Below are 144,179 nucleotides of genomic sequence, written 5' to 3' on the forward strand. Positions count from 1 at the left end.
TGCTGAGCAAAGTCAGGCTGAAGATTTATGCAGAAGCAGAGGAATGCAGGCAGGAGGCAGACATCTTTGAGCAGAGGAGGGTGAATCTTTGAGCAGAACCACTTAGCAGCCACGAGCACCACTCACAAACCCAGTTATTATCATGTAACAGAAACACATGTAATGGATTAGCTAATTCCTCAGATACACGTTATGTTTCAGGGTTCTTAAAAGATCCCCCATGGGCAACGCTCTCTAAACTGATTTCATTCAAGGTCAGTCTTTTGGTTAGCTGACCAGTAAGATAATTTTCTAGATTTGGGAGCCATTTGAAATCTGAAAGTCTTAAAGCATATCACAAGCTTAGAATCTGAAACAGAGATCACAGTTTAACTTGATGCACTTAAATGTGAATTGTTATCATTAGTTAGATAGCAAATTTATTCAACCCATAACTCTCAGTTTCTTTCTTCCCCCTGTAAAAGCCACATATATAGTATGAAAGGGGAAATAAAGGCTGCTGGGTGATGGGTAAGACAGTTGATTGTTTCTCTAGCAAAGGAACTTTTTGTAATTTATTCATATTTGTTGTTGTTGTTCAGTTACTAAGTTGTTTCCAACTCTTTGTGACCCCATATGCCACTGCATCAATGCTAAAACTTGCTGTCGGCTACTAATTATCCCTTATAAATATTTGGTTTCTGTTTTTAATCTTGATAAGAGAGCAGTTGTTATTGTAGTCTTCAGAGGAATAATGGGACCTGAGAGAGACTAGCATTGACAGATGAGGCCAGAGTATTAACAAGGGGAGTTTTGTTACACAGAAAGATTTTGGAGATGGTATTTTAACACAGTCTCCTGCAGAAGATTAACTTTGCTGATTGCTTTTGTTGTTAAAATCCAAAGGTATAAAATACATGTCTGATTAGTTTCACAACAAGCAGGTCAGTCCCCAATTCTTCCTATACCTGATATAAGCGAAAGCTTAATTTTTACCTTAAGTTTGAAGGAAAACTTTAAGTATTATAACTAAGGGACAGTACAGACAATTATTTCCTTCAGGTCACTGACCAATATCACCACCTCCGTGAAGCCACCTTTGACCACCTGATTTATTCGTTTCTTTGACCGCCTCACTTATTTTGCCTGCCCTGAGCCTTCGCCGTGGAGCTCGGGTTCCCCGTTGCGATGAGCAGGCTTCTCTCGCTGCGGAACACGGGTTCTAGAGCACTCGGGCTTCAGAAGTTGGGGCACGGGCTTCAGAAGTTGGGGCACGGGCTTCAGTTACCCTGTGGCCTGTAGAATCCTCCCAGACCAGGAATGGAGCCCGTGTCCCTTGAATTGGCAGGAGGATTCTTAACCACTGGACCACCTGGGAAGTCCTTGACCACCTTATTTAAAATTGTGATACCACCCACAACCATTACACTCTTTCTTTTCTCCATATCACTTTCCAATCTAATTTACTTATTTATTATATTTATTGTTTATAATTTTCCTCCTACTAGAAAGTAACCTTCATGAAGGCAAGATTGCCCATGTTGTTTACCATATATATATAACAGCTGCTGCTGCTGCTAAGTCGCTTCAGTCGTGTCCGACTCTGTGCGACCCCATAGATGGCAGCCCACCAGGCTCCCCCGTCCCTGGGATTCTCCAGGCAATAACACTGGAGTGGGTTGCCATTTCCTTCTCCAATGCATGAAAGTGAAAAGTGAAAGTGAAGTCGCTCAGTCGTGCCCGACTCTTAGCGACCCCATGGACTGCAGCCTACCAGGCTCCTCCGTCCATGGGATTTTCCAGGCAAGAGTACTGGAGTGGGGTGCCATTGCCTTCTCCGATATATATAACAGTGCCTGGTATATATCTAGGACACAGCAAATGTTTGTTGAATGATTGATGGACATTATATATCTGCACTCTCAAAACATCTTCTGTTCACAGAATTCTGCTAACGTCTAACCTAAGCTGCATTTTTTAAAGGCAAAACCCCTGTGGTGCATGTGATCAGGGTGTAGTCAGAGGACTGATGTTAGACACGAGTATTTGATGCTCCATCTGCTCTTTGAGCATTTACCAGAAGCAGCTGAATGCACAGTCTGCATAGGATGTAAGGACAAAGCTCTCTTAGTGACTGGAAAGTCAAGACAGTATGTATTTGTGAAGCATTCATTTCTCATATACCTAGGCTGAACCCACTGAGGGTCCCTGGAAATGAGAAAGCCCTGTCCTTGTTCTCAATAAGATGGCCATCTGGCTGGGGAAGTTTCTGTAGAAATGGCTACCTATGGTTCATGACTCTTATTAGAAAGAAGATCCACCTAAGTTAAACCAAAGAACTGATCCAATCTGAGGACTTAAAAACTCAAGTCAATGAAGATCATTAAAAGCACATGTAACCTCTTGCATAGACCAGCAGAGCCAATTCCTTTGACCTGGTATCCAAGGTTGTTTTTTTCAAAATAATTTCATATATTTATTTATGGCTGTGCTGCATCTGCTGCTGTGTGCGCTTTTCTCTAGCTTCAGCAGGCAGGGGTACTCTCTAGTTGAGTGCACAGGCTTCTTACTGCAGTGGCGCTTCTCATGGAGCACAGGCTCTCGGACCCAAGGGCTTCGGTAACCGAGGCACGTGGGCTCAGCAGTTGCGGCTCCCAGGCTCTAGCACACAGGCTTCATATCTGTGGCACACAGACTTAGTTGCTCCGCGGCATGTGGAGTCTTCCTGGTCCAGGGATCGAACCGATGTCTCCTGAATTAGGAGGTGGGTTATTTACCACTGAGCCATCAAGGAAGCCCCAAAGAATTTTAAAAGTAATTGTACAGTGAGGCTTAGCTGAATATCTTCAGAGTACCTCCATATTGGAAAACGCTGGTTATGAAGAGAGATTGTATGTTTTCCTGCTGTAAACACTTCAGTCTCTACTCTAACTGCAACACAAGTCTGGGCTTGACTCTTACCCTAGCTCACCAATCAGAGACCCCAGATCCTTCTTGGTGGGTCCCCCAGTGTTCATCATCTGCTGGTCCCACTGTCTCTGGTCCCTTCACCTCTAGCCCCTCCTGCTCACAAGAGCCAGATGAATTCTTCTAAATCATGACTTTCACTTTATCAGGTCCCTCTTTAGGAATTAATTTTAAAGCATGTGTAGAATTAGATCCAAACTCCTTACCCTCCTGGATTAGATGACTTCAGTTTCTTGGCACAGTGAACACTGTGCTCCAGTCTCTTTGCTCTTCTTTCCCCTTCCACTTTCTCAGTTTCCCTTTCCCAGCTCTTGCTGTCCAACCTTAAACCCATCTCTTTGTCTTTATTTGTACAGTTTCTCATTCATTCCTTCATTAAATGGATATTGAGCATAAGCTGTATGTGAAGCAGTGTTTTGTGTCTTGGGGATACAAACTCTGCAATTTGGACCATGCCCTCTTCCCTTCTTCCTTAATCCAAGGCAATCCAAACCATACACTGCCTTCAAGACTCAATTCAAGCCTTATTTTCCTAAAGGTTTCCTGATTGACCTCTCTGGCCAACTTAGTAGGCAGCTGAGTGTAGTGGATAAGATAAAAGCCTTGGGAATCAGATGAATCTGGATTCAAATTTTTGGTCTATCGCTCAGTATCTATTGACTATTAGGGAGCCTTTCTAAGCCTCCTATTACCTTACCTGTAAAATGAGGATCATAGTACCTCATAGGTTAGTTGAAAGAATGAAGGGAGATAGTAGTCAATGGTGACATTGCTATCAATCTTTCTTTTCTCTGAAACTTTCCAGCAGATAGATGATCTACTTGGTCACTTAAGAATGAGTGACTATTTCTTGCAGTGCAGTTGTATGTTTCATGAAACTGTCCTCACTCAGCAGTACTTAACAAGTGGACAGTGAATGTATATACATTTAAAAGGACACTTGGCTAACTCATTGTCTTCCTCCTATTGGGTTCCCAATTCCTCAGGGACGCTGGCTTCTGGCTGTCCTTCCTATATCACTTCCCTGTCGAAATGAATCCTTTCCATGGACTGAAAGCCACCAGTGAGCTGGGGCTAATGAGAGAGGGAAACTTCTACAAACTGAAGGGTGCCTGAATTTCCAGCTAGCGTTAAGTGGCCATAGCAAAGTATAACCCATGGCTGCAATTTGGTCTGTCAAAGATGGAATTAAAAGTAAATTTGAAGTTTCACAACATAGTTCTCTATATTACGGGTGCTGCTGTGCATTAAAATTATCTGTGTGAGGCTCATTGCAATGAGCAGAGATTCAATCACCACTAATGCCTTAAGGAAATGGGGTGATGAGAATTAGGGTCATTCATCCCAACTGGGGCAAGAAAGAGAACCAGGAAATGCGTTTTTCAGTCTTGACATCTTGCCAGCTGGAGCTAGAGGGAAATGTTTTTTTGAACTCATTGAACAGCCTACTCACAAATCACAGAGATAGCTGTGCTCAATGAGAATAGAGATCATTTTTATGTGGTCTAGTTAAAGATGTGCACCACCCATTCAGAGCTGTGCAGAGCGCTTGGTAAGGACCCTTGAAACCAGGCCACATCACTGGTAGAAGCCCACTTTTGCAAATGGCATTATAACTGGTTTTGTGCAAGGAGGCTGTTTTCGTGTCTTCAGTAACAGTGTGGACTAGTATAAGGAAAATACAGTGTAGCAGACATGCCCACCGAATTGTGCACATTTAGCCCTTATCAGTAGCTAACTAGGGGCTTCCCTGGTGGCTCAGTGGTAAAGAATCCACCTGCCAGTGCAGAAGACTTGGGTTCAGTCCTTGAGTCGGGAAGATCCCTTGGAGAAGGAAATGGCAACTCACTCCAGTATTCTTGCCTGGAAAATTCCATGGATGGAGGAACCTGGGGGGCTACAGCCTATGGGGTCACAAAAGAGTCAGACACGACTAAACAACAACAATAGCTAACTAAGATATTATCTATTAGGTATGATATCTGGTTTAGTAGTCTCAAAAAGAATAAATATTCTAAACAGGTTACAAATCAACTTTACACTTTTCAAAATAACTTTCATATGCTCTCAACTGGTTCTTATGACAACTTTGCAACAAGGACAGGGTAGATAATTATAATCATTTTATAGGTGAAGAAAGAGAGATTAAATGATTGTCTGAGGTTATAAAGCCTCCAAGTAACAGAAGTAGGATAAGAATCCTTGGAGCCATTATTGTTTTGTTATTATCGTCGTATGGTTATAATATTGGCTCCCTGATATGCTTCTCTTTTGGGGTCCCTGTCCTGTAACAGAGATCTCTGGAGTGCATGCACCCCTGAGCTGCTCCTTCTCCTCTGGGCTAAGGGGTAGGGTGCCCCTGGCTGTGTTCTTGGCTTTCACAGGGGCAGAAGGGGCCGGAAGCCTGGCCTGGTCCTGCTGGCTCTTGTCCTCATTTTGCCTGGGGCCAGGCCTGAGTGGATGGTTAGAACTGGAGCCCTTTTTTCATTTCACGTTTTTCTGGTTTCTAAAAACGAAACAGGGCAAGACATCCCTGCAGCAGGAGTGTTTGTTCCAGGCAGGGTGTTCCTGCCAGTCTCCTGTAGGAGGGCCTGCCTTTGGGCATTCCTATTCCCCTACCTCAGTATGTGATCACTCTGATAAGTTTTAAAGATGTATCACACTTGGTGTCCAGGTCTGCCTGTTGGGTCAGATGCAAATATAGTAGGTTATACAGTTTCATTTGATTAAAATAAAGACTATTCGTGAAGTTGGGAGGTACACATGTTTACTAATATCATGCTGAAACTCTAAGAAGGGACCATCCCGAAGCCCCAGAGGAGTCAGGCTACATGGTACGACTCTGGAAGGAGCGATGGTGACCAGCATGGGCTGACACATGCTGGTTTGTTGGGACACTGCTCAGTCTGGTCTCTGGAGGGTCATTATCTTAAAGAGAGATCTTTCATTCTCGTGTGGTCATTGCTTGAAGTTCTTTTGGAAAAACAAAACAAAACAAAGCATCTCCCCACATTCGAAGTAATAGAACTTAAGTTGAAAGCACCAAGGTTGTGTGAATGGGGAGGGTTTTACCTGAACAAGAAAACATAAACCCCTGCTCCTCCCTAGCTCACTCAGGTTGCACATCTGCATCGATCCAACTGCCTGTGCTTTGCATGATTGTCTCTGAGGACCAGGAGCTCAGCTTTCGACGCTGACTAATCAGAACCATGCCAGGGGAAACCCAGAAACTCTATGCAGAGAATTTAGCAACTCTACCCAGAGAATGCAAATAGTCATTGCAAATACTCCTTTACACACCACCTAGACACCGTGGACTCCGGAGGCTACAGGGCAAGCATGACCCTGAAACTCTCTCTTGTAAGCTGTAAGAACATGCTTTCCCACATGGCCCCTGATCTATCTGAGGAGAGAGAGAGAGAGACTGGAAGAAAGAGGGTGGAGGCAGGGAGACCTTCTCTGTGTAGAAGAAGCCAAGAGTGCAGCAGCAGCATAAACGTGCCAGAGGGAGGCAGGCAGGGAGCCAAGACTCTGTGAGTGCGAGCCGAGCAGCGGGACAGGCTCCTCTCCCAGCACCAGCAGGCCTAGAAAATTGGATGGTACCCTCCAGTTGCCTCAGCAACCAGGGGGTGTTGGAACCCCCAGGGGTTTGTTAGAACTCTGGACTCCAAGGAGGGGCCTCCTGATTCTTTTCAAACTGCATGGCGAGCAGCTGGAGGGTCTGAGTGGCCATCTTGGTGTTTGGGGGCTTCTAGAGCTTCCTCCCCCCGGCCAGCTGAGTCCCGTGATCAGAGTGGGCTGAGTCATGGCAGCAGCTGTGTGTCTCTCCAGCTACAATCTGCATGTAAAATCATACTTGTTATTGTATCCTAACCTTTTCAGCATAGATGTGACTTCATTTTCAAATCGTCCTTTTGCTGCCTGGGGATTGTAATCTTTTCCCAAGTCTCAGCATCACAGTTCCCGAGTCTCCAGCACCCCCCACAACTTAGTTCTCCCCACTCCTACACAGGCCAGAAAGAAACTGAGCGTTGTGATGCCTGAAACATCTCGTCCTCTGAGTCTTAAGAGGACCAGGCCCTGGGGAGAGGAACCAGCTGTGTGCTGTCAGATCCAGGGAGACCAGGAGGACCACCAAGGCCAGCCTCCTCCACGCCTTGGCACCACCACCTCTCTTTTCAACTCCTTTCCCTTCGAAATCTAAACTGCATTCTCTAGGCTGCAGGACTCGATTTCCTGGCTCCCAGAAATCCTTGGTGTGAGAACAGGCAGAGGAATCTCCTGGGGTATAGTTGGAAGGAAGCGAGTAAGCTCAGGGTTGGATAACTTCCACGAGCAGAATCTTAACCCTGCTGCACAATGGAATTATCTGGGAGCTGTTAAAAAAAATTGAGACCCTCGGGTCCAGGTCCAGATTCAGTGCATCAGACTTGCACAGAATTTCCTTTGTTTGTTTTTTGTTTTGTTTTTCTGTTTTGTATGACAAAGGTAATTTTGCTCACCATTCCTGGGTGATTCAGAGATGCAACCAGGGTTGAGAACCACTGATGGAAAAGCTGGGTAGCCTAGACATGAACACAGTTAAGGTTCCTAGGTGCTACATAACGGGCCCAAACCTGCTTCATCTGCCAGAGGCCCTCAGTTTGGGCCAGTCAGGCAGCTCTACTTGGTGGTGAAGACCTCTTTCTCTCTTTATCTACCAGATACCTCTTCTAACTTGTTCCAAGCTTGAGGGAGGTGGTCCTGGGTACAAACAACCCAGTTCTGTGGCACCGTTATAGTAAGACAGCTTTCGGAAAGTCAGCAGAGCACTGAAAGGAGAGGGAGCGGTTCGTTGGTTTTTTCTTGGCATTTAAAATAAAACCCAGAGGAGGGATAGGGCAAAGACAAAGAGGGAAGAAGCAGAACTGAAACAACAGATAGTCATGAACGAAAATGAAAGGATCCAGGAGATTCTTTCATTACCACCCCCACCCTTCACACCCACCACCCCTCACACCTGTTCTTTGAGACTCTGAGAGGGTGGGGCTTTTGACTCTAACAATTAAAATTGCAAGTGGCCTTCCTTGGAAATCAGTCCTAAAATTCTGAATAGCTATAGCTCTGGCAGCTGCTTTGGGACAGTTATTTCAGTGTCCCAGAGGGAAGATATTTTGGGGTTTAATCCTTGCCAGAAATAAGAAGCTAAGGGAAAAGGAGAAACATTACAGAATTTCCAAAAATATTTTGATAGCAATGCAAAACTTTGTAGGAGGCTTAAAGAAAAGTTAGAGTACACTCTTATTTCAAGAACGCCTACTGGCTTTGCATGTTGGCTAGTAGATTAATTAGGTTACCCTGTGTTGTTGTCTGTAGAAGGATAAGTTCACATGTGGAAGCGCATATGTATATGTGTGTGTGTGTATATGCCTGTGTACACTTATTTATAAATTTTTACTCCTATGATTTGTGTATATGAAATAGAAAAGTTCTGTTTAAGTTTTAAAATAATATAGAGCTTCTCCTATTTGAAAAAATAAAAGAGATGATATCAGGGTCTAAGTCTGGCAGTGAAACAGGGAAGTCTTCAGTCAGTGATGTAAACTGGGACTACACATCTCAAGAAACCAAACATGATCCTACCCACCTGTGGTTGCCAGGGCAGTACTGGCCCTCTGCCGTACACAGGGACCTCTGGTGGGCCTGCTGAGAAGTCATGTGCTCCTGGTAGAGCTTGATGTCTCTTCCTCCAACCCTCTGCCCGTGACCAACTCTGGCTTCTCCTGCAGTGCCTAAGCAAAGTCTCTTCTTTCTAGTGCATCCCAGTCTCAGTGGTTAAAGGACGCTGCTCCTCCCCAGTGGCCCAGGAATAAGGCTATTTTGTGGGTTCTTATTTTCACTGGGTTTAAGCTATTGTTTTGTAATATTTTGTTATAATGTGCTCATTTTCTCTACAAGTACCCAACGGCTGTGTTGCACAAGGTGCAATTTTAAAAATAAAATAATGCTAATTATGCCCTGAAGGTCAGCAGACGCGGGCTTAAGAATTACTGCACTGTAAGGGAATCCCTCAGTTACATGCATACTCGTAAGTACCTGCACATCCGTCGGCTTGTCTGGGTGGAGCTGTAGAATCAGTCTGAGATCAGAAGTACTCAAATGGCAAAGCTTTGCTTGTCTCAGCAAAGAAGTGCTTCATGCAGTTTGGGACTAAGTCACAAACGTTTCCATGATGTAAAATGAAAGGAGAGGATGTGACAGCACAAGATTTTGCCTGCAGTCAAAGTGTGAGCCCTTTTGAAGGCTAGGCGGCTACAGCAATTGAGTAAATAATATCTTATCTGCTCCATAAAGTGTGTATTAAAAAAATTCACCCCTTTGGCTCTTAAAAAAAGAAAAAATGTATTTCTAACATGATTTATTTCTGGCTGTGCCGGGTCTCTGTTGCTGCTAGGGTTTTTCTCTAGTTGTGGTGAGTAGGGGCTACTCTCTAGTTGCAGTGTGCTGGCTTCTCATTGCAGTGGCTTCTCTTGTCTCTAGGGTGCACGAGCTTCAGTAGTTACGGCATACGGGCTCGGTAGTTGCGAATCCCAGGCTCTAGAGCACAGGCTCAGTAGTTGTGGCACATGGGCTTAGTTGCTCTGGGCATGTGGCATCTTTCCAGACCAGGGATGGAAGCCGTGTTTCCTGTGGCAGCAGGAGGATTCTTTACCACTGAGCCACCAGGGAAGCCTCCAGTGGCTCTTTTTTTTTTTTAAAGAAAAGAAAAGAAAACAAAACTTCTCCTTGACAAGGGAAAGAAATTGTATTTTTTATTTAAAGAAGAAAGAAAAGTTATTTTTATTCATATGGTTATATCTGTAGGAATTTTTTTTTGTTTCTTTGAATTTTAAAATATTAATGTTGGTAATATGCAACCATCGTCACCCCCCCCAAGCAGTTTCAAGTTCATATTGTTGCTAAAGTTAAGATTGAGTTTAATTAGGAAAGTTTTCAAGTTGAATGTTCATCGATAATAAAATCTTATAGTTCTTTACAGTTTATAAAGCACATTCACATGCTTGCTTATTTAATTTTCACAATGTAGAGAGGAAGGAAGATGTTGTTGTTTTCTGTTGTTGTTTAGTCACTAAATTGTGTCCCACTCTTTGTGACCCCTGGACTATAACCCGCCAGGCTCCTCTGTCCATGGGGTTTTCCAGGCAAGCATACTGGAGTGGGTTGCCATTTACTTCTCCAGGGGATCTTCCCAACACCGGGATTGAACCCTGTCTCCCGCAATGGCAAGTGGATTCTTTACTCCTGAGCCACCAAGTAGGTTTTACTCTCTCTAGTTTATGGACAGAGAGGCCAAGGCTTAGGAAAGTTAAGGATTTTTGTCCCAACTCATAAAACTGGCACGTGAAGAATGTAAGACTTCGTATCCCACCCCCATGTTCTTCCTTAACCCCTAACTGATGAGTTTGGTAATGATTGCTAAAAGCTAATGAATTATGTATATGTGTCTTGCATCATATGGTTTCTTATTAAAGTTTTAAAGTTTGTGAGAGTTCTTTAAAAGGAAATCTCGGTGAGTTAGGAAGCTCAAGCTTCCTATGGCTTCAGCTCCCTCTGTCCCATATTTGTCAGGTTTGCTGGCTCAAGCAACTGTTTTTCCTTATCCTTATATTGAATGAGATCTAGAAAAATTCTCTTTCCTCTTAGCGGAGTCCAGCCCAGCTGTGACAACATTGGACCCTTTCAAAATTGGCTCATCCTAGCAAACTGAGAAAGCAGTTGTGAAAACACATACATGGATTAATTTACGCAACACAGATTTTAAAATTCTAACTTAACAATAGTCTGGCCGATAGATTCATTAGCTTTCAGGGCAAACACCCAGCTCCAGTTCCTAGGCCTTGTTTCCATCCTGTTTGGGGTGGATGTTTGATTCCAAGGATTGTGTTATTTATCATATGATAGAAAAGCACTAGGCAGGGAGGAAGCAGCCAAGAGATAAGACCAGGTCCCCATGGGTGATGCTGGCAAGTCACTTTGCCTTCCTCCATCTCAGCTTCCTCATCTGAGAAGTACATGGGTTCAGATATCCATATCTGCCATATTTTCCTCAGCCTTTGTCCTGGAAGTCTCTCCCAGTAGTCACAGATTTCCAATGGCCAGGCTGAGGTGGTGAGGAAAATGTCATATTTAAGCATGCATACAAGAGAGGGTCGACTTGTACCTGGGACCCAGAAATGTAGAGACCCTGCTTTTCGAAAGACTTAGGGAGCTGAATAAAAACTCATCTGAGGCCCAGAGATGCAAATAATGGAGACAAGCAAGATGAGGATCCCTGAGAGTTCAGACCTAGAGGATGCAAACTTAGCACATGGGTTAATAGATGATGCCCGGATGGCACTCTTTGCTGCTGGAACGTGAACTTCACCAGGACAGCAGGGATTTTTGTTCTGTTTAGTGATGAATCTCACACCTAGGCACTCAATACATGCTGTTGAATGACGAGTGAATACTTCAAACCTGTGATAAGTTAAAGAAACAATGTGAGAAGATCTAATTTACCTAACTGCATTCACCCCCAAAATGCCCCCTGTGCCCTAAGGCTGGTCTCTGGACAGTTATGACTCACTAGCTAAGCTGCTGTCCACATAGACGCTAAGTGGCTTGGCCTTTTCTCCTTCTACTTGCACTTTCTTTGGTGTGACCCTTGTCTGTGCAATGGTTGGTCTCACATTTTTGGCTCTGCCCATCATCAATTAATAAACTTCCCCAGAGCAATCATACTGTACAATTCAGTCATTAAACTGAAATGGTCCACAAGACTACACAACCCTCCAGACTTGACTGTGGAGAACTAAGGGTGTGGTAACATGTGGGTGGATATGTTTGTAAGTAAATATTAAACTGAGGTCGAAGAGGAGAAAAAGAGGAGAGAGCTGCTTTGTCTTTGCATATGCCTCGCTCTGATAATCAGGGACGGGCTCAGAGAAGTTGAGAAATTCTCTGCTTGGCTTGTGTTCCACTCTGCCAACAGTCTTAACTTTGTAAAACAAATTCATTAACATCATTGCACGTATAATAACATATTTAAAAAGTCAGGGTTTTTTGAACACAAGAAAAGCCTGACACAAACAGGGAATAATCCAAATAGGGTAACAGTGCTAGGAAAAACCTGGCAGCTCTTGAAAAACCTGCCTGGAGCCGGGGCCAAAAGGCTGAGCTGCGGTCCAGCCACGCCTCCTCGGAGGCAGGGCTGTTTCTGGTTCATACTCCTCTTCCTTATGCAGGTTCCGGCTGTTCTCTTTGGTTTATCTCCTCTTTAGAATTTGGCTCCACAGCTTGATGATTTTGCTTTTCTTCGTTTCTGTTAACAGTTGCTTTTTTTTTCTTTTCTATCTACCTCTGTTCCCTCTGAGTCTATGTCTTCGGATGAAAGATTTCCTCTTGGGTGTGCTGGCCAGGGCACTGAACTCATTGATTAGCCCCATGGATTCTTCCTAAGAGGCATGTGGGTTTACCTAGTTTGAATTACACATGATCCTTACCCTTTAAGCGATTTACTACCAAGTAAACAGATAAAGCAGGTAAATATTGGATAAGGTGTAAAAAAGCAAATCAATTAACTATGACAATACATTGAATGCTTGAATATATTCAAAATGCATAATTTACAAGAAAATAGGGTTTGTTGCTTTTAGTAGAGAGAGGAAAAAAGTCTGGCATATAGGACAGACTTGTGATCTGTCTGTTCATTCCCTCCTTCAGTAATAACTAAGTAAATATGCTGTGTTGGACACAGTAACAGAAAGAAGATGGGTATGACACAATTCCTACTCTCAAAGCTTGTAGCTTGTAGAGGAGACATGATGTGTACACATGCCTGTCTAAAACACAAGGGGGGACGCATTCAGTGTTTCGAGAGGTACACTAACAAGGCTTAGGCAAGGAAGCAATACTTTTTGGCTAAAGAGGAGGTGGAGACATTTGAGGTAGGCTTGAAGCACAGGTGGGATTTCATATTTTCAAGGTTTCACCAGGTCACTGATGCCTCAAGGTGAAAATAAGTCATCGCAACTGGCAACTGAAAAACAGTATTTTTCTGGCTTTGGTCCACATCTATTATAGTGGCTTTCTAAACCTTACCCAATCTTCTTGCCCCGATATTTTTTTTGGGCCTTGCCAGTTCTGAACTATTTGAGAATCATATCCTCTTTTCAGCATCTGAGAAAGTTATGGAACCTATTTCCAGAGAAATAAACGTATGTACCCAGATAGTTACACACAGTTTTCAAGAGTTCGTGGACCCTTACAGCCTTCTTGGACTCCCGGGAATCCGTGATCTCGTTTAAGGATTCCTGAGGTAGAGAGTCCCTGAAGTGTGGAAGCCATCAGAGTTCAGAGCTACAGAGCAGAGTCTGACTGTTAGCACGCTGGGAGCAGCTCTCACGCACAGAAGCCACAGTGTGTTCTCTGGAGTCCTCCAGAGAACCAACCTTGGGGGCCAATCTTGACACCAAAGCAGTGCTCCTTGCTAATGTACACCTATGTGTCTACACACACATGCATGCACACACAATCAGAATGGGGAATGCATTTGTGCAGGGTGCACCTATTTTTTTTTTAACATTTCCCTGGTGACTCTGATACCCCTGATGTGTCCCTCCACACCCACTGCCTTAGGATATTATTATGTATGAGCCTCCTGCGTCCCTGGTGCTGAGACTCCTGCTTGGCAAACCCATCAGACATGCCCAGATGAATCTGAACCCTGGCTGTGAGCCTAGCTTAGGCTCGAGCTGGGACATCCCTCCACTCACCTTGCATGCTGAGTTAATATTGAAGCCAGATGGCAAAGTAAGGTCACCAACAAGGAAACTCTAGAAAGCAGGCCATTTGCAAGTGTTAAAATAATTCTCTGTCACAACTTCCTTGAGCAGGAGCTGGGCTGGAGCCTTTTAGAATCAGGGATGTGACCTAGGATGTTGTTCTGATCTGCAGCTCTGGAATTAGACTGGGCCTCTGGGAGTCATGAGTAGGTTGGGGTGAAAACCGCCTCCTTTCCCTATTTTGAAGGCCACTGAACGTCAGTGTGGTATCTCCCTCAGGACCAAGTCTAGATTACCGGATGTGCAGAGTAAGCATGTGTTTCTTACTCTGGGAGAAGGCAATCCCCTCTCCCAGTTGCTGCTGCTGCTAAGTGGCTTCAGTCGTGTCCGACTCTGTGCGACCCCATAGATGGCAGCCCACCAGGCTCCCCTGTCCTGGGATTCTCCAGGCAAGAACACTGGAGTGGGTTGCCATTTCCTTCTCCAATGCATGAGAGTGAAAAGTGAAAGTGAAGTTGCTCAGTCATGTCCGACTCTTAGCGACCCCGTGGACTGCAGCCCACCAGGCTCCTCTGCCCATGGGATTTTCCAGGCAAGAGCACTGGAGTGGGTGCCATTGCCTTCTTCGCTCCCAGTTGCTACTCCCACTTTGATCACAGCTGTATGGTTCTCACCTCATCAGATCCCCTTCTCAACTGGAAATGGCAAATCAAGGACAACTGTGCCCTGGGGTATAGCGGTACTCCTTTATATTCGGAAGGCCAATCTGTATTTCTGAAGATAAACACCTAGGTCATATACTCCAGCGCTGCTGCTGCCAAGTTACTTCAGTCGCGTCCAACTCTTTGTGACCCCATGGACTGCAGCCCACCAGGTTCCTCTGTCCATGTGATTCTCCGAGCAAGAATACTGGAGTGGGTTGCCATTTCCTTCTCCATCATATACTCCGGTACTTCCCAAGAATTTCTAACAGTTACTCATAAACACCCACTCTATCTGGGTATCAGGTCAGGCACTTCAGAAAGGAGCTGTTTATGGTGAGTTTGTGGTAGGGAGATGTTCCGGGAAATGTGTGAGGAGGAGGCCTTGACCAGGTTCCTTGATTCACAACACAAAAGCGACAACGTCTACTGTCTGTGAACCAAGAATTCTTCTTGCCTTATGTTTTTCTTTTCTTTAAAAAAAAATGTATTAATTTATTTTAATTGGAGGATAGTTACTTAACAATATTGTGATGGTTTTTGCCGTACATCAGTATGAATTGGCCATAGGTATACATGTGTCTCCTCCCTCCTGTACCCCACTCCCACCTTCCTCCCCTGTTTTTCTTTTCTATTATTTTTTCTTGGCTTATATTTATGTAAAACTTTGCTGTGTTAAATGTTTACATTTTTTTAAAAAAAGGGAGGGGGAGAAGTCTTTTGAATCTTTCTGATTCTTTCTAATAACTTTCAGTCCTGACATCTGCCTTGAAATTGTCATGACTTTGGCAAGGAGAAGGAGAAACAGGAAGAGAACTAGTGGCCTCCCTGAACCTGACTTCAGAGCCCAAGCTCTCTTCTCTCTGTAGGAGCCAGCAGCCCCAGGGAAGGGCTTGAAGGCAGGGGTGCTCACAGTGGGCTGGGAAGCCCTACTCCGCACAGCACGAAAGCTACTGAAACAGATAAATTTGAGGCTTGGGAGCTGAAATGTCTTAAGAGCTAGTCTTTTTTTTTCTTTTTTTCTGAGAGTTATTACTATCTTTGGAATCTATTTCCTTGGAGGTTGGTGGTAGCCAGAATTTGGCAGTTTTCAGGGCAGTGTGCTTTTGAATTTGCTTTCATTTCTTTCTTTCCTTCTTTTTTCTCTCCTAAAACTTGGGGTTCTGAGGACTCAGGGCATTGCCTTATTAGGAAGGAGAATGCGTCAACCTGTGCTGAAACTGCTACATGACAGGGTGCCTAGACTCACCTGGGGTGCCCTGAGCAGCGACAAGCAGGATTCAGGGCTGAGCTCAATATAAAAACAAACCAAAACCATCTATCAAAGGCAGGAAACAAATAAGAACGTTTCACACCTCTGAATATCAAAATTAAAAGACAAATTAAAAACTGGAAAAAGTATGTTTAAACATATGTAAGAGAAGCTTAAGGTCATCTGAAAGTGCCCCTTCAGGAGCTCCCTGGTGGCCCAGTGGTTAGGACTCCCTGCTTTCACTGCAAGGAGCACAGGTTCTGTTCCTGGTCGGGGAACCAAGACTCTGCAAGCTGTGCATCACGGTGTTTCCCCCTCCTCTGAAAAATGCACTTTCAAATCAAGAAGAAAATGGTGAATATCTTGATCTAAGGTATAATAGCATAATAATGCACAGTATAAGAAATACAAACGGTACTAACTATATAAAAATGCTTACTCTGCCTAGTAATCAAAGAAATGCAACTTAAACAAAAAGGCCATATTTTTGATTATCAGATTGGCAAGGATTAAAAATAAAAATTGGGTTGGTGAGTATGTGGAGAAATGGGTACTTAATGAGTAGCTAGTGAGCATATCTATTGGAGGGCAATGTGGCAGTGTATATCAGAAAACTTAAACTTGTGCGCACCCTTTAGTACAGTAGATCTAGTCAAAGGCATTTAACTTTAGGGGATTCCCTGATAGTCCAGTGATTAGGATTCTGCACTTGCAAGGACATGAATTCTATCCCTGGTCATGGAACTAAAATTCCACAGGCCACACGGTACAGCCAAAAATGAAAAAGGTATTAATCTTTAGGAAATTATCAGAGATCTGTGTAACTATTTAGCTACAAGGATGTTAAATATTATACCCATACTATGAAATATGCATATATTAAAAATGATGTCATAGGTATTTAATTGTATAAAAGGATATTCATAATATATCAAATTTTAAGTTAGCTAAAATTAGCATATAACTGTAATCCAGTTTTACAAAAGAAAATCTGATGAATAGAAAGAAAGACTTCAGTTCAGTTCAGTTCAATCGCTCAGTCGTGTCTGACTCTTTGTGACCCCATGAACTGCAGCACGCCAGGCCTCCCTGTCCAACACCAACTCCCAGAGTCCACCCAAACCCATGTCCATGGAGTTGGTGATGCCATCCAACCATCTCATCCTCTGTCATCTTCTCCTCCTGCCCTCAATCTTTCCCAGCATCAGGGTCTTTTCAAATGAGTCAGCTCTTCACATCAGGTAGCCAAAATATTGGAATTTCAGCTTCAACATCAGTCCTTCCAATGAACAACCAGGACTGATCTCCTTTAGGATGAACTGGGTGGATCTCCTTGCAGTCCAAGGGACTCTCAAGAGTCTTCTCCAACACCACAGTTCAAAAGCATCAATTCTTTGGCGCTCAGCTTTCTTCACAGTCCAGCTCTCACATCCATACATGACTACTGGAAAAACAATTGCCTTGACTAGACGGATCTTTGTTGGCAAAGTAATGTCTCTGCTTTTTAATATGCTGTTTAGGTTGGTCATAACTTACCTTCCAAGGAGTAAGCGTCTTTTAATTTCATGCCTTCAGTCACTATCTGCAGTGATTTTGGAGCCCAGAAAAATAAAATCTGACACTGTTTCCACTGTTTCCCCATCTATTTGCCATGATGTGATGGGACCAGATGCCATGATCTTAGTTTTCTGAATGTTGAGCTTTAAGCCAACTTTTTCACTCTCCTCTTTCACTTTCTTCAAGAGACTCTTTAGTTCTTCATTTTCTGCCATAAGGGTGGTGTCATCTGCATATCTGAGGTTATTGATATTTCTCCCGGCAATCTTGATTCCAGCTTGTATTTCTTCCAGCCCAGCGTTTCTCATGATGTACTCTGCATAGAAGTTAAATAAGCAGAGTGACAATATATAGCCTTGACGTACTTCTTTTCCTATTTGGAACCAGTCTGTTGTTCCATGTCCAGTTCTAACTGTTGCTTCCTGACCTGCATACAGGTTTCTCAAGAGGCAGGTCAGGTGGTCTGGTATTTCCATCTCCTTCAGAATTTTCCACAGTTTATTGTGATCCACACAGTCAAAGGCTTTGGCATAGTCAATAAAACAGAAACAGATGTTTTTCTGGAACTCTCTTGCTTTTCCGATGATCCAGTGGTTGTTAGCAATTTGAACTCTGGTTCCTCTGACTTTTCTAAAACCAGCTTGAACATCTGGAATTTCATGGTTCACGTACTGTTGAAGCCTGGCTTGGAGAATTTTGAGCATTACATCGCTATTGTGTGAAATGAGTGCAATTGTGCAGTAGTTTGAGCATTCTTTGGCGTTGTCTTTCTTTAGGATTGGAATGAAAACTGACCTTTTCCAGTCCTGTGGCCACTGCTGAGTTTTCCAAATTTGCTGACATATTGAGTGTAGCACTTTCACAGCATCATGTTTTAGGATTTGAAACAGCTCAACTGGAATTCCATCACCTCCACTAGCTTTGTTCATAGTGATGCTTCCAGGATGTCTGGCTCTAGGAGAGTGATCACAGCATCATGATTATCTGGGTTGTGAAGATCTTTTTTGTACAGTTCTTCTGTGTATTCTTGCCACCTGTTCTTAATATCTTCCTCTTCTGTTAGGTCCCTACCATTTCTTCCCTTTATTGAGCCCATCTTTCCATGAAATGTTCCCTTGGTATCTCTGATTTTCTTGAAGAGATATCTAGTCTTTCCCATTCTATTGTTTTCCTCTATTTTTTTGCATTGATTGCTGAGGAAGGCTTTCTTATCTCTTCTTGCTATTCTTTGGAACTCTGCATTCAAATGGGTATATCTTTCCTTTTCTCCTTCACTTTTTGCTTCCCTTCTTTTCACAGCTATTTGTAAGGCCTCCTCAGACAGGCATTTTGCTTTTTTGGATTTCTTTTTCTCGGGGATGGTCTTGATTCCTGCCTCCCGTACAATGTCACGAACCTCCATCCATAGTTCATCAGGCACTCTGTCTATCAAATCTATTCCCACTAAAAGAATATAAAAGAAGGTTAACAGCTATAACCAGCTGTTTTTCTAAGATCGTAGAATGTAGTTAATTTTTCTTTCTTGTCATCATCTCTGTTTTACAAATTTTCTACAGAGAATATATTTTCTTTCCACAAATAGAAAAATAAACCTTCATGGCATTATTTATTTAGTCAAATGTTGATATATTTTTACCCCCTGAGAATGATGCCAGTGGAAGAAGTCTTATGGCTTCAAAGGTAACTTGAGCAATGAGCTCTGTCATTTTCAAATTTTTGAATTTTGAAGCAATTTGATTTTTCTTTCTGTGAAATTGTAATGTGAGAACTCTCTCTAGAACTAAAACAAATGATTTAATCCCTTTTAAAAAATTAAAATGATGTTCTGAGGAAATTAAAGTCCACAATGACTAATGCAACCATGAAAATGAGCACTGACATTTGCAGAGTTTAAAAATAAAATAGGGCCCCAAAGCCCATTATACCAGCCTACACATGAGAAAAACATCAGACAAACCCAAATTGAGGGCAACCTTCTACAGAATACAATTACTCCTCAAAAGAGTCAAGGTTTTGAGAAGCAAGGGAAGACTGCGAAACTGCCGTGGGCCAGAGGACATGAAGACAGGACAAAAAACACTGTGTGGCATCTCGAGTTATATCCTGGAACAGAAGAACCTTAGTGGACATGCAGGTGAAATCCAAATAAAGTCTGCAGTTTAGTTGGAGATAACTCACCAATGTTGGTTTCTTAGTTTTGACAGATCTACTATGGTCATATAAGATGTTAACATTGTAGGGTGACTAACCACCCTGGTTTGTCTTGGGGGGGTACTTTCCATATATGAGATATACATTGCTTGTCTTTGTATTATCTTGCGGTTTATGTTTTCAGAGATATTTGTTTGCAGGGTATTCTGTGTGGTTATTTATTTGGCCTTTTTGTGCATTCACTCTTAACATACTTTAAAAAAGGTTTAAAAAGTTTGTACTTCTTTCCATTCCATTGCTTTCTCCCTGGATTTTAAAATATTCATTTAAAATATTCATTTCCAAGCCTTTGTTCACATGCTCTCATCTCCTGCTCTAAAAAGTTTCCATGATTGCTTAAACCCCTCTATGCATGGGTCCCTATGCTGTTCTTACAGAATCTTCCACTCTCAGTATCCTACTAGATTTTTTTTTCTACTAGATTTTTTAAAGTGAAGGTTCTTACTTTTTGCCCTCTCATTTAAAAATCAAGGTAGGGAGTTCCCTGGTGGTCCACTGATTAAAGACTCTGTGCTCCCAGTGCGGGGGCCTGGGCTCCATCCCTGGGCAGGGAATTAGGTCCTACACTTGGCAATGAAGAGCCGTGTGCCACAATTAAGACCCAGGGCAACAAAACACACACACACAGAATCAGCTTTTATTATTTATTTTTTGAAGTCCATTTTTTTATATTTTTATGACAAGAAATTCCAATAATTCAGGATCAGTATATATATATATATATATATATATATATATATTTAATCAAAGTATAACTGGCTGGGTGGTAAAAGAATCCACCTGCCAATGTGGGAGACCTGGGTTCAGTCTCTGAGTTGGGAAGATTCCCCTGGAGAAGGAAATGGCAGCCCACTCCAGTATACTTGCCTGGAAAATTCCATGAACCGAGAAGCCTTCGAAGGCTCCAGTTCATGGGGCTGCAGTTCATGGGGCTGCAAAGAGTCGGACACAACTGAGTGACGGAGCGCAGCATGCTCGGTCATCTAAAGGAGACATCCTTCTAAAACACAAGCCTATGAATTTTTGACTACTAGGTTTTTTAAAACTGTAATTCAGATATTATCTTCTTGATTCTTCACAGATGTTTGAATTCATCAATAAAGATAAAGGTGACTTGAAATACCGATAGACTAGAAAGCATGACTATGAACAAAGCTAGTGGAGGTGATGGAATTCCAGTTGAGCTGTTTCAAATCCTGAAAGCTGATGCTGTAAAAGTGCTGCACTCAATATGCCAGCAAATTTGGAAAACTCAGCACTGGCCACAGGGCTGGAAAAGGTCAGTTTTCATTCCAATCCCAAAGAAAGGCAATGCCAAAGAGTGCTTGAACTACCTCACAATTGCACTCATCTCACATGCTAGTAAAGTAATGGCTCAAAATTCTCCAAGCCAGGCTTCAGCACTACGTGAACCGTGAACTCCCTGATGTTCAAGCTGGTTTTAGAAAAGTCAGAGGAACCAGGGATCAAATTGCCAACATCCGCTGGATCATGGAAAAAGCAAGAGAGTTCCAGAAAAACATCTATTTCTGCTTTGACTATGCCAAAGCCTTTGACTGTGTGGATCACAATAAACTGTGGAAAATTATGAAAGAGATGGGAATACCAGACCACCTAACCTGCCTCTTGAGAAATCTGTATGCAGGTCAGGAAGCAACAGTTAGAACTGGACATGGAACAACAGACTGGTTCCAAATAGGAAAAGGAGTACGTCAAGGCTGTATATTGTCACTCTGCTTATTTAACTTCTATGCAGAGTACATCATGAGAAACGCTGGGCTGGAAGAAACACAAGCTGGAATCAAGATTGCTGGGAGAAATATTAATAACCTCAGATATGCAGATGACACCACCCTTATGGCAGAAAGTAAAGAGGAGCTAAAAAACCTCTTGATGAAAGTGAAAGACGAGAGTGAAAAAGTTGGCTTAAAGCTCAACATTCAGAAAACGAAGATCATGGCATCCGGTCCCATCACTTTATGGCAAATAGATGGGGAAACAGTAGAAACAGTGTCAGACTTTATTTTTCTGGGCTCCAAAATCACTGCAGATAGTGACTGCAGCCATGAAATTAAAAGACGCTTACTCCTTGGAAGAAAAGTTATGACCAACCTAGATAGTATATTCAAAAGCAGAGACATTACTTTGCCGACTAAGGTCCGTCTAGTCAAGGCTATGGTTTTTCCTGTGGTCATGTATGGATGTGAGAGCTGGACTGTGAAGAAGGCTGAGGCCGAAGAATTGATGCGTTTGAACTGTGGTGTTGGAGAGTCTCTTGGACTGCAAGGAGATCTTGCAGAGATCTGCTCTTGAGAGTCCCTTGGACTGCACGGAGATCCAACCAGTCCATTCTGAAGATCAACCCTGGGATTTCTTTGGAAGGAATGATGCTAAAGCTGAAACTCCAGTACTTTGGCCACCTCATGCGAAGAGTTGACTCATTGGAAAAGACTCTGATGCTGGGAGGGATTGGGGGCACGAGGAGAAGGGGATGACTGAGGATGAGATGGCTGGATGGCATCACGGAGTCGATGGATGTGAGTCTGAGTGAACTCTGGGAGTTGGTGATGGACAAGGAGGCCTGGCGTGCTACAATTCATGGGGTCGCAAAGAGTCGGACACGACTGAGCAACTGAACTGAACTGAACTGAACTGAATACCAGTTATAATAAATAAAATCTTCATTAAAGTTTTGTTCATTTCTTAAATACCCCTTTTCTCTTGAGTACAAGGTTTAGAATTATTGAGTTTAAATTTCATGGAGGACAAGACGTAAGTAAATTCCATAGGAAAAATGATCAAAAGTATCAGAAAGTTATGATTTAATTTAGAAAATCAGCATGAATTCACATCTTATCTGCCAGTTATGGGAATTAATCTCTGGGTCTAACGACAAATATCAGCTCAGGGAAGCCATGAACCAATTATTTGGGATCATGCAAAGAATGCTATACAAACAACTAATCTAGAAGTAAAGTATGGTATGGGGATGAACTACTTAAGTAGATTACACATTGACTTTGATATCAACGTGTGGAATAGTTTGGGATGGATGGATTACAAAGCTCTAGGGATCAATATTAAGACCAATTTTATTCATTTTATTTGTCAGTGACTTAGAAGGAACATGCAGTAAGCTTGTCATACAAAACCAGAGGGAGGGACAGTCGATACAAAACAGGAATGAAATGACTTGAGTAGACTAGGAACATAAGCGCATAAGTGGCTTATTCAGTTCAGGGTGGAGGAAATATGAAGTAGGAAGATTATCTCACAGTACTATGTAATCACAATGTTCAAGTAGAGTGAAAGAGTAGAAACTCATTAGGTGAGTAAATAAACATGCTATAAATAAAATAATTCAAATGCTATGAGTAAGAAAGGAATATTGGCTATTGAATTTAAATATTAATATTTTAAGTAAAAACATTGTTTCTTTAGTATAGTAGACTAAGAAAATAACTCACTGAAATATGTATAATTAAAGGAAAAATAATGATGCTTTGGGAATTCCCTGGCAGTCCAGGGGTTAGGACTCTGAGCTCTCACTTTCAAGGGCCTGGGTTCAATCCCTGGCCCAGGAACTAAGTTTCCACAAGATGTGAGGTGGGGCCAAAAAAAAAATATATAATAATGACACTTGCTGTCAAGGATGATAGATCACTTGCGTTCTGGGTAGTGCATCAATACCAGAAATATATTAAATTAGGTTGTAGAGCCACTTAATTTATGTATTATGCTTTATCATTTACATATACATTGGACATATTTTATATATATCAAGTGGTATATAATAAAAATATTTAAAGATTTCATTACAAATTTTTGATGATTTGTTCAGCTGATCAATACTAGTTTTGTGACCTCATTACAATCAGCAGGTCGTATTATTAGCAGTTTCTTCATCAAAATAAGATGTCTGAAACTTTTACCTTAACAGAATCCAAATTTGTGGTGTATTGAAATCAGTGAGCCATTCAATAGATGTTTGTTGATTACCTTTTCTTTGCACAACAAATATAATTGTTTCTTGTACTTAAATACGTCTCTTTTGATAAAGTGTAAAAATCTAACCTTTTCTAAGAGATCTGTCACATGTGTATGGATGGCTGAGTTGCTCTGCTGTTCACCTGAAACTATCACATTGTTAATCAGCTTACTCTAATACAAAATAAAAAGTTTTAAAAAATCTAGCATTTTCTCTCTTGTTCTTTTTTGGTTACACCTTTATTTATTTGTTTATTTTTGTCTGTGCTGGGTCTTCGTTGCTGCGTGAGCTTTTCTCTAGTTGCACAACTCTCTGGTTGTGATGTGTGGACTTGTCATTGCAGTGGCCTCTCCTGTTGCACAGCACATCGAGGTCACTCAGTCGTGTCCGACTCTTTTGAGACCCCCATGGACCATAGCCTACCAGGCTCCTTCGTCCATGGGATTTTCCAGGCAAGAGTACTGCAGTGGGTTGCCACTGCCTTCTCCAGAGGACCTTCCGAACCCAGGGATTGAACCCGTATTTCCTGCACTGCAGACAGATGCTTTACCGTCTGAGCAGGCTCTAGAGCCTATTGGCTCAGCAGTTGTGGTTCCTGGGCTCTAGAGCACAGACTCGATAGTTGTGGAGCACTGGCTTAGTTGCTCCAAGGCATGGGGAATCTTCCCCCACCAGGGATCAAACTCATCTCCTGCATTAGCAGGCAGATTCTTTACCACTGAGCCACCAGGGAAGCCCTAGCATTTTCTTTTAATATCTGAAATTCAAATAAGTTAATGTCATACCTTAAAAAAACAAAAGTTCCAGTGGGACAAATGAAGAGCTGTTTTCTTTTCAAACCATACTCCTCTCCTTCCTTGAGAATCACTGCTTACAAGTCACAGGAAAAGGGTGAGATATCATGCTTGGGCACAAAATGTGTAGGATTTAAACAGTGATGACAACGTGTTTGTGAATTAAGCGTAATATTAAGGGCACACAGACAGTTAAAAGCGAGGGAAAAAAAATAAAAAATAAATAATAAAAGCGAGGGAATTACTAATTGCTGGAAGCAGTGGCTTTATGGAGACAAGGTTAAGGCTTGAACTGAGGCTTAAAGGCTTTTTAGAATTATCAAGAACACAGGAGAGAGGGCACGACAAGCCTGGTGATAAAGGTTCAGGCTTCCCTGATGGCTCAAATGGTAAAGAATCTGCCTGCAACGCAGGAGACCCGGGTTTGATCCCTGCGTCACGAAGATCCCCTGGAGAATGGAACGGCTAACCACTCCAGTATTCTTGCCTGGAGAATTCCATGGACAGAGAAGCCTGGTGGGCTACAGTCCATGGAGTCACAAAGAGTTGCACATGCCAGAGTGACTAACATAGGAAAGGAAACAAAAGGTTGGTATTCTCCATATTCTCTCTCTCTTGGTCTCTTCTTCTGTCTCAGACTTGGCTTGAAGTGCTACAGTGCAAGAAATATCCCATGCAAACTACTCCATACAATATTTTTGGGCTTCCCAGGTGGTGCTAGTGGTAAAGAACCTGCCTGCCAATGCAGAAGGCATATGAGATGTGGGTTCAATCACCGCACTGGGAAGATCTCCTAGAGGAGGGCATGGAAATCACTCCAGTTTCTGGCCTGGAGAATCCCATGGACAGAGAAGCCTGGTGGGCTACAGTTCATGGGGTCACAGAGAATTGGACACGACTGAGCAACTTAACACACAGCACAGAGTGATTACATATAGGGCAGTGAAGGGTTTTGAGACATACCCTTGTATAGGTTAGATAATGGGAATCACTAACATTTTTGAGGCAATGGAAGGTTAATTTAGGGGTGGGAGCAGGAAAGTCTGGAATACTATCTAGAGCTATAGAAGTCCAGACAGGGCAAAGCATGCTCTGATTTCTTTCAGAAGGAGCCAACTAACCCTCAGTGATTTCTCAATTTGGAAGATACTCCCCTATCAATGCATATAACCAGCTTTAGACTTTGTTATTTCTCTTCTATTTTATCTGAATGTGTGTATGTTTATCTTTCTTCTCATAAATGGATTATCTGCGGCTTGGAGGTAGGGGCTATGCGCTATCTTACGGAATTTGTTGTTCAGTCGCTATGTCGTGTCTGACTCTTCGCCACCCTATGGACTGCAGCACGCCAGGCCGCCCTCGTCATCTCCCGGAGTTCGACCAAGTTCATGTCCACTGAATCGGTTGGATTGATGCTATCCAATCATCTCATTCTCTGCCACCCTCTTCTTTGGCCTTCAGTCTTTCCCAGCATCAGGGTCTTTTCCAATGAGTTGGCTCCTTGCATCAGGTAGCCAAAGTATTGGAGCTTCAGCTTCAGCATCAGTCCTTCCCAGTAAATAGTCAGGATTGATTTCCCAAAGGATTGATTGGTTTGATCTCCTTGCTGTCCAAGGGACTCTCAAGAGTCTTTTCCAGCACCACAGTTCGAAAGCATCAATTCTTCGGCACTCAGCCTTCTTTATGGAATAAAGCTCAATAAATTACGTGGTTTCAGTGGGTAGCTGAAGGAGATTCTGCAGGAAAACTTGTTAGCACCTTGGAACTGGCTGCCAGTGAAAAAGAAAAGAGAGAAATGTGTCCAAGGCAATTTCATGTATGGGCATGTGAGAAAAGGATGAGGAAATTGCTGTCAGAGACAGGAATGTCACAGGGAGAAGGGATCTGGTTCTGTAGAAAGTTATGGGTTTAGCTTTGAACGTCCTGAGTTTGAGGTTAAAGAGACATTCCAGAGGAACTGACAGTGCTTGATGTAATGGAACTGGAACTCAGGGAACAGGAGACGATACAGAGCTTGGGGATTGAATTTAGAGACGGCTGAAGTTGCAGGAATGGTGGTGCTTCCTGGGGATGAGTTTGTTAAGAAAAGCTCAGGGAATCCAAACCCAAGTCTGGAGTAACGTTCATCACTTAGGGGCTGGAAGGAGCAAAAGAAACCCTAAAAGTACACTGGCAAGTATGGTAGTTAGTAGTCACATGTGACCATCTAAATTTAAATTATGTGTGCTCCTGCTCACTTGTGTCTGACTCTTTGGAGCCTCGTGGACTGCAGACCTCCAGACTCCTCTGTCCATGGAATTTTCCAGGGAAGAATACTGGAGTGGATTGCCATTTCTTACTCCACGGGATCTTTCCAATCCAGGGATCGAACCCTCACCTCTTTCGTCTCTTGCCTTGGCAGGTGGGTGCTTTACTACTAACGCCACCTGGGAAGCCCATAAATTTAAATTAATTAAAAACAATAAAAAAACTCATTTTGGGTCACAATAGCCACATTTCAAGTGCTCGCTAGTCACGTGTTAGTATAATGTAGTGGTTACTATAATGGATGGTGTCAACAAAATACTATCTTAAAGATTACAATGACTTCCTTATTGCCAAATCCATGGATTGCCCCTACCCTGATTCTCATTCTTTTTCAGCATTTGACACTGTTAATATTTCCTCCTTAAATTTTCTCCTCCCTTGAAAAGTCACCTGGCCTCTGACTTTCTCTCAAATGAGTATTTCTCTATATCTTTGTAATGGTGTCCAATAAAACAATCTATGATGCTCAGCCCCATCCAGGAGCCCCACTCAAAGTCCACTCATTAGAACAAAAGATACTCCTATCATCCAGGAAATTTCGAGGGATTTAGGAGCTCTGTGTCAAGATACAGGGTAAAAGACCAAATATTTGAACAAAAGATGCTCCTAGTGCCCTTATCACTCAGGGAATCACAAGATGTTAGGAGCTCTGTGCCAGGAAGGAGGGGTGGATGCGGGGACAGAGAGCAATATGTCTATTTTCTGTTATTTTATAGGCTCCCAACTCCCTGACCTGCATTTGCTTCTCTTTTTAGCTATGGGTTTAAGTCCATAATAGGCTGTTGGATATCTCATGGATATCCTGCTAGCACCTCCAACTCAACACATCTAAAATCAAACTCATGATTGTTCATCCCATACTCATTCAGTTTTTTATGTTCTTTATTCCAGCTCATCTTTCCAGTTACTAAAGCTGGAAAACTTAGTCATATGTGAATCATTCTCTCCCTCCCCTCTACCCCTTCAGTCAATCAGCTGCCTGGCCGTGCTGATTTACTACCTCTACCATACACTCGTGTATTAATTTATTCTTTTTTGTTTAAAATAATGATTATGAAATATTTAGGCAAACAGGGTAGTAATAAACAACACTAGCATAAAATAGTATACTCAGCTTAGCTTAAGCAAAACTTGCAAATGCAAACAAAGAAAGTGAAAGTGAAAGTGAAGTCGCTCAGTCGTGTCCCACTCTTTGCGACCCCATGGACTGTAGCCTATCAGGCTCCTCCATCCATGGGATTCTCCAGGCAAGAGTGCTGGAGTGGATTGCCATTTCCTTCTCCAGGGGATCTTCCCGACCCAGGTCTCCCACATTGCAGGCAGACGCTTTACCTTCTGAGCCACCAAGCCCTTGGCAAATCCATTCAGATCCCATCCTCTTCTCCATGCCAAGGGGGATCCCCATTTAAAATTTAGATTCATCATTCCCATGCAAGATTTATAGTTCTTCTCTACATGTATCCACATATGGCATAGATATATGTTGTGTTTTTAAACCTTAGGTAATTGTGGTATTCTGTTTATCCTATTATAAGTTTTTTCACTTTTTATTATTTTTGAGATTTATCTTTGATGAATTACCTGGTGGGCTGCCGTCTGTGGGGTCGCACACTGACGTGACTTAGCAGCAGCAGCAGCAGCAACACAGATTATTAAAGATGTTGAAATACATAATCCATCTTTTCTTGGAAAACTACAACAACTTAGAAATATGTCAGTGGACTAAGCTTCCTGGACTGACATGAAGATGACTTTAGAAGTGTTGCAAATAATTGAGAAAATTTAGAATACCCAGGGATGGCAATAGCCTGGATAAAGAGAATGGGATTTCATGAATTATAATAATATCTGTTCCTTTTGCACCACGGTGATATCAGTATGGAGCTTTAATGAAAACGAGGGTCTAACTCAGTTGGAAAAGGTAATCTTGAAAGAGGTGAGCTATCATTAGGTCAAAGAAATTTTATCATATAGTATTTATTGGTTAATTGTAATTTTTTTATTCATCATTCATTTTTCCACAAGATAATAGTCTTGACAGTTTTTTGGTTTAGTATTAATTAAACATCCACAGCGTGTTCTGTATTGGTTAGAGCATTCAAAATATATGACCCCTAACACAAGTAGTTCACATTCTAAGATTTGCTTTAAAAATGATTGCCATTATAAATATGTATTTTTTTACCTACTTTATTGTTTTCTTTATTTTTTCTCATCTCTTTATTTTTTACATAATGGATAAGTCTCTTAAGCTGATCATTTAAGACTTGATATGTTGATTTGTGAGACTGACATGTGGATTTAAAGCCTGACTCCGCTATTTATTTGAAAATGACACTAAGTCTCAAAACCTTGCTAGCCTCAGTTTCCTCATCTATAGAATGATGAACCCATGATACTTATGATACTCATGATTCTTAGGGTTGTGGTGGTTAAAGATGCAAAGGAGTTGGCACATAGCAAAAGCTCAAAAGTGTTAGTTCTAAGGGATAAGGCTTTTGAGGCGTATTTTTGAGAAAGCAGGGAAGATGTGAAATATGAAAGAGGTTAAGTACACCTAGTCAATCTCAACTAGAATATTCCTGAAATATGTTAGTGATTACGTAAGGCGAACAAGTTGAAGATTCTTGAAATCCAGTGTGCACAGGTTAAAGAGATTCAGAGGTAGGTAAAAGGTGGATCAGGATCATAGGAACAAAGGTTATGTTAAGTAGACATGGATTTAGGTGCAACTATACAAAATTGCCAGAGAAGTCAATGGCACCCCACTCCAGTACTCTTGCCTGGAGAATCCCATGGACAGAGGAGGCTGGTAGGCTACAGTCCATGGGTTCCCTAAGAGTCGGACACGACTAAGCGACTTCACTTTCACTTTCATGCATTGGAGAAGGAAACAGCAACCCACTCGTGTTCTTGCCTGGAGAATCCCAGGGACGGGGGAGCCTGGTGGGCTGCCGTCTATGAGGTCGCACAGAGTTGGACATGACTGAGGTGACTTAGCAGCAGCAGCAGCAGCATACAAAATTGCCACCTTTTTAGACAACAATGGGTGAATACTGGTAATTTTATATTGTTCACTTAATAGATGTTCAGAAGGGAAGAAAGGTAGTAGGGACTGTGAAGGAAAGGGGGTCCTTTAGGTGTGGTGCAGTTAACCAGGGCTGTCGCTGCTTTTAATACAGAATGGCTAGGCTCTTGCAGATGTGAATCAAGTATTATTTAGTGGCTTTTCTTTGGAAAGAAAAAGGGTACTGGATGAAGATGGGTGACAGAGTTCATGACAGTGGGTCTATAGAAGTCTTTGAGGCACTCTGACATTCACCATAGTTTCCAAAAGATTTAACTTATAAAAACACATATAAGATTAAAAAAAATAAGTGAGGAAACTGAGAAAAAGGGAAAATAAAGTGACATTCAGATCTCCTGCTGTGATGTAAACAGTGGCCAGCAAGAGGTTCCTCAAATCATCTTTGGAAAGAGGACAGTATAAATAATACCTAGCACAGTGATCCATTTCTGATAAGCAAGTGCGATTTCTGAGTTCCTATGTAACGTAACAGCGGGTACCTTTGAGAAGCTATCTTCCACAGAGAAAATACCTTTTAATTAACACAGACTGCATTTCAAGATTTGGCTACAGTACTGAAATAGCTAAGAGAACATGTTCTTTTCAGAGACTACCTTCATGTCCAGCTTTCTTAAGATATTCCACAAGTAACTCTTTTCAGTGTGGTCTGAGCAGGTCCTCTGAATCTGATCATGTAGTAGTGATACTTTTGGTAGTTGAGTCTCTTAAAAGCACTGTAGTTATAAAAGTAGAATAGTTAGCTCTGGTAGGTTGCTAGGGTTTTTTCAATTAGATTACATGAAGTGTTTCTGCATCTTGTCAGAATGGTCTATGGACCAAAAACGTTTGAAAATGATTTTTTTTTTCATTTCCAATTGTCAATTGGTATCACTGAGGAAACGAACTGAGTTTCTGTGGCCAAGTACTTTGCTTCCTATGGGTGGCTAGACTAAGGCTTTGTGAAAGGGGCATGGAAGTCCTATGCTTAGACTCATAAACCACATCCCCATTCCTAGAAAAGCACCTAAAAATGTACTATTCTCTACCCAATACATCCACGTAAGTAGAAAAAGTGACAATGCTGTGACTTCCCTCCCTCTCTCCCACTCCACTAGTTTTCACTTGTCCTCCCTCAAGCTTTCCATCTCTTTTTCAATTATCAGCTTATTCTATAACACCTTCAGAATTTAAGTATAAAATGGTACAGGGTTTATACAATTTGCTTTAAAAAGTGATTCTTGTACTTATATAAGACCCAAAATTGTGTTAGATCAACTTCATTCGTGGATTCAGAACTTTTTTCGTTTTTGCCTGTTTGTGGTTTTTAAGTAATTTCCTTGGAAATTCTATCTTTTGCACAACTAAGAGCCCATTAATCATACAATGTTTCTGATTCAGTGAGCAGAAGATGGAAATAGAAGAAATGAGATGCAAACTCAGTTTTTCATATAAGGGTTTTTAAATTCTTGTCAGTGCACACAAAACCTTGTTCAAGTCTTTGGACTTTACAACTCCAGCCCCCAGTACAACTTTATTTACCAAACAATCACAATTGGAACACTAATTTTTGGAGCCAGAGTTCTAATAAAAAGTGTATTGTGGGCAGCATATCCAAAATGAGTTTAACCTCTTTCTTGGCAATTAGATCCAGTGTGTAATAGGCAGAGATGTCTCTTGGCAAAACATACAGATAAAATTGACGATTTCTCCTACCCCGGATGACATCAAGGTATCATGGATGCCAAAGAGCAAAGGTGTGTTAACCTAGCCAGAAAGTGAAACGAGATTTCAAATGAATGGTCCAAGAAAAAAAAAAGATACTTCACTGAGATTCACTATTTTAAAAATGTTGGCAATTATTGCTGGGCTTTTTCAGATATTTCACTTGCTACCAAGACGATTAAATAATGTTTGTGCAACAAAATGATTATGTGACTGAATTTTTTTTTAAGGATTCTGTCCTTTTGAATATATACACTATATGTTAAATGAAATATACTTGTCTGTTTCAGTGCCACTGGCCAGAATGAAAGCTCTCCTATCTGTGAGGTGAATTTCCAAGATTCCTGTTTAAAATGCCTGCTTCCAGGGTACGTAAAAGTGGAAGACAGTTTGGCAACCAGGGGCAAAAGGCGATGAGAACGAGGTGGCTCAGACTGAATCTAAGAGCTGAACGTGTGTGAGAGAAAATCCTCCTCCAGCCTCGGAGGGGGTGTCTCCCCCAATACCAGCTCCCTCCCCCCGGGCTGGCGGGGCGGGCCTGGTTTGCTCAGTAGCAGCAGCGGCCGCAGCAGCAGCCCCGGGGCTGAGCGGCAGCGGCCTCCCGGCAGCGAAGGGAAGCGGCGGCTCGGAGAGCGAGAGGCCCTGGGGAGATCCGGCTACTGCCAGGATGGAGGAAGCGCCGAGTGGAGCCCGAGCCTTCGGGGACGGGATCTCCAACCCAGCTCAGCTCCCCCACGGCTTGCCGGGGCGTGCTCCGAGAGCCTACAAGGTGGAAGAGGCCTGCGTTTTGCCCTGGCAGCGGCAGCCGACGAACGAGGCGGGCACAGCGGGGTAACAGGCTAGCTTTGGCCGCTCTCGGGAACCTACGCCGCCACGGCCGCTCATTGTCTCTCCCCTTCCACCCGAGGGGCAAACAGGAAGCGTGCCGCCAGGCAGAGTGACGGACGGGCGTCTGGGCCAATGAGAGCTGGCGACGAAGAGCGTGATGGCAAATGAGCGCGGAGAAGAGGGGCGGAACTTCCGGGCGGGCTGTCACCCTCTTCCCCCCTTTTGGGCTGGAGGCTCCACCTTTTGTGTTTCCCGCACAGTCAATCAAAATAGGAAAAAAAAATCCCCGGACCGCTCCGGCCGTGTCCGCCGCCGCTTCCCGCATCCTCTCCCGCCGCCGCCGCCTTCGCTCCTCACCATGTGTAAGGCGGCGGGGAGCCCCGCCTGAGGTGCTCTATAACACACTATGACCGGTACGTAAAACCGAGAGAGAGCAACCCTTGCTGCTGCCGTCGCCGCCGCTGCCGCCGACAACAGCCAGCCGGGGGCTGCCTCTGCCGGCTCCCGGCCCTCTGTGTGCGACGGAGTGTCTGTGAGAGGCAGAAAGCCGCAATCCCCTCCGCCTTCCTCCCCTCCCCGCCAGCTACCGTCCACCCTTCAAGCCCCAGCAACGCAGTGTCCCTGCCGGGCCCGGGGCGGGCGGCCCGGTCCGCCGGGAGCGCATCCCCCTGTGTGCGGGCGCGGGCGGCGGTCGGGCGGGCGTGTGAGTGACTGACGGTGCGAGAGGAGCGAGCGCGAGTGAGAGCGAGCGGCGCGAAGGGAAAGGGGAGGAGAGGAGAGGAGAGGGGGCAGGGGCAGCGCGGGGAGGAGGAGGAGGAGGGAAAGAGGAGGAGGAGGAGGGTTACAGGCAGCGGCGGGCGGGGGCAGCAGCAGGAGGGGAGGAGGGAGCCGCCGCCGCCGCCGCCGCCGCCGCCGCCGCCGGGGGGCGGGTGGGGGAGGGGAAGGGGACTCGGTCCGGGCTTTCGGAGTAATTTCGCCTCGGCCCGCGGGCCCCCTCCCTCTCCTCCACCCGCCTTCCTCCCCACCCCCACCCCCCCGCGCTGTGCCTGCAGCTCCCGAAAAGCCCGTGAAACAAGAGGAAATGGCTGCCTTGGACGTGGACAGCGGCGGCGGCGGCGGCGGCCACGGCGAGTATCTGCAGCAGCAGCAGCAGCAGCAGCAGCAGCACGGAAACGGCGCGGTGGCGGCGCCGGCGGCGGCGGCCCAGGTGAGGAGCGGCTTAGCCCCGGCCCGGCTCCCCCCTCGCGCCGCTTTCTCCTCCCCTCGCCTCTCCCCTCCCTCCGCGCCTCTCTCCTCCCCTCCCCCCGCCCCGGGAGCTGCCCGCCCGAGGCGCCAACGCTCCGACCCCGCCCGCGCTCCCCCGCCCGCCGCCTTTTTGTGTGAGAGAGTGAGTGTGTGTGTGCGTGCTTGTGAGAGTGTGCGCCCTCCCGGGGGTGGGTTCCGGGCGGAAGGTGGAGGCCCGGCGCGCAGTCCGCCGCGCGCCTTCCCGCGGCCGGTGCGGCCGGTGTGCGTGCGAGCGGGAGGGCGCGAGCCGGAGTCGCGGAGGAGGAGGAGGAGGAGGAGAGCGCGGGCTGGCGCTCGCCCGGGCGCTGCCTGCGAGGCCAGAGTCGCACTTCCTGTGCGAGCGGCGGCCCGGCCCTAACCGCCACCCCCTCCCCTGTCTCCCTCTCTGAACCCGCCCATCGGGGGTAGGACACTCAGCCGTCACCGCTCGCTCTGCTGGCCGCTACCTGCAGCAAGATAGGGCCGCCATCGCCGGGCGACGACGAGGAGGAGGCGGCCGCCGCAGCCGGGGCCCCCGCCGCCGCCGCCGCCGCCGCCGGAGCGGTAAGTCTCGCGCGCGCGGCCCGCCCCCGCCGAGGCCCAGCGCCCGCCATCCCGGGCCCGCGGCGCGCCCGCCCGCCCTCCAGGCCTCCCAGGCGCCCGCGCCTGCCGCGAGACGGACGGCCGCGCGGCCGGGGCACCCTTTACTGCTCTTTGGCGTGCTTGGTTTGGATCAGAAGCCAGCCCAGGCTTTCTCTAAATTGTCACTGCAGCACCTCCATCCACATTCACTACAAAATGAAGTCTGAGAGGGTGGGGGTAGAGGCCTCCAAAATGGATGTTTGAGCAATTCATATCAGTGCTGAAAACTCCTTCGCCGAACGCTACAAAAATTTCAAGCACAGCCTATCGGCCATAGATAGTATCAACTACAGAGCCAGTGTCTTTAGCTTCTAGTGTTTTTTGGACTTGGAGCTTTTTTTTGCTGGGAGTTACTAGATCTTACTGACTTAAATGTTAAATTTTTTTTCTTTAAAGGAATGAAGGTTTACTCTTGTATACAGGAACGAACACCTTTTGAGTGCTTTTTTAATGGCCGTTCCAAATCGAATTTTAGTTTTTGCAGGCTACTTAAATTTGCAGTAATTGTTCTTAAATGGAGTTTAAGTGATCGTTGGAATCGGTGAAGTTATTTAGATAATATTTTGGTTTTTAAGTTGAATAAGAAGAAACAGAAGTATGTGTAAGGGATTATATTTACACGAATACTAATGCAACCATGCTTACAGTTGAATTTGGTTGGCAAAGCTATATTTTCATTTATTGTGGTTGCTAGTCTGATGGAATGTGGTGGGATTCTTTTTGGGTTTTTAGTTTGTCTGGGGCAGGGGGAGGAGCTGGTCAGAGTTGGAGGAGGGCTTAATACAAATTAGCTATAAACAGTTTTTTAAGATTATTGTGAAGATTACATTCGTTTGAATCTTTGTTGTTGCATTAGTTTAACATGTAGATGTGTTCACTTGTTAAAATAATTGAAACCGCTAATGTGTTTTTTTAATGTGGATTATAGGAATTGGTCTGTGTTTAATATTTTGAATTGTCACTGTAGATGAAAAAGTTTGTTGTAGTGTGCAGGAAATTCTTAGTATTCCACGACATTAAACGTGAAGCTGTTGTTCAGCTGAATAATTATTGTGAAATATTGTATTTGTAATTTTAATGCTTGAAATTATACTGTAGAGGGATGTGAATAGATTTACTGACTTAAAAGTATGATTTTAGGTTTTGTTCTTTTGTAACCAGGTTGAAATGTAAAGGTGTAAAATTGTGTATATGAGATGCATTGTTACTTTTAAACAAATTTATGAATTGGTAAACCTCTTTTATGAACTATGTCCCTTTAGGCCCACAGTGCCAAAAAAAAAAAAAAGTTAAAAAACACTACATGAGTAAAATTGCAAGGCAGATTGCTTCTACTTATCTTTTTAAGTATTTCAAATAAGAACAAAAAACTTTTTGTAACTGCAGCTTAACCAAGTTTAGGTATCAGCTCAGTGATTGAGGGGGGAGAGAAGTGAAGGAGGAAGTTAGCAGGATATATGTGTGTGTGTGTGTGTGTGTATATATGTGTGTGTATATATATATATATATATATATATATGTAAGTCTAACAGGAGGAATAGAACACTGTCTCCTGCTTTAGCCTACTGTGGCCTTAGACTTGTAGGGAAGTTGTTTCCCTGCCTCTTCAGCTCCTCCTCTGAACTACCAAATCTCTACTGACATCACATTTCCCGCCAGATGAACATGAACCACAATCACTCTAAACACTTTTTCTTTGTATGTTTGACATCTGTGCATAAAATTTTTCACTGAGTAAAAATTAGCATGACTGTCTTGAGTGTGTTTGCCTTAGCAAACGGGAAAATTATTTTTCCAGTTCAAAAATGAATTTTGGATATGGACATCTCAGTAGATAAGAAGTTTTAAGTGATTTCATAGTTTTCCCCACTTTAAAAATGTGCTTGGATATTGTGACTTCCCTCAAATTACTAGGAATTATGAGAGATTTACGGAGAGCTTTTGTAAGTGTGCTCTCTAAAAATTTTATTTTGGGTTTATTTCGTATTTATAGAAAAGTTGCAAAGACAGAACTGAAAGTTACCTTTTATCCTTCACCCAGCTTCCTCTAATAATTAATATAACTAACCATGGTTCATTTGTCAAAACTAGAAAATTAACATTGGTAATGTTATTAATCATAGACTTTTTTCTGATATCACTCCATTTTCTGTTCTAGGATCCAATTCAGGATACCACATTTCGTATAGTATTACTGTGTTTAAGGTCAAGTTTGAAATATACAGCTTTCTACTTTAAAGTTTTTAATATGCAACTTTATACTAGTTTGATATTTTAGGATTAAAGGGGCATTGAAAAGCCAATAGCTGAACTACAGATTTGTTTTACATATTTTCAGTTCAGAATTTGTTATGATTTGTGTTCATTCTGGATCCTGGCCAAGAATTTTTGGCACCCTCAGTATAGTGCTGAATAGGTCTAATCACAAAGTAGTCTCACCTGTAATGTCCCACAGCATAGACTCTCAAAATTGATTTGATGGCAAGATTTTTATGTTTTATTATTTAAAGTTGTGTAGTTAGTGTTAGTAATCAAGAAATAGAAAAGGATGAATTTTATGAGGTATTAACTCATCCAGTTTACATTTGTGTGAACCTGTGAATTACTCATTTGCTCATTTGTTCTTTAGTATTAATAAGCTGTATAAGTAAGTGTTAGGAAAGACATTGCCTAAATTTTAGTTTAATTTGTAACGTTTCATTTATTACATAAATGTTCGTGAAATACAAAGTGAATAATAACATATAAAAAAGGTTATTTTGACACTTACTTCAAATAAGACTCACACTGTCATTGTAAGGAATTCATTGGGTAATCGATTTTATATTTGTAGTCTTTGTTCTTTACTGTTCCCTTTGAAGATTTTAAGAAACTTCAGTACTTGCTATAGAATGGTTCTTGTTTGCTTCCACCTTAGCTTCACACTTGTTTCCAGTTACTCTTTTCTTGCCTATTTCTGGCTTTTGTAAAGCCATTTGTGGGAACTGAGGGGTTATTAATCCTTTCCAAATGGGATGTAATAAGTATGAATTTTTTCTTTTTTCCTTTACACAGTTATTACCTGAAAAGATAAACCCTTGGATTTCCCCCTTCTCCACTATCCCCCCATTTTATGCCTGGTTGCAGTGGAGAATGCCCTTGTAATGAATCTGCTGTAGTAATGTCCCAGGGCTGCTCTTGGTTGTGGTCTTTTTTTTTAACCGTGTGATTATGTGTTTGTATACAGAGGGAAACTTGGACTACCTTCAATTACACCGTTTTAAATAATGCCAGTGTCCATGTTAATTGGTGTTTTGTCAGTAGGAATGTCAGAATTACTGAGAGAAGCACGCATTTTCTCTTAGGATGTGAGCTTAATGTGGAGGGTTATCTTGACCCCAGAACTCTTGCCTGGCTTGTGTGTGTTTATGTCTCTGTTTCGAGTAGCCTAACATCAGACATTCTCACAACTTTTTTTTTTGGTCTCAGATGTTCTAGTGTATTTATTTTGCTGTATACTACTGATGAAATTTCTGTTAAAAATGAATCATCTTTGTAGGCTTTGTGGTTTTGAAACATTTGGGGCATATTCTTTGTGGAGTTGATTTAAAACTGGTATAGAGTTTTTCATTGAAGACACTAATATCTCAAGATCAGTTTTATTGATCCATTTTTTCCTATCATTTTCTTTGCAATTACGTTAAAGTAAAATATTTTTATTTACTTAAAAAATATTTATTGATCTTTCTGCTAGGCGCAGTTGGATGTTTTTCAAATCTGTCCCATAATCATAGTCATCCTAAGGATACTTTAGGATTTTATAGTGCTTTACAGTTTATAAAGCTTAACACTTTCTTTAGACTCTTACGACCCTGCAAGGTAATATTTTTCCCATAAGGAAATTGAGTCCTGATCTAAATCACCTATAATTCTAGGTGATTGTAGAATAGCTAGGGCTAGAACCCCGTCTTGAAATTTTTCTTTCCTAGTGCAATATACTCCTTCCGTCTAAGCATTTGACGTCTTAGCTTAAATCATGAAAGTCTAGTATTTTTCTGTTTTCATGTTCATAAATATTTTTTACATGTGTTTTAACCTTAGGTTTACTCAAAAGTTCAGATACATCATTTTAGCCTTGGTTTGGGGACTTCCCTTTAATTAATGGCCTGCGTTGTTGGAAAAAGTACTGTAGTTAGTTTCTGGAGAAGGGGGTGATTGCATAGTATGTCATCTGAATAGTTGTGTTTATTTTCAAGGAATTTCTTGAACTAGGAAGCTGTTCACTGATGGTTTAATACCTGTTCTTACAAAGATTTTGTTAAAAGAAATACTCGGTGCCATAAATTTTAAGGATGAAAAGGGACAACATGCCAGTACAGTTGTCCCTCTTATTTGTGGGTTCTGAATCCTTGGAGGTCTGCCTGTTGTATCTCACTTTATGTAAGGGAATTGAGCATGGGGGATTTTGGTATCCACAGGGTCCTGGAACCAATCCCCCGTGGATACCTAGGGTTAGCAGTATTGTAAAATTAACTTATATGTGAGGTATCTTCTTTGATGTAAGTTGAAAAATGGTATATATAATGCTGGTCAGAAAAAATTCAAGTTCGATTCCCCCAAAGAATAACCTAAAGAAAATAAGAGTTGGATTTGAAACACCATACTTTAGATTTCGGTATGAATGTCTTTAGTTTAAAATGCCAAGAGACTAAAATGAAATGTAAATTGTTACTCTAATCCTGTGAAAGATGACTTAAGCTTGTAATTTCTATACCAGGTAGAATTTGAAGAATCATACATGACTTTAATGTCCACTGCTTCATTTCAACAATTTAAGTTTGATAGGTTTAAATGTTTGTGTTTAAAAGATAGACCATTATTCTTGTTCAAGCCTGGACATTTGTACCTGGTCCCATAGTTTCTGTGACTTTTTTGTCTTCAGCCTTTCAGTCTCCTTCACTCGGTCTTAGTTTACCTTTATAAAACACAGATCTGATTGTACCACCCACTCTCCTCAAAACCTTTTATAGCTTTCATTCACTATCTGTAGGATAAAGTCCAAGCTCCTAAGTATGATCTATGGAGCCATTTACTACAGGACCTGCTAAAAATGTCTAGTCCTGTTCCCCATTATTTTGTTCTATGAATGAGTCTTTTCTGAATTCTCTCTTCAACTCCAAACTATACATTTTTTTTTTTTAAGTTTCTTTTTGTCTGTGAGTTAATTAGTTCTATACCTTAATGCCTGTCTCTCTTCTTCCTAACTGCCTGCAGTGAAATCTTAAATTTTATTCACGATAACCTAAAAAATCTCTTCTGTGAAGGCTTGTCTTTTTTCATTTTTCTATTTCCCCAAAGTGTTTTGATCCTATGCATAGTGTACACCACTATTCACATAGTAGTATCATGTATGTGTATGTCTGGTTGGATAGATAGTGAATCACTTGAAGATAAAGATTGTATCTCATGGGCTTACTCATGGTTATTTCATCTTGGCAGATATGCTCAAATATTTGGAATTGAGTCATTAAACTGTGGTTCCTCCATTGAAATATACATTTCATCTGTGTGTGCACATGAAAATTAGGTAGTGAGTCTCTATAAAAAATTGAAAGGTCTTCTGGTTCTATAATATTTGTATTAAATATTGTGGAATGGTTTATTTTGAGAGAATACTATTTGTCTTCACCTGTTTTTAATGGTCACAGACCCTCCCCCCTCCCCCGCCAGCCCCTTTGAGAATATGAAGAAACTCTAGATACTGTCTCTCCACTCCCAGCCCTGTCTTCCAACTGAACTTTCTCAAAAAGTTGATATGCTGTTTTAGAGGATTCAGAGATCCTTTGAACCCCAGGCATGGATTGTACATTGAGAATTCTGGGTTAGGTATGTTCATGTTCTCATTGTTTAGTGATGTGTGGAGTTACAGGAAATCGCTTACAGATCTAGAAGGAAATGGGGTAGGGATGGCATTATTTTGATGGTGATTAAGTCATACAGGTCTCATTCCCTGTGTGTTTACCTTTGGTCTTAGTGAGAGATAAGTATGGTATAGAATTTAAGGGCATGGATTCTGGAGTTAGACTGACTTAGTTTTAAATCCTATTTTGGACATTTGATAGCTGTCTGATTTTGTCTCAATTTTGTCATCTGTGATATGGGGATAATCAAACTACCTCATAGGATACTTGTAAGCAATAGATTATATAATCTTACAAATTCCTATCATGGTACTTGGCATATAAAAGAACAGTTCAAATGTTAGATGTTACTGTTACTATTCCCTTAGAAATTTTACCCTTTGACATTAATATGTTGGGTTTTATTGCTTTGTACTTTCCTACATTGATATTTTTCTAGTCTTGTCTAATCCACAATAGAAATGATACTTGAAATTCTAGCAGATAACAGAATTGCAAAATATAATGGCTAGTATCCTACGCAAACTTAAAGAGAAATAGTAGGTGAAGTGTCAATCCTCCAGCTTTTAGATTCTAGAAAAACCTTTTAGATGGACTTACTTTGCAGTGTGGTCACAGGGCAATAACCTTTTCTCATTAAAAATTTTTAAGGTCTCATATATTTTTTTAGTAGTTCATGCAAAAGTAAAGAATTTGATGACTCACTGAAGGAATCACCCACATCCTGTGTTTACTCTGGAGTACCTTACTACATGCCATGAAAGAGTAGCTTTAATTGTTTGATTTAAAGTTGATAGCAGTAATATACAAACCTTATTTCTGATTCTAGGAACTGATGACACTGCTCTAATATGTTTCTTTTTTGTACACAAATATGATGCACCTGATTTAGTGATACGTTTTTAGTGGGTTTTATGCTTTTTGAACTCTCTTCCATGTTTGAGGTATATTTGGTTTGAGCCGTTCATAATCTTTTCTACCTATTTCTACTTTTATTTTTAACTGTATAGCATCAGAGAGATCATAGATGAGGGATTGGAAAATCAGTTTGTAGTCATAAAGTAAAGAATATTCTAATTGAACTTTTTTCCTTCTCAAATAGCCAGGGTTATCTTAGCAGTAACTAGCAAAAATTGAAAATGATAATTATCGTAGTTTATATAGTACTTCTGTATTTGAGCTCTGTTGTGTTACTAAGAGAACTTTTCAGGTGATAAGGGTTTTTATCATTTTTAAAGTTTTTTGAGAATTGGATTAAGTGTACTACAAATACATATCACATAACATTTTCTGTTTTCTTCATCCAGACAGGTGATTTGGCTTCTGCACAGTTAGGAGGAGCACCAAACCGATGGGAGGTTTTGTCAGCCACACCTACAACTATAAAAGATGAAGCTGGCAATCTAGTGCAGATTCCAAGTGCTGCTACTTCCAGTGGGCAGTATGTCCTTCCCCTTCAGAATTTGCAGAATCAGCAAATATTTTCAGTTGCACCAGGATCAGATTCATCAAATGGTACAGTGTCCAATGTTCAGTATCAAGTAATACCACAGATTCAGTCGTCAGATGGCCAGCAGGTTCAGATTGGTTTCACAGGCTCTTCAGATAATGGGGGTATAAATCAAGAAAGTGGTCAAATTCAGATCATTCCTGGCTCTAATCAAACCTTGCTTGCCTCTGGAACACCTCCTGCTAATATCCAGAATCTCATACCACAGACTGGTCAAGTCCAGGTTCAGGGAGTTGCAATTGGTGGTTCATCTTTTCCTGGCCAAACCCAAGTAGTTGCTAATGTGCCTCTTGGTCTTCCAGGAAATATTACCTTTGTACCAATCAATAGTGTCGATCTAGATTCTTTGGGACTCTCGGGCAGTTCTCAGACAATGACTGCAGGCATTAATGCTGATGGACATTTGATAAACACAGGACAAGCTATGGATAGTTCAGACAATTCAGAAAGGACTGGTGAGCGGGTTTCTCCTGATATTAATGAGACTAATACTGATACAGATTTATTTGTGCCAACATCTTCTTCATCACAGTTGCCTGTTACTATAGACAGTACAGGTATATTACAACAAAATACCAATAGCTTGACTACTACTAGTGGGCAAGTCCATTCTTCAGATCTTCAGGGAAATTATATCCAGTCGCCTGTTTCTGAAGAGACACAGGCTCAGAATATTCAGGTTTCTACAGCACAGCCTGTTGTACAGCATCTACAACTTCAAGAGTCTCAGCAGCCAACCAGTCAAGCCCAAATTGTGCAAGGTATTACACCACAGACAATCCATGGTGTGCAAGCCAGTGGTCAGAATATAACACAACAGGCTTTGCAAAATCTTCAGTTGCAGCTGAATCCTGGAACCTTTTTAATTCAGGCACAGACAGTGACCCCTTCTGGACAGATAACTTGGCAAACGTTTCAAGTACAAGGGGTTCAGAACTTGCAGAATTTGCAAATACAGAATACTGCTGCCCAACAGATAACTTTGACGCCTGTTCAGACACTCACGCTTGGTCAAGTTGCAGCAGGTGGAGCCTTGTCTTCAACTCCAGTTAGTCTAAGCACTGGTCAGTTGCCAAATCTACAGACAGTTACAGTAAACTCAATAGATTCTACTGGTATACAGCTACACCCAGGAGAGAATGCGGACAGTCCTGCAGGTGAGTCTTCTAAGTTGTGTTATGCCATAGATAAGTTCACCAGTGTGTTAATATGTAGGGAAATTTTTTCCTCTAAGTGTTTATCAGAATCTGGCTATCTTTAAAGATGATGATACATTTCCCTGTGTCTGTATAAAAAATCAACATCAAAATGTGTTCTGAATTGTTCTTCATTGAAAGATGATAGTTTTTGTAAGTCAAGGATTTATTTCTCTGATATGCCAGTTACATTTGTTTCTTGTCACTCTGTTTTATGTATTTTCTTAACATCTGATTGGTACTCTGAAGCATCACAGAATTTTTATTTGTCAGGTAAGGTGTCTTGGCTGTCTTTGGTGTGATGTCAATTATATGTTTTATGCTTTTTATTTGGTTGCGCAATCAGACTGGCATAGTGAAACTATGGTACTGGGAGTAGGTAGTGTTCATGCTGTCTTACTCACTAGCTAGCTGGGTGGTTGTGGCTAGGTTACTTTTACTCGTACAAACTCAGGTTTCTCAGCAGGTAGAATGTGCTTGTTGGACTGTGTAACTGTGTCTAGGGTACCTTGTAGACCTAAAACTCTTCGATTCTGTGATAATTTATTCTTACAAGTGTGAAGTAGTTCCTAAACATAGGTGTGCTAGATATGTTATAATTGATAGTAGGGGTAGAAATTTCAGAAGTGACCTCTTGTTTTGTAAGAATGAAATAATACAATTTGAAAAGAGACAGTATAATCATTACTTCAGTAATGTTATTTACTTAGTATTGTATTGAATGTTTTGTTGTGTACGAAGTTCTTTCTTTCACTCTTATTTTGTTGTTTTGATGCTTTCAAACTCAAGCTGGGAACTTGGATTTAATTTACTGAATTAATGGTATTACCCTCTTTCTTTAGAGAAGTTTGTGATATGTACACAGAAAATTATGTTTCCCAGGTGACTCAGTTGTTAAGAATTCACCTGCCAATGCAGGAGACCTGGGTTTGATCCCTGGTTTGGGAAGATCCCCTGGAGGAGGAAATGGCAACCCACTCCAGTATTCTTGCCTGGAGAATCCCACAGACAGAGGATCCTGACAGGCATCAGGTCACAGAGTTGGACGCAACTGAGCACACACATGCACACAGAAAATTGGCATTGTCCTGAAGTCTTGATGTGTTCTTAGGAAGCTTTTAATTGCATTTGAGCCTTCTGAAGCGGTGCTTTAAAGCTGCATTCTCAAAGTATGGTCTGTGGACCACTGAGGATTCCTGAGACCCTCTCAGAGGTCCTTGATGTCAAACTGCTTTTCATAATAATAGTAAAATTACTTGCCTTTTTTGTTGTGTTGACATTTTCACTGATAGTTGCTAAAACTGTTTTGTCTTAGCACAAATCAAAGCTGTGATGATAAACTGTAATAGTAGCAGTATTCTTTATGACCATCCACTTGGAGTTAACGAAAAATGCTAGTTTCGCTGAACAATAACCTTGATGAACACATCAAAAGAGTAATTTTCACTAAGTCTTGACCCTTGAATGCTGCATGTCCTTTTTAAAATAATAGCTTTATTGAAATATATTTCACATATTATAAAAGTCACTCTTTAAAGTATGCAATTTAGTGGTTTCTAATACAGGGACAGACTTGTCCAGCCATCACCAGTGTATAATTTTAGAGCATTTTCACCACCACCCCCAAATCCCTTCCCATTAGTAGTCACTCCACATTCCCCCATTCCCTGATCCCTCAGGAACCACTAATCTGCTTTCTGTCTCTTTGGATTTGCCGGTTCTATCTTACCAGTCGAATCATACGATACGTGGCTTTCTGTTTCTGACTTTCTGCATATTTTCAGGCTTCATCTGTGTTGTAGTCTTTACCAATACTTTGTTCCTTTTTGTGGTTGAATAATAAATATTCCATTGTAGGGATATACCACATTTTGTTCACTTATCCATTGATTGACGGCATGTCCATTTTTAGCTATCGAGAGAATGCTGCTATGAACATTGTGTACAGCTGTTTGATGTGGACATATGTTTGTTTCTTTTGGGTATATACTTAGGAGTGGAATTGCTAGATTGTATGTTTAACATTTTGAAGAACTACCAAAATGTTTTTCCAAAGTGACTGTATCATTTTACATTCTCACCAACAAAAGGGTTCCAGTTTTTCTACATCCCCAACACATCATTGTCCTCCTTTTTGATTTTAGACAATGGGTGTGAAGTGGTATCTCATTGTGTTTCTGGTTTGTAGTTCCTGCTGCATGTTTTTGTAATATTCTTTGTGATAAAATGGGAACTGTACTTTAATAAAGCACATACCAAAATAAGATGATTATATTTTAAAAAACGTATATATTGTTTTCACTTGAGCAGTCGTGTGAGTTGCAAGCTGAACTAGATGCTGTTCTCAGGAAACACAATACTTGAAAGACTGACAAACTGATTATTGAGTGATTCATGTATTTAAGTGACAGATATTTTCTAAAAAAATAAGTGAGCTTGTCCTTCAAAGGAAAAAAAAGACCTATTTGCTTCCAATGATAAAATTTGGACTTTCCAGTGAAAATAAGAATTTAAGAGAACTACTATGAACTTGATAATGTATTAATAATTGGATTCTTTTCTGATGAGATGGACAGTGTTATATTAATAAACAGGATTTTTTGAATATTGTATTGTAATGAAATATATTTGCAAGATCTTTATGATAGTTCAGTGAACCAGTGGTTTTCACATGACCAACTTATGTTACAAATCGTGCATGGGTGAAAGACTAACAAGAAGCATATGGAAAGTTTATCAATATGTTTTCAGATTCTACATTGCAGCTGATGTTTAAGAAACTATCACTAGTCAGATTTGGTATAGTATCAAAGAATACGCACGTTTGGCTGAAAGACTGTCAGATTACTTCTTCCTTTTCCAGCCATGTATCTTGATATCCTTCATATGCTTCAGCCGAAACCCCATACAGCTGCAGACTGCAGAAGAAAATATGAAACCCCAGTTGTCTTCTTTTAGCCTAGATGTTAAGGAGATTTGCAAAAATATGAAACATGGACTTTCATTAACTTCTCTATATATTTTGGGAAAATAGTTGTTTTTCACAAAATAGTAATTTGTGTTAACATGTAATGGAGTTATTGTTTTCAAATGAATTGAAACATTAAAATTTTCTCTTAATTTCTACTACAGTAAATATCAAAAAATGTATCATACATGAACAAAAGCTTTTTAGGGACCTTGGTAATATTTAAGAGTTTAGGAGGAGTCCTGAGACCAAAACGTTTGAAAATACTGGTAGAATGACAGACTCCTGAAGACATAGTTTTTAAAACCAATTTTTAAAGCTTCCACAAAGTTAAAATTATAGAGATCTGTACGTGTTAGAAAAACACCTCTAGAGAATTTATTTGTGATTTTGTGAATTTATATTGGTCATGAAATTAGATTGATATAAAGCAGTAAGTGCTCAGTAATTTATTTCCAAAATAGTATCAAAATAGCAACACTGTTTGAGTTAAATGCAAAATTGAATTTTTAAGATGGTGATTTAGTTGATTGAATGTTGGGCAAGGAAGAGTAAAATAAGCACTCCAGAAGGCCATTAAATTAGAATTTTCTCCCAATTTTAAAGGAATGAGAAAACAGAAGTTAAAGAGAATGATGATGGAAATGCTGCATAGTACATTGTAGCATATTTAAAAAGAAAAACCAAAAAATTGGAATTTGGGGATAATCTAGTAATAAAACTGTTCCTTGGTATACTGTCTTTTTAATTGACAGAAAACTTGTAAGAAACTTGTGTTTTCTTATGTGAATAATCAGTTTAAAAAAAAACTGTGTTAGAACATAGTATGGCCAGATGAACTGCTTAAATCTTTGATATCATTGGTTTGCATTTTATTTTTGTTTAGTATGGAAACCATGAAACACATTTCCCAAATAAAAGAAACCACACAGTTTGTTTTTTTTTTTAAACCAGGGTTCTGGAATTTAATCATCATCTTTTTTTTTTTTAAAGCTCCCCTTTAACAGAAATGACCTCTGTTCTGACCCGTTTTAAGATGTGAATCTGATTCAGGGCCCCTCCTCATGAGGGGTATGTTTAGTGCTCTTTACCCCTTAGAAACCAAACCCATTTTCCTTGCAACATAGAACTCGCTGGGCCCCAAGCTGCAACCCCAGTCATTCCTTTATTTCTATTCCTTGCCCACTGAGAAACGCATGCTGTTTTTGAAATTTAATTTTTACTCTGTCTACCATTTGCTATGTATATGAAACTGAATGAAAAGAGACAAAGTATGAATTTACTTTTGGAAATTGCCTTTCTAACATCTTTTCTAGTCAGAAAATGTCTGCCAAATTAAGCCAAGGCTTAATCCAGTTTCTCAGATTTGAGTCCTGTCAGATTTTGACTTACCCTTTAAGACTGAGTGTTACGTATGTTTTAAAATATTGTCAGAACTACACTGCTTGTACAGTTTCTTTAATTTTTTTTTTTTTGGTAGAGTGAAAATGTCCATTAAGTGTTTATGTCAGGAATTATGTCCTATTTAATTGTTTTTTGTTCAGTTCCTCAGTCGTGTCTGACTCTTTGCGACCCCATGGACTGCAGCACACCAGACTTCCCTTTCCTTTACCGTCTCCCAGAGTTTGCTCAAACTCATGTCCATTGAGTTGGTGATGCCATCCAACCATTTTGTCCTCTGCTGCCCCCTTCTCCTCTTACTCTCGATCTTTCCCAGCATCAGGGTCTTTTCTAATGAGTCGGCTCTTCACCTTGGGTGGCCAAAGTATTGGCGCTTTGGCATCAGTCCCCGATAAATCCTCAGTTGATTTCCTTGAGGATTAACTGGTTTGGTCTCCTTGCTGTCCATGGAACTCTCAAGAGTCTTCTCCAGCACCACAGTTCAAAGGCATCGATTTTTGGGTGCTCAGCCTTCTATATGGTCCACATCTCACATCTGTACATGACTACTGAGAAAACCATGGATTGACTATCTGGACATTTTTTGGCGAAGTGATATTTCTGCTTGCTAATATCTTGTCTGGGTTTGTCATAGCTTTTATTCCAGGGATCAAGTGTCTTTGAATTTCATGGCTGCAGTCACCATCTACAGTGATTTAGGAGCCCAAGAAAATAAAATCTGTCACTGTTTCTACTTTTTCCCCATCTGTTTGCCATGAAGTGATGGGACTGGATGCCATGATCTTAGTTTTTTAAATGTTGAGTTTCAAGCCAGTTTTTTCACTCTCCTCTTTCACCCTCATCAAAAGGCTCTTTAGTTCCTTTTCACTTTCTGCCTTTAGAGTGGTTTCTGCATATCTGAGGTTGTTGGTATTTACCCCAGAAATCTTGATTCTAGCTTTTGTTTCATCCAGCTGGACATTTCACATGATGTATTCTCTGTATAAGTTAAGTAAGCAGGGTGTCAGTATACAGCCTTGATGTACTCCTTTGCCAATTTTGAACCAGTCCATTGTTCCATGTCTGGTTCTTACTTGCTTCTTGGCCTGCATACAGATTTCTCAGGAGACAGGTAAGGTGGTCTGGTACTCCTCTTAAGAATTTTCCACAATTTGTTGTGATCCATACCATCAAAGGCTTTGGCATAGTCAGTGAAGCAAATGTAGATGTTTTTCTGGAAGTCTCTTGCTTTCTCTATGGTCCAATGAATGTTGTCAATTTGATCTCTGGTTCCTCTGCCTTTTCTAAACCCACTTGTACATTTGGAAGATTTTAATTCACATACTGCTGAAGCCTAACTTGAAGGATTTTGAGCATAACTTTACTAGCATATGAAATGAGCGCAATTGTATGGTAGGTTGAACATTCTTTGATGTTGACCTTTGGAATTGGAATGAAAACTGACCTTTTCCAGTCCTGTGGCTGCTACTGAGTTTTCCAAATTGGCTGACATACTGAGTGCAGCACTTTCACAGCATCATCTTTTAGGATTTGAAATAGCTCAGCTGGAATCCCATCACCTCCACTAGCTTTGTTTGTAGTGATGCTTCCTAAGGCACTTGACATTCCAGGATGTCTGGCTCTAGGTGAGTGACCACACCATCGTGGTTGAAAGTGAAGTCGCTCAGTCGTGTCCGACTCTTTGCGACCCCATGGACTGTAGCCTATCAGGTTCCTCCGTCCATGGGATTTTCCAGGCAAGAGTGCTGGAGTGGATTGCCATTTCCTTCTCCAGGGGATCTTCCCGACCCAGGAATTGAACCTGGGTCTCCTGCATTGCAGGCAGACACTTTACCATCTGAGCCACCAGGGAATTGTGGTTATATGGGTCATTAAGACCTTTCTTGTACAATTCTTCTGTGTATTCTTGCTACCTCTTTTTAATCTCTTCTTTTAGGTCTTTGCTGTTTCTGTCCTTTATTGTGCCCATCCTTGTGTGAAAATTTCCCTTCGTATCCCCAATTTTCTGGAGATTTCTAGTCTTTTCCATTCTATTGTTTTCCTGTATTTCTTTGCATTGATCACTGAGGAAGGCTTTCTTCTTGCTATTCTCTGAAATTCTGTATTCAGCTGAGTATATCTTTCCCTTTCTCCTTTGCGTTTCACTTCTTTTCTTAACTATTTGTGAGGCCACCTCAGAAAATCATTTTGCTTTCTTTCATTTCTTTTTCTTTGGGATGGTTTTGATCACCGTCTCCTGTACACTGTTACCATCCTCCATCCATAGTTCTTCAGGCACTCTATCTACCAGATCTAATTCCTTGAATCTATTCATCACCTCTACTGTATAATCATAAGGGATTTGGTTTAGGTCATACCTGAATGGCCTGTGGTTTTCCCAACTTTCTTCAGTTTAAGCCTGAATTTTGCAATAAAGAGCTCATGATATGAACCACAGCTCTAGGTCTTGTTTTTACTGACTGTATAGAGCTGCTCCATCTTTGGCTGCAGAAAATGGAATCAGTCTGATCTTGGTATTGACCATCTGGTGATGTCCATGTGTAGAGTTGTGTCTTGTGTTGTTGCAGGAGGGATATTTGCCATGACCAGTGTGTTCTCTTGACAAAACTCTACTTAGCCTTTGCCCTGCTTCATTTTGTACTCCAAGGACAGACTTGCCTGTTATTCCAGGTATCTCTTGACTTGTACTTTTGCAGTACAGTCACCTGTGATGAAAAGGACATCTCTTTTTGGTGTTAGTTTTAGAAGGTCCTGTAGGTCATCACAGAGATGTTCTGTTTCAGCTTTCTTTGGCATTAATGGTTGGGGCATAGACTTGGATTACTGTGATGTTGACTTGGAGAGGAACTGAGATCATTCTGTTGTTTTTTGAGATTGCACCCAACTATGGATTTTGGACTCTTCACTGTGAGGGCTACTCCATTTCTTCTATGGAATTCTTGCCCACAGTAGTTGATACAGTGGTCATCTGAATTAAATTCACCTACTCCCATCCATTTCAGTTCACTGATTGCTAAAATACTGATGTTCACTCTTGCCATCTCCTGCTTGACCATGTCCAGTTTACTTTGATTCATGAATGTAATATTGCAGGTTCCTATGCAGTATTGTTCTTTACAGCTTTAGACTTTACTTTTGCCACTAGACACATCCACAACTAAGGGTCATTTCCATTTTAGCCCAGCATCTTCATTCTTTTCTGGAGCCATTTCTCCACTCTTGCCCAGTAGCATATTGGATACCTGCCAACCTGGGGGGCTCATCTTCTGGTGTCATATATAATTTTGCCGCCTTTTCATACTATTTAGTACAGTTAAAAACACCCCACACGAGAAAAAGCTGAGAGTCAAATTCATTGCTTAAAACTAGTGGCTGGAGTAGGCTTCCTTTTTGTAGCAGTGAGCTAAAAGCAAAGTTGCAGGCTGTTACTCTAAAAGTCAAAGTGGCTCAGTCGTGTCCAACCCCGTGGACCATAGCCTGCCAGGCTTCTCCATCCATGGGATTTTCCAGGCAAGAATACTGCAGTTGGTTGCCATGCCCTCCTCCAGGGATCTTCCCAACTCAGGGACTGAGCCTGCATCCCTCACGTCTCCTGAATTGCAGGTGGATTCTTTACCCGCTGAGCCATCAGGGAAGGTCTGTTAGTCTAAGGTTCAGCTTAAATGAGGCTGTACACATTAGAGATGAGAAGAGGACATGGGGAATAGGAGGACCCTAGCACAGTCTTGTGATCAGTTTCTGAACCAATCTGAACCATTCAGCTATAAACTGGGTGTCTAGGTTTATGATATCCAGCACTATCTCTAAAGCCAATAAAAGACCTAAGTCTGCACTAGAGCTAGAAGGACTTGATGGAGACACTTGGAAGAATAGAGTTATAATGCATAGAGAAAAATTTTACTCAATATAAGTCTGAAACCAAAATTCCAGAGTAAGTGATGAAGGCAGAATCTATGACAGCCTGTAAAATCAACAATTAAGAGATGAATTCATGTCCAACTGAAGGAAGATAATTTAAAAATCTGAAAAGCTAAGTTGTCAGTGAGAAAAAGGAAGCTGTAGCATCTTAGGAAAAAAGTTGTGAAACAGAGAAGATAGATATGGAAAAAGCCAGTAATCCTAGAAAGGAGAAACATATTTCATTGATTCTAAGACGCATGATGTTTAACATTTTAACATTTCTGAGATCTTGAGTTTATCTTACCATGACACGTCAGTGTTTTAATTTATAGTACTTTTTATTTTTTACTGGTAGTAGAATGTGTTCTTTGTTGTTCAGTTGCTCAGTCGTGTCTGACTCTGCAACCCCATGGACTGCAGCACACTAGGCTTCCCTGTCCTTCACCATCTCCCAGAGCTTGCTCAAATTCATATCCATTGAGTAGGCGATGCCATGCAACCATCTTGTCCTTTGTCATCCTGTTCTCCTGCCTTCAATCTTTCCCAGCATCAGGGTCTTTCCTAATGAATCGGCTCCTCACATTAGGTGGCCAAAGTATTGGAGCTTTAGCATCAGTCCTTCCAATGAATATTCAGGCTTGATTTCCTTTAGGATTGACTGGTTTGATTTCCTTGCAGTCCAAGGGGCTCTCAAAGAGTCTTCTCCAACACCACAGTTCAAAGCATCAATTCTTCGGCACTCAGCCTTCTTTTTATGGTGGGGAAAAACCATAGCTTTGACTAGACGGACCTTTGTTTGCAAAGTAATGTCTCTGCTATTTAATATGCTGTCTAGGTTGGTCATAACTTTTCTTCAAAGGAGCAAGCGTCTTTTAATTTCATGGCTGTAGTCACTATCTGCAGTGATTTTGGAGCCCAGAAAATAAAGTCTGTCACTGTTTCCCCGTCTATTTGCCATGAAGTGATGGGACCGCATGCCATGATCTTAGTTTTCTGAATGTTGAGTTTTAAGTCAGCTTTTTCACTCCTCTTTCGCTTCCATCAAGAGGCTCTTTAGTTCTTCGCTTTCTGCCATAAGGGTGGTATCATCTGTATCTGAAGTTATTGATATTTCTCCCGGCAGTCTTGATTCCAGCTTGTGCTCCATCCAGAATAGCATTTCTCATGATGTACTCTGCACATAAGTTAAATAAGCAGGGTGACAATATACAGCTTTGATGTACTCGTTTCCCAATTGGAACCAGTCCGTTTTTCCATGTCCAGTTCTAACTGTTGCTTCTTGGCCTACATACAGGTTTCTTAGGAGGGTCAGGTGGTCTGGTATTCCCATCTCTTGAAGAGTTTTTGGCAGATTGTTGTGATCCACAGTTAAGGCTTTAGCATAGTCAGTGCTTATTAGCATTGTCTTAATGAAATAGAAAAATTTGGGGAGACAAACAGGAGAACCTTGAGGCTGGACATAGGAAAAAATGAGTGAATAGTAGTGTACTAAGACATTTACCCAGAGCTTAGAGATAATGAAGAGGTAGTTAAAGAGAATTGAAAGATTGAGAGTCATCACCGTAAGAGTTTCAGAAAAATAGAATAGAGTGAATGACAAGAGAAGCCATATTTGATAAGCAGTGGCTGAGAATCTTGTGTTGGAGATAGTTTACAGATGAAAAATTTTCAAATATTAAGAAAGGTAAAAAATAAGTGCACTCGTGTTGAAATTATGGGGAGAGATGATCTTAAATTTTAAGAGAAGTCAGATTGCTATCAAAGAAGTTACAGACGTACAATCTTCTCATCAGCCACACATAGCAGAAGATCGTGTAGTAATATGGTATGAGAAAAAAACTGGCAGCCAAGTATTCTACATGCAGTTAAAATCCTGCTTAAGAGTTAGAATATAATGATGTTTGAAATAATCAAGCACTGAGAGTTTATTATTCAAAGACCCTCATAAAACTAACTACTGAAGAGTTAAGTAGAAAAATAGATCCAGAGAAAATGAGGGCATAATAGTGATTAAAGTGGGTAAAAAATTAATAATGACTAAAATACTAGTAACTTTAAAAGTTAACAGAAAAATTCAAAGATACATAAAAGCAGAGAAATGTATTATGAACCTTAATGTAACTATCTCCCAGCTTGAACAGTTATCAACATTCTGCCATTCTTTCCTGTTTCCACTGTGTAAACTTTTGCTTGAGTATTTTAAAGTAAACTCCAGACAGTGTATAACTTTACCCAAAGTATTAATAAAATGATTTGCAGTGTGTGGTCTCGGAGTCCCCAAGACCCTTTTCATAGGTATCTGTGAGGTCAAAGTTATTTTATTAATAATAGCAAGATGCTATTTGCTTATTTCACTTTGATCTCACAAGTGATATACAGTGGAGTATTTCAAAGGCTGTATGATATGTGATAACAGCAGATTCAGCACAGAAGCAGATATAAAGATCTAGCTGTTTGTTTTTTTTAATTGAAGTATAGTTGATTTACAATATTAGTTTCAGGTGTACAGCAGAGCAATTCAGTTACATATATATAACAATGCATACACACACATGAATATATCTTTTTTCAGATTCTTTTCCCTTATAGGTTATTACAGGATATTAAATATAGTTTCCTGTGCTATGCAGTAGGTCCTTGTTTATTTTGTATATAGCAGTGTGTATCTATTAATCCCAAACTCCTAATTTATCCCTTCCCTCTCATTTCCCATTAAGTAGTAACCATAAATTTGTTTTCTATGTGAGTCTATTTCTGTTTTGTAAATACATTAATTTGTATCAGTGATATCATATATTTGTCTTTCTCTGACTTATTATACTTAGTATTATCTAGCTATTTTCTAAAGGCCAGATATTAAAGATAATTGCAAGAAAGGCAAACTAGCCTAATTTTGAGAATTATGTGTTGGTTTCTGGCTGCTCTGGGTCCTCACTGCTGCCCGGTGGTGAGCGAGGGCTGCTCTTCACTGCAGTGCGTGGGCTTCTCATCGAGGTGGCTTGTCTTGTTGCGGAGCATGTGCTCTGGGGCTGTGCACAGTGGCTGTGGCTCCCAGGCTCTACAGCAGAGGCTCAGAAGTTGTAGCACACAAATCTAGTTGCTCTGGGGCGCTTAGGGTCTTCCTGGACAAGGGATTGAACCTGTGTCTCCTGCATTGGCAGTCGGATTCTTTACCACTGAGCCACCAGGGAAACCCTATTCTGATTTGTTTTAAAAAAATATATTTCCCATAAGAAGATGTTACTTATGCTAACACCAATGAGTTTGTTAACTTTAAAATTAATTAATAAACCTTTTAAATGTTCCCGGTTCTGATTTCTAATATGGTAAATATTGAGATAAACAAAGACCCTTTGAAATCTTCAAATTTTTAAAAAATGAATCTTTCCCATTTTTATAAAGATATAATTTACATACAGTAAAATTCACCGTAAAATTTTAGTGCACAGTCACGCAGTTTCATAGTGCATAGTTAAACGCAGTTTCGGTAACTGTACATGGTTGTGTAAACACCACCATAATTAAGGTATAGTATCATTTTGTCTCCCCTCCCTGTTCCAGTATGCCACTTCATAGTCAGTCATTCTCTTTCACCCTCTGGTAAATAGGTGTAACTTACATAAACAAAAACTCCTTAAAGTTTTCAGTAATTTTTAAGACTTAAAGTTTGGAGACTGCTGCGCTAATGAATAAGAATTCTAAGAAACATAACCATAGTACCGTTATATGCAGTACCCTAAATTGATAGTAACCCTTTAAGTATTTAAGTAAATAAATAATATTTGGGCAATATCCTTGCAATGTTTAGTTTTCCTCAAATGATTAAAAATATCTTTCTAGAATTGATCAAATTAGGATTCAGATAAGGCCTGTGTCTTCAACTGGTTTATGTGCCTCCAAGTCTCAGCTTTTCCTCATTGTCATTTGGATTCATTATTTCATTAAGATTTGCAAAATAGTGATTTTTCTAATTTCCTCAGTACATTTGTGTTAAGCTGTGATTCTTTTTTCTGAACACAGTCTTCTCTTGTTGGCTGTTTGGTTACCCCCAAAGCACGGTTTGTACAAGAAAGGCAGGATAAGCTGTTAAATCCATTCCTTTCATTTGTCTATTTTCAGAATGGGTTGGTGTCTTAGCGGCCATCAAAGGTTCTCTTTATTTTTTTAGTATATCATTATGAACTCATTTTTAAAATCAATTGTATTTTAATACATGGTATTCATTATTCTTGGTAGTTCATGCTTATTTATATCGTTAAGAAATGGAACGCTAGTCCTAAAACAAAATAGGGGTGTGGGACTTGTAGGGGTTGGTTCCTGGTTAAAGATTCTTGTCATTTTTAGGAGGGTCATCTTTATAGAGAATAATTTTAGTCTTTTTACATCTATATATAATTTGGATATAAGTATCAAGAGATCAGAAATGCAGTTATATATGTATATTTCTAAATTTCTGTATATTTCTAAATTAAGAATATTTTTTTAGAGTAGTTTTAGATTCATAGCAACACTGAAGAGAAGGTACAGAGACTTTGCATGTACCTTCTGTTCCTACACATGCATAGCCTCCTCCATCACTGACATCTTTCACCGTAGAGGTACGTTTTTAAAATATGAAAACATTGGATGGTTTTATGTTTTAAAACGATCACTGGCAGATCCTGTGGCCAATGGGGATGGTGGTTTGAGGTTGGAATGGCTAGTAACGACAAGGCTGCTGCTGCTAAGTCGCTTCAGTCGTGTCCGACTCTGTGGACCCCATAGACGACTGCCCACCAGGCTCCCCTGTCCCTGGGATTCTCCAGGCAAGAACACTGGAGTGGGTCACCATTTCCTTCTCCAATGCATGAAAGTGAAAAGTGAAAGTGAAGTCGCTCAGTCATGTCTGACTCTTAGTGACCCCATGGACTGCAGCCTATCAGGCTCCTCTGCCCATGGGATTTTCCAGGCAAGAGTACTGGAGTGGGGTGCCATCGCCTTTTCCAAAGGATAAGGCTAGTGCAGTAATATAGGCAAAAGGAGATAATGAATTTGGCTAGGCTAGTAATAAGAAAAGTCTGGAGAAGGGTGGGGTGAAGGGAGAATGAAGAGTTCTGTTGCGGCTTTGTTATGTTTGAAATACCTATTAGATTCCAAGTGATTGGTTCAAGTAAGCAGTTGTTTATCAGAATCTGGAACTCAGATTGGGCTGGAGAAAAGTTCGGGGAGCTATTAATGTAGATAGAAGCGACTAGATGAAAAAATTTGGGACATAGATTTTTAACATTTGGCTGCATAGTAGACTCTCACAGGGAATTAAAAATGCAATCAACTTGTGTTCACCCTCTTCCCAAATCTTAATTTAATTACTCTGTTAGGTTTAGAAAAGATGTACTGTGAAGAAGGCTGAGTGCCGAAGAATTGATGAGTTTGAACTGTGGTGTTGGAGAAGACTCTTGAGAGTCCCTTGGACTTCCAAGGAGATACAACCAGTCCATTCTGAAGGAGATCAGCCCTGGGTGATTTCTTTGGAAGGAATGATGCTAAAGCTGAAGCTCCAGTACTTTGGCCACCTCATGCAAAGAGTTGACTCATTGGAAAAGACTCTGATGCTGGGAGGGATTGGGGGCACGAGGAGAAGGGGACGACAGAGGATGAGATGGCTGGATGGCATCACCGACTTGATGGACATGAGTTTGGGTAAACTCCGGGAGTTGGTGATGGACAGGGAGGCCTGGTGTGCTGCGATTCTTGGGGTCGCAAACAGTGTGACACAGCTGAACAACTAAACTGAGAAGGTAAAAGCCAAGCTTAAAAAATTTTAGCACAGAGCTGGAAATTATAATGAAAATGGCATGGCAGATTTGTAAAAGAACCAAACATAAATTTAGGAACTGAAACTTGAAATGACCAAAATTGAGGGAAATCCTTGGCTGAATCCTAGGACATTTTCAACATTTAGAGGATTAGAAGTAGAGGAGAAACCAGTAAGGCGAACAGAAGGCAGAAGGCACTTCCAGCAGAGTGCAGTATCCTGGAAGCCAAGTGAATGAACCACTTAAAGGAGCAGTTCTTAACTTTTCAGATATTGTGGAGATAAGATAAAAGATAAGATAAAAGAATTGGAGTCTGGTTGTTGGTAACAGGTGGTTTCAGTGGAGTGTTAGGAAGAAAGGCCTAGATAGAGTGATTTAATTAAAAGGAAGTGAAGGGAAGAGGGAGTAGCAACAGTAATTACAAACAAATATTTTAAATGTTTTTTTTTTTTTTTCCTGTTAAGATAAATGTTGAAATAGGACACAGTAGTTGGAGGTGGGCTTGAGATCAGGGTGGGTTTTTTGGGAATGTCTCAGTAAAGAGTAAGAAATTGATGACTCAGGAAGAAGGTATAATAGAGGAAGATTATTTAAGAAGGCAAGCAAGATGAAATACAGGACACAGGTATAGAGATTGGCCACATGTTAAGATTGGGAATAATCATATGGAACAGTTGTTTGGAAGATAAGATAATTCTTGTTGGATTGCTTCTAATTTCCTTTTGAAATAAGATGAGGTGGTTGAGGACAGGTGTTAGAAATGTTAAGAAGGAGAAAGGCATGAAATGGTCATCTGAGAGAACTGGGAAGCAAGGGGTTCCTGGGTGCTTTCTTGAGTAATTAGTACCATTGTTTTCTTGCTCCTGTTACCTTTAGTTGCTTGCATGCAGGTGCAGGGTTAACTCTTTATCTGTTTCCTGGTAGAAAGTTCCAAGTCCTTTTGGTTTTATCTCTGCCATGTTTTTGTGATTGTTTTCCTTCCTGTCTGTTTTCGTTTTACTAGTCTGGCTTTTACTGTTCTCCTGTGCTGTTAAAATAGTTAATTTGTTTTTCATTCCTCTAATCTTTCCTCTCTCTAGTACATTGAAAATTCTTTTTTGGAAAATTTATTTCTTGGATAATAAGTAATACCTTCACAAGACATACATTCAGGAAATATATTAAAGGGTGATTTAAAGATCTTTCCCTCCTTATCTTAACCCTCCGGTTCTTCTCCCTAGAGCTAGCCACTGTTACCAGGTTTGTTTGTTTGTTTAACTGTATGGAATATCTGATAGAAGGATACGTTTACAAACACTACCATACCTATATATTCTCTAATAGAGCTATCTCATTCTTTGCAGTTGCAGTAACAGTATTCTGTTGAACAGGTATCTTGTCATTTAATAATATCCTTACTGATGTGTATTCATTTTCTATCTTACTTCAAATTATACTGCAGTGATTATCCTTATACACATATCTTTCCCCATTAGGGAATATATGTGTATCTGCAGAATAGATACGTATCTGGTGATTATATGCATTTTTAATTTTGGAAGATACTGGACATCATTTCAGCATATCCTTTACATCAGTTATCTTCCCTAAACATAGGTCATGTTGTTGCCTGCTATAAAATCTTCACTGACCCTTCCGTTGCCTTTTGTTTATTTTTTATTTCATCTGTATTTAGGTATAATTGACATGTAAATTGTATTCCATTGCCTTTAAAATGAGGCTTATTGAGCCTATGAGTGAGTTAAAGTTGCTCAATTGTGTCTGACTCTGCAACACCATGGACTATATACAGTCCATGAAATTCTCCAGGCCAGAAATACTGGAGTGGGTAGCCTTTTCCTTCTCTAGGGGTCGAACCCAGGTTGAACCCAGGTCTCTTGCATTGCAGGCGGATTCTTTACCAGCTGAGCCCCCAGGGAAGCCCAAGAATACTGGGATGGGTAGCCTGTCCCTTCTCCAGTGGATCTTCCTGACCCAGGAATCGAACCAAGGTCCCCTGCATTGCAGGTCGATTCTTGACCAGCTGAGCTCTCAGGGAAGCCCTTATTGAGTCTAGCACCACGTATAGACTTCCTGCTCTGTCCAGTGGTGGGCATACAAGGATGAATAAGATACTTCTTTATACCAGAATTGTTCATACTCTAAAGGTTAGCCTGGGCATTCTCAAATCTCCATATTGTCGATAGTTTAGACCTAGTAATCCTTTACTGTGGGGGCTGTCCTCTCCATTGTATCCATTGTTCTCTCCATTGTTTGGCAGTGTCTCACTGGGCGCCAGTTGCACCCCTAGCCCTTCATTTGTGACGATAAAAATGACTTCAGACATTGCCAGATGTCTTCCAAAGGACAAAATTTCCTCTCTTTTTTTTGAGTACCATTGGGTTAGGCGGTCAGGTAAAAGATTCTTATGTAATGTGGTAAATGGTATACTAATGTTGAACCACATTTAGGAACAGAATAGAGGAATAACCTTTGAGTTGACGTCTTATGAGGCTTAGCTCAGATACTACCTCGTCCCATAGTCTTTCCTGATTCCTTTAAATTACTACTTTTTTAAATAGCATGTATTTCTTTTGTTGTGTTTTGTAGTTAGCATTTGTCTTCTTTTGGACTTCAGCGATTATTTCTTATTCATCTTTCCATCTCGGTGCTTTTTTTTGGAGAATAAATGAAATATGAGTAATAGGTACAGAATAAACATAGGTTGGTGTGGTAACATGATGTGAATTTTACCTGTTTCTGAAATAATTAACTTTGTTCAGTTGTGTGAAATATTTGGTACTTGTTTATTGTATACTACTACCAGTTGTATAATTATGTTAAATATGTAGCTTTTTAAAGACTCGTGACATTGAGAATTATGTTTCAGAAATGAATCTTTGAATCTGTGGGGGGGAAAAAAGAAGCAAAAGGAATTTTGATTTAGTCTTGTCTGCATATGAGGAAATTTAAAAGAATTAAAGTTCAGAGGAGTCTAATATCAAAGAGGGTTTTGACAGGGAAGATTTAATGGAAAAGTGAGAGCTTCAGAAGATGAATATAGATTTGTATAGGTAGAAACATGAGGGGAAGATGTGTTTTACAAGGCAAAAAGGCGTGTAAGCGAACATAGAGGCAGCTTACCCAGAAGACAATTTAATAGCCCAGCACTTTCCCCCCCAAAATGACTTATGAAGATATTAATGGGGACTTCCCTGGTGGCTGAATGGTAGAATCTTCCTGCCAATGCAGGAGATGTGGGTTCAATCCCTGGGTCGGAAAGATCCCCTGGAGAAGAAAATGGCAACCCACTTCTGTATCCTTGCCTGGAAAATCCTGCGGACAGAGTAGCCTGGCAGGGCTTCAGTCTCTGGGGTCACAGAAGAGTCAGACATGAACTTAGGGACTAAACAACAAAAGATACCAAATGGGGATTATTAAATAGGTTATGAACATTCTCATTAGCATAGTGGAAAATAAACCTGTCTAAGGAAAGGAAGCAGAGCTTCCCTGGTGGCTCAGCTGGTAAAGCATCTGCCTACAGTGTGGGATTCCTGGGTCGGGAAGATCCCCTGGAAAAGGAAATGGCACTCCACTCCAGCACTCTTGCCTGGAAAATCCCATGGACGGAGGAGCCTGATAGGCTACAGTCCTTGGGGTTGCAAAGAGTCAGACACGACTGAGTGACTTCACTTTCACTTTCAAGGACAGGAAGCAGCTTCCTTTTTCAATTATACATATCTGGAGTTGAGCATTTCATTGGGTGGATTGTGAGACACACTTTGGGAAGCGCTGTAACAGTGTAGATAGAAGGCTTCAATGGTGTTGGGGACTAGAAACTGATAGGGCTCATTCTGGTAAGAGTAGAAGCTCTGAGTACTGTTGGTGAGGATTTTAATATTTTTAACTTAAGCCCTCAAAGGTTTTAAAACAAATAACACGAATAAATGCAACCCTTGGAAAATATACTTCAGGAATAGATTGGAATGGGAGGAAACTGGCACTGAAGATGATAGGAATAGTAGGAAGCTATTTCAGTTATATGAGAATAAAGTAATGAGGTAAAAAATGCTAGACATTTCAAAAGACGAATCTACAGGATTTAGTGATAAGCTAGTGGGAATAAAAGCTGAGTCCTTTATTTTAAAAATATCATGTCATTGGCAGAGTTGGGAAGGGAAACTGATCTGGGGGAGGAAAAGGATACCAGTTTTAATGGATTGAATTTGTGGTGCTAGGTTGATAAGACTTTTGGTAGTAGAGAGAGAGGGCTGAGCTCAGGACAGAGGACTGGAATTCTGTAGAACAGAGGTGAAGACATGAAGTCATAAGTAGGTAAAACGAATGAGAAAGTTACAAAAGAAGATTTATGGGAGACTTTTGGGGATGGAGACTACAAATTAATAAAGTACTCTGTTAGCATCAATAAAAAATACAGAAAAATGTATATAACTTATGCCATTCTAAGATATTCTTACAGGTAATAGTTTTAGTGCAGAAGTGGAGTTCTTTGAGTAGCGTGAAAACAGATATTTCTGTCTTCTGATGGCTGGCAACAGAAAGTTTAATTTGGAATCAGTGTAGTTTTGGGTTGGTTTGATGGGTTGCGACTTGGCTTTGTCTTACTATTTTCTCAGAAAATCATCTACATTGATTATCAGTTTGAGATATTATCCCTTGTGCTTTATTTAAATGCTTATTTTATCCTGAATCACAATAAGAATACCCAACTTCAAAGATTTTGTAGGGAGCTATTTTAATGGTTATATGAAACCAATCCACATGTATACCAGCACACATTTATTCCCTAACCAAAATTTCCTGTGTTATTTACAGTAGTCCCTCCTTGTGATGTTCTGTTGCTTACCATTTTTATCTCATTGGGATACCCTTTAATTCCTAAAACTTCATGCCATCCAGCCAGTATATTGGGCCCTCTAATAGGCTAAAATTCTTTCTTTGGATGCTTAAGTGAACATAAAATAGAGTGTAAGCATTTATTTTTAGAAGAAAGGGGTTTTAGCCTTAGACCTGTGAAAGTAAAGCTTTAAGGTTTGAAATAATGCCTTTGTTTTGGATGAATAAATAGGCAATTGATTGTTCTGTTATAGTGTTAAATGACAGAAGGTTAACTTCTACAGGTGATAAGGAAATCTTTTTGAAAAAAGTAGTAAAATTATCTTTAGTCTTGATTAATGTTATATACCTCTCTTTTATCCACTTTAGAGGAATAAATATGGCATTTTCTCTTCCATTTAATTTTTCTTCACCTTGTTTCAGTGGCAGTAGTCACTTGAAAATAATTGATAAGAGAAGTTAAAGAGGATTTGAAGTACTTTTTTACCAAAATGAAGTAAAAGAAATAGTATTTGAGCTCTAGTCATATCTTTTTGATTGCCTTAACCGAATCTCCAGAAACTCTGTTGAGAAAGTTACGTTTAATGGCAAAGAAACTGCATTTGTCCTAGAGTTCTGTTTTAACTAGCTAGCTAGTAGTAGTAGTTTACTGCTTTATTTGCTTTTTGAAGTAGGTGTCTATTGGGAAAAAAGGAAAATTTAAAAGATATAATTCCTTGATGATATAATTTGGAAGTTTTAAATTGTGACTTAAAAAAATTGGATATGATAGTCATTAGAGTTATATCCACCTAATATTTCTGGTTTTCTTTCTGGGCACAACCAAGTTGGGTGCAGCTGTGTATGTAGCTTGCTTTGGTCAATGAAATATGCCATACTGCCTGTTCTCCCAGTCTTGATCCGTAAGTCAGGAAAGCACGCGGTGCGCTCTTGGCTAAATTATGGTGGACATGAATAAAAAATAAGCCTTTGTGTTAAGCCACTGATTTCAGGGGCTGCTTGCTACTGCAGTTTTATTTTGCCCTGCATGGTCTAATATTGGTAGCCACCAGCTCCATGATACTGTTAAGCACTTGAAATGTGGCTAGACTGGTTTGGATGTGATTAAATGTAAAAATACAACTGGATTTTAAAGGTTTGGTATGAAAAGGATGTAAAATATCTCAATAATTTCTATATTGTTTGCAGGTTAAAATGTAATTATTTTGTATATTTGTGTTAAATGAAATACATAAAAATTAATTTCACTGTTTCATTTTGCCTTTTAAATGTGGCTACTGAAAATTTAAATTGTATATGTGACTTTAAAGCTATTTTCTACTGAACAAAATTCATGTAACCTGTCTTGACTTAAAAGCAAAGTTGATATAAGCAGTAGTGTTCTCTAACAAAGCCCCTCAAATGTGGCGTTGGTCAAGGATCAGGGCAGCAAGGAAACTGATACTAGAGGCTGGGAAGATGCAGCGTAGGGAAGAAGCATTTGGAAAACTTGCCTGCAATAACTTGGAAGTCTAGTAATGTACCTAACTCATTTATAGCTTTAGGAGATGAGGTTGGAAAACAAACTGTATTTTTGCTGCTGTTAGCTCCATCTGAAAAGATATAAGAAAGAAATGAGCTGTAACATACGATTAGCTAGTTTGTAAGTAGGAAGGAAGAGCAGTAAAGAGACTCCAGAAATTTGGGAAATTGTAGGATTGGAAAAAGCATTTGTTTCTTACTATCAGTAAGAGATGAAATGGAGACATCTTTTGAGTAGATAATTAAAACTTCTATGGCAATCAAGGTTATGACCATTACTTACTGTTAAAAAGTTTGAATGGATTAAGGTGTTTCAGTTGGGCTAGGGAAAAAAGACTTTTTAAAGAAGTATGTTTTTTCCCTACTAAAGCCGAGTAGTTCCAAGGCACCCACAATTAAGTAGAGAGAAATAGACCCCATACAGTCTTATGGGACACAAAAGAAAAATGTAGAATGTCTAAAAGACATGTCTAGAGAAAAAGTTGTGGTTCTAGACATCAGCACTTGAAAATGGCAAGACTCAAACAGGTAAGGAAGCCTCTAAGCTTTTTGGAGAGTTGTACAGCCCAAGAAACAAGAGTGGAAAGTGTGAAAGAAAGTGTCATTGCACAAGCTGATTGTCATCCACTGATCTTCTGCCAACAGAGTTAGCTAAAGATGCTCACTCCCTTTGTCCACTTCACTTGTGGAGGAGGATAGCAGGCAAGGAAAAAAATCTGGAAGGTAGAGCTGAAAGAGAACACTGGACAGAGAAGCTCCTCCCAGAGATCAGAGAATCCTCTGCCCCAGAGCAGAGTACACTTACACTACCTGTTCATCAGGGTTTATGGATTGATTCGAACTATTGACAATTTTATCTCCTGGACAAGAATATATCATGAACTCCTTATTGCCAAATTCAGACTTAAATTGAAGAAAGTAGGGAAAACCGCTAGACCATTCAGGTATGACCTAAATCAAATACCTTATGATTATACAGTGGAAGTGAGAAATAGATTTAAGGGTCTAGATCTGATAGAGTGCCTGATGAACTATGGAATGAGGTTTGTGACGTTGTACAGGAGACAGGGATCAAGACCATCGCCATGGAAATGAAATGCAAAAAAAGGCAAAATGGCTGTCTGGGGAGGCCTTACAGATAGCTGTGAAAAGAAGAGGCGAAAAGCAAAGAAGAAAAGGAAAGATACAAGCATCTGAATGCAGAGTTCCAAAGACTAGCAAGAAGAGATAAGAAAGCCACCTTCAGCGATCAATGCAAAGAAATAGAGGAAAACAACAAAATGGGAAAGACTAGAGATCTCTTCAAGAAAATTAGAGATACCAAGGGAACATTTCATGCAAAGATGGGCTCGATAAAGGACAGAAATGGTATGGACCTAACAGAAGCAGAAGATATTAAGAAGAGGTGGCAAGAATACACGGAAGAACTGTACAAAAAAGATTTTCACAACCCAGATAATCATGATGTTGTGATCACTAATCTAGAGCCAGACATTCTGGAATGTGAAGTCAAGTGGCCCTTAGAAAGCATCACTACAGACAAAGCTAGTGGAGGTGATGGAATTCCAGTTGAGCTATTTCAAATCCTGAAAGATGATGCTGTGAAAGTGCTGCACTCAATATGTCAGCAAATTTGGAAAACTCAGCAGTGGCCACAGGACAGGAAAAGGTCAGTTTTCATTCCAATCCCAAAGAAAGGCAATGCCAAAGAATGCTCAAACTACTGCACAATTGCACTCATCTCACATGCTAGTAAAGTCATGCTCAAAATTCTCCAAGCCAGACTTCAGCAATATGTGAACCGTGAACTCCCTGATGTTCAAGCTGGTTTTAGAAAAGGCAGAGGAACCAGAGATCAAATTGCCAACATCTGCTGGATCATGGAAAAAGCAAGAGAGTTCCAGAAAAACATCTATTTCTGCTTTATTGACTATGCCAAAGCCTTTGACTGTGTGGATCACTATAAACTGGAAAATTCTGAGAGAGATGGAAATACCAGACCACCTGACCTGCCTCTTGAGAAATCTGTATGCAGGTCAGGAAGCAACAGTTAGAACTGGACATGGAACAACAGACTGGTTCCAAATAGGAAAAGGAGTACGTCAAGGCTGTATATTGTCACCCTGCTTACTTAACTTCTATGCAGAGTACATCATGAGAAACGCTGGACTGGAAGAAACACAAGCTGGAATCAAGATTTCTGGGAGAAATATCAGTCACCTCAGATATGCAGATGACACCACCTTTATGGCAGAAAGTGAAGAGGAGCTAAAAAGCCTCTTGAAGAAAGTGAAAGAGGAGAGTGAAAAAGTTGGCTTAAAGCTCAACATTCAGGAAACGAAGATCATGGCATCTGGTCCCATCACTTCATGGGAAATAGATGGGGAAACAGTAGAAACAGTGTCAGACTTTATTTTGGGGGGCTCCATAATCACTGCAGATGGTGACTGCAGCCATGAAATTAAAAGACGCTTATTCCTTGGAAGAAAAGTTATGACCAACCTAGATAGTATATTCAAAAGCAGAGACATTACTTTGCCAACTAAGGTCTGTCTAGCCAAGGCTATGGTTTTTCCTGTGGTCATGCATGGATGTGAGAGTTGGACTGTGAAGAAGGCTGAGCGCCGAAGAATTGATGCGTTTGAACTGTGGTGTTGGAGAAGACTCTTGAGAGTCCTTTGGACTGCAAGGAGATCCAACCAGTCCATTCTGAAGGAGATCAGCCTTGGGATTTCTTTGGAGGGAAAGATGCTAAAGCTGAAGCTCCAGTACTTTGGCCACCTCATGCGAAGAGCTGACTCATTGGAAAAGACTCTGATGCTGGGAGGGATTGGGGGCAGGAGGAGAAGGGGACGACCCAGGATGAGATGGCTGGATGGTATCACGGACTCTATGGACATGAGTCTGAGTGAACTCCGGGAGTTGTTGATGGACAGGGAGGCCTGGCGTGCTGCGATTCATGGGGTTGCAAAGAGTCAGACACGACTGAGCGACTGAACTGAACTGAACTGATACATATATATATATTTATTGTTATGCTTGCTCTTCTCTGTCATTGTATATTGTGTCTGTAAAAGCAGGTACATAACTTGTTTTAGAAAATAGGTCTCTGTAAAGAAAGGCCATACCTGGACCTAGGAGCTTTGAGTTTGATACTGTTAACTACATGGTATTTAACTAAAGGGACAAATGTATCCAAATGTGGGAGGGAAAGTAAATTGAATATTTGAGCAGCATGGGGACTTGGGAGCCATGATTCTTCAGTAAATATATCATTTCTTTCTAAGCACATGATAGGATTGCCGTTTCATGTCATTTTTAAAATCAGCATAGCCATCTAGCTTACTGTGGCTGTAAAATGTGAATGGAAGTTTTAAGAGCAGAATGATTTACCACATTGCCTTCTACCTTCTTGGCAAGACAGTCTTGGAAGCATGTGTCAAGTAGAGTCCAGAGGGACCGTGATAAGCAGATTTTTTTCTCCTGCCAGCCCAAGTTGGACATGTAAAATTGATGGGAAACAAACTTTTGTTGTGTCAAGCCGCTGAGGTTTTTGGATTGTTTGTTAACTGTAGCACCACCTCACTAATTCTTATTGATGTATTATGTTATAATTTTAGTCATAGTAGGTGCTCAGTAAATGGTGAATACACTAAACTTTGAGGGCATAAGAAAATGAACAAATTCTAAAACTGCCAAGTAGCTTTTTGGCTTGTATTTCTTATAAAGCCAAGCCCACCCATGGACTCTTTTATGTGTAACATGGCGAAGAGATTATATCATGTATTGTAGAAGACACAGGAAAAATTGAGAGAACAGTGAAACTTGTAGAATTTTAACTAGAAATAATTTTTAAATAATTGTAAAAACTAGAAATAATTGTTGAACTATATATGGTTTACTGGGTCTACGGTACCCAACCTTTTTGGCACCAGGGACCAGTTTCATGGAAGACAATTTTTGCATGGGCTTCGAGTGAGGTGGTGGTTTCAAGATTATTCAAACGCATTACATTTATTGTGCACTTTATTTCTATTATTACGTTGTGGTAATTTGGTAATTCCAGCAGTGGGGAGTGGCTGTACATGCACATGGAGCTTGGCTCCTGCCGTGCGGCCTGGTTGCCAGCAGCCACAGACTAGTTGCTGGTCCTTGACCCGGGGCTGGGCCCCTGATTTAAAGCATTGTTTCCTGCTTCTGGTGGCAGCAGCTAAAGTTAAGATTGTTGAATCTGTAGAATGTGTAGTGAATAAACCTTAGGAAGAAAGTAATATGCATTTTAAACACAGGATTGAGGAAGTCAATTGAGGGTATCTTTTGTTTCAAGGCAGTATTTTTAAAAATGAGGTGATAGGGAAAAAACCCCAAAGGACTGTTTTTTCTAACGCTAATGTCAGTGGCAGCAACAGCAGCTTTAGTTCAGTGCCAGAGTAGAACCTTTCCTCATGAAGCCTTAGGTAGAACTCCAGTGTATAAAGCTGAGCGTATGGGGTTGCTCTGATTTATATAAAGGCCTGAGGCTTACACATGGTCATCTTTCTGCTGACATTTACAGTATCCTTGGCTTCCCTGGTGGCTCAGAGGTTAAAGCGTCTGCCTGGAATGCAGGAGACCCAGGTTCGATCGCTGGGTCGGGAAGCCCCCCTGGAGAAGGAAATGGCAATCCACTCCAGTACTCTTGCCTGGAGAATCCCATGGAGGGAGGAGCCTGGCAGGCTACAGTCCACGGGGTCGCAAAGAGTCGGACACGACTGAGCGACTTCACTCCACTTCACTTAAGGAACTATAATTAGAAAATCCCTGTTCTGGAGCACGTATCGCTGCTGTGGCCATCTTCATTTTGGGGGGTTTGGGTTTCTTAGGAAAAGCCTTAAGTTCTTTCTTTAGGCATAATTTATTTTATATACAGTTTTAACAATTCTGACAAATTTCCCAGTTTAAAACTGGCTTGGAAGATACACATTAGAATGGGCAATGAATGTGTAGCCTGGGAGACAGAGGATTGGAAGAGTTGGGAAGAAGGCAAAAAACCAAACCAAAACAAAACCCGCAAGTAGATAGAAATAATAATAGTAAAAACAGAAATCTGTATGTCTTTGACACAATGTAATTAAGTCTGGAGAGATTTCCATTCAAAATATGGTAACCTGTAGTTTATCTGGTGAATTACCATCCTAAACAACTCATGCCCTGCAGATTTTGAATTTTAGAAGTTTTCTATGTTTTTTTTTAGCGATAAATAATTAAAACATTGAAGTAGATCACACTCTTCCAATGTTTACTTTTTTAAGGACTTTCTGATAATTAAAACTTGTGCGAGACCCCCCTTGTTTAGATTTGAGAAAATGAGCATATAGTGATGTGCTATATGCCGTTGCCTCTGTTACTTCAGTGAGTTATGATGCAAATACATAGCATCTATCTTGTCGGTTACTTTCTAAAAGAATGTTTTAAGAGATGACTGGGAACACAGCTTTTTTTGTGTGAGGTTGCCATGTTGCATGGCTTACAGGCTCTTAGTTCCTTAGCCAGGGAGTGAACCCGGCCCCACTCCCACTCCGGCAGAGAAAGGGCCACGCCCTGACCACTGGACCACCAGGGAACTCCTAAGTGCAAACCAATTTTGAAGAGAATTTACTTGCTGTGTGAAATTAGAATGGATTAGTGGTAGAATTAATGTAGTGCTAACTTTTACTCCCTTGGTGAGTAACATAATATATATGTGATCATGGGAGAAGATATGTTTAATATCTACTGGAAGGATGATATGAAAACTGAAGCGTCTTAAGATTGTGAGAGGTGAGGTAACAAAAAATCATATGAACTTACTGCTGTTTTTGTATATTTTCCTTCTTAGTCTTACTAAAGAAGATTTAAAAAAACCCCAGTGTATTTAGTCCTGAATTGCTTAGACTAAGAAGGTGTTTTGCTTATTGCAGTGACTGTTAGGTGATTGGGAGGTAAACTACTATAGGGATCCAGTTTATATTATGATCATGGTTTGTTTTGAATGAAGAACAAAAATTAGATCTTACAGTTTAAGTACTAATATTACTCATAACATGTGTGACTTCTGATCATCATCTTGTCTCTAAAAATTGAATCTCCTTTTAGGATGAATGTTTGGTACTATTAGGATTTGAATAGTGACAGTTGTGAGACCTCTTGTAACAAATGACCGTTTTTTAGATGGCAGTCAGGGCTTTATTGGGAACTCTCTTTTGGGTATTATTTTAACCTAGGGGAGTGGTGGAGGAAAACATCTTTTTCTTTTTTAAGAAACTTTGGAATAGCTTTAAAGTCTTTTTCAATCTGAAATTAAAGAGGAAAACTAGTCTCTTCAGCTTAATGGAGGAAGGGATGAGCCTTAGCAAAGAATACTGCCTGCAATAACATTGATGTGTATCCTTCATAGTTAATTTGAACTTCTTATCTGTGACATTGAAGATTTATCAGTAAGATTCCTAAAATGGGTCATCTGTGGGAGTTGGAAGCAACAAGGGAAATTTCCCCAGATTTTAAAAATTGTTAGTAAAAACCACATAACATATTTTCACTGTTTTAGGTATATAGTTCAGTTCAGTTTCAGTTCAGTCACTCTGTCGTGTCCGACTCTTTGCGACCCCATGAATCGCAGCATGCCAGGCTTCCCTGTCCATCACCAACTCCCGGAGTTCACTCAGACTTGAGATCATCGAGTCAGTGATGCCGTCCAGCCATCTCATCCTGGGGTGTCCCCTTCTCCTCCTCCCCCCAATCCCTCCCAGCATCAGAGTCTCTTCCAGTGAGTCAGCCAGTACTGTTAAATATATTCACACTAGCGTACAACGGGCTGTAGAGCTTCTCACCTTGTGAAACTGAAACGGTGCCCATTCCCTGTCTTGCTCTGCCTTTGCTGTTTGGTCGCTCAGCCGTATCTGACTCTTCTGCGACCACATGGCCTGTAACCTCCCATGGACTGTAATTCTAGCACCACTGGCAACCACTGTTCCGTATTCTATTTCTGAGATTTTGTATATTTCTGATACTTCATATTAGTAGACTCATACAGCATTTAATCCTTTGGTGACTGGCTTGTTTCACTTAGTATAATGTTCTCAAGATTCATCCATGTTGTAGCACATGACAAGATTTCCTTTTTTAAGGCTGCACAATATTTCTTTGTGTGTATATACAACATTTTCTTCATCAATAGATTTTTTTTAAAGTCACTAATTTAATTTGAACAAGCTAAATTAAAACTGCATATTCAAATGTAAAGAGGCTAGACTACTATTCCTGGACATTAGCCCTGGGAGGGTACGGATTTCTAGCAATACTTGCAGTACGTTTTTCTTAAATTTCTGTTTGGCTGTGCTGCATCTTCATTGCTGAGTGCAGGTTTTCTCTAGTTGCGGCGAGTGGGGTTTCCTCTAGTGGTGCACAGCCTTTTCATTGCAGTGGCTTTTCTTGTATATCACTGGCTTCAGTAGCTGTGCAAGGGGTTAGTTTCCCCTCCGTGAGTGGAATCTTCCTGGACCAGGGATGGAACTCGTGTCCCCTGCATTGGCGGGTGGATTCTTAAACACAACCACTGGGGAAGTCCCTGCAATGTGGTTTTGCATAGTTCTTTGTCTTTTGTCCTGGCTCCAGCTGTGTGACTTAAGGGAAACTAGTAACCTCTTTGTTTTCTCATAAATAGGAGGGAAAAAGTACTGCTAAAACCTTAGGGTAGTTGAGAGTATGAAGTCAGTTAATGTATATTGAGTACTTGTAATAGTGTTCAACAAATAGTAAACCTTACATTTTATCACCTGGTAGAGTAGAACGCTGTTTCTTTAACAGTAACATATATTTAGTACTGCAGATTAAATAAATATTTTACCGTTTACAGTGTATTAATTGTAGGTCATAGGTTTTCTTCTCATATATTTGTGGTATGTCTATAACCTGAGGTCTTCTATAAGGCATATTAGAAAATCAGTCATTTCCAGTTATATCTATGTGTGTGTATCTTACAAAAGCTTTTGTTTAGATTTACTAAGAAGACTAATTTTATTAATGTATAATCTTTAGTTGGGTAGAAAAGCTTTGAAAATAATTTGGGAAAAGACTATTAAAAAAAGAGGGTTGGACTTGAAAGAGATTAATAGAGATGAAATTAAAGATTAAATTTGAGGGGAAGGGAGCAGTCATAGAAGAGTAATGATCCAAAGCTAAGAATATAGGGTGTATGGGAAAGAGATTGTTTCATGTTAAAGCAGAGATTTCATATATATATATATATAGTTTATATTTGGTAAAGAAATAAAATTTGGTTTTAAAACTTTCCACTAAAGTGTTAATTTTTTTGATCAGATTAGAGAAGTGACATTTTTAGGAATCCATGTCTATAGTTTAGAACTATCCCCTTGAAAGAAAAACTAGAAAAAGACATGGTAGCCCTGAAATGTTCATAGGAATTTAAATAATTATGAATGTGAAAATCTAATTAAATAATACATGAGATCTTATAGGATTATTCTGTAATTCTGTTTAGGTGATTTTTATAGCAGGTGAAACTGATTAAAGAGAAAACATAAATTTTAGAATCAAATGAAGTAATTTCATCAGTACTTTAAAAATTGAAGGCAGAGAACATGAAAGCCTTTGATAAGAACAACAAAGTCCTAATGATATCCTATTGATAAAGGAGAATGTCTCATTTTATCAATAGTACTGTAATTCATATTTATCTAGTGTTAATAAAATTAAATATGCATGTTTCAGACTTGATAAACCAGCAAAGAACTTATTGTAAATACTGTTAGCTCTATTGACAAATAATTAGCAAATGGTCTTCAGAAGAAGCATTTAGTATTTCTTCTGGTAATATTTTTATTAGAAATATAGACATTAGATTTATGAGTTATTAATGCTTAACTAATATTGATTATACAGCCTCTATTTTTTCTTTATTTAAAAGTGTACTAATGACATGTTAAAGTATATCTTTCTATAATTTTGTGTTTGTCCATTGACTATACAAGAAAATTGGTCCTATCTTTGTAACCATACTGTGTGTATGTGTGTGTGTGTATGTATATATATATTTTTCATCATTTGATGTCCCTGTTTCTTTTTCTTTTCCTTCAGCTCTTACTGAGGTGTGCAGGAAATTGGGAAAAAATTCTTGTCAATGTTTTCTTATGTCTGACTGCAGTTGGTCTTCATTGCTGCTCGTGGGCTTTCTCTAGCTCTGTGTAGAGAGTGGGGGCTACTCTGTTTTCAGTGTTGTTCTTTGCAGTAGCTCTTCTTGTGGAGCATGGGCCCTAGAGGGTGTGGACTTCAGTAGCTGTAGCCTGTGGGCTCCAGAGAGCAGGCTCAGCAGTTGGTGGCGCAAGGGGTTACTTGTCCCTTGTGTGGGATCTTCCCAGACTAGAGATAGAACCAGTGTCTTTTGCATCACAAGATGGATTCTTAACCACTGGACCACTGGGAACACCCTGGAATTTTTTTTTTTTTCTTGTACAAATTTGTTTTATTTGGGTAGACTTTTAAAACAGCTATATCTATGGGACGGAGCTATAGTTGAAACTATAAACTGACAGTAGCCTGTCATATATCAGGCCAGATGAAGAGGAAATTTAAGCATTTTGAGGTAGAAAATATTAATAGGCACAGTGAAAAGCCAGTGCTGTTAAGTTTACAAAGTTCTTAAATGTACACACAAGTGTCCTTGAGAACTTAAGATTATGTTGTTCTTGAAAAGATTTCTTCACATGGCTTTTGGACACCAGTTTCCTCCTGTCTCACTGTTCTTTTGTTTTAATCTCCTCTGTTCACTTTAGTCCCCCAGGGTTTCTTAACTGTATACGCTCCATTCCAGGTAACTCTAAGTAACCAGCTATTTATGTTGATGATGCCCCAGTTTTTATCTGTGGACCATAGTTGCATTTGAACTCCACATCTGGTAGCTGCCTAATCAGCATGATCATTTGAGTATTTCATAGGTACTCAAAACTTTCATGTCCAGAAACGGACCCCCAAGTGGCAGCTCTTTGCCATAGTTTCTCTGCCTCTGCGGCTGCTGTTGAGTTGGCTCAGTCATGTCTGACTCTTTGGGGCCCTGTGGACTATAGCCCGCCAGCCTCCTCTGTTCATGGGGATTCTTCAGACAAGAATACTGGAGTGAGTGGGTTGCCACGCCCTCCTCCAGGGATCTTCCGCACCCAGGGGTCGAGCCCGCATCTCATGCGCCTCCTGCACTGGCAGGCGGGTTCTGTGCCACTGGTGCCCCCTGGGAGCCCTTTTTCTACCTCTGCTCTATTTCAGTTAATGGCAGCTCCATCTGTCTAGTCGCACAGGGCTGAAACCTTGGAGTTGAATTTAACTCCTTGCTCTCACACCTCACATAATATCTTTGACTCTACCTGCAAAGTATTTCCTAACTCTGACCATTCCTTACTGCTTCCTCATTAACTAGTTTCAGGCCCCTATATCACCCTGTTACTCTCAGTGGCTTCACTCACTGAATAAAATGTAAGCTTTTAGTGACCTACGAAGCAATACACAATGTATGACATCGTATATAATGGTATCCCCCATTTACCTCAGCTGTCTTACCACTTACTCCTCTTCCTTCCTATTCATTTGCTATCTAGCCTCATAGGCCTGCTTGTATTTCTCTGAACACAACAAGCATACGTCCACCTTGCTCTTGCTTTTACCTGGAATTCTCGCCCCCCCACCTTCTTGCTCTTCGTCTTCCTTCAGGGTCAGATGCTATAGTGTCAGCAGAGCCTTTTCTGGCCACTGTAGTTGAAACAAGTACTTCACTCCTTTGGCTTTTTGTCTGTCCCTACTCTACTTTTTTACCATAACAGTTCACCACCACACAAAGCACTATGTATATTTGATCCTTGAGCATGGGTTTGAACTGCTCAAATCCATTTATACACAGTTTTTTTCAGTAGTAAATACAACAGTACTACACGATCTGCGTTTGGTTGAATCCTCAGATGTGTATAGAGGGACAGTCAGTTACACCCCTGCCTTGTTGAGGAGTCAGCCGTATTAACTTGTTTATTTGTCCTGTTGTCTCTCACTAAAAAGTAAACTTGATAGAGGTGTGAGCTTAACTCTTATGAACTTTTATCCTCGAAACCTAGAACAGTGACTGGCATATTGTGATCACTCACATATTTGTAGAGTGAATAACATTATATTCTAAACTTCAAATTAAGGACTTAGTTTTTGGAGCACAGTCGTCTTAAGGTTTTTTTGTTTATAAATTCCAGTGGTGGGAGAAGGGGGTCATTGGTTATATAGGAACTAGAGTTGAAACTACAACAGACATTGATTGACTGTCTTTAAGACTCCCTAAGTAATCTCCTGTAGGTTACCTTAAGTTTTTGTATTTAGAATCTTTCAAAGTATAATATACATTCAGAAAAATGCACAAATCATATGTGTATAACTTGATGAATTTTTATAAAATGAATACATAGGAGAAATTACCACCTGGATCAAGAAGTGAGATATTGCCAGCAATTCAGCAATCCCCCTATACCTGGTCATTATTCGTTGTAAAGGTAGGCAGTCACTGTGTAGTAGTTTTTCCTGTTGCTTTGAGCTTTGTGAGCTTTATTTAAATGGCATACCTGTCTATAGATACAGGCATTATATGTAAGAGAGTGTGTGTGTTTGTCTTCTATTTAAAATTACATGTTGGTGATGTTGCATATGAGTTCATTTTCATTGTTCTAACATATTCACTGTATGAATGAATATATCATGGTTTTCCCCCTATTCCAACACTAACATGTATGAGTCACTTCCAGTTAAGGGTGAGTTTCTGTAGTTTTAGTGTCATGTGCATAGACATTTCTGTTGGAGTGAAATTACATGGGTTATAGGGTATACGCATGTAGGTTCAGCTTTAAGAGATATGGTCCAAAGATTTCCAAAGTCGTCTTATGGATTTACACATCCACCTGCAGTGTGGGAGATTATGTTGCTGTACTGCTTTGCTAACAGTTGGCCTGGTCTGTTTTAAAAAGTTTTAGCCATCTTGGTGAATGTGTGTTTCACTGTGATTTAAATTTTTCTGGTGTCTAATGATATTGAATACCTTTTCATACTTCTTTGGCCCATTTTGATGGGTATTACTTACCCTTCTCTTGCGCTTTATAAACAGTAGATTTCTAAGAGTAACTGGATACCATGTGGGGCTCTAATAACAGCTTGGTAAAACATACTTTCCTATTATCTCTACTTAAATACTGAGGAAGATACAAACTTGACTGCTAGTACTAAAGATTTAGTTTGAAGGTTTGTCTGTCTTAAATTGATAATGCAAGTTGGCAAAGGGGTTATTTAGAATTAGGTAACTTTATGATTAATATTCTAAAATAACCCAGTGTGTGTATGATCAAGTAAAATGAAAAAATTGGGTATAACACCTGTTGGGCAGTTTAACTTACTGTTTTTAGTGAGCACTAAGTGGTCCTGTCTATATGAACTGACTTTTCTTTTTTTTGCACTAAGTGATGCTAGGAAATTAAGTATCCATTTGGGATAAAATGAAAAATTTAAAGTCTTACCTATATGTGTTATTTATAGATAGAAGGAGCATAGTGAAGCCAGAGACAGTCTTTCCAGGTGGATTATTAGCTATACTGGAAATTCCTCCTTAAGGAAGGGTTTTTTAATTTAGTCAGATTGTATTTTCTGAGCACTTTTGAGTGAAGCATTATCTAAAGGGATGTGTGAACCAGTAAATAGAATTAATTCCAACATAAGCATGTATGAAGGAGATGGCATTTGAACTAATCTTGAAGGATAAGTAAAGGTTAGTGTTAGTTGCTCGATCGTGTTAAAATTATTTTATAGGTTCCATTGAGAGAATTAGCAATAGGAGTAGGAATGCCCTTTTAATATTGTTATCCTCTCAGTCAGGTTGTATTTCATTCTTGCCCTATCTCATCAGTTGCTTTATTTGTTCTGTGTGTTTTCTTTAAATCTTTCTTCTGTCTCTCTAGACTCCTTTATCTATATTTAGCATTCTGTGCTCCTTTTTCCTTGCTATCTTGTTACAAATAATGTAAAATGAGTAGCTTTAAAACCATCTGAGAGAAAAGCAAATCCTGTCTATTAACACGCACATGTGAAATCTAAAAGACGGTCCTGATGAACCTCTTTGCAGGGCGTGGAGGCCCAGACATAGAGAATAGACCTGTGGGCCCAGTGAGGGAGGAGGGGTGGGCTGAATTGAGAGAGCAGCATGGAAACACACACTACCATGTGGGTGCGATGGCGGGAACATGTGTATGCCTTGAGCTGATTCATGGTGCTGCGTGGCAGACGCCCACACAGTATTGTAAAGCAATTATCATCCATTAAAAATATTTAAGATTCCTCATTTTATGGACTCAAAATTTGTCCACCATGGGATACGTGCTATTTGTATGCTGAGACTTTTAATTAACTGGTAAAAAAGCTAATACTATGAACTGTTTGTGCAAGTATTTAAATGTTTGTCATAATGATGCAGGTGGACACCTGATTATAGAGTGATCAGTACTCATTTATGTTGTGTGTTTGGATGAATTTTATACATATCTAATTCATCTTTTCGCTGGGGAAATAGAAACCAGTTTTCCCCTTAACTTCCAACCATCAAATTCTCTCTGCCTCTGAGGTCTAACACAGTTCATGGCACATAGTAGCTAATTATTTATTGAATGAAAGAAGGTGCTTAATAGAAGAAGAGGTGGCTGTGCTCCCTCAGTTAAGCCATCACCCCTTCCTGACTTCTCAGAGACTTCACCTCTGTGTTTGCAGTCTCTCCCTCTGCAGCGGAGCTTCCTGGTGAACAGTTACACATGTTCCAGCCTCTCCTGCCTCCACAAACTGAACGAACCCTCCCCAGCCTCTTCTCTGGTCTCTTCAGCCTGTGTTCGCAGGTTTCCATCTCCCTCTCGAGCCAGATGTTTTGAAAACTTACCTGTACCTGTTACTAAACACTTTTTCGCTTCTTGCCCGTGTTCTTAGTTTCTGTCTTGATGTCTTGATTTTTCTACAGTACCTGATGTTGACCACTTCCTCTCTTTCCTTTCTTTTAATATAGCACATTTTCCTGGGTACTTCTTTCTTTCACAGCTTCCTCCTCTTCTGTCTGTTTAAATACCTGCATTCTTCACAGGCTGATTCTCTTCTCATTCTACTCGTAGCCTTTGCATTTTCTAACCTACTTCTTTGGATGGACTCCATCTGTGCAGGTCCAACTTTTTTTTTTTTTTACTGGTTTGTCTGACAACAGTTCAGACTCCATGACCAGCAACACTGAACTCATTAACTGTCCCTCTTTACCTCCACCTGAACCTTTGCTAGTGTTTACTATTGCAGTGAAAGGCACCACCATCTACCCGGTTGCCCAGGCCAGAGTGCTCTCTCTTTCCATTTCCCTCCTTGATTTTTAGTTGTAGTTATTCTTATAAATTTAAACTATTTGAGGCATTTTTCTTGGTTTTACATTCTAGTTTTCATTAGTATAAATTCAGGAGATATTAGATAAAGCATATTTTATTCTTCATGCTACTTTTCGCTCTAATTATTAATGACTAATACAGATCTAAAGTAATTTTCTATTGAGACTTTTAGTTTACATAAATCAAAATAAAAATGGGCAGAAATGTATGTTTTACCAAAGGTGATTTTGTTCAGTATTCTAAATCATGTATTGTTTTTTAAAAGAATTTGTTTTTTTCTGAATTGAAAAAACCTCTTAGCTCACTTAGAAAATGTCATGTCATTATTGATATAAAGAAAGATGTTTGGCTATGCTGAGAAAATGATGTAGCTTCCTGCCATATCCATCTTCTTCACCATTGCATGCTCATTTTGTTTCTCAGTCTGGTTTATAATACAATTCCTTGAAAATAAAAACTCTCTCATACATAGGTACCTCCTTCCACAGTGATACTGTGGTTGTGCCCATTATGGATGTTTTTGCAAGGATTGACTTTAAAGGTTAGGTTTATGAGTAATAATTTCATAGTACCTACAGGTAGGCATAATTGCATTCCCATAATACCTACATTTTGAATTCCCATAGTTTCTACAAGTGGGTATAATTGATATAGACTGTACAAGAGAGGTTTAAGGCATTAGAATTTGTTCCAGTCTGAGTTGACCGTTAGATATATTGACTATTTGAACAGTTATAATTAAGTTTCAGATTGTTTTATGACTTAGCTTGGTCAAAAAAAAATTGGCTTTCTTACTGAATTTTAAAAAACAAGCTCTCATGCTTTCTTTTTGGCTTAATCTCTGATATTTAGAATAAAACAAGTTGTTTTAGAAGAATAATCCACAACAGGGAGCAATGATTATGCTCCACCAACAGAGGATTTTTTTACGTATACATAGTATTTACTCATTTTATCTTAGAGAGGCTCAGATCTCTTGCTATCTTTTTGGGCCAGTGGGCTGCTTCTCATCTGTATTTGTTTTTTTCTTTAGATATTAGGATCAAGGAAGAAGAACCTGATCCTGAAGAGTGGCAGCTCAGTGGCGATTCTACATTGAATACCAATGATCTAACACACTTAAGAGTACAGGTGGTAGATGAAGAAGGGGACCAACAACATCAAGAAGGAAAAAGACTTCGAAGGGTAGCTTGCACCTGTCCCAACTGTAAAGAAGGTGGTGGGAGGTATGCACACATGCAACATCCTTTTTTTTTAGGCTGCTGATATCATCATCCTAATTTTTTAAATGCTGCATGCCCTGACACCTAATTAAGGGAAATTATTCACTACATGATCATCTTGTGTGTTTGTCTGTATGAGTGTGGCAGAAAAAGTTAGTGCACAAAACATGTGAAATCACATTTTTAGTTCTGAATGCCTTTTTTAAAAAAAAACTAAAATTAGTTTACTTTAAAAAGAAGTATAGTAAGATGCCATTTAATAGGCCCATATCAGATAATTTGCAACCCAGCAATGAGATTTGCCTAAACACTGATTAAAAAGTTGCTTCTTAACTTGAGAATAACTTATATAATATAAAAATAAGTTTAGAAATTGGTGATAAAGTATATTTTCCATTTTCAACAGAAATGAATAATAAGCATTAATGGTGGAATTTTTAAAAAAGTGAAACTGTAATATTTCTGTTCAGTGTTTTTAAAAATTTAAGAAAAAAATGACAAACTCAAAACCTATCAGTAACTGTATTAAATGTGGATGGATTAAGCTTAATAATTAAGAGATTGAGTCTCTGATCATCCTTAAACTCCAGCCTTACATTGATTATAAAGAACATCTTAAATTGGCACAGAAATATTGAAAATAAAGGAATGAAAGAGATTTATTAGGCAAATGTTAACAAAAAGGAAATATGCATAGCAGACATGGTATTATTTGATACTTGTTTGATTTTTTCACCTAATCAAATGGATAGATAGGGATATATTTCTTAATAACATGAAGTTTTCATCAAGAAGTTTACTAGCCGTGATACCTTTTTCCCACAACTTTGAAGTGTATAGAGAAAAAACTGATAGCACTCTAAAGACATACTAACCAAATCCTCCAGTCATAGTGAAATATCTTAATATACCTCTGTCAGAAATGAGCTATTTAAATAGACCGGGGGTGGGGGGATCTATGAATAGAGTTAATGAACTTGATCTAATAAAGCCTACCTGCCTTTGAAAAGTTGATTTGTACACTGGCCAGCCCATTCACATTAATAATAATGACTAATGGTTAATACTGAGAGCTTACTGTGTTCTAGATAGTCTTATATGTGAGGCATGGAGAGGATGAATGGTTTTTAAGAGCATGTACAACTGGGATTTGGACCCAGTTTCTTACTCTAGGACCCGTCTTAAACCACTATACTGCCTCCTGAGTAAATTTGCTTCTGCATCTGATCCTTAGGCATTTGTATTTACTAATGGTAATTATTCACTTGTTTGATTTATTCTTTGAAATGTTTTGGTCAATTTAAATAAGTTAGTGTGGAATTTAGTTAGACAACAGCTTTTCTGAAGTTTACTCTCATTTTTAGAGGAACTTTCAAGATAAATTTTTCATGAAAGTCAAATCTGAGGATCATGGCTTTGCCTGTGTTTTGCTTATTCTTTTTCTTTAAATGGAAAGTTTCAAATTTATTAAACTAAAACATGCCCCCAAAATTCAGAAATATAGAAGAGTATTAAAATAATACTTAATTTCCAGCCCACTTCAAGATGACTGTTGTAACGTATTTGTATTTATCTTTCTAGACTTTAAATATATTTTAAAGTAGAATCACCTTCTCTGTTTTACATGTCTGTTCTTCTTATTTTGAAAATTCTTGTGATCATACTTCCAAGTCTACAAAAAGCTTGCATCAGTTTTTTATGACTATAGTATTCTAGTGTGTGGATGTATAAGAATTTAAAACCTTTTTGGGAGTTTATTGTCAGTTAATTCTTACACATATGTCTTTGCACGTTTGTCGGATTATTTCATCAGTATAAGTTGGCAGTGGTGGAATTGTTGGATCAAAGGGAAATGTCTCCTAGAAAGTTGCATCAATTTGTATTCCATCGGTGGGTATGAGAGTGTCTGTTTGCCCACACCCTTGCCAACAATGAATTCTGTCATTTTTAAAAACCTTGAAAGTCTGAGAGATGAAAAGTAATGCCGCACTATTGTTTTACTTAGTAGTATATTTTTGTTACTTTGTGAGATTGAACATTTTTTGTTGATATTTTACCATTTAAAAATTTTGTAAATTATTTCTGTCTTCTGTGAATCTGTTACTTTGTCTGTGTCATATGTGCAGATATTTTTTTCCAGTTTTACATTGCCTTTCAATTTTTTCAGTGGTTTGCAAAATGTGATTGTTTATATAAGTAAGGAGAATTCTCACAGTTTGCAAACTTTTAAGCATAAAAGTTTTACTTGAGATGCATTGTTATCATGCTGTTAAGTCTTCTCAAACCGAAGATTATAAAAATACTCATTTTTCTAGAACTTCTATGAGTTCATTTTAGAATAATTTATTCTGAGCAATTAAAATTGAAGTTCTTAAGAAAAAACTGTATTGTTTCTTAGAGCTCATTTGCACAAAATTCAGCTAATATATTCATGATAGGCACAATCATATCATTGGCAGTTGCTACATCCAGTTAATAGAAGTATAACGTATAGTAAATCCCATTCTGCAAAGGTGAGATAGATGGCATTTTAAGCATTTTAGAATACTGGCCTTTTTCTTTCAGCAATATTCTTTAAAAGAATATAATAGTGTGTGTAAAGTGGCATCTTTAAAGAACTAAATTTTGTTTTATCTTTTTGAGCAAGGTGTAAAATATAATTAAATATTTAAAAATTATATTCATTTGGGCATTTAGCCAATATTTATTAAGCAGAACCAGCCTTCAGAAACTTTATACTCTGGTAGAAGAGATGATAGTAAAATAAATTCTAAGGACATTATTGTTCTATAGGTTTTGTGTGAATTAGACCTCAACCCATTCTTTTGAATCTGTTATTTTCCCTGTCAGCATTTCAGTTTGTGTTTTGTTTCTCCTGTCCCACACAAAAGACTCAATTTACTTTTCTTAATCCTTCCACTCAGAATTTAGCTTGCTTCATTGTATCATTCTGTCTTTGCATTATTAAAATTTTGGGAGCGAGTTTAAGAAGTCAAGAATATGAACTTAAAATTGTTAGATTTTTTTAGGTTATGTACTAGGTATGGGGTGTAAATATATAAATCAAGAAGAAAACTTACAGTCGGTAATCTTTTATTACTTAAAAGATTTTTTGTTAAGATTTTTTGTTAAGAAATTTACTTAAGTTCTCTTTCTTCATATCACATGCCATAGTCCATATCTAGCATACCTATATCTTGAGTAACATTTTTCTTTGAATAGAAACTTGAACATGGGTATTGGGCTTTTCCCTTAATATTGTATATTTTTGTGTGCCCTGTCTTCATTTTTTTCTTTCTTATATGCCTGTCTCATTTTCAAACAATAAATATGTCTTGTTTCCTTATAATTCAATTGATGAACAGATATCTTTCCCTGGAATTTTGGTTCTTTGAAAACTTACTTGTTGCAATAATTTATTTTAGTCTTGTGCTTTGTTCCTGCTCTCAGGCTGAATTTTGCAAAGTTAGTACAATAATAGCACTTTTGAATTTATAAAAGACGGTGATTCACCTGAGTGGTAGGCTTAGAAGAGAGGCAGGAAGTTATGAGTGTAGAATCAACTGAATTGGGTTCTCTGTGAAATTGCTATGGTGGACACAATATGTAAAATCGGTTTGTACACCAGTAGCCACAGACATTGCTCTTTTTCTTTGGGCCATTCAAAAATAAATTTAAAAGAGCTAAACTAAATGGAAATACTGTTGGCTTTGGTTAAGACTTTGGCATTGCAGGTGAGCCAGCAAAACCTATCTCACTCAGCTCAGCTCTTCGAAGAGAGTTGTAGAAATTGGGGGTGGACTGGAGCTGAAACTAGAATTGTGTTAGATTATGACATCCTTGCCCTTGAGACAACAGCATGACTCCTCCTTGTCTTTACTTATGCTATTCCTCTGCCTGGAATGCCTTCCCTCCTTTCTATCTAAATCCTACCCACCTTCTCCACGAAGCCTTCTCTAACTACTGGAGCCCATTGATGTCTCCCTGTTCAGAACACCTATGGCACCTAACAGCCAGCACAGCACCGTTTAGCACTGTTTGTCCTATGGCAATTTCACATGCTACTGAGTGTGAGTACATCAAAATATAAATGTGGGGAAATATGCATTTTTCCAGTAAAATTTGAGAAACAATAGGTATATTATATACAGGAGGATTTGCAGGCTTATGGACGGTTTACAGGCTATATATCTAGACTGAGATTGTGGGAGGAGGGGAAGTTGGGTGGGGGTCTTAAATGTATCTTTTTTAATCTCAGAGAAACTGCGAAGTTTATTAAATAAAATTTCGACTATTGAGTCTAAAATGTCATTTTTTAAAATATAAACTCATTTATTTGTCTTTATTCAGTAACTATCCTTTTTTGTTGTTGAGGTTGAGTAATAACATTTTCTGTAGTGTTTAATACACTTTGAATATCATTTCTGGAATCAAAAAAGTTTCCTTCTTGCTTAGGCTAAGATATCTGTGTTCACCCATCTAAGCACGTACCTTCTAAGCCTTGTTCTTGCCATCAAGTACTGAAATGTAACAGGTGTAAAACTTTGCAGTGTGGAGAAACTGCATTTTATTTATGTCTCTGATTTATACTTTGGGGTATCTGCATGGTTATTAGTAAGGGAATTTTAACTATAAGATAACTTTTATTTCATACAGTTCTAGGGATCTAGGATGACAGCTTTGTCTAGATTTTTTCCTCTGGTTTTCTGTGAGTCAGTGTATATTCAGGATATGGCCATGCAAATATGTGAATACATAATGTATATATCATATTAACTTAAAGCCTGAGTAAGGCACCTAATTAATTGTACCTGTGATGAGTTACTGCATGTGTTGTTGATTTATTTACTTTTTAAATTAGCTGACATCGTGACTTTGAATAGACCATTTAGTTTTCCTGTTCAGCTAATTTAATTGAATTGGGTCTATGCATAGCATTTGTGAATGGTTCTGACAAGATAATAAATAGCTTTATTATACACTATGTATGAAATGTCCTTTTAAATTTTGTATTTCTTGAATATATTTACATTTGGACAGCATTCACATTAGTTGTGGAGTAAAAGAACATGTAAAACTTCCAAATTCTTATTTAAATTGATTTTAAATGGTTTTGGTTTCTTATTGACCACATGGTGATAATGTCTTCTGTTTGAAATTCAGCATGTTGAATATGATGAGTGGTATTGTCCGTTTGAGTATTTTCATATAAGTATATATTATTCTGTGTGTGTTTTTTAGAGGTACCAATCTTGGGAAAAAGAAGCAACACATTTGTCATATACCAGGATGTGGTAAAGTCTATGGGAAGACCTCACATCTGAGAGCTCATCTTCGTTGGCATTCTGGGGAGCGCCCATTTATTTGTAACTGGATGTTCTGTGGTAAAAGATTTACTCGAAGTGATGAGTTACAGAGGCACAGAAGAACACACACAGGTTACTAATCTTTACTTTTTACAGACAGAAATTAATTATAGGGCTGCATACTACCTTGAATTTTTTTTTAAGCATAGCTTACTGAACTGAATCTTTTAAAATATGATTGTTTACATCACATTTCTATCTTCAGCAACATCAATTTAAAAACACTTTAATTCTAAACAAGCCATATGGCTTATCTTACAATGTTTTATCTTATGCAGACTGTGGTTAGTGTTTTCTTTTTCAGTTTTTTGTTTTTTTTCCATTTTATTCAGTGTCTTAAGTCACATTTATCTTATCATTGTTAATTATGTCAGTGTTCTAAATTAGTTGTATGCTTTTACTCTTGATCATTATTTTCTTCCTCCTTAACACTGTAATAATAATTCCTTTTCCTCTGATAATCTCATGTTTTAATATATGTGAAATAAGCAGAAAACTATTTTCTTTGAGGGGTAATAACCACGGCATCTTTGATGTCAGGATTTTCATTTAGTTGTGTTTACATAGTGTTTGTATTGGAGAATGCAGTGACACCCCACTCCAGTACTGCCTGGAAAACCCCATGGACGGAGGAGCCTGGAAGGCTGCAGTCCATGGGGTCGCTGAGGGTCGAACACGACTGAGCGACTTCACTTTCAGTTTTCACTTTCATGCTTTGGAGAAGGAAGTGGCAACCCACTCCAGTGTTCTTGCCTGGAGAATCCCAGGGATGGGAGACCCTGGTGGGCTGCCATCTCTGGGGTCGCACAGAGTCTGACACGACTGAAGCGACTTAGCAGCAGCAGCAGTGTTTGTATGGTCGTTACATGGAATGGACCTAGGAATGACCCAAATTGAATTCTAACTTAATATAATATACACAGATAGTTTTCTCAATATAGTGATCAAGATGATCATCAGTCTGTGCTCAACATTTGAAGAATTGATAAATATATAATGTATTTACAAAGCCTAGAGAGCTTAGAAGGAAGAATTATGGTGAGACTTTGAATTCTCTGAGATCTAACTATATAAAGTAACCCATGAAATATGTGGCAGTGTATTATATGCTCTACTTGTTTTAATTTCTGTCTCATCAGATAGGTAGACAGGTGAACTTCACCTGTTTGAAACTGCAACTGACAATATAAGAAAGTAGATAAAGTATGCCCAGAGGCAGAGATCATTATCACTGGGCTAGTAAGGCATTGTTGGGCATTAAGACCTTAAAGTGAAAGTGAAGTCACTCAGTCATGCCTGACTCTTTTCGACCCCATGGATAGTAGCCTTCACCAAGCTCCTCTGTCCATGGGATTTTCAAGGCAAGAGTACTGGAGTGGGTTGCCACTTCTTCTCCAGGGAATCTTCCCAACTCAGGGATCGAACCCAGGTCTCTCACATTGTAGACAGATGCTTTACCGTCTGAGCCACCAGGGAAGTGAGTATTAAGACCTTAAGATGGGCCTATACTAGAATTTTCTTCAGTGGAATTTGATTAGCAGGATATGAAAAGATACAGTGTAGAAGGGAAGAAAGGGCTATGATCAAAGTGTAGGAAACACTGTGTTAAAGAGGTTTACTGTGCAAGTACCTTCAAGGAGCACCTTCAGTCGCCTGTGAGTGAGCACTGTGCATCTTCAGGTAGGGGAGGGAGTGGCAGCCTCTCATTGTGCCATTTTGTCATTGAGCGTCTCCCAGAACTAATGTTTCAAGGGAGACTTTGGGAAATAACCTTCCTGGAAGAATAGAATAGTATCCAAATAGAAGAAGTGAGAGCTCTATTTGTCATGAGTGAAGATGAGATTCTCTTAATAGCTTTCTTTTATGTCGGATTGAGCCACATTAGAGAGCCCTTGGAAGTTAAGTAGTGGAGACCTTTAAGTATTTAGTTATCTACAGATTACTCTTACATCCCTGTACCACTTAGTACAATGGTAAATTTCTGTACTCTAATAAAATTTGGTATTTAAGGAAGATTTTTCTGGTGTTTATTTGTTGGATTGGAGAGGGAAAGCCTAGCATGTCACTGTAATAGTTCAGGCATGAGGTCTGATGAGGACCTGCTGAGAGGAAAGTTGCTGAAATGAGATAGGTAAGACATTTTGAAGAAAATAAGAAAGTATTGGATTTATTGTGTAAATTCTGTGTATTCCTTTTAGTTTGGCCTTTTGCCTTACCTTCTAGTAATCCTCCCACATAGTGGGTCTTCAGCATAATAGAAGTTTTGTCTGTCTATTGTGTTTAAAAAATGTAGTTTTACAATACTTTAAAAATATTTTTTATTCATGTTGAAAAATAAATTTAGGCGTCAGAGTCTTATTAACTTTAACATTATGATGTATTAGGCTTGCTTTTGATTATTCCAACTGAAATCAGATCAGATAACCATCTCCAGTTCTTGGGACTGCCCAGTCTTTATTAGATTTCAAGCTTGTGTCTTGGCTTTAATCTTGAAGTACTTTGTGTAGTTTCTTGAATTTGCATTTATGAGTTGAAAGGTTAAATATCAGGATCTGACATGTTAATAATATCTGAAGTATAGCTTAAAACTATAGTTTTTTTTAAAGAAGTATGTTACAGGTTGTCATTTTTAAGCTGGTATCTTAAAACAGATGTTTGAAAACAAACTGTTAGCATAGTTGAGGTATTAAGATTCTTATCTGATATCAGTGTATAGTTTAATAAGTTTGAAGATTGCTTTTCATCCAAAAATAAAGATGATAAACTTATTTTGAAGAAAAAATAATGCAGGGACAGCTCATGAATCGAATACAATTCTAATTGAATTCTGCTCCCTGTCCCTAAAACTGTCAATCTTGGCTTATTTTCTTTCTCAGAGAATGAGTCTACTAATGTTGCATTTAAAAAAACTAAGTAACTCAATTTCTTTAACAGGTGAGAAGAAATTTGTTTGTCCAGAATGTTCAAAACGCTTTATGAGAAGTGATCACCTTGCCAAACATATTAAAACACATCAGAATAAAAAAGGTATCCACTCTAGCAGTACAGTGCTGGCATCTGTGGAAGCTGCACGAGATGATACTTTGATTACTGCAGGAGGAACAACACTTATCCTTGCAAATATTCAACAAGGTTCTGTTTCAGGGATAGGAACTGTTAATACTTCCACCACCAGCAATCAAGATATCCTTACCAACACTGAAATACCTTTACAGCTTGTCACAGTTTCTGGAAATGAGACAATGGAGTAAATATTACACAAATACTTATTCATTGTGGTTATTTTTATACAGTAGTGAGAAGAATATTGTTCCTAAGTTCTTAGATATCTTTTTATTGATGTGTAAAAATTTTTGGATTGACAGTAACTTGGTTATACATGACACTGAAATGCCTTACTTTGTATGATATTCCATAGTATATTAAAAATGGTAAAATTGCATGGGTTTTGTAGGTACTTTTGGAATCTAGAAGAAATGAAATTTTACCAAGTTATATAAAGAGAAAATTGAATTTAACAATGCGAATGGTAGTCTAACCAAATGCACCAATCCTGTGTGGTTTAGTGTAAAAATGAGAACATGTTGGTATTTATCTATTGTAAGATAAAAAAGTTGGTGGGTGAAAGAAATCATGTTATGATAAAAAAAATTTTTGTAATTTTCTTGATGACTGGAATTTTTATTATGCATAACTGACAAATCAAGTTTCCAAGCAAATGTTACATAGTGTAGGCTTTACTTAGCTTATCAATTTGTCATTTTGAAGCTAATTATTTTAATTAGGTTAACTATGTACAATATTTTAAGCATTACTCTTGTAAGATTTTGAAAAATACATTTTAACATGGAACTCTAGGGATAGTCACCTTTTAAATCCTGTTGAAAAGCCATGTTTAAGATTTAATTTGCCAAAATAATGTCTTGTTAATATCCTTTCAATAACGAAGTTGGGCAATATAACCAATGTTTAAAAAGGTTTAAAATGTATAGGTTGAGGCATTTGGGTGGTAAGAAAATGTTATAGTGAATTATCCCTTTTCTTGAATATTGGAGGACCAAAAAAATAAGGTTTATTGCGTCTTAGCAGTGATTTTTTTTTTTTTTTTAAATCCAATCTTGTTTCCAAAAACCACATGTCTGCCAGGGCCTTAAAAGCCATCATGTAAATTACCAGTAAAGTATAACATATGCAAACATAACAAAATCACTTCCATAGAGACGATACTCCAACCATATGGATATTAGTCATAGAGAACTAGAGGTTTTATGATATTTTTTTAAGTCTTTTTTTTTTTTTGGTCTAGGTAGTCAGTCTGCACTTAAATATAAACCATTTTCCTTTTTTTGCTTTTTCCCTTAAAATTTATATGTATTCAGTACATTTAATTGAGAAATGTATGTTTTTTATTATGCTGTATTTTCTTTTTATTTTTTAATTATTGTTTATATTTTCAATTATTAAAAATGTACAAAATAAAGTTTCATTGCTGGTCTTGTAAGAGCTATACAATTTTCTTAAATGTATACCTATAACTGCAGCAGTTCACCTATTTCAAAAATTTGGAATTCTGTTCATTTGTTATTCTTAAGACCACCTCAAATTTAAAGGCTACCTTATTGTACGTTTAAAGTGTATTATAACAGTGTGGTAGTTAATAAAACACTATTTTTTTTCTTTTGAGTTTGTTGTATTCCTGTGCATTTAAAATAATTGCAGTGGTATGGGGTGAGAAAATTGGTATGGTTTATTTTTCTTAGCATTTTATTTGCAGATTCTTGATTTCAGACACTGAAATTATTGTAAACATATATATTTACTTATAAAGGGAAGAGTAGAGGCTCCTGGAGATAACTTTTTGTTTTCATCTAAGAATGAGCTTATTAAATAAAACTTCTGAAAAAAATCTTTTAACTCTTAGCCCACATTGATTCATAGAAATTTTATCAATCCATTTTGCAAACCTTGTTTTTTGTTTCCCCTGTTAAAGCAATGCAGAGTATTTTGATTTATCAAAAATTTGAGTTTACTTGAAGATTCTTAAAAATTACATAAAACAGCTTTGGTAACCATGACAAGAGTTATTTGAAAAGGTTGTTTTTTAATTTATATATATTTAATCATAAAGGCAGGGTAAGAGGGAAGGAAAAATAGGATATCAGTGTGAATATCTTAGATATTTTAAAATAAAATGTCCAGTTACTTTCTACATGCATAGAGTAGGGTGAAAGATTTCCATTGTCTGTTTCCCTGGCCCAATCTGATACTGTCAGTAATACTAACATTTTTGAGTGCTTAGGACAACACTAGATACACATAAAAACAAAGTTTTTCTAAATGTGAGACTTAAGCTTGTGATGCAGAATAAGAAGTATTACTTGGAATAGTGAAAATTAATGAATGTACATTTGTTTTGAAGTTACAGGGTTAGAATTTGAATCTTTAAACTCTTTTAAATAATTTTTAGAATTTAAAAAATAACGTTGAGTGTGTGAAGAGGATTATATGAGAAGGTTGCTCACTTGAGAAAAACACCCATTAAATCAGGAGATTGAAAAACCTTTTTAGAGTGATGGTATAGCTGCTGCTGTTGTTTTTAATTGGAGGGTAATTTACAATGTTGTGTTAGTTTCTGGGGCTGTTTTTAACACTGAAAATTTACAATAAGTTTATAGAGAGTTTTCAATCTGAGTTTCCATGCAAATTTTATCACTTCTTAGAGCATGAATGCAATGAAGAAAGTAAGTAGTCGTAAAAATTGTTTAAATAAATTTTTAGATTTTTTTTTGAGAGCCTGCCTGGAATGTACCAGTAAATTTTGGGTGTTTGCCTAACAAAGAAATGAAAGTTAGTATTCACCCTCAGCCAAGGTGACTTTAAATATTTCTGTTTTTTTAATAGAAAAAATGTTGAATACATTCTGGAAACTTAATATTTGAAGAATTACCCTAAAGTAATTTTTTTTCTAGTTAAATAAAATCTCTCAGTATTACGTATGGGTGTAATGTTTCAGTGTAAATTTGCTCTTCAATAGGTGTTTTCAGCAATAGCTTTGTTCTTGTCAAGGCTAGAGTTAGTACATACTCAGTATATTTACATACAAATAATTCCTGTTTATCAGAACATACTCATTTAGTGGACTCGGTGTCTATACACTGTACCTCAATTTAAAGAAAGTATCACTTGAGAAAATTTTATTTTCTATAGATTGATACTTAGTAACTGAGAAGTAATTCACTTAACTTTAAAAAGAACATAAAGGTTTAGAAAAGTACCTCAATTACAAAAAGTCAGGTGCCCTGTAAGTAACTTTGGGCAAAATAATGAAGATGCTTAAATTATTTCAAAATAGTGAAAACACATTCTAAGCAGTAAAAATACATTTAAGGTGAAGGCATGCCAAACATATTTCAAATAGTTCTTAGTGTTCATCAGAAAATGCTGGGAGTATTTAACAATCCACAGGCCTAACTTCATCCCTAAATCTACATATCTGGAGGTGGAGAGTATATATACATGACTGTTGAACGGTGGTGGGTTTGAACTGCAGGGGTCTGCTTATACATGGCTGTTTTTCAGTTGTAAATATTACAGTACAGTATGGTTGGCCGAATCCACATGTTACAAGTCAGAGAGGGCCAATTATAAGTAATACGTAGATTAACCCGCGTGTTCAAGGGTCAGCTGTTTTTAACAACTCGTAGCTCTAATAAACACTCCTGAGTTAGAATCATAACTAGAACAAGTGTCCCTTTGTATCTTAACTGTAGTTAGGATCCTATTACTTGAAAATTTGTCTTACTAAAAATTTCAGTATTGTTTGAAATGTGAGGTTATTACTAACATTTTTAAAATATATGTGTTGGTCATGCTACCCTACTAGTAGGCAGTTTGGTTCTCAATTTTAATTATGTTTAGATAAGAATTGTTTTCAATGTAAGAACAATTTGTTCACTACATAGTATTTTTAAAACTTTTTGCCATGAGTGAGTAAGAAGTAAGTTTTTTATAGTCCGATAATCAGCACAAAACGAAATTGGTTGATACCTTGGAAACAAAATTTGATATTTAGTGAAGTCTCTCAGGCGTGTCCGACTCTTTGCGACCCCATGGACACCAGGCTCTTCAGGCTCTTCCAGTCATGGGATTTTCTAGGCACGAGTACTGGAGTGGGTTGCCATTTCCTTCTCCAGGGCATCTTCCTGACCCAGGGATCGAACCCAGGTCTCCCGCATTGTAGACAGACGCTTTACCGTCTGAGCCACCAGGGAAGATACTTAGTAAAATCATCTTTTTTTATTTAGTGTTGGGAGACAGATATTACTTGGCCCCTTGTCTTATTCAGGCAGATTTGTATATAATCATATATATTGAGTATGTGCTAGTGGCAGATACAGAGTACTCTGAGAACTAGAGGGAGAATTCGGCATGTAGAAGTCTGAAAAATTTAGGCAGAGGAAATGGCTCAATTTGATTTGCTTTGGATGACGGGGAATTGTGAGAGATGGCATGGGAATGTAGTGGAGGAGGGGCTGTCACATTGAGGAGGAGTTCAGAGTTTAATCTTTACCAGTGATTCCTAGTGTTTATGGGATCATAGGCCTTCTTAGAAAATGGCCACACTTACGGAATTGGAGGAAGAGGAGTTGTCAAGGAGGCTGACATAGAAACTCAGTGTCAAGATGGTGACAAGGCGGTCCAGAGGTTCAGTCAGATGAAAAAAGGTTTTGGCCCGGCGATGAGTTGTCAACTGATCTTTGTTAGTTTCGAGTAATTGGGTCAAAGATGATACACGAAGAGGCTATGGAGACAGCAAGCATAGGCTGTTCATAAGTAGTGGTGAAGAGGAGAAAGATGGGCAGATGTACGGCTCAATCAGGATTAACAAAATAGTTGAAAAAGTTCCTGATTATATAAAGTGACATGCTGATAAATACTAAGAAAGAGTATAAAGGAATTTAGTCTGAGCTACTCAGAGATAACTTACTTCCTTTGAAAAATATCAAAACTGGAGTTGAAATTTAGAAAATACTCCATGGTTTGCTGATACGTAACATTTATACCGTTTTATTTATAAATTTAAGATACATGATATACTGAAAAAGAGGTCTCCATTTCTTTTGGCTTTCCTCTCCCCACTCCCCAGCTGTTTAACAACATTGCCTCTCCTAAGTCCATATTAAGCTGCATATTAGATGTGATATTGGGTAGGTTTCTTGCCTTTAAAACCTAATTTTCATCACCCATAGAAAGGGGATAACAATAGTAATCCTTCATAGGATTGTTGGGAGGGTTAAAGTGGAAGCAGAGAATAAATGGTGTCTCCTCTGCATACCCCACACATCTATTCTTTGACTCTGAAGACTTCACTTTTCTGTAGTGAAGGGGTGTCCATCGTTTAAACGTGGCTCACGGACTGATTCTCATCTTGAGAATGAGGGGACATTTCAGTGCCAAAATCTGAAGAGAGCTATAGAATCTAAATTGATAGTGAACAATGTGTCTGAAGTGACTGCCTCATCAGAAAGAAAGGAAGAAGGATGAAGCACAAATTATTTCTCCAAAAACAGGGTACAGCTTTTAGGATATCTGCCCAACTTAGGTCCCATTTTCTGAATACTACTTTTTTAGATGATCGGACAAGGAGTGGATACCTGGTCAAATTTGAGCCAACTAGGTGTTTTCTCCCAAGAGTTTGAAATGGAAAACAAATGTCTTGGGAAGTTGCATTTGGAACATACATGTGACGCAGAAGGAATAAAAGATGAGAGAGCATACAATTCCAGAAGAAAAAGACGAAGAGAACAGAGCTGCCTTGATTCTTGCTACTTGGTGCTTTTATTCCAATTTTTCATGCCTGTTCATTTCCTGCTCCTGAGTTCTCATGAGACAACCTCAAAACCTTCCAGAGACCCCCCTTTTACCTTAGGTATTCCTTAAATTTGAGAAGCTGGTTTCCAAATAGTGCCAACTAAAACATCTTGAGATACAATTTCTACTTAAATACACTGCTTGAAATAGTTGATGAGTTGGTGCTGTAGAAAATACTAACAAAAAGCCATGGTTAGTGCCAGACCAGTCAGATTTAGACAAGGAGGAACTCAGTGTAGAGCCTGAATGAGTCAGAGTGAGTCTTGAAGAGCTAATAAGAGGTGCCCAGGAGAACGGATGAAAAGGCCTAGAAGTCCATGTGCAATCTGAGGACTCCTATCAAAGGGCTGTGTCTCCATTTGTGTCTGTTTTTGGTCTTTAGGATCACTGCCTTGCCAACATTCGCTTTCTGGTTAGCATCTCTCACCACATGGTCTTTATATTTTCATTATGTCGTTGGACTCAGGTGCAGTTTGATTTGCTTTTAATTGTGTGTACTCAGTTGCTTAGCTTCCTCACATGCAGATCCTTTAAAAATTCTTAGTTATTTGCATCTCCCATTTTTACTGTTGATAACTTTGTGTAGCTTTTTCATCTTGAGTCATTTAGTAAAGGTGAAAACTTACACAGTATAATAGAGTGCACAGATTTTGGACTTGGGCACACGTGGGCTTATGTCCTGGCTCTGCTGCTTACTAGCTGTGTGACCAGCGACTCTACCTTTCCACCACCCTTGGCCTCAGTTTTTTAGAATGTAAAGTGGGGGTAATAGTAGTATCATCTTCATAAGGGTAATGGAGGACATTAAATAAGTTAATGCATGAAAACCACTACCCACAGTGCCTGGCACATAGTTAAGTATTAGTAAATGTTAGCCTTAAGAGAAATCAGTAATCTTCCTACACTTGGAAATAATTATCCCCATCTTGTATACTTGTTCATTCACTTAGATCCACTTAGTTGTCACCAAACATTAACAAAATTGCTAGTGTTGTGCCTTTTTGGTGAAACATTTCAAATATATAGAAAAAATACAGAAAACCATATAACAAATAACCTGTGTATCCAGTATCCAGCTTTTACAGTCTTAATCATTTTACACATAGTTGCTTGTTTCTTTTAAAGAAACGATTATAGTTGAAATCTATATAGTCCTATATCATTCTGTCTCTCTTCACCCACAGGGGTAACTGCTGCTCTGAATTTGATGTTCACCAGAATGATACCATGAATGATTTTAAATGCTTACATGTGTATGTGTGCATATATAGGGTGGTTTTTATGTTTTTGAAACTATATGAAAGGGGATCTTACTGTACATAACCTTTGGGGGCTTGTTTTTTTTTCACTCATGTTTTTGAGATGTATTTGTGTTACATGTTTCTCTAAATTACTCATTTTTAATGCTATATAGTTCGTTGAGTATATCACAGTTTATCCATTTTCTTGTTGATGCACATTTCAGTTATTTCCAGTATTTGTCTGTTGTAAACAATGCTGCAATGAAATACTTGATATGTTTCCTTGTGCATGTGTGTGAGTGTTTCTATGTATCTACAAGTTCAGTCACTGGCCAGTAAGATATCATCTTCAAATTTGCCAGATACTGCCAAATTGATCTCCACGGTATGTGCCGAATTCCATTCCTAGTAGCAGTGGTTAGGAGTTCACATTTCCCCACACTCTTCCCAAATCCTTGGCCTCAGCAGATATTTCTTCCCAATTGAAAAAAACAATGCGATTTTATTTTGCAGTCTGACAGAGTGCTTTAAAATCCATCTGCGAGTAAAACAAGCAGGTGTAAGAGGTTAAAAAGGAATCAGAAAAACAGTCATGTTATTTATAAAGATAACCAGTACTGATAGGCATTACCAAACATAATATTAACTATAGCAGAAACAATGCATGTTTTTCTTACTGGTTCCAGCCTTTAGCTCTCATTCAACCCCTGCCTTGGTATGACACTCCCCACAGCTTCTCACTGTAGGCGTCTCTTCGCACAGTATACAGTTCTCTTGGATTGAATATTGGAAAGACGGCTCAGGCCCAGCCGGGTGTTTGCTTCACCCAGAGGCAGGCTGGGAGTATAGTCGGCTGCACTGGGGCCCTGTTTTCTCCAATTCTTTCTCCTCCTTTTCCACTCCTGTTCAAGCTCAAGTAGTCAGGTCAGCCTACCAGCTACAGAAGCCCACTTTAAACTGGGGTTATCCTTCCTTGCAGAGATCCTACTGTTGCCACTTAAAGGTATTATATATGCATATGTATCTGCATCCCTATATGAATGACAAATCATGACTTGGATTCTGATTTCTCTGTATTCTGGTAAGGTTGAGCAAGCATATTTTTATTATTAACCCATGTTTCCTCTGAAGAAAATTATCTCTTTGACTTTTTCCCCATTTGCTTTTTTGGTGATTTTTATTTTGCATTGATTTTTAAGCATTCTTAACGATAGTAATATTCCAGATACATATTATTTTAGATATATATGGGAAAATAATATCTTTTCCCAGTCTGCACTTATCGTCTAACTTTGTTGATGGTGTCTTTTGTGTGTGGTAGTGTTCTACCAAAGTTTTATTGAATCTCTAGTTGTAGCTTTTCTGTCTTTCCCAATAAATTCTCTGTCTGGTGTCATAAAAATATTTTTCTCTAAAAATTTTTATTATTTTGCCTTTCAGCTTGACTCATTAGTCCACTTTGAAATTATTTTTGTTTTTGGTGTGCAATTTCCAATAGTGTTCATGTGGATTACCAGTTGTCTTAGCACAACTTATTGAATGACCCAGCATTTCCCCACTAATCGTAATGCTGTGCTGTGCTTGCTTTCCCCAGCACAATTGTAATGTTACCTCTCATTTATCAAGTTTTCATTTGTGTGTGGGTCTATTCCTTGATTTCCTTCTGCCTGTCCTGTGCTGAGACCATACCATCAATACCATGGCCTTCACATCTTGATGTCTTACAGGGCTCGTCTCTGCTCACCCTCACGTGTCCTTCAAAGTTGTTCTGACTGTTCCTATCCATGCACATTCTTTATCTCCAGTTATTCAAGTCTATTTTAATGTCCTTTTTATAAGTGACTGTTTTGTCTTTGAAAGGTCTTAACACATCTTTCCTTACATTTATTCCTATGTAATTCCCCCCCACCCCCAACCAGGGAATAAATTGATTTTGTCTGACTATTCCACATAAATCCTTTGCTAGTTCTAATAATTTACCTATAGATGCCCTAAGATGTTTTCTATGGAGATAGTCACATTGACCTCAAATAATAAAGATTTGTCTCTTCAATTCCAATTCTGATACCTCTTTTTTTTTCTTCTTTTTTAAAGTAATTTATTGTATTGGCAGCTTAATACTAGCTAGAATTGGTAAGAGATATTTCTGTTCTAATACTTTTTCTTTCCCACACGTAACCCTATTGATTCTTCTGCTCCCTGCTTGGTACTTGGAATAAAAAATGATCAATTCATAGTTCCTGTCCTGAAGGATATAGTTAGGCTGATGGCATTCTGACTACAATTACCTTTCTGACTTAAAAATTTTTTTAATCTGGTTTCTCTATTTTCATGTACTTTTTCCAGTATAGCAATGTAGTCCCTTTATTTCAGAGTTAGGGGAAGATTGACTTTTTTTTTTAAACACATGATCCTCTAAAAGCTACAGCATAACCCTGCTAACTGTCCCCAGATGTGACATCTGGAACATCACACGCCAAGCATGCCAGAGCCTGATGTGGGCCCTCTGTCTGCTTGGCACAGGGTTATATACATGAGGGCACCTAGGAAAGCTTTTATGACATTCAAAGAAAGAGCATAGCAGCTGACTTAACTCAGGCTCTACTGTTACGCTCAAGGCTTACTTGACAGGCCAAATTCAGGGTAGGGAAATAGCAAAGTAAGAGTGGCTTATGGGGGCTTTCTGGCCAGAATCTTTGCAAATTTATTCCACTACTGGAGACAGTGAGTCACCCCTGAAGGGGAAATTAGAGACTACAAGACAGCAGTGAATGCACCCAACCAACCTTCTCTTCACAGTGGATGAAGAAGGAAAAATTAACAGTCCTGCTCAGTAAAGTCATTACTCGGACGGCACAAGGCGGAAGGGGCAGGAGGTGTCAACGCCACCCAAAGCCAGGGGGCCTGTACTGTCTGGCTCCTCTTGGCTGGCCTGCTTTCTTCTTCAACTGCCAAAAGATAAAGGGACACCTTTGAGATATTGTATGTGTCCTAGGATTTTAGATTGGGACGAAGGAGAGGCTTGGAGAAAGGAAGTGAGCAGTTAAGAGTCACTGATGTGCAGGAGAATCATAGGATGGGACTTGGCCTTCAGCCTTGGTGCTGGGCATGCTCTGACCCATCGACACAGAAAGAAACTGAATTTTCACAGGAGTCAACTTCCTGATGCTGGTCTAGAGTTTTACCAGTACTTGAAGGTGGCTTTTGGGACTCTCCCCTGGAGTCTTTGTTCTTTTTTTTTTTTAATTTTTATGTGCTTATTTATTTCTTTTTGGCTGTGCTGGATCTTTGCTGCTGTGCAGGCTTTTCTCTAGTTGTGGCGAACGAGGGCTACTCTAGTTGCAACGCGCAGGCTTCTCATTGTGATGGCTTCTTTCATTGTGGAGCACAGGCCCTAGGGCACGTGGGCTTCACTAGTTGTGGCCCCTGGGCTCTGCAGCACAGGCTCACTATTGTGGCCCAGGGGCTTAGATGTGCTGTGGCATGTGGGATCCTCCTGGATCAGGGATTGATCAGTGTCTCCTGCATTGACAGGTGGACACTCACCACTGAGCCCCGGGGGAAGACCAAGGCTTTGTTGTTGAGGCTTTCCCCCACAACTTGAGAGAGCTGATGGGGAACAAGCTGCAAACTTTTATTCCCCTTTGGTTAGGCTTTGTGAGGGCAGAGAAAACTGTGCCTTTGCACACAGTCATAAAGCTAGTAGGACCAGTGGGTGGCTTCTCTCAAGCTCCTAGACAGTCGGGCCTCTAGCTGCAGAAGGGCTTTGGACATGCTTATCCTGGATCTCTAAGAATTAGCAGCACCAGATTGCTGGCTCCTTTGCTTTTGGCCAAGTTTCTGCTGCCGTAATTTCTCTCTTGCTGGTTGAGCAGGCAGTGAGGAGTGAAGCCAGCTTCTTGAAAGAGTGGTCCTCACTCTCTACCTCCCCTCCTTTCACTCTTCTCAGTTCCCTTGCAGCTGGCTTCTGCCCCATCACTCCACTGAAAATGCTCTTGAAGAGGTCACTAATGACCTCCATGTCACTGAACCCAGAGACCAAACATTCACATCCTACTTGACCCCAAGGTTCGCTGTTCTCCACTTCTTGACACAGTCGCTTTCCTTGACATCTGTGGCCCTCCTGGGTTTCCTTCAGCTTCTCTCTGTGTCACCTCTTCGTTGCTGGCTTTTCTTCTTTTTCTACCTGACACTTAAACGTTGGGTTTTCTCAACGTCTTGATCCTAAGCCAATCTCTCTTTTCATTTTATGCTCTTCTACTGGGTGACCTCATTTATTCTGGGGATTTCTTTTTCCTCCAGACATGGACAGCTCCCGAGTGTTCTGTCTCTACTCCTCCTCACTTGAACTGAGATATTGAACTATCTGTTAGGCTCCTCTGTTGGAAATCTCACAGGAATCAAAATTTATGTGTTCAAAACTCAATTTCTGAATGGCTGCCCCTAAACCTGGACCTTTAGGATTTGCCTGAATGAGCAGCATCATCATATGTATCTAGATGCTTATGCCAGCCAAGGCCCCTCCTCATCCCCTCTATCTGTTCTGTTGATAGTCCAGGTGTCTCAAAGGCACGGACCTCTCTGCATCTCGGCCAGCATTCTGGCAAGCGGCCAGCATTCTTGCCTGGATTATGGCAATATCCTCTAATTTGGGCACCGTGTAACTACTCTTCTTGAACCCTTGCTAATCTACTCTCCACATAGCAGCCCAGAATGATTTTAAAAATATATATCTCTCTCCTTAAAACTCTTTATTGGCACTTCGGATAGCAACTTGAGTCTTTGCATTGGCCTGGTTGGGCCTCCTCAGAAGTGTCTGTCCCTCTCTCACTGGGTGTTTTAGCCACAACCGTTCTCTCACTTCCTCAGACACCTTACGTTCCTTCCAGCTTGCCTCTGGGTTCATGCCTTCTGTCAGGGATGCATTATGACATTTGCAGGCTCTAGACACTTTTGCCTTTATAGACTCCTTCATAAATAGTAAAAAACCAAAAACAAACAAACAAACATGTATTTAATGACTACGTTGGTACCAAGATGAATATAATCCAGGTTGGATTTTTTTTCTTTTTCTGCTTTCTATCAAGATGAAAATCACATAACACAACCATTTAAAAATGTCCAACTCAGTGGCATTTAATATAGTCACAGTGGTGTGCAGCCACTCCCTCTGTCTAGTTCCAAAACATGGCCACAAAGAGAGAGCCTGTACCCATTAAGCAGGTACTTTCCTCCTAGTCTCTGAGAACCACTCTCCAGCTTTCTGTCTCCATGGATGTACCTATTCTGGATATTTCATGTAAGTGGAATCATACATATGTGGCCTTTTATGTCTGGTTTCTTTTCCATGGATATTGTCTGGGAGGTTCAACTATATTGTAGCATGTATCAGTAACTGACTCTTTTTCACAGCTGAATAATATTCCATTTGTATGGCTTTTTATTGCTGTTATTCAGTTGCTAAGTTGTGTCTGACTCTTTTGCAACCCCATGGACTGTAGCCTGCTAGACTCCTCTGTCCATGAGATTTCCCAGGCAAGAATGGAACGGGTTGTGACTTCCTTCTCCAGGGGATCTTCCCAACCCCGGGATGGAACCCTGGGTCTCTCATGTCTCTTGCATTGGCCTGTAGATCCCTCACCACGATTTACCAGATTTTATTTATCCTTTCATCCACTGATGGGCATTTGAGTTGTTAACCTTTCTACTATTGTGAATAGTGCTACTATGAACATTTGTGTGCAAGTATTTATTTGAATGCCCATATCAATTTGGGGGGTGGGTATAAGCCATAATTGCTAGATTTGTTATTCTCCTGATTTTAAAAGAAACTGAAAACATTTTCGTGGACCCCTAAACATATTGTGAGCCTAGGCACTACGCCTGCTGTGCCTGACCTTAAGTGGATGCTGAATTCTGTTCCTTCTGTCTGAGATGCTTCTATTGCATCTTTATTGCACCAGAAGAGGAGCAGCCCCAGCTTGTGAAATGTCATGGAGAAGACATGTGAATGCCTTGTAGAGCAGATGGGGCCCACCGATTAGGACAGAGAGTGGATTTATTCTCAGCTTCCATCCCAGGGAGAAATATGAGTTGATGGCAGTGGTCAGTCTGAGCTCAAAGCGAAGAGCATCTCTGCGTATCTGTGTCCTCGCTCACTGTCTGGCTCCCTCAACTGGCGCCTGTCCCCTATCCCCCAGCTGCTGGCACCAGGCTCCTCTCGGGCCTCACACGCTCACCCCATTTCACTATCGCACCTTGAGGAACCTGATCTCAACAAGAGGAACCTGGCCAGCCTCTCTAGTCCTGAGGATGGCACTGGTGGTGGTAGATAGTAAAATACAACCACGATATGCTGCCCTAAATATTTTTTCAAGACCTTGTGCTTATTGGAAAATCTCAAGTAAAGTTGGAACTTTATGAAGAAAGAAATTCCAAGTAGAATAACATAGAGATCATGGTGCTTTCCCTAGCACTGTATCATATAGCTCTTCTGGCTGTTTTGCAGCACGTTGTTGATAGCAGAAGAGGGAGGGGATAGCCATGTTTTATTGAAACACGTCTTTTCTATTTATGTTAACCTCAAGTTTCGTTATTTTCCTTCTCTTGACTTCTTTCTTCTCTTACATGTTAGTTCAGTTAAAAGACTGAAAGGAGGCTGGTACAGGATTTTTATCAAGGGGATGAAGTATCTGAATTTACCAGCCTTCCCATTTAGAGTTATGTCTGTCTTTCTCACTATTTGTCTGCATACCAGGTGGTTAAGAGGGAGAGTTTGCACAGGTCTGCCATCGCTTCATCTTCTTTGCATCCATGCTTCCTTATGCTGACATTTGTAACAAGAGAAGATTATAGTCAGGAAAAGTCCCTACCCACTTTTAAAAAGTCAAACCCACAATATTTTCCATTCCCCCTTTTAATTACATTTGCTCTGTGGTTTGGAAAAGCAGACCACATTGCTTGCACCTAAATTATTTTCTAACTACCAAACTGCTCCGTCCCTGAACACATGCCCAAATCATCTCCTCCATGTTTTCAGGCAAGCTGTCTTGTAGGACATTGAATTATATCTTTTATTATGATATATAATTGCAGTATCGGTGTCTGTACACCTTTTGTACAAATATATGCTAGTGATCTTCCTGTTTCAAAAATTGTAAAGCAGTTCTTAAGCATTATGAGATATTGTCAACAGAGAAATATTGAACAGAAGATTGTTGGAGGGGTGAATCTAGAGAAATCAAAGTTTCTCTAGATTAACCTAATAATGTTACTCTTGCCATGATACCTCTTAATATATTGACAGTTATTAATTAGTGCATTTTAATTAGTGCATTTCCCTTCCTCCCTTTGAATTATTTTGTGAAATCAAATGGGTCACATTATTGTGACTAAGATTACTCTGTAGTCTTATTTTATAATAGTCAAAATTGGCTCCTCTTGGATATGTGCAAATAGTATTTGTCAGAACTTAGCAAATGTTTCCCCATGATGGAAAAGTGCCTCTACTTTTATCAAGAGCTCAAGATGATAATAGACACCATGGTCATATAGAAGGGCTAATGGGTCTGGGAAATCTGAGAACACAGGCCAAGCTTGTTATGGATTTAAAAGAAAAATGCAAAAGAGGAGAAAGAGTTAAAAGGGCTTCCTGAATCTAGAACTCTGTGGATTTCCCCAAGACTCCCTACTTTATGACAGAAACTAGACATAAAAGAACTTTTCTTACCTTGTTTGATAATTTTTCTCTCTTCTACTTTAGTTTCACATCTTTCACTATGATTTATAGGTCTGGTTTTTAATTTCAATATTTGAACATGGGATCTGGGTCCTTAACAGTCGTAATTCTCCATAACAGGATCCATTTACTGAAAGCATTCTACCTGGTGACCCAGAAATGTGAGGAACACAGAACAAGGCACATTGTGAAACTCACAAATGAAACCTGGGCTGCACATCTGGTGGCAGGAAGAGCTCTCATCCTTTTACCCATCAGTACTGGAACCTGGGGGCTTCCCCGGGGACGCTAGTGGTAAAGAACCCGCCTGTCAATGCAGGAGACATTAAGAGATGCGGGTTCAATCCCTGGGTCGGGAAGATCCCCTGGAGAGGGGCATGGCAGCCCACTCCAGTATTCTTGCCTGGAGAATCCCGTGAACAGAGGAGCCTGGCGGGCTACGGGCCTAGGGTTAGAAAGAGTCGGACACGACTGAGTCAACTTAGCACACACACACACACACACACCGGAACCCAGGTTGGAGGCAGTGTCGATGGTGCAGTGTTCAGATGCATCTAATTAAGACAATAAGGCCGAGCTTTGCATGGCTTTGCCAGAGTTAATTAGCACTTCCCATTGTCTGGTGTTTCATTACCTCCTAAAGTTTCTTACAGAAAGTCTTACAAGAGGTGTTTTATGAACACACTATAACTATTTTTATGGGTTTTAGTGATGTAGATCAGATTCATGACCCACAACCACTTTTGCCTTTTTGAGCAATGTAGATTTTATTTTTTCCATATTTTGTGCAATGAATATCAATTTTTCCCTCCCTTGAGTAGCACTTAAGAATGATGCTTCTAGAGTGGTTTTATCTGGTCCTTTACAACTGAAGTGAAAATGAAAGGCGATTTTGAGATGTATGATCACCTTTGCCCCTATTTGAAATCCTCGGAACTGAGAGTTCCCTTTAAGTGCTGGTGCCATAGGCAGATAGATAGATAGATCAGTCTGCATAGACTGATATGGGAGAATAGCAGAGGCTCACTTAAACCTGAGTTGGGGCTCACAGAAGGCTTCCTGGAGCAGTAACACAAGCAGATGAAAAAGCTGGATAGACAAGACTGGCAGATTAGGTGGGCAACTCCATGGTCCATGTGGTTAGCACTGTCTCCCCAGGGCTTAGCATACGACCCAATCGGGCAGAATAGGCCATCAGTAAATACCTGCTGCATGATTGTAACAAGTCTGTTAATGTACTGTCCCTCCAAAGCGGCAAGCTTGCATTTAACCATTGAGACAGACAGCCCCTTAACCCTGTGCAAACATTTTGGGCAGTGCAGACAGTTGGGAAGAAGAACTTAAGGGCAGTTGGTGCCTCTGATTAAAATCTCCTAGGTGGCTGCTTTCTCTACAGTCAGTGTCTGCATTATGCCATTAATTGGAATATTGAAAGAAAAACCAAGGAAGTAAATGCAATGGCAATCGCCTAAGCGTCTTTCATGGCTGGAATCTGGTCTCCCATCTGGGCTCACCAAGGATGCCCACAGCTCTCCAGAGGTGACAGCAATCCTGGGGGACCCCAGATGACCACAGGTCCAAAGTGAGCCTCAGCTACAGAAAAGTGTGTGGGCAAACCACAAATGAGCATTTCCTGGTTATCTTCATCAGGTAAGATACTCTAAGGCCAGGAGGATTTTCTCTTGAGCCTCTTAGTGCTCTTCTGAAGAAATAATGAGCTAATAGGCTATTTCTTCCTTGTCAAAATATGATAGAAGCAACTCTGCAAATTAATGTCCTGAAAGCATTGGGAGAAATAGCTTACAGGGCGCAGGGATCTCCCTAACATAGATCCTGGATTTGGAGGGCGGGGGCGGGGGGTGGGTTGCAGTAAATAATATAGCAGGAAAGAGAGCAGACAAAAATGTTTCACTTCCACTTTTCACTGAGTAGGAGTCTAGTGAAATGGAAGCTTCCTCCGCTGTCCTCTGACCACCCTGACGATAGATCGGTGTCCAAGATGTTTCCAGTGCATACTTGGCTCCGGTAACTCTGTCACTGACAGTCATTGATAACTGCTTCGGTGTTCTTTCCTGGGCCACAGCCTCCCATCCGCTGCCTTCTGCCACCTCCCAGGTAAGCCTGAGTGTCAGGAGAGCAACTGGGGGACGGTGGTCTGGGGGCACTCTTGCCACGGAAGGCCATGAGGTCCCTTGGCACGCTCCCCAGGTGGGAGGAGATTGTGCTGCCAGGAGTATCAACACGCTCTCATCCCTCCATGGGTGAAAAGCTTGAAAATCATCGATGATGATGTGATATTGTGATAGTGATACTGATGCAGGCCTGGCCCTGCAAAGTGTTGGCACCAACTAGAGAAGGTTGTAACTCCTGGGAGATGCCGTCCCTCCAGGGCTCAGGGCTTGGCTAGGGGACTCATCTGGATTTTAGTCTCTACTTGCGTCCTTGTGCAGGTCCTGTCCTGCACAGCTGTGTGTGCTGGCCTGGATCAATGTGCTTCAGCAAGGCCGATGTGATTAATGCAAATAATGGCTGTAGACAGGAATCTTGTTCTTGACACTGTGGCATTCTTTTTTCTCTGTTCCTTTTTCTCTCTGCTCCTTGCTCCTCTCTCCACCTGGTACTTGTTAAATGGACCCCCGAAGTTAGCAGACAATCCAGGTCTCTCCCCTTAGACTTAAAATCCTGCCTTCCTCCTAGCCATACTTACATTCTGTCCCATTTCTCCAAGACCCCTCCCAGGGGACAGATATTAATCTGGTTAATAAATTGGTGCTAAGTTGCTAATGGTATCACTCTTCTAGATAGAACTTGGATGAACATTTATAGATTGGGCCACAGCGTGGGCCTCACACCAAAAGGAGAAATTCTATGAAGTGGCCTCTAGACTCTTATTTATTTCCAACAAGTCACCCAAGATTTGGACAGCTGCCACTTGTGGCCAGGACTGCCCCATGGGGTTGGAGAGGCCATTAGGCCTTCTTGAGTTGCTGCTCTCCAATTCTGAGATCATTTTTTTTATGTAATCAAATCTCTATAGCTTTAAATAATAGCTTTACAATAAAAAAATTTTGAATTCAATCTGTTTTTGTAAGACTGGAAAGCCACAGAAAACGAAATAAGATATAGAGTTTTGGAGTTTATTTTACAAGATGTAGAGTTAACCATTGCTGTTTAGTCTTGGGGGGCTTCCCTTGTGGCTCAGCTGGTAAAGAATCCACCTACAATGTGGGAGACCTGGGTTCGATCCCTGGGTTGGGAAGATCCCCTGGAGAAGGGAAAGGCTATCTACTCCAGTATTCTGGCTTGGAGAATTCCTTGGACTATATAGTTCATGGGGTCACAAAGGCTGTGAATTTATTCTAAATCTTTCCTTCAGGCCAGACTTCTTTTGAGGTTTGACTTGCTCCAGTTTTCAGTCCTAAAAAAACCAGCCCCTGTCCTCAGGTTGAGAGAGAGACTTCGGGGATAGATGCGGATCTCTGTTAGCCTCCTTCTATCCAGGCAGGGGTAATGTTTTTCCTGAGATGCTTGATAAACTTGCTGCTATCACATTTTAGTAAGACTTTGTATCCCCCAAACTCTTTTAAAAGTGACTAGTATCTCTTGCCCCCTTTTCTGAGTTAGAGTATATCCACCACAGAATACAAGTTTTTTTCTGCAGCTACTCAGTTTTTTAATCACAAAGCAAAAACAACGTTGCTAATCTGAACAATCTACATGGATGACAATTTGCTGAAATAACTATCAATTAACAACATAATTGTCACTTATATGTTGCCAGCAGTAAAGTAGGCAATTGTTACTTCTATGAGGCTTTTGTGCTTTCTTTTTTCTTCTCTTCTGAGGATGTGGATATAGGGCAGGGGCCTGGGTTGAAAAGTTTAAACTGATGACCAAGTTAATTGTTGTTTTAATCACTGGATCATCATTCTTTTAGGTCATTGAGAAGTGAAAACAGTGGTACTAGTCATAAAATTTCACTCTAGGCTTGGCGGGTGAAACTTGCTTTGGTTCTGAAATCTCTACAGCTATCAAATGCATTGCCAGGTCTATAGTCTTAATGTAATCAGGGGGCTATCAAAGACAGAGGATGACATGTGCTATTTTGTTCGATCAAGATCACAGTGAAGAACACCCATCCTCTGTGTGAAAGCAGTCTACTTTCCCTAAAGCAGCTGGAAAGAATTTAGCCGGTGCAGTCAGGGTAATGGCCCTGGTGTCTTCCTCGCTATCCTATGTCAACAAAAGCACGCGGCCACCCCAGCCTCTGTGAGAGAATGGACACCAATAACAGAAGGAAAAGAATCAGGAGGAAGAGCACTGAAGAGACGGTGAGTGGCGTGCCAGGCCCTCCTTGGGTGCTGCAGAGCTCTCATTTGGCCAAAGATGGTCATCAGGGTGGAGCCAGGTTCCTAGTGCTACAGGAACACCTTCAGGAAGAGCTGCTTCAAGGTAAGACCTCAGCCTGTGCTTGGGTGCAAATCACTCTGTGGTGCAAACTCATGTCCCACTAGCCAAGACCTGGAGCTAGCTAAAATAGGAATTAGGACATAAAGAAGCTGGCTATTTTGCATTGGGTCAATTCATCTGCACACCGACAGGTGGTACTTCTCTATGAACACAAAAGTTGGACTCAGAACTTGCAAGAAGTTGCCACTCCCTTCTTGGTGGCATGGCAGTGGTGTGGAGAGAGAGCTGCCTTCCAGCTGGACCCCCGGGGTCTGGAATAGCAGTGCTTTGAGTTCCTGTCCGTGTGGCCAGACTCCTTTCTTGGCTCTTTAATTTAATACCTCTGAAATGATGAGAATCATTTCACATTCTAGGATTGTTTAGAGGATTAAGTCAGTTGACACGTGTAAAGCATCAAAGGTTATGTGTTGCTGGTGCTTACAAGTGGCTTGTGTTAATCTCTCAGTTGTGTCTGAGTCTTTTGCAACCCTGTGGACTGTTGCCTGCCAGGCTCCTCTGTCCGTGGAATTCTCCAGGCAAGGATACTGGAGTGAGTAGCCATTTCCTTCTCCGGTGGCTTGCTCACTAATAATTTAAAGGAATAGCAACAAAGGCACTTTTACTGACCTGAAAGTATTTCAGTTAATGAAGTAACTTTGCTTCTTTGATTTTAATGAAGGGGCTTTAAATTCTTAAAAAAAAATTTTTTTTAAGTCATCAATTGGTGTTTACATTTTTAATTCACTTTTAAAATCCAGTGAGCTATTGCTGTTATCACTATGCATGATACCTTCACTGATCATCAGCTTCTGAATCGAGCTTTTCTGCGCAGTTGAGTAGGTGCTATTTGTAAGTCAGCCAGTTTTGCAAATAGACTGTGACAGGTACAGGTGGCATTTAATCATAGTATAACACGTATTCTTTGTTTTCCCCTCATGGTTACATTATTCAAATGCTTATAGTATAGTCAGCGTTCCAAAGAGAGAACTATTATCCAACTAAACTATCATTTCCTACTTGGAGATGACGTGATTCTGCTCTTTATGCCCATTGGCTTAGAGTTGAGGGGAGGCATATTTTAGGGGCCCCCAAACCAAGATTCCAGATTACTTAATATTTTGCATATTTTCCCTCTGTAAATGCTTCCCTTAAGCCAGCCCGTCTTTCTTGTCACTGAGTACTTTGGTGATTCCAAACATGGGTAGGCTTCTCCAGGGGTGCGGAGATGCGCTTCGCCTAGGGGCTCCGCCCTTTGGAGGTGATGTTTGTTGCACAGCAGAACGGTTGCCTCTCCCGATAGGGAACATCTCATTGCACCCCTTTTCCACACCATCTGGCTGACCTGGACTCATTCCAGACACTACAGCTTTGTTGGCAGAATGGTCTTCCTGCTACAGAAGTTTTGTAATCTGCTAATTGACAGGGTAAGGAAAATTTATATTTGGGTTACAGCTGAAAAGTTGGATGTTTCTTTGATGGGGCTTTAAATACTGACATATGCTGCACTGGTTTTTGATTTTAGGCGTCCTTGTTTGTGCTGAGCACGCACTCTTCCCCATGTTCTCTGGCTCATTGAGAATATGGCATCCTTTGGAGAAGAGCAAAGTACGGATCTAGTGGGGAATTATCCTCCACTTAGTTTACTCATTAAGCAATGGTTTTATTATTATTATCTCTTTGTACTATCAGACAGATGGCAAGGAAGGAGTTTGCTTTAGTGCACAAGATGCAGTGTTGGGCAGGGCAGACCTCCCTGAATGGTTAATATCTGCAGTAGTCACTCTAATAAGCATCTCAGCTTTTGCACGGGGCCTGGCTCTATCCTCAGCTCTTCATTTGAATGCACAGTTTTTCTCAGTCCTTTTGCCCTACACAAGGCAGAGGGCAGAAGAATCCTAGAGATGGAAGTATCAGTAAAATTGTGTTGTGCAAGTTGACATTTGTGGTCATCCTACCCTGAAATTGTGCATTAGAACTCAGTGTGAGCAAGGCCCACTTCGGTGACTGTGGTTGCGCTTACAGAGTCAGATCCACGTCCCCAAAGCACAGAAGCACATGCATGTGTTGGGGGGCACTGCATGAGTGTGGGGTGACATTGTGTCTCTGGACCCTGGGGCCCTTCTCTCTGGCAGCCCCTCAACCTGCACTGAACAGCACCCGGCACAAAGAAGGCTGAGGATGAAAGAGGATTTCTTCCCTACCTTTGAAAACTTCAAAGAAAGCCTTCCCAATCTGGTTCTGATGATCCATGTCTCAGGCAGAGCATGCACAAAGGTTGGAAATCTGCACACTGATCGGAAATAGTTTTTGGAAAGGAGGATTTAATCCCACGAGCCAAATGATCACTACCAACAGCGATCAGGGAAAAACCAAAGTCCACAGCAAATTTTAATTTGGCAAGTGCGTAAAATGTTCAAAAGAGCAGAGGTCTCATTTACATTCCTCCCTCTTATATGGGATTTTCTTCTATATTAGTAATTAAAGGGTGCAGCCTATAGAGCGCAACTATATCCCATAATAGCCATCGGGGACACACTAACAACTTCCTTGAAGTAACGCACACTAGGGTGTTTATGGTTCAGTGTCACAGAGTCTCTCTTTGATCTAAATTAGGATTCATTGGCAAACTCGCAATAGGCTCCACATGTACCCCTCTCAACCTCTTTCTTTTAATCATGGAAATTAGAGATGGAAAATACCCATTAAGTCACTTAGTCCACTTCCCCGCCAGGGTGAAATTGTTGCCTGTGATACAGGGGTAGTGCTTGGTCCAGCTGAAATTTAAATGTCTCGGGGGATAGGCAGCCTTCTGATTTTACAATTTTTTCTCTTTCCCTTAAAATTCAGAGAGGAAAAAATGCAAAGCAGAGGAGGAGATTTCCTCCCGCTCCCTCTTACAGGTAGGAGGTAACGTTAGCTGGTGGGTGAGTGTGCTCACATGCACAGTGGCAGGTTTTTGGAAGCCACACCTCTTGTGATAGCCTTTTCATTACTGGTGAGAGACCAGTTATGGGCTGGTCTGATAGCTTCCCTGATAGCTCTGTTGGTAAAGACTCAGCCTGCAATGCAGGAGACCCTGGTTCCATCCCTGAGTTGGGAAGATCCCCTGGAGGAGGGATAGGCTACCCACTCCAGTATTTTGGCCCAGAGAATTCCATGGACTGTATGGTCCATGGAGTCACAAAAAGTTGAACACAACTGAGCAACTTTCACTTTGAGAAGGGATCAGTTAAATCCAACCCTTGTCCCAGCATGTTTTATTTAGTCTTCAGTTCAATGGAACTCTCCAGACTCCTGGACTTTCCCTGTAAAGTCGAGCGGGCAAGCACTCCAGGTTTGGAGTTCTCCAGGTGAAACTTTGTCTGTTTTTGGCTTGCAAGTTGATTAGTTATAAACTACACAGGCCCTCCTTGTTAGAGTGTGATGTCACCCATGAGCTGTGAGCTCTTGAAGGCAACACCACCTATCTTGTTCCATTCAGTGACTGGTCAACGTATTTTTCTACTTGGAACATTTGGCATCTGAGACATATGTGAGGTTCATGAGGACTCCTCTCCCAACTCATGTTCAGCAAAAGAAGCAAGACCACCACTCAGCATCTGCCCACATCTCCTGAGCTGACAGGTTGACAGGGAAGTAGCTAAACCCAGCAAGCATCTCCCCAGTGGGGCCTCTACTGGAGAACACCTGGCAGTGGCTGAGATGAGACTTACAAAGGGAAATGGGGACCCTGATGAGATTCACATTCGAGGTTTGTTTCAAAGGCTTCTCTTTAGTTTGCTGATAGGATCATGAGATGGCATTAATTTAGGAAAATCTGATAAGTGACCATTTCAAATTCTGATACAGATGTGTTAAGAGTGTGATTATTCATATTATAAGATGGATGTCTCTCCCACCCCCAAATCCCTGCCTCAGATTCACTGTGGATGCCACAAAGTAGCTAACATTCCAAATGCATTTGAAGGAGGGTCAGGTTTGCAAAACTTGATGCAAAACAGTATCTTAGGAAGGTGCTCATTGTGGTTTCTATTAGACAGGAAAAGTTGGTCTTTTGATGTGTTTGTATCAACCAACCATGCATTCACAGAGACATATTTCAGGGCTTCTACAGTGTACAGTGTTTTCCTGGGATCATTCTTTTTGTTTGATCTTTAATTTTTATTGGAGTGTAGCTGCTTTGCAATGTTGTGTTGGTGTCTGTGGTACAGTGAAGCGACTCAGCTATATGCATACATAGATCCCCTCTTTGTCACCACCGAGCACTGAATAGACTTCCCTGTGCAGTATAGTCGGCTCTCATTAGTTGTCTATTTTATGTATAAGAGTGTATACGTGTCAATCCCAACCTCTCGGTTCGTCCTACCTGCCTTTTTCCCTTGGTGTCCATATGTTTGTTCTCCGCGTGTGTGTTTCTATTTCTGCTTTGCAAATAAGTTCGTCTATATCATTTTTCTCGATTCCACATACATACATCAATATATAGTATTTGTTTTTCACTTTCTGACTTGCTTCACTCTTCTCGGATGATTCTTGTTTTGAATTACCCTGATGGCAATGGATAATGGGTCTTCAAATAGGAAAAAAAAAAAAAAAAAGGAAGATTGCTATCAGTTATAAGTTGATGGCCTAGCATTAGAATTCTGCCGGATGCAGCTCTAGTATTGGATCCTGTTCTTTGCTAATGAAAAGCTTAAGCTTTCAAGCAGATGTGGCCGAGACTATTCTCCCAAATCCATTCTCCGTAATTTTAGTGCCTCCGTTTCCCACCCGCCTGCCGTCTCACTATGTTGTGGCTGAGAAGATGTGAAGGACACGGCGTGGAGCCCCCTGCGGTGCAATCTCAGGGACACACGCCCTTCCCCTCCTCCCCGTGCTGTCCGCCTGGAAAGCGGGCCAGGCGGCTGGAGCTCCAGCTACCGTCTTAGGTCTCAGGGGTGGAGGCCACACTGTGTGGGGGATGGGAAGTGGCTGGGTCCCACGTCCCATGATTCTGTGCAGTTGCCAGACTAACCCTAGAGAACCCTTCTCTGGACTTCTTTTGCATGAAAGAATAAAACCTAGTGGGTTAAAGTCACTGTTTTCTCAGGATTTCTGTCACCAAACCTAAAGCTGAGTAGGTAGATACTATCGAACATTTCCGGTTCCATTGATAATCAACGCCAGCTCACATGTATTCCTCTGAACTTGGCCTTGACATGTTTGGAGACATGGGTGTACGGAATAACCCCAAGCTTTACAGATCCCCAAATATATGATCAGCTAAAATAGCAATAAGGGCACTGAGGGAAAGTGTGCTCATCCAGTTTCTCACATCTGTTCTCTTCACAGCATGTCGGAAGGGACACACACTCTCATTCCATAAAGGATTTAAGGAGAACCCAGGCCACAGTAGCGGGTAGTGCAGATAAAAATACAGGGAAGGTGAGGAAAAGCATGAGTACGGGGTCAGGACCAGGAAAATATAAAAGCAGACAGGTCCAGGTTGGTTTCAGAGACCTGTTCTTACATGAGAACAATTGTGATTTGGGAAGAAAACACAGTAGAATGTTTAGTTAGAGACATTTTTTTAATCCAGAATGAGAGGCTTGAAGATTTAGTGCCATTTAACACGTGTTTGTCAGGTGCTTCCCTCAGGGGCCCCTGACACTTCCGGAAGGTGTCTGAGGAGAAGCGGGCTGACACCCCACAGCCAGGGAGCCCCCAACACTTGCTGCAGGCTGGGGCACCTTGCAGTACACATGTGTCCAGTAAAGTGGCTTTCTGGTTTGTATTACCCGTGTTTAAGTAGATCCTCACAAAAGGAGGAGAGTAGCTTAAAAGTATTTCTGCAGAAAAATTGCTGGTTTTGTCCTGCTAGTATTATCTGTGCTGCCTGGCAAGCCCTTTGTCACCCTCATTAAAAGTAAATATAATCTAGTTGGGACAGAGAGAAGAGGCTTAAGCAATTCCGAATTTATTAGAAGTCCCCTTGAAATATGGATTTATATCTTCTTTCATTAACAATGAATTTCAGCCTCTGTGTATATTATGATTTAAAGTATCAGGAAATAATATATAATCAGATGAAAGTGTTGAAAGTCGCTAAGTCCTGTCTGACTCTTCGTGACCCCATGGACCGTAGCCTGCCAATCTCCTCTGTCCATGGAATTCTCCAGGCAAGAATGCTGGAGTCAATTGCCATTTCCTTCTCCAGAGGATCTTTCCGACTCAGGGATGGAACTTGGGTCTCCTGCATTGCAGGTGGACTCTTTACCATCTGAGCCACCAGGGACACTCAGGTATGTGCGTATAATTTATAAGTAAAGGAGTAAACATACACCTTCTAGGTAGTGGTTTCAGGATGATTCAAGTGCATTACGTTTACTGTGCACTTTATTATTATTACATCAGCTCCATCTCAGATCGTCAGGCATTAAATCCCAGGGGCTGGGGTCCCCTGGTCTAGAGTATGGTCAGGACAGGTGCTTGCCTGAGGTAAGCTCTCCACGGCTGCTCTTTGTTATGATTGTAAGTGCTGTGTCGATAACTGGGATCTCTGAAGCACTGACATTAACTTTTAGGTGAATTTTACATCCAGAATATTCAATGTTCACCATCAGCCTGTAACCATTGACAGATGGTTTAACACCTGGCTTAAAATTCAAACCAGGGTCACTGGAATTGGATGCTCCCTTTTCTAGGGTCTTATACGCTTAAATCTGTGTGAAATGATTGCCAGAGCATTACAGAAACAATACATTGCAGTCCACATTTTCCTTTAGGAACCTCTGTGCCATGATTGGGCTAACAACTTTGAAGCAGCAAACTCGCGATCTGTTTTCACTGTAACCCCCAGATCCTCTATCCTCCCCATGGGTCTCATCCCCGCCCCTCCCTTCCAGCTGGAGGACAGAAGTTGCCAAAGCTGTGATACCTTGCCTAGCAGACAGGAAGCTTGCGACATTGAAGCAATGAGCTTCTCCTGTTGGTGATGTTTTGGGTGTGTTTCTCCAGCTCAAATGTGAAAGTTGAGATCAGTTTGGGTCGCGAATCTCTCCCTTCTCTCCCTAACACTGGCCGCACCAAGTAATGAGTTTGCCTCGGGTTCCAGTCAGAGCCCCTAGGATGGCTTTCACGTGGAGGGACGGGAGCGGTGTCCTCTTGGATGCAGTCGGATGTGCTTATTCTCGTGGCCCAACTGAGACATCTGGGACCTCATTAAAGATGGGTTAAGGAGGATGCCCAAGGGCTTTTACAAAATTTAAATCTCTTAAACCACAAAAAATCCTTATGCTCTGTGTCTGCGCCGGGTTAAATCAGGAGCCATCCTTTGCTGGTCCACACTCACGTGTGTACTGGTTGCTCGAATGTGGAAATCTGTGCCCGCTGGTAGATGCCCCTGTCCCAGGCCCTTGTGCCATGCCCCCTCCCTCACCCTGGCTGCTCTGGACACTGTCGGAAGCCTCCCTTCACTCCCCCATGATCCAGAATGTGACATCCAGACGAAGCCAGATGGTGAGGTTAATTCATAAAGTGTCACCATGTCACAGATCTGACCCCAGTGAGCCTCAAGCATCCTTTGTCTGCCCTTTCTGAGTCTCTTTCCTGTCCTTTGGTTTCCTTGATCCTTCAGCCACCTCTGCCACTTGACTGGTGAGTGTTTCTGCCACCCACAGGTATGCCCAGGGACAAGCGCCTACCCTGCCCTGGCTCCACATTGCCCTCTGCAAAAGGGAGATAAGATGACTGGGGCCCAGGGCTTGACACATGGGAACCTCTCAAGAATGTCAGAGCTCCTCCTCCTCCCGCCTTTTCCTTCCCTCCCCCTCCTCTTCTTCCTCATCATCACCGTTATTCTGTGCCCAGGGCCCCAGTTGCTCAGTAGCTATTTACCAAGCCCAGCTAGGGAGTCAGATTTTTTTTTAAATTAATTTATTTTTTAACTGAAGGATAATGCTTTGTAGAATTTTGTTGTTTTCTGTCAAACATCAACATGAATCAGTTATAGGTATATATGCTCATAGTATTTAAGTGTGTTCATGAAAGGGTCAAAGGGCAGGGGTGGGGAGCTTTGTCCTTCTTGTTCTGATCTACCCATTCCTTGCTGACTCTGGAAGAATACTCGACAAGGTGAGAATGTGTTCCCAATTCTCCAGTAACTCCTGGGAAGCATCTTCTAGTCATTCTATTCCATAAAGGATAGTCTCCCTGCTGGGATAAAATAAAAGCCCTATTTTATCCAGCCTCTTGTCTGCAGTTTATCTTTTCTGGAACTTTGCTCAGGGCTTCTCCAGTGGTTCTTGCACTTCTCTGCACACTAGCATCATCCTGGTACCTGAAACCAATCCTGGTGCTTGGCTCCCTCTCCAGCATTCTGATTTAAGCAAAATGGGGGGCCACATGGGCAGGAGGAGCTCTCAGATCTTCCCAGGAGATCGTAACATCCCGCAAAGGCTGGGAACTGTCGTCGCAGCAACCTCATGCCCCGTTGGACACAGGGATACATGGTGAATTGTTGTTAAGTTCTTGGGTGCAGGTGGAGTGTGGATCCATGAGTGACATCTAGTCGTGATAAACTTTCATCATTCCCTGTTTGTCCCTTCCTGAGAGCAGTTGTTCTCAAACTTCAGTGTGCATCAGAATCACCTGGAGAGCTTGGTCAACTCCACATCACTGGCGCCACGCCCACAGCTTCTGAATTAGCAGGTTCGGGGATTGGGGGGGTGGTGGGCGGGCGGGAGTGGTGGAGAATTTGCATCTGCCATAAGTTCCCAAGTGACAGTGATGCTGCCGGTCCAGCGACCGCACTTTGAGAAGCACTGCCATAAAGCAGCGCCTCCCCTCCTTCCCTGGGCACCTGTTAAGGAACAGATTCTTGGGTCCACACCAACCTGATAAGCCTGACTGTCCAGGGAGGGGCCTGGGCTTAGTTTTGTTAACACGTATCTAATGGTTCTTATCTTTGGGGAGATATGGAAATGTGACCTTAAAACAACAGGAACTGAAGAAGGAGACCCACAATCCTATGTTAGAAAAATAAACATTTGAGGTTGGAGTTTTGGAGCTGCTCGTGGTTTTCTGATAACTTTTTTTTTGGTTGTGCTGTATAGCATGCAGGATCCTAGTTCTCTGACCAGGGATCAAATTCGCGTGCCCTGCAGTGGAATTGCAGAGTCCTAACTGCTGGACCACCAGGGTAGTTCTGATATACATATATATATTTAGTGTTGAAATAGATACATTTATAAAGAAATGCTAAAAGTGTCTTAGGACTCCCCCCTCTTTTCATCCCAGTCTTAGCCTTGGGCCTTAGTACTGGATCTCCTAATGGGTGGTGTGGAATGACTTAGCTAAAGCAGCAGTTCTGTAGTGGAACATGGGTCAGCATCATAGGGTTTTCCTTTATAGAACACAATTTGCCTCATCTTATTTCTGAACCCCATCCCACAGATGATTTAGGGGCTGGGGAAAGGTTTTAAACCGGAAACAAAATAGGTACCTCTATTTTCTGGTTTAAAACAGTTAACTCAGGCTCTTACTGGTAAATGCTCAAAAGTTGGACATTTCTCCCCCTTTTTCCTCCTCTAGCCAATCTGGTTTCTGGTGTGGGGGGATGCTCAGGCTCCGTTGTATCAGGAGGGAGAGGGAATGATTGGTCCTTAATTCTGCGGATCACCTGTCAGTGGTTTTTATGTCCCACCCACATTGTCATGATAATCCCGGCAGCCCTCAGGCCTGCATGTGATTTTCTCCTGGGGTAACAAAGGTCCGTCTAGTCAAGGCTATGGTTTTTCCAGTAGTCATGTATGGATGTGAGAGTTGGACTGTGAAGAAGACTGAGCGCTGAAGAATTGATGCTTTTGAACTGTGGTGTTGGAGAAGACTCTTGAGAGTCCCTTGGACTGCAAGGAGATCCAACCAGTCCACCCTAAAGGAGATCAGTCCTGGGTGTTCATTGGAAGAACTGATGTTGAAGCTGAGACTCCAATACTTTAGCCACCTGATGTGGAGAGCTGACTCATTTGCAAAGACCCTGATGCTGGGAAAGATTGAGGGCAGGAGGAGAAGGGGATGACAGGATGAGATGATTGGATGGCATCACCGACTCAATGGACATGAGTTTGAGTAAACTTTGGGAGTTGGTGATGGACAGGGAGGCCTGGCATGTGGCAGTCATGGGGTCACAAAGAGTCAGACACGACTGAGCGACTGAACTTAACTGAACTGAGCAAGTCTTTTGTTGGGTTGACAGTGGGTCCAAGATAAGGCTTTCAAATGGATGCTGGAATTTTTTCCACTAATGGAGAGGGGGAATTTGTATACACATTGGTAGATGTCTATGAATTTTCTTGGGCTTTCCCTAGTGGCTCAGTGATAAAGAATCTGCCTGCAATGCAGGAGACATGAGTTTGATCCCTGGGTAGGGAAGATCCCCTGGAGAAAGAATTGGCAACCCACTCCAGTATTCTTGGCTGGAAAATCCCATGAACAGAGGAGCCTGGTGGGCTGTAGTCCATGGGGTCACAAAATAGTCAGATACAACTTGGTTACTAAAGAACAACAAAAACAATAAATTTTCTTGGGCTTGGCAAGATTCAGTGTCTTCCACTAGATCACAGAACCTGCTTTTCAGGGATTGACCAGGGTCACATGGTTCCTGGATCCAAATTTGGGATATTTGTGCACCCCGTATCACCATCTTCACATCTCTGCCTGGCCATAGCTCATCCCTCATAGCCTGCTGTTTCATCCCATCTCCATATGCTGACCTTAGCGCCTCCAGATCCATGAGACAATTTGTTTTAAGAGAAATTGACAGCATTGAACCAAAATCTGCTGTCTTTAGATCTAAATCTGACATACACCCCAATTCCCAAAGGCTTAAATGCCAACCGGTATAGAACAGCATTCTGTTCACTTACTCACTCAAGCACGCTTGCATTTATGAAGTCTCTACCATGTATTGGCCTTGTGCTGGGTGCCAGGGAACAAAAACACAGCAAGGACCCAGACACAAGCACAAAAAGATGGAAGTGCAATAACCCTGCACCATTTGATTAAGATCAAAGTACTGATGCTGTAAGGTTAAAGCATCTGCCTGGAATGCAGGAGACCCGGGTTCAATCCCTGGGTCGGGAAGATCCCCTGGAGAAGGAAATGGCAACCCACTCCAGTACTCTTGTCTGGAGAATCCCATGGAGGGAGGAGCCTGCTAGGCTACAGTCCATGGGGTTGCAAAGAGTCAGACACGACTGAGCGACTTCACTTCACTGCCTGTGTGCTGGAACAGTAAAGGCATGCTTCACTGAGGGGCTGGGTCTTAGGGCCAGGCTCTGTGCTGAGTCAAACCTCAAGGGGGTGAGATGAACCTGAAAGGTGCTGAGGTTAAACTGTGCAGGATGCCACACACCATGAGTATATCCTGGGGCTGGTAAATTCTAGTGAGTTGTCAGACATCATGGTCATTTACGAACTGGAGGAGGAGATGACATGGAGACTAAGGAAGGAAGGGATGAAGAGCCGGGAGAGGGGGTAGAGTTTGATCCTGTGCCCCCAGGAAGACATTAAACTTCAACTTGTGTTACCAAGAGCAGATGTTGGTGTGAGTTGTGTGCATGTGCAGTCATGTCTGACACTTTGTGACCCCATGGACTGTAGCCCACCAGGCTCTTCTGTCCAGGGGATTTTTCAGGCAAGAATGCTAGAGTGGGTTGCCATTTCTTACTCCAGGGGTTGCTGTGAGTTAAATTGATTCAAATGCAAAACTCACCGATTCTTAGGGGTAATAAACTCTCTAAGCTTTGGGAAAACTGGAGGTTTTTACAATCTATTGGTTTCAGTACTCTATTGGTGTAGTAATCTTACCTAAGAAATATGTAATATGAAGGCTATTTTTACTCTCATAAAACTTGAGGTTGAAATGGATGAGGGAAGACAACACAGGGAATATTTTTGTAGAACTAGTAGTAAATTCAAGTTATCCCACAGCTGGGTCCATTCATTGGCCTGACTCCAAAAAGTTATAAAGGGAATGTGAGCAAAGGCAGCTTCTGCTCCTCAGAGTTCATCAAAATCCAAATCTTTTATAATTCCTTTTATGTTGGCCCTAAAATGTTACTTTACTGAAATAATCTTTCCCTGGATAGCAAAGAATGTCTCACAAACTACAGATTGATTGATCCACTTGACATTCCTGCTTCCCAAAAGCTAATGTTGGCCCCCCCTTTTTTCTAAAATGTGGATCTGGTGTGTGATTTATGGGTAGGAGTGATTTAAGGCTCAATTACCCTCTTTTTAACAACTCCTGTAGTACCTCTTACTCTGAATTGTCTAACATTTCCCATTTGGTTCCCTGTGCTCCAAATAATTCTCCTCTCCATCTTCACGTACTGATTTCTTCCTCGACTTTAAGACTCACCTTGGAAGAAAATGAACATTTATTGATGCTTCATATATACCAGACTCTGCACCAGCCCTTGACATTGGTTATCTATGTAAAATATTCAACAGCTCTTTGAAGAAAAGATTATTTTTGACCCCCCACCCAAACTCATTTTTCATATTACAATGAAGAAAGCAAGGCTCAGAGAAACTAAGGAAATTGCTCACTGTCCCATATGGTGGGTGGGGGTGGGGTGGGGTGGGGCGGAGTGAGTCTGGGTGACTTTGGGGAGCTCCATGGTTTCACCTCCTCTGAGAAAAGCCCTCAATACCCAGGCATGGAGGAGTTATTCCTTGGGGGGTTTTGCAGTTGGAATTGGGGACAGGGAGCTAATCTCTTCCCTGGTGGTTATACTGGGGATGAGGAAGAGCTCATGGATCCACTCTAAGAACAGAGCCAGCCTGGGGGAAATAATGCTGACTCACCATGGGAGGGAGAGGAGAGCACTGGGGGCTTTGAGGCCCTGGGTCCTGCCCCGTCCAACACCCAGTGGCCTCCCTGCCCCTGTTGTTCAGTTGCTTACTCGTGTCCAACTCTTTGCAGCCCCACGGACTGCAGCACAGCAGGCTTCCCTGTCCTTCGCTATCATCCGGAGCTTGCTCAAACTCGTGTCCATTGAATCTGTGATGCCATCCAACCATCTCATCCTCTGTGGTCTCCTTCCCCTCCTGCCTTCAATCTTTTCCAGCATCAGATCTTTTCCAATGAGTTGGCTCTTCGCATCAGGTGGCCAAAGTATTAGAGCTTCATCTTCAGCATAAGTTTGCCTTTTTTGCTCAAGCTAGTTTGAATTTCTATCTTTTTTAATCAAGTGTCCTAATTTTCCTGGTGAGCAGCACAGAGGTTCCAGAACACATGCCTTTTCCATCGGCTGTAGGACAGGAATGAAGGTGGTCCTCCCCAGGCCTTTCCTGGCTCAGTCTCACCAATACCCTGTAAGTGACGTCATCTGGTCACACCCACCTCAAGGTCTTCTTTTTACATTTGGGGAAACAAGGAAGAAAGGTAGAAGTCTGATGATAGCAACCTGCACTCCCTGCTATGACCACAGTAAGTTACTGTGCTTGCTCCATGTGAGTTACCTGAGTGCACAGACCAGGTCTTTTATTTGTTTAAATTAAAAAAATATATATTTAGCTATTTTTGGCTGTGCTGCCTTCATTGCTGTGCAGAGTACACTCTGGTTATGGTGCGTGGGCTTCTCCTTGCAGTGACTTCCCTTGTTGAGAAGCACCAGCTCTAGGGCGCAGGGACATCAGGAGCTGCAGCACGTGGGCTCAGGAGTTGTGGCTCTTGGGTTCTAGAGCACAGGCTCAGGAGTTGTGGGGGCGTAGTTGCTCCAAGGCATAGTTCCCGGATCAGGGATTGAACCCGTGTCTCCTGCATTGGCAAGAGGATTCTTTACCACTGAACCGCCAGGGAAGCCCTGCTCTTTTTTATGGGAGGCTCATTGCTTCATAAGGTTGTGTTAGTTTCTGCGGTACTGTGAAGTGAATCAGCCTTGTGTATACAGATATCCCCACTTCCTTGGATTTCTTTCCCATTCAGGTTTCTACATAGCATTGAGTTCCCTGTGCTGTACAGTAGATTCTCATCAGTTATCTATTTTATTCATAGTAGCGTATATATTGGAGAAAACAATGGCACCCCACTCCAGTACTCTTGCCTGGAAAATCCCATGGACGGAGGAGCCTGGTGGGCTGCAGTCCATGGGGTCGGACAAAGAGTTGGACATGACTGAGCGACTTCACTTTCACTTTTCACTTTCATGCATTGGAGAAGGAAATGGCAACCCACTCCAGTGTTCTTGCCTGGAGAATCCCAGGGACAGGGGACCCTGGTGGGCTGCCATCTCTGGGGTCGCACAGAGTTGGACACGAGTGAAGCGACTTAGCAGCAGCAGCGTATATATGTCAATCCCAAGCTCCCAATCCATCACACCCTCTCCTTTCCCCCTTGGTACGCATACCTATGTTTTCTATGTTTGTGTCTCTATTACAGACCAGGAATTTTGAATTATTGTATCTGATAATGTGTGTGTGTGTACTTCAGTCACGTCAGACTGTTCGTGACACCATGGCCCATAGCCCACCAGGCTTCTCTGTCCACGGGCTTCTCCAGGCAAGAATACTGGAGTGGGTTGCCATGCCCTCCTCCAGGGGATCTTCCCAACCCAGGGATCAAACCCACATCTCTTAGGTCTCCTGCATTGGCAGGTGGGTTCTTTACCACTGGCACCACCTGGGAAGCCCATATCCAATAACAGCACATCCTAACTGTAAACACATTTAATAATGTGACTTTGAAACTGAATCTAAACGAAGTCTTGTAAGAAAATCTGGAGTTAAACTACCTTTGAGTTAACAACCAGGCAAGCAAACAAATATCCAGGCTCACGGTGTATGCACAAGGCTACATTTACTTGACAGAGAAAGAAAATACCATCATTGGAAAGGAGGGGAAAAACAAGAAGGGTGGAAGGGAGAAGGAGCCAGCCCAGTGCTCTGCCCTGAACCGTTGCCTGCCTGAGGGTTCTAAAGCCTGAGAAACACAGCATACAAGTCAGGGGTTCCTCCCTGGAAGGAGGACTTTCTCTATTTTGATTTTCAGCAGCAGAGAAACATGCATTCAGCAAACAGGCTCAGTGTTTGACGGTGAGACTGGAGAGACCTCAAAAGGCTGGACGTTCTCGGTCACTGCCCTTGACCACCCTTGGCTCTGGGCTCCTCCCTGGACGTTCTCGGTCACTGCCCTTGACCACCCTTGGCTCTGGGCTCCTCCCTGGTAACGTGAAGATAGTCACAGACGCTCCCTTGTAGCTCTGTACTGTGCTGTGCTGTGCTAAGTCGCTTCAGTCGTGTCTGACTCTTTGTGACCCCATGGACTATAACCTGCCAGACTCCTCTGTCCATGGGATTCTCCAGGCAAGAATACTGGAGTGGGTTGCCAGCAGCTCTGAGGTGTGGTTATTCAGCGAGCAGGAAGAGGGAAGAGCAGCACAGGCTATTTCCTAATGGAATCTCAGTAGACATCAGCTTAGACAATGTGTCTCTTCTAGAAAAGGCAGAGGAGATTGGGTTGGCATTGGTGCTTTTCTGCTGAGTGGTGGCTGGTGGAGGAGATGCAGGCATGGGAGCCAGAGACAGTGTGACTCCTATTATTTTCTATGACTGATTTTTCTTTGTCATCTGCTTCTAATTAAAAAGAAAAAAAAGTTCTTCTCATCCCCACCCCTGGCCCTTTATAAGGAGTAAAAACCAAATCTAAAAATAACAGGAGGGGGCAAGCTTAAACTGGCAGACAAGGAAACCCTGGAAAATCAGAAGTGGCGTGTGGAGGAGTTTGAGCTGGTACCGTGTGCCAGGAATTGCCTGCGTTGGAACAGATGATACGATAAGTGAGGTCATCCCTGTGACCTCCCTAGTGAAGAGCAGCTAATTCCTTCTTTGGAAGAGGATAGAGGAATGCAGACATAGAAGGCAATGGCACCCCACTCCAGTACTCTTGCCTGGAAAATCCCATGGACGGAGGAGCCTGGTAGGCTGCAGTCCATGGGGTCGCTAAGAGCCAGATACGACTGAGCGACTTCACTTTCACTTTTCACTTTCATGCACTGGAGAAGGAAATGGTAGCCCACTCCAGTGTTCTCGCCTGGAGAATCCCAGGAACGGAGGAGCCTGGTGGGCTGCCGTCTATGGGGTCACACAGAGCTGGACACGAGGGAAGTGACTTAGCAGCAGCAGGAGAGTGCAGAATTACAGATGCTCGCTTATGAACTAAAGGAGAACTAGCCTCTCTCCTCCGTGTACCGAGGCAGGTCTTCGGCTGCTTTGTAGAGAAGTGGGCTGTGAATTGAATTCAGTGAGGAGTGTGGGGGCCAGCTGAGGACAGGATCGTTTCCCCCAGGGAGAAGGTGTCTGGGCATGAGCTACCCAGGAGGAGGGTCCTGCCAGGGACTTCTAGTTGCATAGGGATTCCCAGCAACTGTCTTTCCAAGTGGCCCATGAACGTGTTTAATACAAAATGTTTGTGAAGAGCAGCAGAGGTGTGCTGAGGTGGACTGGAGGAAGGTGGTGATTCTCCAGATAGAAGTTACCTCCTGAAGGTGTCTGTGCAACTAAATGTATGTCTTTCCCCGGGCTGGGAAAATAGAGCTTCCTGGAGAAGGTGCAGAATGCTTATCGGGGCAATACCTGGTGCAGGTGGCTGAGAATCAATGCCAGCTAAAGTCATTGGATTCATCAGGATGCTGTAGAAACGAACAACGCTGAAGCTTAGCAGTCTAACACAGCAACCTGTTGAGTGTTCCCCTCCATCGGCAGGAGGCCCTGCAGACACGGCCACTTAGAAGCTCATGGGAATGGAGCTGCCGCCATTTTGTATTAATTTAATTAATATATAGCTGCACTATTGGAGTCAGCCGTTCCTTGTCACCCGAGGATCTCATGGGGTTTTCTGTGCTTTCTCTCAGAAAGGGTACTCCCTCCTCCCTTCAGGCCACTGGTCAGGTATAATCACAAGGCCATGCCCAGCTGCGAGGGGTAAGCCTTGGGAAGTCATCTGTGTGCTCCAATCAAGGAACAGTGAGGCTCCACAGGGAGGAAACATTGATCACTGAGTGTTTCGAATGGTGACAGATTAAAGGACTGTTTAGCATGATTCTCGACAATACAGAGAGAAAGAAGATGGGTAAGGATTAGAATGTGTACTTACAAATACAAACAGTATTTCAGAAGTTCCTTGACAGATGTCAAACTGGTCATTTGGCAGGTGCGATGAATTCATTGTGTTTGTGTGGTAAAGGGGCAGGATTTGGGGCTGGAATAATTCCTATGGTACTGTTTTGGTGAATACTCCTGGAAACTCGCGTAGTTAATTTGAGGAGATAAGTGTTGTTTTCTTTTTTTACATATATATTAATATATGTATATTTGTTGAAATATGTTGATTTATAATGTAGAGTGCTTCTTTGTGTGTATGTGTGAATGCTTATTCAGAATATGAAGAGTAACAAAGACTTAGTTTTATGAAGAACATATTTTAATTATTTTGGGTTAATATTAATTGTATGAGGCTTCCCTGGTGGCTCAGATGGTGAAGAATGTGCCTGCAATACAGGAGACCCGGGTTCCATCCCTGGGTTGGGAAGATCCCCTGGAGAAGGGAACGGCTGCCCACTCTGGTATTCTTGCCTGGAGAATCCCATGGACAGAAGCTACAGTCCATGGCACTGCAAAGAGTTGGACATGACTGAGCTGGACACTTCACTACTCACATTGACTGTATGTCCATATGCCATGACATGCTGAGGACTTCTATTTCCCTCCTTCCCCAAAAAAGAAGCAAAGCGGACTTTCCTGCTAGTTCAGTGGTTAAGACTCTGCTCTTCCAATGTAGGAGGCACTGGTTCAATCCCTGTTTGGGCAACTAAGATCCCACATGCTGTGCAGTGCAGCAAAAAAAAAAAAGAAAGAAGAAGAAGCAAAGGAGGACCTTAAATGTAAGAACAGAGATGAAAGCTTCAACTGAATGACTCTCCAGAGAAATCAAGTATTCTGCATGCAACTGAGACCGTGTGAGTGTGCACAGTGGGACAAAGTGTATAAGCACGTCTCATTTACAGTTGTCTATGTCTAGCTAGAAGACTGGGCCAGTATTCCAAATATTACAGTAATTTCAACGTGGCTTACATTATCCTCGGATAAAAAATAAAGTGGTGACTGAGATATTCTACCATTTGGTTATTTGAGTTTTTTTTTTTTTTTTTTTGCAGGTTATAAAGCTAATATTCTACGTCACATCACACCATTCTGGTGATAACGCACTGATGACACCTGCTGAATTTAGACTCAGTCTTTTCTAAAAAGTTAACCTTTTAGCAAGTGTTTGCCATTTTATGTTACTGAATGAACCCATTTACTGCGTTTTTTTACAACTAGAAAAGTCCTCTGGAACACTCAGTTAAAGCTGATAATGAGCATGATTACTTATTTTATCATATGACTTTATATTTTAACTACAATTTGTTTTCAACACACATTTGTCGAGCAGATCCTTCAAGCCAGCCTTGCACACAGCTTATGTCTAAGATTAAAAAAAAGATCTAGAAGACTTTAAACAATGAACTTAGAATGAAGAAGGAAAGACTTCAAGAAAAATGCAAGTATTTCAGAGCTTCAGAACAACCTTTCCCACAAGGAAACCAACTACATTCTAAAGGAGGTTCGGTTGCCACCTTCTTATGGCATCCAAGTGTCTCCTGACATGGTCCCATCGCTGTGACTGAGGTCTGAGCGTTACGTCCTCTTTCCTCCCATCGTTTGCCATACTGAGCATCTTTCCTCTGCCTTGAGTAGAGGCTGGTCTGAGATGGCTCTCAGCCCAGCGTTCTAAGAAGCAAGAAAGACTGTCAAGGAGTTGATGGTCTAGAAAGGAGGGGCCACTAACATTGGTATATTTTAAGGTTAGTATCAAAAAATAAAATATAAAAAAACAGAAAAGTTCTCAACACTTCTAACATCATGGCAAAGCCCACGGTGTTCGAGCCACACAACGGGGGGGTTGGGGTGGGGGGGGAGGTGTGCTGTGAAATGTGGCCACACTGAACAGTGCTCTGGAGGAAGACACTACCCTGAAGTCTCACAGGGCAAAATGATAATTAGGAATTTAGGATGTTTCCAGGGGGAGGGGTATAGAAACCCTGTTCAGTTATAGTCTCAACTGTATATATAAGAAAACAGGTTCAAAGTGTTCTCTCTAAGAGCTGGTGGACAGGCTCCAAAGGCTCTGCTGTGATGGGGGTCAGGATGGTGGAATCTCTGTTTCATCTCTGCCCCTAACTATCTGTGTAACTCTGGCTATAGGCTGTTTTGCATCATCTGTGAAATTATCCAGTTGATGATTTTACAGGATCCTAGTGCTGAAACTGCACAATATTAGCTAAATGTTCTCCATAGGGCTGTGTATAAACGTGAATTTTTAAAGGGGGACAACAGATTTGACATGTCAAGTGGCCTTGGCATGTTCCTTGTTGATTTTCATAAAGGTTCAATCAAGAGGTCTCCAACTGCCAAGAATACTCAACAGAGAAGGGACAGTGTCATCAATTTTCCTAATGGTGTTGGAAACCTGGACAGTCACTTGGAGAAGAATGAAATTGGACCCCAGATTACACCACTCACAAAAATTAACTCCAAAATGGATTAAGGATTTAAATGTAAGAACTGGAATTGTAAAACTCCTAGAAGAAAATGTAAACGAAAAGCTCCCTGACGTCAGTCTTGGCAAGGAGGTTTTTGGATATGATCCCAAAACACAAGCAACAAAAGCACAAATCAACAAATGGGACTACATCAAACTAAAAAGCTTCTGCACAGTGAGAGAAACAGTCTAATAGCTGAAAAGGCAACCTATGGAATGGGAGAAAAGGACTGATGCTGAAACTGAAGCTCCAGTACTTTGGCCACATGATGCAAAGAACTGACTCATTGGAAAAGACCCTGATGCTGGGAAAGACTGAAGGCAGGAGAAGGGGACAACAGAGGATGAGATGGCTGGATGGCATCACCGACTTGATGGACATGAGTTTGAGCAAGCTCAGGGAGTTGGTGAAGGACAGGGAAGCCTGGCATGCTGCAGTCCATGGGGTCACAAAGAGTCAGACACAACTGAGCAACTGAATTGAACTGATATATTTGACAAGGGCTTCATATCCAAAATATATAAGAAACTCATAACTGAAGAGCAAAACAAACAGAGCCCAATAACACACAAACAACCCGAAGGGCAGAGGACTGGAATAGACATTTTAAATATACTTTTCTAAATAAGACATACAGATGGCTAACAAGTACATGAAAATGTGCTCAATATCACTAATCATCAGGGAAATGCAAATCAAAAACACAGTATCACCTCACACCTGTCATGATGGCTATCATCAGAAGTCTACAAATAACGAATCTTGGCAACAACGTGGAGAAGAGAACCCTGAGAGACTGTTGGCTGGAATGTAAACTGGTGCAGCCACTATGAAAACCAGTAGGGAATTTCCTCAAAAAATTAAAAATTGAGTTACCCTATGATCCAGCAGTTTTACTTCTGGGTATTTATCTGAAGGAGATGAAATCACTATCTTGAAGAGATGTCTGCACTCCTGTGTTCTTTGCAGCGCTATCTACAATACCCAAGACATGAAGACAACATAAGTTTCCAGTGACAGATGAAAGGATAAACAAAATGTGATATATGTATATATCACACTAAAAAAAACCTAATTATGATTCCTGTTTAATATCTTGTAAAGAATTCAGGAAGCAACTGGGATCTTGAAGAATCTAAGTAATAATCACTAGACTACTATCTAAAAGAGGCATCATTAATAGAGATTCTATGTTAATGAAGGTGATAGAAGGTCTGATAACAAGGCTTTCACTGTGGATGGCAACTAAAACATTCTGGTTTATAAAGAGGTTTTCAGCGAGAACAACCTTCAGAAATCTACTTGAAATGAACCAACTATTGTGGTGGAATGTGTTATGTGCACACAATTCTTTCTTCCCTTCCTGTTTACCACGGGGACTTCCCCCACAGACCAGTCTGCTGACTCTGGAGTGGGCCATCTGTTTATATGTGGACATCCTCTCAGGACTCTAACTCCTTGAAGGCTGACTCTGTGTCCAGTACACCTTCCTCATGTCTGTCAATGAGCAAACTCTCAGAATGTACATAAACTGAAAGTGGTAGTCACGCAGTCATGTCCTACTCTTTACTACCCCATGGACTGTAGCCCCCCAGGCTCCTTTGTCCATCGGATTTCCCAGGCAAGAATACTGGAGTGGGTTGCCATTTCCCTCTCCAGGGGATCTTCCTGACCCTGGGATTGAACCTGAGACTTCAGTGTCTCCTCCTTTGGTAGGGGGATTCTTTACCACCACACCACCTGAGAAGCCCCACACTAATACTATACTGTACATTTGAAAGTTGCTGTGAGAGGAGTGGTTTAAGGGTCTCACCATAGCAACAAAAGCAAGATGGTGATTAGATGAGGTGAAGGATGTATTAACTAACCTTCTTGCGGTAAACACTTCACACTATATACACCTATCTACTCATCACATTGTATATAAGATTGAACCCAGGCCTCCTGCATTGCAGGTGGATTCTTTACCAGCTGAGCCACAAGAGAAGCCCAGGAATACTGGAGTGGGTAGCCTATCCCTTCTCCAGTGGGTCTTCCCAAGCCAGGAATCAAACAAGGTTCTCCTGCTTTGCAGGCAGATTCTTTACTAACTGAGCTTATCAGGGAAGCTCACCTTAAACTTACACAACATGATACATCAATTATATCTCAATCAAGTGGGGGTAGAAAAGACATCTCCAGCTGCCGATCAAGCCTGGCCACATAGTCCCCTGCACAGGTCCTCTCCTGGCCCCACTGGTGGCCCTCGAGGCAGAGGAGGGCTCTTTTCAGCTGTGACTGAAAACGTCAAACACCAAGCACCATTAACTAAAGGTTCATTCTGAGAGAGTGAGGCTAGGCCCCAGGCGGTGCCAGGCAGTATGCCCTGGTGCTGACCTGGTTTCCCGATTCAATCCAGCCCTCCATGCCTATCTCAATGTGCTGGATCTTCACTGTTTGTGCTCAGGGCGATGTATTAGCTCACATCGTTTGGTGTTAGCCAACTGTTGACGTTTGGTGAGGACTTAGTAATCTGACAGTTTAGTTCATCCTTTTAAGTAGGGGAGTGGGAAACACCTAACTACCTTTTCCAACTAAAAGTAAAAACCGCATGCTCCCTGAACATCTGAAATGAAAGCATGACATGTTCTCCCTGGAGTGCTCACACCAGGCTCTGCGACTCCAGACTCTTCAGTTTGGCTTGCTCTGCCTGCAATTGTCCCTATTTCAGAGATGCCAACTTTGTCTTCCAGTTACTCAGGCCCAAAGCCCTGGCGTCATCTCACATCCAGCTGGCCAGGAGATCCTTCTGGCTCCACATTCACTCAATATCCAGAATCCAGCCTCTTTCCACCACCACTGCCACCTAGCTCCAAGTCCCCAGCATCTCTTGTCTGCACCCTTTCAGGAACCTCTCAACCATCCTCCCTGCTTCTGCTCCACCTTCACACAGCAGCCAGAGGAATGCTGTCACAACCCAGGAAAGACCTCATCACGCCTCTGCTCAAGCCCTTTGATGCGCCATCTCACTCCTGGTAAAAGCGAAAAGTCTAACTGTGCTCTAGGAGGCCCAACAGGACTGGCTCTGTGCTGAGTCTCTAGCCAACGCTCCTACTGCTCTTGTTCATCCTCTCCAGCCATACGAGGCTCCTTGTTCCCTAAGTGAGCCAGCCACACGCCTGCCCCGGGGCCCTGGCACTGGCTGCCTATCGTGTCTGCAAGGCTGTTCCCACCATAACCGTCTAGCTTGCTCCCTCACCTTCTTTGGGTCTTGACTTTACTGTCATCTTCTCAGGGAGGCACACCTGGCTGACACTATCTAAAATTGCAACCACCCACTGATATTGTCTGTACCCTTTCCCGCTTTACATTTCTCCATCATACTGACACTATGTAGCAACTATATCTTTACTTATTTGCTTTATTTTCTTTCTGCATGAGAATGGAAGCTTCTTGGAGGCAGGCATTTTTGCCTGTTTTGGTTGCTGTGGTTTCCCCAGCAGCTAGGAGAGTGCCCTATACTTGGAGGTGCTCAGTTATGACCGGGTGATGCTGGGAACACTGCCCAAAGCCACTGGATTGGAGACAGGAATGATCTGCCCAAGGCTGCACCTTCAGACCAGCTTTTTTGTTTCTCCTTGCAAAGAACATTTATGAAGTCATCCACGTTCTCTTTCATCTGAACATTGACATCACGACTTTGTATAGCATCACTGATGTAGGCTTGAGCACTGCTGGTTCACCTGAGGTTTGTCTTGAGAAACACGATAATGAGACTGTTGACCCCAAGTGACTTTGGGGCTTGAACAGCTGCTTTGGGGCTGCAGAAGCAGTGCTTCTCACCTGCTAAGGCACACACGAATCAAGCTGGGCAACTTGTTAAAAATGCAGATTCTGATTCAGTACGTTTGAATGGAGGCCACAGTCCACCTTTCTAACAAACTTCCAGTGCTGCTGCTGAATTGGGGCAGCATCGAAAACAGCTAGTTTTTTAAATGTCCATCCATAGAGGAATGGATAAAAGAAGATGTGGTACATATATACAATGGAATATTACTCAGCCATTAAAAAGAGTGAAATAATGTCATTTGCAGCAACATGGATGGAACTAGAAATCATCATACTGAGTGAAGTAAGTCAGACAGAGAAGGAGAAATATCATGCATGCTCAGTCGCTTCAGTCATGTCTGACTCTCTGCGACCCCATGAACTGTAGTCCATGAGGCTCCTCTATCCATGGGGATTCTCCAGGCAAGAATGCTGGAGGGGACTGCCATGCCCTCCTCCAGGGGATCTTCCGAACCCAGGGATTGAACTTGCGTCTCCTGCACTGCAGGTGAATGCTTTACCGCTGAAGCCCAGAAGTATCGTATGACATCCTTTTATGTGGAATCTAAAAAGAAATGATACAAATGAACTTCTTAGAAAACAGAAAGAAACTCATAGACTTAGAGAATGGATTTATGGTTGCCTGGTAGAAGGATGGGGGGAAAGGATAGTTAGGAAGTTTGGGATGGACATGTACATACTGCTATATTTAAAATGGATAACCAACAAGGACCTACTGTATAGCACATGGAACTCTGCTTAATGTTATATGGCAGCCTGGATGGGAGGGGAATTTGGGGGAGAATGGATACATGTACATGTATGGCAAAGTCCCTTCGCTGTTCACCTGAAACTACCACAACACTGTTAATTGGGCTACACCCCAGTCCAAAATAAAAAGTGTAACATAAAACATGAGGTCTAGACCATTTTCTCCATGGGCATAGGGGCTTACGTCAGAGGGTGGGCCCCCACAAGTATTGTCTGTGTTGGACTTCTGGATCAGCATTTTAAAAGGCTAGTGCTCTGGGGCTGGGTCTTCGTAAAGGCCCCCAGGGCTTCCTGACTTTAGAAGCTGCACTTGATCTGGAAAGCCCACTCTTGCTTGGGTTAGAAACCAGAGGCAACCCTTCTCCAGCCTTGCAGAGCCCTGGGCCCCTTCCAGGAAATCCTGAGAACATGTTTCTCCACCATCACCCTCTGCCAACTCTTTCACACAAACCAAGCTAGGCATTTCAGAGAAAATATAGGCTGTTAAGTCTCAACAACAGCAGCTTCCTTCCTGTCCCCCAAACTCCAAATTATTTAACCATCCCCACTTTCTCTTCCACCTCAAGGGAAGAGGCATCCGTTGTCCAGGCTGGGCTTCCATCTCTGCCTCCTGGCCCTCTACCTGAGTCTTGCCCCGGCACGAGGCAATAGAGCAGATGGGGTGGGGGTCCCTGGCATCAGACAGCTGGGATTGTACAGGCTAGACGACCTCACCCAGGTTACTCAGTAGCTCTAAGCCTCACCTGACTCACCTGTAAAATGGGGATGAGGATGGTGTCTACTTGATGGGGTTGTGGAGATGAAAGGGTTAACACAGCTAATCATCTAGAACAAGGTCTGGCAGATCAGCTCTCACTTTGTGCAACCATCTCTTCCCATGTGTCTCCAGTCTTAGAGGGGAAAAACAATGAGAATGACTGAATGCTGCCGCTGTTACCTTGAAACTGGTAAGATTCTTTACAATGAGAGGCTCTTGGGTCTTTTCTTGGCAGGGGTCCTCAGGGTCACTGGTAGGTGTTGGTCCATGGTGTCTGATCCAGCCCGTCCTGTCTTTTAAACCAAGTTGACCCATCAGGGCCATCCCTATCCTGGGCTCTTCAGCCCTGTCCACACAGCAGTTGTTCTGAAACGTCTTTTTCTTTACAAACCTTGCTCTGGGCTTATTACTCCATCCCTGCATCTGCCTGGCCTTCTTGCTTTGTTTTATATTTTGGCCTCCATGCTAGTCTCTTAACCTTGATGATACAGTTTGGCTTTTCTAGCTTTGACCCAGGGATACCCAAACAACACTTATTCCCCGGTTTTCGGGCTCTTTGACTCCTAGGCTTTCTGGGTTCCCTCGCCCACTGAGTCCCGGTCTACACTGACCTTATGCCAATGTCGAGTGGAAAGGTCATCTTCTCTTGGCTCTGTGTCCTCAGGGAAGATTGGATAGGAGTTCGTGATAATAGAAATGTTGAATGCTTACTATTGTCTTGAGTGGTTTAAGTGGATTGTGCCATTTTAAGTGCAATCTGAAAAGTTTTATCTTCATTTTGGAGGTGAGGCTCAGTGAGTTTAAACTCAAAACCACACACAGAGCGACAGAATATGCCACCTCCGAGTATACCAATTTGGCATAAGGATACTCTTGAGCTGAAGGCAATCAGAATCAACAGATACAGGAAGAGTTCCTGCCCTTCTTTTATGTGCCTAAAAGGAGGGCATAGATTTTCCTCTGTGAAGGTACCTGCCCCACCACCAGGAGGGGAAGAGCAAGATGGGGTGCTGACACCCAGATAAACTTGCAGAAATAAAACTAAAAGTAAAAAAAAATAAAAATAAAATAACTAATCTTCCATTAGTTTCCCTATATATCCTGGTCACTTCCCCATGATTAATCCTCCCTTGAAGTTCAACCCCCTTTCCCATGTTAAAATGGAAAAAAACCTTTGAGTCTGATCACTTTTTTTGATTTTCACTTCTTTTCTGTGGACTCCTATGCATGTCGACATTAACAAAAGTTCTGTGCTCTTTCTCTTGTTAATCTGTTTTGTTTCAGTTTAATTCACAGGCCCCTAGTTGATGAACCTAAGAGAGTAAAAGAAAAGGTTTTCCTCCTCAACGTGATAAATGTAATTCAGTTCTTCAGTTCAGTTCAGTCGCTCAGTTGTGTCCGACTCTTTGCGACCCCATCAATTGCAGCACGCCAGGCCTCCCTGTCCATCAACAACTCCCGGAGTTCACTCAGACTCATGTCCATCGATCAGTGATGCCATCCAGCCATCTCATCCTCCGTCGTCCCCTCTTCCTCCTGCCCCCAATCCCTCCCAGCATCAGAGTCTTTTCCAATGAGTCAACTCTTCGCATGAGGTGGCCAAAGTACTGGAGTTTCAGCTTTAGCATCATTCCTTCCAAAGAAATCCCAGGGCTGATCTCCTTCAGAATGGACTGGTTGGATCTCCTTGCAGTCCAAGGGACCTTCAAGAGTCTTCTCCAACACCACAATTCAAAAGCATCAATTCTTTGGCGCTCAGCCTTCTTCACAGTCCAACTCTCACATCCATACATGACCACTGGAAAAACCACAGCCTTGACTAGACAGACCTTAGTTGGCAAAGTAATGTCTCTGCTTTTGAATATGCTATCTAGGTTGGTCATAACTTACCTTCCAAGGAGTTAGTGTCTTTTAACTTTGTGCCTGCAATCACCATCTGCAGTGATTATGGAGTCCCCAAAATAAAGTCTGACACTGTTTCCCCTGATACCCCGTCTATTTCCCATGGAGTGATGGAACTGGATGCCATGATCTTCGTTTTCTGAATGTTGAGCTTTGAGCCAGCCTTTTCACTCTCCACTTTCACTTTCTCAAGAGGCTTTTTAGTTCCTCTTCACTTTCTGCCATAAGGGTGATGTCATCTGCATATCTGAGGTTATTGATGTTTCTCCCTGCAATCTTGATTCCAGCTTGTGTTTCTTCCAGCCCAGCGTTTCTCATGATGTACTCTGCATAGAAGTTAAATAAGCAGGGTGACAATATACAGCCTTGACGCACTCCTTTTCCTATTTGGAACCAGTCTGTTGTTCCATGTCCAGTTCTAACTGTTGCTTCCTGACCTGCATACAGATTTCTCAAGAGGCAGGTCAGGTAGTCTGGTATTCCCATCTCTTTCAGAATTTTCCACAGTTTATTGTGATCCACACAGTCAAAGGCTTTGGCATAGTCAATAAAGCAGAAATAGATGTTTTTCTGGAACTCTCTTGCTTTTTCCATGATCCAGCAGATGTTGGCAGTTTGATCTCTGGTTCCTTTGCCTTTTCTCAAATCAGCTTGAACATCAGGAAGTTCACGGTTCATGTATTGTTGAAGCCTGGCTTGGAGAATTTTGAGCATGACTTTACTAGCATGTGAGATGAGTGCAATTGTGTGGTAGTTTGAGCATTCTTTGGCATTGCCTTTCTTTGGTATTGGAATGAAAACTGACCTTTTCCTGTCCTGTGGCCACTGCTGAGTTTTCCAAATTTGCCGGCATATTGAGTGCAGCACTTTCACAGCATCATCTATCAGGATTTGAAATAGCTCAACTGGAATTCCATCATCTCCACTAGCTTTGTTCGTAGTGATGCTTCCTAAGGCCCACTTGACTTCACATTCCAAGATGTCTGACTCTAGGTTGGTGATCACACCATTGTGATTATCTGGGTCATGAAGATCTTTTTTGTACAGTTTTTCTGTGTATTCTTGCCACCTCTTCTTAATATCTTCTGCTTCTGTTAGGTCCATACCATTTCTGTCCTTTATCGAGCCCATCTTTGCATGAAATGTTCCCTTGGTATCTCTAATTTTCTTGAAGAGATCTCTATTCTTTCCCATTCTGTTGTTTTCCTCTATTTCTTTGCATTGATCGCTGAAGAAGGCTTTCTTATCTCTTCTTGCTAGTCTTTGGAACTCTGCATTCAGATGCTTATATCTTTCCTTTTCTCCTTTGTTTTTTGCCTCTCTTCTTTTCACAGCTATTTGTAAGGCCTCCCCAGACAGCCATTTTGCTTTTTTGCATTTCTTTTCCATGGCGATGGTCTTGATCCCTGTCTCCTGTACAATGTCATGAACCTCATTCCATAGTTCATCAGGCACTCTATCTATCAGATCTAGTCCCTTAAATCTATTTCTCACTTCCAATGTATAATCATAAGGGATTTGATTGAGGTCATACCTGAATGGTCTAGCGGTTTTCCCTACTTTCTTCAATTTAAGTCTGAATTTTGTAATAAGGAACAGTATGAAAAGGCAAAATAATAGGATACCAAAAGAGGAACTCCCCAGGTCAGTAGGTGCCCAACACGCTACTGGAGATCAATGGAGAAATAACTCCAGAAAGAATCAAGGGATGGAGCCAAAGCAAAAACAATACCCAGCTGTGGATGTGACTGGTGATAGAAGTAAGGTCCGATGCTGTAAAGAGCAATATTGCATAGGAACCTGGAATGTGAGGTCTATGAATCAAGGCAAATTGGAAGTGGCCAAACAAGAGATGGCAAGAGTGAACGTCGACATTCTAGGAATCAGGGAACTAAAATGGACTGGAATGGGTGAATTTAACTCAGATGACCATTATATCTACTACTGCGGGCAGGAATCTCTCAGAAGAAATGGAGTAGCCATCATGGTCAACAAAAGAGTCCGAAATGCAGTACTTGGATGCAATCTCAAAAGCGACAGAATGATCTCTGTTCGTCTCCAAGGCAAACCATTCAATATCACAGTAATCCAAGTCTGTGCCCCACCCAGTAATGCTAAGATGCTGAAGTTGAACGGTTCTATGAAGACCTACAAGACCTTTTAGAACTAACACCCAAAAAGATGTCCTTTTCATTATAGGGGACTGGAATGCAAAAGTAGGAAGTCAAGAAACACCTGGAGTAACAGGCAAAATTGGCCTTGGAATGCAGAATGAAGCAGGGCAAAGACTAATAGAGTTTTGCCAAGAGAATGCACTGGTCACAGCAAACACCCTCTTCCAACAACACAAGAGAAGACTCTACACATGGACATCACCAGATGGTCAACACCAAAATTAAATTGATTATATTCTTTGCAGCCAAAGATGGAGAAGCTCTATACAGTCAACAAAAACAAGACCAGGAGCTGACTGTGGCTCAGATCATGAACTCCTTATTACCAAATTCAGACTTAAATTGAAGAAAGTAGGGAAAACTGCTAGACCATTCAGGTATGACCTAAATCAAATTCAGTTCTTGGGCCCTGGGAAAAACTTCTTTTTCTTCAGTAGCACCTGTCTTCTCTCTCCTTTGCCTCTGTCTTAATGCAGACCCTCACCAGCTCATTCAACTATTAACGCAGGAGCTTCCCACAGGGTCAGTGTCACTGTGCTCAGCCTCATCTCCCTCGATCCACACTCCACACTGCTACCAGGAACCTTCCTATAAAGCAGGTCCCAGTGTGCCTAACTTCTGTGTGCAGCCCTTTAGCAGCTCTTCCTGCCAACAGGAGAAAGTCCTCGTATCTGCCCCACTCTTACCAAGACTTCCTTTCTTGGAACATCCTGGGCTCCTTTGGTGTGTGCTTTCTGCCCTGTCCAGTCAGATTTTTTTCCCCCTCAAACTTGGCCTTCTGCATAGATGGCCTACTGAACTTGCCTTTTCAGGCTCATTGTAGACAGCGCCTCCTCTGTTCAGCATCTCGCAGGGTGAGTTATCCACTTCCTCCCCTCTGCCCATCTGCTCTCCTCCCAGCGCCCTTGCCACGTGGCCTGTTAATGATCTGTTTACACACCTGTCTCCCCTCCGCAGCCCCAGCCTTTGTCCTCCCTGAGGACAAACACTGCCCTGTACTCATTCTGTGTCCCTGACGCCCAGCCCAGAGGGCAGCGATGAGAGGCTGACAACTAGCTTTCTTCTCAATGGTAAAGTAACTGGCTCTTTGATGTGTTCCAATTATGCTATGTTATTTTCCGTTAGAATTATATTTTAGAACCGGAAAGCACCTTAAAGTTTATCTACCCCGAGGCTGTCATTCTAAAAGCCACAGCAGTCACCTGCCTGCAGTAATGACCCCCAGCTCTCTGGTTCCGAGTCCTGTGTGTCAGCGGTTATGGTGTCCCAACACTATGCAGAAAAGACACCTTTATATTAGCTCCTAGTATTGCTTGCTTATGTCTGTGTGCTGAAGGACACAGCCATTTCCACTAATAAAAGGTGTTTATAGTGTTTTCATTTAGTGTCTTGGGTACTGCTGACATAGCTGAATTAGAACAATTCTAGAGCATTTATTTTAATGTGGAAAGATTATTAATGGTACTCTAAAAATATTAATGTAGCCTAGTGTAAATGAGACAATGCCTCAGTGTTTTATTTTATTTCCAAAAAGACCTACTTGAGTAAAAGATCCTTAAGAGAATGCTAGAAATGGAAAAAAAAAAAGGCCAGCTTATGTCATTATAGAATTATTCCTTTAATTGAAGAAATGCTAAAAATGAACTATATCAATTTATTTCTTCAGATTTAAGTATAACTTACAAATAAAAACTGTATATATTTAAGATATACAACATGATGTTTTTATACATATATACACATTGTGAAATGATTACCACAATCAAGATAATGAACATATCCATCACCTCACATAGTTACCATCTTTGTGTGTGTGATGAGAGCATTTAAGATCTAATCTCTCAGCACGTTTCAAGAACAGTATTATTAGTTAGTCATCATGCTGTACATTATATTCTGAGCACCTATGCATAATTGAAACTACATAATTCAAACTTTGTGCACTTTGACCTCCCCATTTCTCTGCCCTAGAGAATTACTCTTTTTTTTCATGTTACATCATTATTAATGATTCACTCAATTATAATTGTGTTTTGGGGAAACAAGGCCTCTCATATGAAATAGTCTATAATAATTTAATCTCTATCATCTTACGTGTCAAACCAGGGCAAAAGCGACAGCAGCAGCAGCGGTGTCATGATAGCCACATTCAATGGGGTAAGCATCTGTTAATTTTGTTTGCTTACTACTCCCCCTTCCTTCTGAGACTGTATTTCAGGAAGCTAGAGCTGCACTTTTAAAACTTGACCTCAACTTCTGGCACTGTGCTTGCCACCAGACAAGAAGTTGGTTCCGAGTTGGGCCCATCACAGCACCTTATTCTCTGGCAACAATGATTGGTCCGAGAATGTGCATGCGTCCTCAGCTAGACCAATCAGCGTCTTTCTTTGGCTTCTACCGAGACAGAAGCGCGTAGGAGAGAGAAAGTGGTTCTTTACTCTCTTGCTTAGATGCTGGGAAGATGAACCTGGGTGAACTGTAGGTGGCTCTGGTCTTAGCCAACAGGTAAAGGTGATCAGCAGGAGTGAAGGCAGGTAGCAGAGAGGTACAGAGAGGAGGAGAAGCGGGTAGAGAGAGATCTTTGGCTGTGGGAGTCTGGTTCTCTTGCTCAGGAGGCTCCTCACTTTCTGTGGTCTTTTATCAGCTAGTGGGATCTATTTCTTTCCTTTAAGTTTGTATTTTGAAGCTTTGCAGACAACCAACGCTTTGTTAGAACCAAACAGTTCCAACATGCAGATTTTGTTTTGCCTTGTTAGATAAACAAGTTAAGCTAATATGCCTTCTTTACCCTCGAATGTAGATGACAGTCTGCAGATATGTACGAGCACACTATATTTCTTCCCCATCTAAGTTCTATCCTACTTCAACATTTCTTCTATATCATTTACATAATAAGAAATAAGAAAAATAAAGTTTGAGAAATGTGTTTAGCCACCTGGCTAAGCTCATGCAACTGCCAGGCAGTCAAGTCTGCCAGGCAGATATTAATCTGGAAATTTTCTTTTAAAACTAATTAGTTTGATTCAAACTTTTTTGTTGAAATGTGTTATAGGTCAAAGAAGAACTGGCTGTCTCAGAAAGCAGCCTGCTCATAACAGTAACGCCCCCCCCCCCGCCCCCCGCCCCCAGGGAAAAAACGTGTTTTTATCTTGAGCACAGGATCAAAAGTAATAAGAGAACACTGAATAGGTGGACTAATGAAATAAAATGTTACCTTTGTATTAAGTTCTGGAACTTTGGAGGCAGGACAACTGAAATGGATTCTGCACAGCATAGTGTCAATCCCAGAGTTCTTGTTAGGGGAGGAGACTTAAAAAAAAAAGAAAATCTCCCTGGCTTTGGTTTCTTTGAGATTTTTCTGCAGGAGAGAGTAAGGGCCTGGTGAGTGGACAAAAGATGAACAGAAAAAAAAAATTATTGGGAGAGTTCTAATTCTGGCACAATGTGAATGGACACCTGGGCATGGTAAGGGTAAGGGAGACCACTTTCTCAAATACCATTTACCAGTTTTTGAACTTATTCTTGTCCGAAGTGTTCTTTCCACATGCAAAAGGAAAAAACAGCAGAAAATGTGAAAATTTTTCTTGAGTTCTGCAGAGCTAATGGCCAAACCAGTATTTGCATTCCCTGACTCTCATGTTTAAAACTTTATTCTGAATGCAGAAGTATTTAGAAGGTTTATGCAAGTTTGAAGGTAGACAGGAATGGAGACATACACTGAATTTAAACTGCAAAAAACTGTTTGCAGCCCTTCCCTTGCCTGGAATTCAGCAGATGTCTGATGGGCTAGCTGGCAGGAGGCTTGGGTGAAGTCACCAAGGGAACTGTTTGGCTTGTGGCTCATGATTTAATTCTGTTTAATTGTTTTGGCACGGTCAATATGTTGTTCATGGGTGGAAATAGAAGTAATGAGGATATTTAGGTTGATGCTGTTTCTGATTTTCCTGAAGGAGCCGCAGTAGGATTTTTTGATCTTTAACATCCAGAATGGAGATTCAGGACCACCCCCCCAACCCTGCCACCAGGAAAGAAGATGTTGAGTGATGACATCCACTCCTTTAATGAAAACTGGATTCCTCCAGGGAAAGAAATCCAATCCCCTGGAAAGCAGTCTTGGAGAGAAAGTGGCAGAGTTTGTGATAACTGATTCATTTGTGAAAATTAAGGACACTCTGTAACTGGACATTGTGAATAGAAGCTTGTACTTTTCTTCATGAGGTTTCCTATTATATATGTGTGTCTTTTCATGGGGACACCTTACTTACTAATATTCAGTTATCTGAGACTTTGCCATGATCCCAAAAGTGAGATAAAATTGGTTGAGCTAGATGCCCCTGAGTCCATTAACCAAAGCCCTTGCACTTCATCTGTAGCTGTGCTTGTGATTTTCTTCTAGTGTGTTCTCACTTGAGTAGAACACTAGTGCACTACTGTCTCTCCACTTGCATGATCCAGACTTCTAATAATTATCCCAAGGCTCTTGCCTTCATCCTAACACACCCATCCAGGCCATGTTGCACTGACCTTCTAAGTAGCTTTCAAATGGTCTTCTCCCTTTCACCCATAGGAGTTCATTTATTTTGTGCAACAGAGACTTTGGGCAGCCTGGTGAAGCCCATGGGCCTCTTTTCAGAATCAGACTTAAATTCATGAAATAAAGCACGTAGGATTACAAAGGAAGCCAATTATGTTAAAATGCAGATATCAAAATATGAAAAATGGAATTATAATAAAATATGTGCTTCTTTATTAATGGATTGTATAATAACATGATGTAGTGGCAGGCCTGACAGCTCTAGTAATTTTCAAGCAATGTTGAGTGTAAATGATATCTTGGTGTATCCACAGCAGGTGTAATGTGACCTGAACACACCTGTGACCCCTCTTGGTTACAAGGCCACAGGTGGTGCTGATACTACTGTGGATTATTATCTATTACACAGTCCTCATGGAAGGAGATTAAATTTCAGTCAGAAGTTGGTGAAAATAAAGAAGCGCTCATTTTCCCGTCTAAGTTCACAGATTCTGTGGAGCCCAGACTGAGAACTCTGGCCTTAGTCTAAGCCACTGGATGTTCTTCCACGCTCTCCTATTGGACATACATATGCATCCAAGCCATCCTGCACTCTGTGGCTAAGGCGGTGTTTCCAAATGCAAAATTCGTTGTCACCTGTCTCTCACACACTTATACCTCAGCCCCCCCGCATTGCTCTTAAACTAGAGACTGAAAGGCCTGGGTCTCAGCCTTGGGGGTTCTGTGTCATGGGCTCTCTTGGTCCTCTTAGACCATAGGGGTTTTGCACACGTGTTAATAGCACCCCACTCCAGCACTCTTGCCTGGAAAATCCCATGGACTGAGGAGTCTGATAGGGTACAGTCCATGGGGTCGCAAAGAGTCGGAGACGACTCAGTGACTTCACTTTCACTTTCCTGCTGCCAGGAATGTTCTCCATGCTCTTCTTCACCGATTAATGCTTCCAGATTTCAGCTCAACCACCACTCGCTCAAAGAAGCCTCCTTTGGTCTCCCTGACAAGTTCTGGGTTCCCTGCTGCACCCGAGTCTCTCATTCCTCAGAAAGGCTGTTGCATTTATTTGTGCAGTTTTCTGGCTAATCTCTGCACCCATTGGCTCTGGGTTCCACGAGAATGGGATCCACTCTGTCTCCAGGATGGTGCCTGGCGCACAGGAGATGCTCATTCAGTACTAGCAGGATGAAGAAATGAGTGAATGAACAGTTCCAACTAGCATTTAGCATCAGCAAATCCAGAGGTGTTGTAGGGAGTGAGGTCGAGGAGGAAAGTAGAGCACAGAGGCAGACTCGTGACAGCGGAGAGAAGTGATGATTATCTCTCGTTCTCTCAGTTGAGGAAACAGAAATCCTCAACAGCAAAGAAGTGAATGAAACAGACACCTTCTCCCCTGAGACTGAAGCCTTTCAGTATAACCCAAGAAAGAGAAAGTTTTATGTACGTGGACAGGAACCTGTAATATAGGACCACTGTTTTATAGGATAGAATATTAACTTTCATTCTAAGGTCAACTCTAAATATTAAGAAAAGGTTAAGTTCCATTATTATATTCACGTATTAAAAAGAAATGTCACAAAAATCATAATCAAGACTTGCTTTTGTAAAGAAATAATTATTTGGAAAATAAACTAATATTGATATATGTGGTCAGATGATATAGCATGTGTGTGTATGCATGTACATACATATTTATTTACTTCCTAGAATTGTATTCTTTAATCCCAATATTTAGATATTTAATTTCCTATTGACATATATACATATATATATTCCTTCAATGAATTAACTGAGAAATAGAATATTCAGTGGGTACCAATGGAGATTATTAATGAGGTAATTTAAGGGTAATTTTCTTACAGACTAAGTGATGGCATTGTATTCTATGACATAGATTTCAATTCCACCTCCAGCTGGACAGGGTACAAATGCAGGCCTAGGGGATTTGATAAAAGTACATGGATGGATGGTATATATCTAACCTCCTTAATTACAAGATGCCTCAGGTTGACTTTTACAACATAATTTTGAGTATAGAGGAAAACAATAGAATGGGAAAGACTAGAGAGCTCTTCAAGAAAATTAGAGATACCAAGGGAACATTTCATGCAAAGATGGGCTCGATAAAGGACAGAAATGGTATGGACCTAACAGAAGCAGAAGATATTAAGAAGAGGTGGCAAGAATACACAGAAGAACTGTACAAAAAAGATCTTCATGACCCAGATAATCACAATGGTGTGATCACCAACCTAGAGTCAGACATCTTGGAATGTGAAGTCAAGTGGGCCTTAGGAAGCATCACTACGAACAAAGCTAGTGGAGGTGATGGAATTCCAGTTGAGCTATTTCAAATCCTGAAAGATGATGCTGTGAAAGTGCTGCACTCAATACGCCAGCAAATTTGGAAAACTCAGCAGTGGCCACAAGCCTGGAAAATGTCAGTTTTCATTCCAATCCCAAAGAAAGGCAATGCCAAAGAATGCTTAAACTACCACACGATTGCACTCATCTCACATGCTAGTAAAGTAATGCTCAAAATTCTCCAAGCCAGGCTTCAGCATTATGTGAACCGTGAACTTCCAGATATTCAAGCTGGTTTTAGAAAAGGCAGAGGAACCAGAGATCAAATTGCTAACATCTGCTAGATCATGGAAAAATCAAGAGAGTTCCAGAAAAACATCTATTTCTGCTTTATTGACTATGCCAAAGCCTTTGACTGTTTGGATCATAATAAACTGTGGAAAATTCTGAAAGAGATGGGAATACCAGACCACCTAACCTGCCTCTTGAGAAACCTATATGCAGGTCAGGAAGCACCAGTTAGAACTGGACATGGAACAACAGACTGGTTTCAAATAGGGAAAGGAGTACGTCAAGGCTGTATATTGTCACCCTGCTTATTTAACGTCTATGCAGAGTACATCATGAGAAATGCTGGACTGGAAGAAACACAAGCTGGAATCAAGCTTGCCAGGAGAAATATCAATAACCTCAGATATGCAGATGACACCACCCTTATGGCAGAAAGGGAAGAAGAGCTAAAGAGCATCTTGATGAAAGTGAAAGAGGAGAATGAAAAAGTTGGCTTAAAGCTCAACATTCAGAAAACGAAGATCATGGCATCTGGTCCCATCACTTCATGGGAAATAGATGGGGAAACAGTGGAAACAGTGGCAGACTTCATTTTTTTGGGCTCCAAAATCACTGTAGATGGTGATTGCAGCCATGAAATGAAAAGACGCTTACTCCTTGGAAGGAAAGTCATGACCAACCTAGATAGCATATTCAGAAGCAGAGACATTACTTTGTCAGCAAACGTCTGTCTAGTCAAGGCTATGGTTTTTCCAGTGGTCATGTATGGATGTGAGAGTTGGACTGTGAAGAAAGCTGAGCACTGAAGCATTGATGCTTCTGAACTGTGGTGTTGGAGAAGACTCTTGAGAGTCCCTTGGACTGCAAGGAGATCCAACCAGTCCATCCTAAAGGAGATCAGTCCTGGGTGTTCATTGAAGCTGAAACTACAATACTTTAGCCACCTGATGTGGAGGGCTGACTCATTTGCAAAGACCCTGATGCTGAGAGGGACTGAGGGCAGGAGGAGAAGGGGACAACAGAGGAAGAGATGGTTGGATGGCATGACTGACTCAATGAAAATGAGTTAATTGAGTCAATGGACTCAATGGACATGAGTTTGGGTAGACTCTGGCAGTTGGTGATGGACTGGAAGGCCTGGTGTGCTGTGGTTCATGGGGTTGCAAAGAATCGGAGACGACTGAGCGACTGGACTGAACTGAACTGAACCATGGTTAGGGCTTGATAGCAGGTACTGAGATGTGTTGAAATCCCATAAGAGTACTGGATCTGTTTTCTTATATGATTGGGTGCATTCTTACTGAGCATGGACTGCCGTATGGGGTCTCCTTTACAAGAAAAAGGTGTGAATAGTAGTCCTTGGTTGGCAAAAGGCAGGGCATTTTTAATCTGATGGCCCACAGTAGAAGATGAATCATCGGGTATTTACCCTGCACACCCTCTGCATGTGAGGCAAAGCTTGGAGCAGCAACTCTGGAGGGGTTGTTCTCTCCAAGATGTTCCAGGAAGGACTGGAACCACTTTGCATCTCTCAAACACTGGTCAAGATTTGGATGCAAAGAGTTAACTGATAGG

At 41.1% G+C, this 144,179-nt stretch overlaps 1 protein-coding gene across 1 annotated transcript; it reads left to right on the plus strand.

The window, feature by feature from the left end:
* Positions 1-32,581: 32,581 nt before the first annotated feature.
* SP3 (Sp3 transcription factor) lies at positions 32,582-88,783 on the plus strand. The gene is made up of 8 exons (XM_052652908.1): positions 32,582-32,588; positions 32,759-32,878; positions 33,228-33,382; positions 33,868-34,002; positions 41,288-42,647; positions 78,591-78,783; positions 84,022-84,218; positions 87,081-88,783. The coding sequence occupies exons 1-8, from the start codon at positions 32,582-32,584 to the stop codon at positions 87,395-87,397; spliced, it is 2,484 nt and encodes an 827-aa protein (XP_052508868.1). The 3' UTR covers positions 87,398-88,783.
* Positions 88,784-144,179: the final 55,396 nt, after the last annotated feature.

Source organism: Budorcas taxicolor, chromosome 2, assembly GCF_023091745.1.
Source record: "Budorcas taxicolor isolate Tak-1 chromosome 2, Takin1.1, whole genome shotgun sequence".
NCBI classification, from domain to species: domain Eukaryota; kingdom Metazoa; phylum Chordata; class Mammalia; order Artiodactyla; family Bovidae; genus Budorcas; species Budorcas taxicolor.

Excerpts from the sequence above, each read along its gene's own strand:
- SP3 (XM_052652908.1), top strand. Across the intron at positions 42,648-78,590 it reads GAATGCGGACAGTCCTGCAG|ATATTAGGATCAAGGAAGAA; the intron begins GTGAGTCTTCTA and ends TTTTTTCTTTAG. Across the intron at positions 84,219-87,080 it reads GCACAGAAGAACACACACAG|GTGAGAAGAAATTTGTTTGT; the intron begins GTTACTAATCTT and ends TTTCTTTAACAG.